Raw genomic sequence first — 121,505 nt, 5'->3', positions numbered from 1 at the left:
CCACTGTAAACTAATAATCACATGAGGTGGGTTAGTGAAAAATATTTATCTATCTCGATTCATTGTCGACCTCTTTTTTTATTTCTCTCATTGTTTTGATAGAGCGATGATGTGCATGAACTGTGGCTAAATCATGAAGGAGGGAGCTGGGTTTCCCGCTTCAGAGCTTTTGGGGCCATCCACGACGCTCATGGGAACTTGAAAGAGGAAGCTGTGGGGCCCCACTGTAACTAATAATCACATGAGGTGGGTTAGTGAAAAATATTTATCTATCTCGATTCATGTCGACCTCTTTTTTATTTCTCTCATTGTTTTGATAAGATAGATAAATAGAAGGAGATAATGAAACGGGAATATGGAAGTTTTTCTCGTCAGTCAAACCGTTTCTTTTTAGAAAGAACAAAAACAAGTTTGTAACTTATATTTATTCATATAGTAAAAATCTCTTTAATTATGTTGTGTGGTATAATTTTGTGTGTGTTTTTTGTGAGGGAAAAAAAAAACACAAGTGGAACTATGGAAGAAGGGATTTGCAGATCTGGATGCATGTGGATTAAATGGAAAGATAAAGATAAAGGTAAAAAATAGGGTCTGCAGTATGCTTATCTTTAATATGATATATAATAATTGGTGAGAGGACAAGAGAGAGAGATGTTAGGTTGAAGAGAAGAGAGATGAAATACATAACAGGTGGAAATGCTCAGAAGCAGCATGTACACAGAGTAATAGGGTCACATGGAGCAACCAGAAAGGTCATGGGGTCTTTTGCCTAAAGACAATACACATGGGGTTGGCAGCCTGACCCCAATTTTGTTCATGATTGAAACCCCACTTATCATTATCATGAGCTCTCTCTTATGCAACTGATTATACATGGGGCAACTCCAAAAAACCCTCTGTTTGGCAATCAGGGAAGTCATTTTTCTGGTCAAGGGGTTATTGCGCAGTCCAATAATGAAGGGATATGTTATCCACATACACAAATTGCCACCAATTTGGATAAATTCGTTTCAAAAGGCACATATACACTATAAAACTGTCATTCTCATGCTACTATACGATACAACTATGTTCTTATCCTTCTCTTCATGTCACAATATATCATTCATGATTATATCTCTCTACATGTTACGTGACGAGAGAAGTACTGTACATTGATGATATACTTATCCCACTTATACATTCATATATTATATATGAATGTCATACAATGTGTGTTGTGTATAGAGAGTCGACTGACGGAAAACAAAGAAGCTTTTGATACCATCTCCTCAAAAATATTGAGTTCAAGTAACCCCATCTGGTTGACCAATTGACTCTAAGCTCTCCATTCGAGTCATAATCGACCAAACACAAACTAACTTTGCACTTTATAAGCTGTTTTGCCCGGAATTAATAATGCACACACAAAACCCAAGATATAATAGACGAGAGATTAACTTAACACCATTAACCATGGCCTGATACCTAATTAAACCCAAGTTGAGAATTCTAGCGTTTAGTGTTTGGAGTTAATTATAATTAACAAGCTTGATCACTTGGGTTATGTTACTTTTGGTGATCGATTTTTCATGCTACATTTTGCCTTCTAATTTAAGAAAGGTCATCGGATTCGAAAGATTGCATTCGTTTTTATCAAGACCAAGATTAAAAAATAAATCAGTAACCACATATAGTAATATTATGTGTGATATATTTGTGCGCTATATTTGTGCGCATATTTAGGCACACATTTGCTGTAACCTTAAGCAAATACGCCTGGAGAATTATTTTAAAACCTTTTTTTCCCAGATAAGCAAGTGTACCGTTACTCGGAAAACTAAAACCCTAAATTTAAAATGAACAAGAATTTATGGAATTCAGAACAGATATTAAGGAGGGAAAGCAGAGACCCCCAAATGACCTTTGTTCAAGTTGGGGTTTTGGGCACTCATATCATGGCATATTATTGGTAATTAATATGGTGTGTGTATTGCGTAAAATGCAAGCAGTTGATCATAGAGAGTGGCATCTTTAGCATCTCACCAAATGATTGTGGTCTCTTCTGCCTTCTAGCATCTAAAAAAAGTTTGGTTCTAATCAGATGAAACGAATGCGAATTCACATTTACCATTTCCCTTTTTAAATAAGACATGATTTCAGCTTAAAATTCACTACTAATTCAATGGTAGCTAAAATTCCAAATCTGCTTCATTTTTCAAAATTGGATGAAAATGACATGATTGATATCGGATTAACAAGGATCACATATTGTTATTAAAGAAAACAAGAAACACATACATAAGTTAGGCCAGTTGATTAAAACACTAAGTATGTCTCATTGCACTCAAATTCAATGTTTATTTTCCATAAAATAGATTAATCAGCTTAATTAGATGCTTTCACAATAATTCAAATCTGCTAAAATATTAAAACTATGAGAGAATATTTGTTTGTGGGAATTTTCTGTGTATTCTTTTCCTTGTAGGAGGTCATATTTATAATACAATGAAACCTGAATGGGCAAGTAAATAATAAATTCCTAAATCTATTTAGAGTAGGAAATCAGGAATTAAAGTAAATCAATTACAATTATAATAGGAATTCTTGGTGTGTAAGGAAAGTAAGTCAATATCCACAAGTCACGCCAACACTCCCCCTCACGTTGGTGCATAGATGTCGTCAATGCCCAACTGATCCAGTGAATTGTGGAATGCTTTACTGGAAATCGCCTTTGTCAAAATATCCGCCAATTGATCCTCGGATTTCACAAAATGCGCAATCTGGTCCATGTGTCGGGGTCGTTAGTCGAGAAGTCATAATCTGTGCAGCGGAAGATGCATAGGATACAGTTGAGTAGGAATTGGGATCGGAATATGAGCCTGAGTCGAGGCCGGAGTCAGAGTTGAAATCGGGATCAGGGTCTGAATCAGAGACAAATTCGGGGTTGGGGTCATCATCGGAGTGGGGGTCGGGGTCGTCTTCGGAGTCGGGGTCGGGGTCGGGGTCGTCTTCGGGGTCGGGGTCGTCGTCGTCTTCGTCATAGTCGGGGTCGGGGTCTGGGTGGTCGTCATCATAGTCGGGGTCGGGGTCGGGGTCGTCAAAAAAGGATCCTGATTTTGGATCGGGTTCGGGGTCAAAGTCTGCATCTGTAGGAGCGGAGCCATCTGGGCACTCAACTCAACGATGGTTGGTGGAGAATGAGAGAATGAGTCGGTGGTGCTACCTTCATGAGGGTTGAAAAAATCATCAACCCCCATAACACTAAATAAAATAATCTCTATTACAATAGGACAAAATATAATTGGTAAGTAACCAAAATTCTAATGAAATAAGGAACCAAAATTCTAACTAAGTAAGGACTCGCCAACACTCCCCCTCAAGTTGGGCAAAGATATTTCGCACGCTCAACTTGACAAGCGAGTCACAGAACACCATACTTGAGAAGTAACAATTGTAGAGAAGATCTTGTAGTCAACCACGAGTGAAACAAGTGACAAACTAAAACAAAGTTCACAGCGGAAACACAAGAGCAAACCTTAAAAAATAGGGCACATAGCAAAACACAGAAATCCTGTGAGCACGGCTGTAGATAAGGCAGAACACAGAAACCCTGTGAGCACGGCAATAGGTAAGGCAGAACACCGAAACCCCATGAGCACAGCAGTGGCAACAATAAATTCTTCCATATAAACTTTAGCTAATTCACTCAGACACAACTTCTCTTCAATCTTCCTCTCCCCTTGAAGAGAAGGGGTCGTCGGAGTCAAGAAATAAGCAACATCTTCATGGAAATATGTCAAGGTAATTGGGATAGGTCAATAAACATATCCCTTTCACTCCCCCTCCCCCCTCTCAAGGGGGGAGAAGAGCACTTAAATTTCAAGAAGAACACAAGCACAGGTCCCTAGATCGAACCTGGCTCTGATACCATGCTAAAATATTAAAACTATGAGAGAATATTTGTTTGTGGGAATTTTCTGTGTATTCTTTTCCTTGTAGGAGGTCATATTTATAATACAATGAAACCTGAATGGGCAAGTAAATAATAAATTCCTAAATCTATTTAGAGTAGGAAATCAGGAATTAAAGTAAATCAATTACAATTATAATAGGAATTCTTGGTGTGTAAGGAAAGTAAGTCAATATCCACAAGTCACGCCAACAAAATCGATGTGTTGTTGATAATTGTCATAATTCCCTTGATTATTTCAATCAATCTCTATCAATGTATGTTATGCCATAATCACTTTTTGTTTATCGATAGTTCTAGTCCTTCAACCGTCAATCATTCATTATGCTAATTGTAAGGATCAAAACTTCACAATTACCTTTATGCGTGTGAGCAAAAACACATAGCTGTTGCCAAATTTATAAACCCTAGTGTCCCAAGACCTATTTTGCATGATTTGATTTGAGTCATCGAACATGTTTGAGGAAGAATGTCGATTTTGTTTGGGAATTCTCACCAAGCGATGAGCCCTATCCATCCTCTCTGTATTCCTCATACGTGCCAAACTAAATAGCCACCCTTACACATTACATCATCCACGTAGCAAACCCCGTAATGTTTTATGTCGTCCTATTGCTTCCCTGCCCCTTGATTCTCTCCGAGACTAGAGTCAGTGGTCCGTTATACCTGTGTCCTTACGTGGACTCTGCTCCACCTGTAACTTCACACGCCCTCCACGTGGCCCTCAATCAGGTGGGTCCCAGCCGAGATTGAATTGTCACGACGTCCCGTTTTGGCGAGCAATGTGGCCGTCCAATTTTGATGAGATTAAGAAACAAAGTAAAGTATTTACTTGTTGGAGAAAAACTTCGCCTATTTTCATTTCATTGTCCTCTTTTCTTATTCATCGAAAATAATAAAATAGGAATAAGAAAGTATTTCAAAAGAAATAAAACGGAAATGGATAAGTATTTTTCTTGTGATTCTCGTTATTGTCTTTCCTTTTTGTAGTTTTTTATTTCTATGTCCCACTAGCCGGCTGTAAAGTGGAGTAACTGCAGCAGGCACTCACTCCATCTCCACGGTCCGCCTGATTGAGGTGAATCATCGGCTGAGATCTTCCGCCGTAGAGTGGGTCAAACGGGTGGCCGTTGGGTACGCAACTCGAGCAAGTGGGTGCATGCAGAAATCATACCCACGGAGGAGGCTCGAGTGCGGTGCGGGTCCAGGGTCCGTGCTCTCTTGGTGCAGGCAGCCAGTCCTCTCTCACTTCTCAAAAATTAGAATCCCAATTTTCATAGAAGCCCGCCCATTGACCCCTTGACCTACAAGGGCACAATTGTCAATTACTTATTACATTGACTCATTTGACATTTTGAGAAAAGAACAGGGAGATAATTGACATTTCCATGTTATTATATCACTCCTGGCCTTCCATTAACTCCGCCAACCCCTTTAAAAGAACCAGAAAAGCGGGAGACACTGATAAAGGCGTAGTCAGAGCGAGAGAGAGAGAGAGGGAAAGAGAGAGAGTTATGGAGAAATGTAAGCTTAAGAGTGGTAAGTGAGTGAGGAAATTAACATTAACGTTAACATTTTGTTTGGAGAGAACGAAAGTTGAAGGTACAGGAGAGAAATATTTTCCGGGAAAAAAAATGACGACAGGCATGGTGCAAGACCAGAACCTGGAGAAGCACATAGAGAAACAAATGGGGTGCATGGCTGGCTTCCTCCAGATCTTCGATCGCCACCAGCTTCTAACCGGAAAACGACTCTACTCCACCAAACGCCTCCCTTCCTCGGCGGTGAGTTTTCCATTTTGCTGTTTGGTTCCCAGGAAAATGTAGGAAAATGATGGAGTTCCAATCTTTCTAATACTTTCTGTTTGATTTGGTTTATAATTCATTGAAACTCTCAGGCCGTGGTCGCGTCACCAGAGCCAGAGTCAACCACCAGGTCGCCGGAGATATCCAAAGAATTGGAAAAACAACCGCTGAACATAACGGCGCCGTCGCCAGACCGATCGAAGCAAACGCCTCCGTTGACGGAGCTCCGATCTCCGTCACCGGAAATTCGGATTCCGTCATCACCCGAAGTTAATCCCAAGTCTCCTCTTCCTCTTCCCGTTTTCGAATTCAAAGAAGGCACGAGGGCATCATGGAAGTTCTCGAGAGAAGCGCCGAGACTCTCACTCGATAGCAGAGCCACCGTCGACGCAAAGGGAAGCCTTTACCCGAGGGAGATCCGAACGAACGCGGCGATAATGTGCGCCAGTAGAAACTCAGCCGATGGAGGAGCCGAGAGCGACAAGCAGCACCGATCGCCGAGCGTCATTGCGAGGCTAATGGGACTCGAACCGCTGCAGCATTTGGATCCTGAACCGATCAAGCTCCGGAGATCTGCGTCCGAATCCAGAGTGAACCGAGATCTGAATCAGTATCGGTTCGTCGACGGCAATACTTTTCAACAGAAGCAACCGCAGCAACAGAATTTGCAGAGTAATAATATTTCCAGCAATGTAGGTAAAGAGGACCGGAGCTCCAATCGGGGCTCCAATGCGAGGCAGTTGGATCCGAAGGCGCTTAACAATGCGAAGGCTCAAAGCAAAGGAATGGGGCAGAGGAAGAGCTTCTTCGATTCGGCGGACTTCTTTCCGGAGCCGAAACAGAGCGTCTCTGTTTACAATGAGATTGAGAAAAGGTTGAGGATGAGAGGTATCGACGAGCCGTCGAAAGATTTGGAAACGTTGAAGCAAATCCTCGAAGCTCTGCAACTCAAAGGCCTCCTGCACTCCAGGAAAGCTGCGAATCAGATTAATTCCAGAAACTTCGTCTACGATCGGAGTTTTGGTTCCAACGAATCGCCGATTGTTGTGATGAGGCCGTCCAGGTCGCCGAGTTCGAGTCACCGCGCGGCGAGATTTGGAAACGAGTCGCCGCCGAGTTCGAGTTTCAGGTCGAGGCCCGGAGTTCGACGGAACGGTGAGGTCTCACCGGCGGTGAGCCCGAGGCGTGACCGACCGGAGAATGTACGGGGTCAGAGCAGAGGAAGAAGCCCGAGCGCGCCAACTCGGAGAGAGAATGGCGTGAAAAGTCCGAGTCGGAGAGGACCGTTGGTGATCGAAACGCAGAGGAAGGGGAATGATTCGGTGGAGCACAGGAGGGTATCGCCGGTAAACTCTCCTAAGGTTAGTGGAAGAAAGGTGGGGTCAGTGTCAGATCAACCATCCACGAATCGGTCACCGAGGAACATCAAGAGACCAACGGCTGAGATGAGCCATCCAGCGGAGGATGAATCATCCACCACCATGTCAGAGAGCAGCATTAGCACCTCTTCACAAGCCGACACCGAGGTGGGAAAAAATACCTTAATTATCAGAATTAACTTTGATTAAACCTGAAAATTTGGTTCTTCAATTTAATTATTAATTATTAATGCCGTGGTTAAATTAACCTGCAGAGATGGAAGGTGGAGGAAAACAAAGACGGGAGGAGCTTATTGGAGAGGTGTGATAAGCTGCTTCACAGCATAGCGGAGCTGCAACCGAGCCCAGTCTCGGTTCTCGACGCGTCGTTTTACAAAGAGGAATCTTCACCTTCTCCAGTGATGAAACGCAGCATTGATTTCAAAGGTAAATTGGCCAAACTCAAATTTATTGTTTTTCTATTTTCTTATTTAAGCGATATTGGAGAATGGGAATTCGAATACATGGACTTAGTGCAAGAATAACTACGCACTCGAGCTACAAATCGATTGCGGTCAAACGATATTTAGTGATTCGTTTGTTAGCGTCCACAGACTGCCATCATAACTGCCAACTTTCTTTATTGAGCACAAAGCTCTGGGTCTCTGTGGTCTTCCAAATTGATATATTCCACAGAGAGATATTTGATTGCTAGATTTTAGGTTTTACTATAGTGACGTCTTTGTTCTCAAATATAGGCTCTGCTTTTAGCCTTCTAGGTTTTACCAGTACTCTGGTACACTCTGTTTTTTTCAGTAGAGAGGTAGGGCTCCTCTGCACTCTGCTCCCCAGTGAATATTTCTAGTAATGTCATAACCACCAATCAATAAGCGCCACGAAGCAGGACACCCCAAATTTGGTAACTTATAAAGTCACACGTGGAGGGATTTGATTGGTCTTACCATTTTAACGAGAAAATACGTGGGTACAGTCACGGGGTTGTATTGTAGTGTGGATCGTATTTTTGTGCTACGTGATAGTGATGCTATTTGTTTTGGAAACGACGGCGTATTTTCAGTCAAATGGAATTGATGAACCTACTAACTGTAATCGATGACAATGACCCATTTATTAGATAAATTAATTAAGAAAACAGCTGCAAATCCACCAACCTCTGCAAAAAAAATTGGCCCCTACTAAATTTGCTTTGCCCCCCTTGGTCGTACGTGTCTGCATTTTAGGCCATCAGAGTCCTTGTTTTGATATAACTATGAATGAATAGCAATGTGGTTGGTTGGTTGGTTGATTGTTTAATTTAATTTTGATTTCTAATTTAACTTTTGTTTTGATGAAACAGTTGAAATGGAAGACATGTGGGGGCAGGCAATGTGGGGGACCGAATCGGAATTGGAAGACTGCGATTTCGTCTACGTATCAGAGATCCTCCAAGCTGCCAATTACTTACCGGAAGAATCCGATATTTTCCTATTGCTAGAGAAGCAGCAACATCTCAAAGGAAAAGACACCTCCAGAGTTTCAACACTCGAGAGGAGGCTCATCTTCGACACCATCACTGAAATTCTAGACCGAAACCGGCAACTGCCGCCGTGGAAGGTGGTTTCTAGTCAGGCTTCCTTGCCCGAAATTTGGTCCGAGTTTCGGAGAATCCGGAAGAGGGACGAATCAGAGGACTTGTTCGAGGTCATATGCGGGGTGCTGAAAAAGGACCTTGCTGGGGATGCATTCAACAGATGGGGAGACTGTTCGATCGAAATGTCCGATGCCGTTTTGGACATTGAACGGCTGATTTTCAAGGACTTGATCGGCGAAACAATCCGAGATCTCGCTACTTTTCCCACCAACGCTAGTAAAGTATTGGCGCCTTGTAGGAAGTTGGTGTTCTAAAACCGAGGGAAACATAAAGTTTTAAATTTTCGCGCGCTTTTTTTTCAATTAAGATTAAAATATGATGTTTAGTTTTAATTTTTGTTTTAGATTAGAAATTTTGGGAAATATTCTTCTACGTTTTGATAAACCAGGCAAAGTAAATCTAACGATCCGCTTTCGCAATCTGTAAAAAAGGAAAAAAGAAAAAAAGAAAATGGGTGTCTGTTCTAAATTCTAATATTATTTGTGGATTACATTTGGAAATGTTGCGAAAAGTGCATGGACAGAGCATGTGCAAAAAGCGGTAAAAAAAAAGTGAAAGTAGCCTGAAAAAGGGACAATGTTTTCAGCGTTAAAGCAAAGATTGATTCCTGTGTTTTGTCTCCAAGTGATGAGTAAACATTCCATGGCTGCTGCTCATCATCACTCCACCCCCACCTTAGCCTAAATTTTTGGATCTCATGTTTCGAAATCCAATGATATTTCCTACAATAGTATTATCTCACAAGTGAAATGCTAAGAGCACCAGTTGATGCGCACATGAGTTGCATGCATCATATATATTTTACATGCATTAACGACGGAAAATTAATTTTTCATTTTTATATGACCGATTGACTCGAGTACGGTTTTTTCTCGTAATAAATATCAAGAGAAAGTAAAGGTAAAATTGAATGAGGGTGTTAGTTGAGGTGGCTCCATCTCGAGATCCATTTGATATGATAGAGAAGGAAGTGAGTTGAAGTGAAAACCCAAATTAAATTGGCAACTGCATATTGTGTGAGTGAGATGCTCCCAGCAGACTATGCGGTGAGTAACAAGCAGCAACTAGCAAACCAGCTAAGAGCCTAGTTTTGCCTACGAGAGCCTATGAACCAATCAGCAAAGGCAATGTGTCTCCAACTCCAATTAATCTTTTCAAGAGCTACAGAAAATAGTCCTCTTATTAGATCGGCTTCATGGTCCTCAAAATTTTATTTTTCTGATCACATGCCTTTCCTCAGGATTTTCATTATTATGATCACTGTTTTTATTCATCTACCAGTAACAAAGCCGATGCCCTATTCAATTTTGTGGTCCGACTTTCAACTCTCTCTCTCTCTCTCTCTCTCTCTCTCTCTCTCTCTCTCTCTCTCTCTCTCTCTCGTTTTGCTTTGCAAATTTTGGACCAGTTCAGTTTTTAATGTAGACATGTCACATATGCTTATCCATAATGTAAGGTTATCTGTTTTCCTTCTCTCTTTCTTGCATGAGGAATAGTAAACTGCTGGGGTCATAGTTGTGCCCTTTATGATATATCACTCGAGCAAGAAAGAGTTCAAATTTGGTGGGGTTTGCTAATAGATAAGGAAACCTCAGCATGCTTGTCTATTCAAAATTAGGTTTGCCCACTTGGTTTTTGATCAATAAGAGCGAGAGTTTCCAACTTTTCCCGTATTTTCACCGTGGAAAAAGATGAATCACTAGATTAAGAGTTAATTGATGTCGCTTTTAAGACTTATGAAACATGTCTATCTTCTCTCTTAAAGGTTTTGTATGTGCATGTTATGAACTCTGTTTTGTTTCATAATTTCATAACATGAATGTGTATCTACTGTTATATGTGATGGGTTGTCTCTGACCACACACAGATATAATTAGTACAAAGAGTTTAATTGATGCGTTAAAGCCACCTAACAAGGCATTTCCTTCATTCCATTGAATTCTCATGCTCCCTTTCTAAGTAGAAATCTTCCAAGAAAAAGAAAAAAAAACCGAAGGGTTACTCAAACAAGGAAAAGGTGGGGTCTTTGTCATCTCAAAAGGGCACAAGCTTATCTATGAATGTGTAAGAGATGTAGATGGGTGCACTGGCACTAAGCACATGCCCATCTCTCATGGACTTTTCAATCATTTTTCTTCTTTTTTTTCTTTGGGTTTTTTGGTTTTTTGGTTTTTGAATGGTGGCTCAATCAAGTTATAGATGACCACATTTGCCCAAAATTGAACTTAAATTTGTGTCCTAGTCTTGTCTTGGTAAGTGGTCATCATGGTCCCCCCCCCCCCCCCCCATCGTTGTCTCCTCCACAGGGTTCTTTGCCAGGATGAACAATTTGACTAAGCAACGTGAGTTCATTATTGGCTCTCTCTCTCAGTTGTATTGTACTACTGCCCCACTGAAATTAATCAAACCAAACCAAGGGGTCACAGTCCTTTGCAAAGTCACTATAAAAGGTCCTTTGGAATTCATATATGGGCAATCATCTAGTACCTTATTTGGTGAATGTATCCCATTGTTATCAATTCAATTGTCTCTACAACCCATGTTTTTATATCACACCCCCCACATGCTAACTACTTCATAACTATTTGCCTATGAACTCACGGATTTTCCTCATCCCAAGATTTTTTTAATTTTCTTTGAAAAGAAAAACCCGCATACCCAATCGTTAATTAATAACTTGTAAGTCAAGAGGTTAAGATCAGTTACCTTACATCCGAGTACCCGTATTCCCTGCTCAGAAATCACTTGTATACGAAAAGGAAAATTATAAAAGTTTGAAGTGGATCGGGCCTTGTAATCTACAAGGCAAGGATTACTTTGGTTTGCCTTTTTTTGTTCATTCTGGGCCTTATCCATATGGGTTTAGGCTCTACAGTAGAATATGGACGTTTCAAAAACTACCTAGGTCTACTGAATTATGGGCCAATTAATTGCTCCTCAACCAGTCAGCCTTGGAGGGCCATGGACATCCGCCCCCAGCTTCTCACCTCCGATTGGAGAAATAACCAAAAGCCAAGCTGCTAAGGCTTCTATTTCGCCTTGCCCATTTATGAGTATGCTTTTCTGTCAAATTCTCAAAACTATATTTAGTATTTTCTTGAATTTGTGCTTGTTTATGTATGCTATTGGGGAATAATTTGCACACAGAGCCTTCCAGCCTATGTTCTGCACAGATTATTTGAGACCGTTTGATTTTCATCAAGTTTGGATGATGATTATGGTGATGATGGCATGTCCCCAATTGTCATTTGAATGAAAACCCTTCAAGTCTTTAGCTTTTTATATCTCACACACACACACCAAGCATGATGGCATTACAGTGTTTATGAGCGAATGGAGAGGTGAGAGAAAGTGAAAAATGCTGCTTACAATATGAACTCAATTAAGGGACATGAGGACACTTCATACTGACTAGCTAATGACATCACAAGGGTTTGTGGGAGGATAAGCACAGAATTTAGGTGTAGTGGCTATAGTAAAAGCCTGTAAATATCTTCATTGGAGAATTTGAGGGCTCTTTGCCCCCATCAATATTTTTGGTACCAATTTGATGGTTTTCTGATCTGAGATTTTTTTTTTTTTTTTTTTTTTGGGTACAAAATCTGAAGTTGTGTTTATTTTGTAGATTAACTTGTGTTGCTTGACATGCAAAGAAGATGCGTATCTGAATGATGCTTGTTAGAACTTAGAAGAAGAGCAAAAAATTCTTCTTTGCTGGTTGTTTTTGTTTTCCTAGACTGTGAACATACTTAAAATATCCACCACTATCTCTGCTATCTGAACACATGAAAAACTTCAAAGTATTTTCATTATGGAAGAAATCCACTTTCATAAGTTGAATATTTTAATGGGTCAAAGTTGGTCATAGCACTTTGTTACTATCTTGGTGAGACAGAAAAGACTGCAGAGGTGTCTCTGAACTTGGTCATTTAGCAGCAAGCTGATGGTGGGAGACATTGCTGGGCCACCCTCTGCTGAACTTATACCCTACATTACATCTCAGGTCAAAAACCTCTTTCTTCTCACAAGAAAACCTAATTGGCTTTTCAATTAGGGAAAAAAAGGAAGATTTGAATTATAATGCCTTGTCAATTGTCATATGTACATCATCATTATTATTATTATTATTATTATTCTTTTTTCTCTCATGCCTCATGAACCATATTTTCAAAACAAATTTGTTTCAACTAGGATCAACAAGTTCCTTGAGTTGACACACCATAATCTTTCAGTTGCTTGTTGGAGCTGCAAGTTTCATCTGTTGTCCAAATTTGTATAACAAACTTTCAAGTCCAAGAACCACATATTGAGCATTGAGCTTTGTTGTGATGACATTTCTTTGACATTCTATAGCAGCTTGAGTTTTTGCATACTTCATCCAAAATCACCTATTTCCCCCTTGGTAAGCATCCCGTAGTGTTATTTGGAGCAGTCATTAGTGTTGTGCCTCTGGTTTACTTTGCCTGCATAAATCATGATTTATAAGATGCTGTAATTATTATGATAATTAATATGAACAGAGTAAAGCAAATGTATATTGAATCATTACATAGTTTGAAGCACGGTTGCTTGAGTGCTGGATCATTGGATAGCTCTGGAGGGTCCTGACCAAATATCATCTCACAGCTCATATCATCAAAATCTGCAATATTCAATGATACAGTGGAATTACATCAATAGTTCAACTCTATTTCACTGATCATGGATTTTGAAAATTTGATTTCCTGCGCATTACTATAATTAGCCTCCAGGTGGTGTATGCGAAAACCGTTGATATTGGGTGCTTGTAGTGTCATTATGTGTGGGGCAAAGTAAAGATGATTGGTCTCATGGAGGAAAAGGAGAGTTCAGAATTAGCTTGGAACAAATCATGAAGTTTTGTACATTTGATATATGGCTAGGAATTCAGGCCCCAGAATCTCATGTTAGAAGTTTTGTGTTTCATATGGTACTAATCTATATATGCTTGGGGTCCTCACCTGAATGTTGGGTCAACTTGCAATTTTGCACCCTTTGTGGTTTATGCATGGACCCTCCATTGACATGATGAGCATGGCCCTCCACATTTAAAGTGCCTATTACTTTATAGATTTACTTCTTTCCATTTCTGTTGATCCTTAATTAACTGTTTGAATAGAAGATTTACTAAAAGAGGTATTTAACATATGTTTTGTTGCCAGAAGTTCCTCTTGCATTAAGATCCTGAAATACTCTGAATATACTCCTGTTTAATTCTGGAAACTTACTTGGGACCATGTTGACTGGAGTTCCAAGGGAAGATTTGATAAAGCTTTGAGATGGCATCTTACACATATTAATGCACATCCCCACACAATTGGTTTCCTCCAAAAACCTGCAAATTTTTTGGACAAATGACAGCAGAACAACTTTAGATAATTATCCCAGAATGAAAAATCTGAGAAAGGAAACTGTTAAGCTCAGATTATGTGATAATTAGATGGTTATGATGGTAATACAGAAGAAAGAAGTCCACAATCATGGGTGCAGATTGTTTTCAAGCAGTGAAGGTGTCTTAGGTTGGTGAGGTGGGTGGGGTCCTTTTGGGGTTAAATGACGAAGCTAAACAAAACTCACCTGCATTTCTTTATATACACTACATTTTTCTCTTTTCTTCCATCGAGCTCCGATTCCCTTACCTTCAAGATTAAATCACTGTAGTTAGATTCCCATTTCAACTCCATTTAAAATGCTTGCTGTCTCTGTCGCTATTGAACATCCGAATAAGTGTATTTTTTAAGTCACATGATAAGAGAGGTAGACTCATAAATGCATATAACCGATAATATGGCAGATTTTCTCGTGCGAGCGAGATTGTGTATGTGATTGACCACTAATGAGTTGTGATATTTACACATTTGTTTGGCACAGACATATCACACATGGAGTTGTGTGCTCCACAGATAAATGCATGGATGCAATAATTCGAAGAGCAAGGGATCTATCTAAGTAATGATATGCTCCTGCCACCGGCCAAATGTAGTCTTGAACTCACTAAATTCAAAAGTGAAAAAAAAGTACTAATAATAAATAGATTCACATAATATAAAGAAGAATACTTTGTTCTTCTTACCTCACAGGGCCCTACCAACCAGGCAAAGAAGATGGTGGTGAAGATAGCAAAGTATTCCCTTGCAAATTTCGATTGTGGAAGTATTGCTCTAAGCTGTCACAATTTATCAGACAAATAATGAAACCTATGCAAACGAAGCTCAAAAAACCCAACAAAATGGCAGCAAACAGAAAAAAACAAAGGCACCGCAGGCAGCCCAACAACCAAACATATCTTGATAGCAGCAATAATTCTGTCATTCCTCACAATGTTCCTCACCAGTTAATTGGATTTTTTTTTTCCAACAGAATTTCATTAACAAAGTTGCCTTGCAACATTGAAATCAGATAGTTTTGAAAGAAAACACAGGAAAAAAAAAAAAAAACAGGAGTGGAATAGCTGAAGAAGACAATGGTTATATGAACTTGCCAGGGAAAATATAGGCTTTGGGAAGGCACTATCTAGAGCTTGAATAACTAGTTCTCTCTGTTTTGCTGGATTAAATTTTCTTGATGCAGCTGTAGCTGCCTCTGCCAAGCTTTCGAAGCCACTCTTGTTGTTCTTCAACCCTGCATAAAAACAAAACAAAAAGACTCAAACAATGTCATTTGCGTGATTTTTGTTTTAGTCCCTTCCTTGAGAAAATGAAGATGAATGGAAGAACAAAAGTGAAACCTGTTGCAGCTTGAACATTCTGAGACAGATGATTAATGGCCATCCGATCAAACCAGTTATCATTATAGACTCTGCTCTTTTCTTCTGCACCAGTTACTACATCTGCTGGTATTATTATAGTTCTGCTTTTGCCTGTTGCTATGTTTATATTTTCCGCCGGCCGCGTTAGCACTGCAGCAATCGAACAGTGTCTTAGCTTATTGTGTTCATGTGCATGCCTTGAGTGAGCCAGAGTTGCAGCAAAGCTCCTTCTGCTTTGTAAAAAATGTGATGCTTCCATGTTTGGCAGAGATAGAAGGAGAGAAGAACTATACAGTTATTCTTGTGGAGAGAGAGAGAGAGATGGAGATGGTAATGAATGAGAACAAGGAGTGCATGGTGAGCATTTTAAGGAAAGCCCATATCAGATATCCTGTAGTTTTGGAATGATGCCAACTTCAAACTCTTGAAAGATGCCTTTTGATTATTCATTTGTTTGTATTGGTGTATTGGGAATTTGGTCGGAGCCAATTTCCAAGTGGAAGTAAAATAATAAGGTATTTGGTAAAAACAAAACCAAACATAAATTGAGAGTAACGTCAGCAGCAAAACATTGGTTAGCCTAGTGGGTAACATCAACGGAGTTGCTATGTCCCTTGTGTAAATTAACTTGTTAATCAATTTGTAATTGTTGGGAAAAAAAATTGGCTCACCTGAAAGATGCAAAGAAGTTAAGTCTGGAGCAAAACTGGACCAAAACAAGGACTTCTCTCCTTGTGCTTTGCTTCTCTATTTCAATGCAAGTACCACCTAAGTCATTTATGAGCTCTAGTGAGGTTGGCAATCTGCTGGGAGAGTTAGGCATTTATGGAAGTTTGTTGATTTGTTTCATGATCCCCCTACTTGATGGGGATCGGGATCCGAACACAGGTCACCAACCACATACACGAGCACCGAAATCTAGGGCTAGTGCAAACTCACATATATCGTAGCAAATCCATGCCACAAATAAACAATTTTATTAATCATCAACATATATATCCTACAACTATTGCATTAGCCTTATTTATAGGCTTTACAAGACTTGGGCACCAAGGCTACTTGGTCCAAAAGTAAACTGATTAATTATAAAATCACACATAAATAATAAAAGATATCATAAAACTACCTAAATAAGAAAATAACAATATATCATGAAATAACTAATTAAATGGTAAATATATATCTTGATCCACCCCTATGCTCCTGCATCACTACTCTTCAGCTCTAGGTAGGGTGGCTGAAAGTTGGGTGTGCAGCTGGAGGAAGCGTCCTCCTAAGTTCAAAGGCTTATCTACCCCAGCATTATAAAGAGGAACTTATGCAAGGGAGCCAAGTAGCTGAGAGCTAGTGAGTAAGAGAGAAAACCAAGTGTGAGAGATTTCACAAGTGCATCAAAGTGTTGAGCAAGGGGTTTGAGAGAAACAGATTGTAAAGGTAGTGTTCTAAGAGGGTTTTTCATTGGTAAACCAAAGTTGTAATCTGTCTTCATTAGTGAAATTTCTCAGGGAGATCACCAAAGAGGATGTAGGCAAATTGCTGAACCTCTATAAATTGTTGTGTTCTTTGTGCTTAGTTATTTCTATGTGCGTGTGTGTGTGTGTGTGAGTGAGTGTTTGACACATCCATTGTGTGTTTGTCTAAAGTCCTTCCATCAAGAATAAGATTATTGGGAGTTTTCTGCACAACAGTAATTCTGATGATAACTTGTTTCAGGTTCTACTTTTTATGATTTAACCCATAGAAGCTCAAAGTCCAGCCATTATAATCATGTGGAACACATGAAACAATGTTTGAGGATTGAAAATTTAGTTTCCAAATTATGTAGCAGAAACTGAAATTTAGGGTCAACTACATACTGCGAGTATCGATCTACACACGTGCAAATCGATCCGCCTACCCATTGTAGCTTCCTGGTTGTTTTTTGTTTGTTACCAAGTCCAAGCTTCGAAGGATCGCATAAGCATCTAACTTATATTTAATCACAATTAGATGACATTTCCCATGTTGTCACAAGAGTATCCAAATTGTATTTTATTACAGTTTAGATGTCATTTCCCGCTCATTGTTCATCTATTTGAGCTATTTGAATGAAATGGGTTTGATGATTGTATTTTATCAAGAATTCAATAGTGAGAGCGATATATATGGTCTTTAAGTGAGGCCTTATCTCTCAACCGTCGAATCAAATTGATTAGTCTAATCCAACAATTAAGAGATAAAACTTCACATGAGGGCGATATATAGAATGACTATATTTCAGAAACATAAACAAAATGGCTAGTGAAAGCCCACACAAAATTGAGATAAATTCATAAGTACTATAAAAAGGCAGCTTGGATTGTCATCTCCTCATATCTAAAATCCAACTAGCAAATATTTAAATCAGACAGGTGACCTAGCAAGAGGCCCCAAAAAATTAGGAAAGGGAGACTTGGTAATCAATATATAATTGTCAAATTGTTGATTTTGCATTCATAAATAATTTACGCGAAAAATATCCCAGATGTAATTGAAAGGGTAATCTCATGTCCTAAGCTTGCTATATTCATCATCAATGGCTATTTCAATTAGCACAAAGACAACCCAACTGCCCACTGAGCCATTGACTAGGATCAAATGCCAAACATACAAAAATTATTGGTTCCTCTTACTTGTTCAATTGCCTGCTAATGCTTCAATCACACATGACTGAAAGATTTGATGTCTAAACTACAAATTAATCTTTTGCCTCAGTACAAGGAACTTTCATTTGCAACAATCATTTAACAACCACCAAAAGCAGAAATTAAAAGACACAGAATGTTCAGTAAAGACAGAGATGAATCCTGGCTAAAACTGAAAACTATCCAACAAAACACATAAACATGAACAAAGTGCTACCAGTTCAAAAGGACAAACAACCAGATTGCCCATATGTACTACTACTAACAAACGCAGCTAACCTAAACAACTACTAAAATGCCAAACTAAAACAGAGTCATCATATTAAACACAAACATCAGTGGAGATACCATCAGCTTCATCACTCCTTGGAGGTCTTGTTGATGAGGGACTTGTGAATGTGGGGAATGACACCACCACCAGCAATGGTTCCTTTGATGAGAGTGTCAAGCTCTTCATCTCCCCTAATGGCCAGTTGCAGATGCCTTGGTGTGATTCTCTTCACCTTGAGATCTTTGCTTGCATTTCCAGCCAACTCGAGAACCTCAGCTGTCAGGTACTCAAGGATTGAGGCCAAGTACACGGCAGCATTGGCTCCAACACGGCCATGTGCTGCAATTCTGGATTTCAGCTGCCTGTGAATTCGACCCACCGGAAACTACACATACCCAATTTCAAAAGCAACACCAACAACACAAATTAAACTAACCCAATGCAACTCATGAGCAATAAACATGATCACAACAAGAATTTTGGTTCAGATTCTATTAATTTAATAAATTAGAGGATTTAATGAATTGAAAATTTAGAGGAATACCTGGATACCAGCACGAGATGAACGGGAAACAGGCCTCTTCTTGTCCTTCTCCTTCTCCTTGTCCTTGTTAGCTGCTGTGGTTTTCGCTGCCAAAAGCCCCTTCCCGCCTTTGCCCGCCATTTCTGCCTGTAAAAATTCTTTTCAAAATTCACAAATAAAAAAATAAGAAAACCCAAAACGATAAGATAAACAGGAGACCAAGAAAACTAAACCAATCAGGACTTCACAGCAAGTTGAAATTCTGATTTTAATAAACAGAAAAATATTTAGGAGAAAGTTATGCAAATCTGACACTGAAACACCGTCGGTGAATAAAATGAAGGCAAATCTAGACTAAGTATTTACAAACAAAAATAAATAAATATCCAAACTCGGTTGATGAAGCAAAACGAGAACCAGATCTGTAAAAGTATCACGGAGATCAAAGTGGGAAAATTCAGAAAATTCAAGTTTAAATATAGACTACAAAATTGTACAAACCACAAACTTCAAACGAAGAAAAGGGTCTAGATCTGGGCTTAGCTCTGCTCGAATAACCCAAAAATGAAAATTTGGTAAAGTCAACAAAGCAGTATCCAAAGAAAGTGAAGAAAAAACCCTAATCTAGAAACACAATTCTCAACGAGAGCACAAAGAGAGGTTTAGAGAGAGAAATCTAACACAGATTAACAGAGAGAGAGAGAGAGAGAGAGAGAGAGAGAGAGAGAAACCTGAAGGGTTCTCGGGAAGCTGAAGAAGGAAGGAAACTGTAGAGATAGGAAAATTAAGAGGGAAAGAGGTTTTGGAGGAGAGTGTGCGTATTTTATCCAAAGCGGGTCGTGAATATGGAGCGGGTTTCGGTTTGTTTTAAATGTGGTCAGACCAAATGGCGGTTCCTTTTGGGTGGGAAAGGGAAATTGGAAAATTTCCCAATTGCGATTTCAAAATTTTCCCACTTTACCGACTCCACCCCTCCCTCCCGAGCTCACCAAATCTTTTACATTTTTCCTGCTGTTGTCTATTGCCAAGCCTTCATGTCCTTTTCTTTTTTTTGGGGGGGGGGGGGTTAGGAGGTTGCATCTTTTGTATTATTAAATAATAGGTTGCATCTCGCAGGCATAGACTTAATTAAGTTGACTAGAGTGAAAATGCTCTTCACACTGCAGCTGAATTCGAACCCTCCTCTCTCTAATTTATAGTAGAATATTAATTGTATAAATAATAATAATAATAGGTTGCATCTCAAATTTTAGTAAATAAATGGGTCTATTTTGTCTATTCTTGAAATTTTAAATTTATTAAAGAGAATTAAATTGGGCAAAGCCCAAAAGGATTGGAAACCTAGCAGGCCCGGCCGAATGATACCAAGAAGCCTAAACACTCGCAGAAACTGAGCTCCAAAGACCTAATGGTAGGAAGTTGGCAATGTGGGGTTGTTTTGGGCTTAGTTTTTGGGCTTTCTTGCTCCACACTTTCGTGGGGTCTAATTTTTGTAAGTTGGTCTTGGGGTTAAGACCTTCTCCTTTGTTTGGGTTTTCTTCTTTTTGTTCCCATGTGAGCTTTAGTGAATTTTTTATTTATTTATTTATTTATTTTTTTTAATAAACTCTTTTTAGAGCATCTCCACTCATGTTCTTTTTTTTCTTTTTCTTTTTATTTTTTTAAATTTAGCTAAATACACACAAAAGCTTTTTTAGGAGCTCTATAAAATTTGAACTCCAATGATACTATCTAGTTTAGGGAGTTATAAATACTATAATTATTTTTTTAATTCAGTATAATTGATATAAAAAATAGCTAGTGTTAATTACACGTTTAAAATATGCATAAAACAAAGCATCGATAAATTATAGGAAACCATTTTCTCTCTCCTCATATTTAGGAGCTCCTAGAGATCTCCCTATTTTAAGAAGTGGATAGAGAGCATGATTAAAATTGTATTTTTCTAATTCTTCTTTAAATTTATCTAAAAAGATAATTTAAAGAGTCCATTACAAATGCTATTAGTTGCAGAGAATTTGGAAGATATGATATTTGAAGGGCTAAATGCATTCATTTTTCACATTGCTTCTCTTTCCCATTTTACTAGGTTTGCACACTTTACCTTAAAGTAGAAATAAATTAACCTTGAGTGTGAGACTTTCTATGTGTATAATGAATGTGTAGGGTCCTAACTTTGCTGCAATCAATTGGTAATTGAAAATTCTTTAAGCCTCATGCATCCTTGTGTAGCCACCTGGCTCCAAAGTGAAGAAAATCAGGAAGATGTCTCCCATGGATGTTTTGTGGAAAACAAAAATGATAACAAAAGTTAAAGCAAAAGAATGAGTGGGGATTTTGTTTTGGTTTAAAAGAGACTTATTGACCCCAAAAGACAACATCACAAAGAAAAATAATTAATGGTGCTTTTGCCTGGCACCCTTTTTATTTTTTGGTTTAACAAAAAACCCATAAATTAATGAACCTTTATAAAAAGTCAAAAAGTAAAAGGCCATTGCTTTCGTGCCTAATAAGTGACTGCAAGAAATTCAGAGCTGTAGAACTTGTGACTCAGATTTTTCCACCGTGTGTAATTTTGAACATGGCAATTCACTGTTTTACTGCAAAGAAGTGCCATGTAAAATGGATCAAAAAAATTTGTCACCTAATTTCTACCCTAGTTTACCTTTTATTCACTAGCTTTGGTATCTTGTACCAAAAATGTCAAGGGAGACTTTGGAAAAGCCCAAAGGAGAGAGAAAATTTTTAAAAGAAGTAAAAATGGACAAAATTGCCCTTATTTATTTTTTGATTTCATAAGAAATCCTTTACATTTGCATGTCTTTGGTTTGAAAGTTGAGAGGTTATTCCGTCTTTTTTGAAAAAGCTTTGGCTTTTTCCAAAAGTGAAAGTTTTTTTATGGGTAAAACCTAAATTTACTAAATGTCAATGGGTTTCTTCAGAAGAAAGTAGAAACTAAAGAAAAAGGTGTTGTGCAAGAGGAAAGGGATTGAAAACCAAGGAAAGCAAATGCATGGAGAAAAAAGAAAAAGAAAAAAAAAGGATAGGGTTTCATGACGACGATCATGATGATATGGACTACACTTCGCAAACCATAAGAATTGACTAAATTATTTGTGTAAATTATTATTATTTTGTTTGGTAGAAAGTGAGTTTTCTTCGTGACTTGTGACTTGGTAAGCTTGTATATTTCGAAGGGATTTGCTTCATAAGGTAAATTTACAAAAAACTTTATAAAAAAAAGATTTCAAATACGGCCCACTCTAAAAGAACAACCAACAAAATTAAGAAACTAGAAGAAACATAAAACTCAAGATAAGTCTGATTATGACTTGACATAACATGTCACACCATAAAATGGCAAACAAGTGGACGACACATAGAGCAAACTTCATCTTAATAGTTTCGTACACAAAGATGCCTCATGTATATTGAAGGTTTTTAAATTGAATCTGCATTATTTTTGTTGTATAAAGATATTATAATATGATAGGGTCTAATCAAGTGAAAAAGGATATTGATTTGCATACTAGTGGTCTCAGGTTCGAACTATCATGACACATTTGTAGTGTGTGAGTGTGTGTGAAAAACTCCTTCCTTTGTAATTTAAACTATCGCTTGTGTGTGCAGTCTTGGGTATAAAAACCAAAAATTACTGAGAAGAGGAAATGACCTTACTGATTTTTCTTTTCTTTTTTGGAATATAGTTGGTTATTTTCTGTGGGCAATATTAACTTTATTCTTAAATGAAATCTGGTATGAGACTTAAGGTATGTTTTTATTTATTTATGGAGTTTTGCTTTATAGGGATGTATAGGTATATAGTTTTGCTTTATAGGATTTCCCTTTTACATGGTGGAGATTTGTTGTGGAAACCAATTTTACACACAAGTTTTTTCAATGAATCACTGTTGATAAAAGTTATTTAGCCAAAAAAAAAAACTATAGTAAGAATAAAATTATGGTCCAACCATATGATAAGGGTTTCATCTACCACCACAATTTTTATTTTAGCTTTTCACAATAGGCCTATTTTAATATGTCATTTTATACAAAAATCCTTAGAAAGTCTATTTATAAAAAAAAAAAAAGCATTAGACTTAAAAGGTTTTTTATTTTATAAAAAATGTCTTCTTAGATTGTGTCTAATTATGAAAAGCCCATTTTATTTCTTCACACATCGCCCTATTTGGAAAAAGAAGCCCATTTGACACGTCATGTCGTTTTAGATGGGTGTTTAGTCCAGACAGCATTTTACTTTGGAGGCCCACCAAGAAAGGACATAGACGTGTGTGGGGCCTACTGACCCTAAAGCGGTTCTCCATCCCCTATGGGGGCCACAACTGAAATCCAACCCGAGAGGGAGGCACTTGTGTGTATGTGTTAATTCCTGGTGCTGGTCGACCAGATATTGATTCACACAAAAAGGATTCGAATTTTAATTTCAAATCACGTTTGTTTAATATGTAAAAAAAACAAGGGTTTGACAAATGATCCACTACTGTAGTGGTTTAGAGTAATTATTCTCTCACGTAAGATCCTGAGTTCGAATTATAGCATTATTGTAGTGTGTGAGTTTGGTATACTATCGTTCCTTTCAATAGGAAAGGTTCTAAAAAAATGAAAAAAAAAACTTTGAACCAATGAAAGGAGAAGTAAATTAAAATTAAATATCTTATTATAGTGTGTGAGTTTGGTATACTATCGTTCCTTTCAATAAGAAAGGTCCTAAAAAAATAAAAATAAAAAACTTTGAACCAATGAAAGAAGAAGTAAATTAAAATTAAATGTCTCCACATATCGAAATAATGACAAAATACGTATTAATTAATTTGGTTTTCTAATCAAATTGGGAGATATTAACAAAGTTTTGTTGTGAAAAATCACCACTTTAGATTTGGTAGTCTTAAAGGGAAACCATGACTCTATCAAGTTAATGACACGTATAGGGATTTTCATCTTTACAAAGTGGTAATTATTCCGACTAAGTAATTATCACATCAAAGCTAGCTTCCAATTTCGTTATGGTAAACAGCTAGCTTTCGACTTCAAGCAGGTGTATGCACTTTGTGAGTTGTTATGCAAAGAGGAAATTATGTAACATTATTAGGATATTGTTTGCTTGTTTGCTTGCTTCATACTCCTTTTTTTTATACGAATCGTAATATATGTAAAAATAATTCATTAAAAATATATAATAAAAAATTTCACATACATATCATACTGCTATTTGCATGAATGTATGAGCTTTTACTTATATAAGGAGGGAAGTATTTTTCATATTATTATATAAATAAATCCAAAACCATGATTTTCAAGAAAACGATGGAAACCAATTGCTTATTCATAACAAAACTAAGCAAATCATGACACGTAGAGGGCATTTGAACCTCAAAATGATGAGAAACCCCATGTTGGAAAAGCAAAAATTTGGTCATGTCCATTATAAAAAAAAAAAAAATCAATTCTTTTATAAAGTGCTAATATCTGGAAATGGGAGGTAATATTTTGTGCACCTTCCATGCACAACCAAAGAAAAGCAAACAAATTTCTGCCATAGATGCTTATCCTAAGCAACTAAATGATAACAGCTAAGGCAAAACCTGACTTTGAGAAATAAGCATAAGCTTTCCCATACCTTTAATTATGGATCATCCACTCAGTCTTTCCCATGCTTTCGAGTAAATTCCTTATCGAGGAAAAATACAAGGATAGTGCAACGCCATATTTGATCATGAATATGCATAAAGTCACATAAAAGATAATTGGACTTTTTATTATTTGAATTGTGTAGATAATGATAGTATGGCTATTTTGGGACCCTACCGTTCCACTCTTTTTCCTATTCAAAAATCAGCCTTTTACCTATGTGTTTTCACATCGAGAATTCTTTGTAGATGAAGATATGTCAAAGGGGCTTCTTACTTCCCAAACAGATCTTCCTACATCTATATATAAACGCTGATTTATCAAGAATACACAAGAAAGGTACTTCGAATTGTTTGCCAATACATTATCCTCATTTTGTTCCGGATTATAATCTCTAATAAAAAATATAGCTCCATGAGAAAAAGCTCTTACATGGACGGTAGTTGGAGTCGGCGGCTCTTCTAGGGTTCCCTAATGTGGTATCTAAATCCAAAGTATTTAGTCTCGTTCATCTTTCTCAACGAACTTCTTGTCTTATACATATATACTACAAAAGATTGGACATACTTAATAGAGCATTTAGGTCACAACCCATACATCTACAGCAAGATTTCAACTCTCACGTCCATTATCTTGAGTTTATATATATATATATATATATATATATATAAATGTATATTTTTCGACCAATGTATGAGAATGATTGGTATCATATTGAGTATTGACCTCAATAATTTCGTTGAAGTAGTTGTAACTTGTAATGTGAAACCCTAAGATAGATGGATATCATAGATTAAGAAGAAGATTAATAAGGCACTAACCATTTCATCACGTCATAATTATAATTAAAGACCATAGAGCATTGTTTTATATTACAAGCCTACAATATGTAAAAACAGCAGAGGGAACGCTTGACTTCTCCTTAAGGCATCGCATTTCTTTATAACGAAGTTGACCAAAACCCCAATTAACGTTGTGTTTTCAATTTGGGTGATTAATTATTGTTTTGGCAATGCTTGTGGAATAGTTTATCATTTTAAGATTCGATTTGGATGCGCCCTCCTCAAAGCAAGCATTAGTCTAAGAAAAAACCGTCATTTATCAACTCAATAAACTACGATTATCCACACTATACCTTATTCAACCCCACAAGTAACAACAAAAGGAAGAAAAAAAATCGCCGTTGATGCTCATTCGTTGTGAATCACACATACAAGTGTGGACCGTGAGATCGTAAGTTATTATAACTAGCATATTTGGCATGATAATACATTTTGGAAAACACTTGCTTGCTTCCTTGGAAATAGAAACTTCTACTTTCTTGCCCATCATAGTTTGATGTGAGTGCATATAGTTTTTTTTTTGATGAATTATTTTTGCATATGTATCAAACTGTAATTTACAGGAAGTGTTAAATGTCTCTTTCTAGAAAAGGAAAGAAACAGTGTCCATACATTTCCTGATATTTCTTGTGGATCCTTCAAAGTCAAGGCAATGGTGACCCAAAGGATGTTCAATAATTTTGAGTTTTTGTGTGGATAAAACACAAAGGACTTGTACTCGTCATAGGGTCGCATCAAGTGGCGTTATCACAATAAGTGTAAACATTGGGGACCATCTAGAGAGTACGTAATTTCAGTGGGGTATATTGCAATTTTAATAGTGTACTTGGGGGACCATTTTTACCTGAAATTCTAACACTTTATTTCTCTTTTTAAGCCCACAGTACCTTACTTTTGTCCGCATGAAATCAATGGGCTACTTATCCGAACAGGCTTGAAATCTGGACTTATCCAGACCCAACTTTTTTCTCTCCACTTTCTCTCGCAAACGACAGCAATGGGATTTAAATTTTGAACGGGGGTTACTCTGATGAAGCAATCTAACGGCTCTCACCTCCACGTACAGGACACGTGTCTGAAGATCATAGAAACGACATAACGTACATTACACAAACCAATCGCTTTTCATCAAGAAAAGCAGAATACCCCTGCTTTCCCAAAATAAGCCCTGCTTCCGGTTTCAGCAATATCCAATCCAAGTTTCCTTTTTGGAAAAAGAAAAATAAAAGTAGCACCAAGTAACCAACGGTCATTGAATGTGGACCCCATCACCTCTCTTTTTATGATTTTCTTGGCCCCTGCTTTCATTTTTTTTACTTATCGTTTTTCTTCCTTTATAGCTTTCACCATCACTTTGGTTTCCCAACCTTCTCACAAATTTTACCTCATTATCGGAGACGTACTTAATTGCTACAAGAATAACGTTGTTTTATAATTTTCGATCAATAATATTATGTTATGTAGAAATATTATTACGAGTGTCATAATATTATTAGTCGAGATAGTATAAAGTGTTATTCTTATTTAATGAAGTCTTTCTCCACAATTCTTATATAACATTTGATTAATATAGTCCTGATCTCTTGGACCACAAGGGTCCAAGAAATTTATGATCACTCACCGTTGGATGTAAATTCAACGGTTCACTCACTCTTGCACTCATTTTAATAAACTTTTTTATACCATTAGATTAATATCCAACGGTGGGTGACCACAATCTCTTGAACTCCTGTGGTCAAAGAGATCGGGACTGTTGATTAATAATCCAAATTATAGGGTATTTTTAATCTACACTTAAAAAAAAAAAGAAATTTGATCATTTTTATGGGGGCCAATAACTATTTACCATGTTTGACCCAAAAAAAAAAAAAACTACTTACCATTACTACACCTACTTCTGGAAAATTGGTTAAGAAAAAAAGCTTCCAGAAAATAAAGCAAAAAAGTTACTACGGAAAAGAAAAAAGGAACCGTGTTAATTTCAGGTTCACCAAGGGCTTTTATGTCAAATAAGGCGCGCCAACCACCGCAATTTTAACTTGGGAGTTAGAAGGATGAAATGACAATACGACCCTAGTGCGCGTTCCGCCATGTGGCCGCAAAATTTGTCCCAATTAAACTCTCATCTGTCCCTGGCAGAGGATATTTCCGTCAGAACTCAATCTTAAAAAAATAAAAATAAAACCATAACAGATGATGGTTTTTGGAAATTGAGGCGGTTTTGGAATTTGAGAGACTCCGTATCACGAGGGGGCAAACCACCCCGTCAATTCACCAAAATGATGAGGATATTTTCGTCATGGAAAATGCGGACCCAAGTCGCCACGTCGCAACCAGACCATAACGTGTCACCCGGGGCCAACGACAGCACAACGAACCGGGTTCGCTACGAGACACGTGCCTCACCCACGACGGATTAGATACTATGCTACGTAGGATTTACACGTGGCAGTCAAGTCCCAGTCAGCAGCACCCGCCCCTCCTCTTTTTATAGCTCACACCATCTGCTCCGTGGACTCTATAGCTGTTTAAACAGAGGAAGCTCTCATTTCATTTTCACCTTGCACCTCTCTCTCCCTCTCTCTGATTTTTCTAGTTTCCGTCGCCGGCATACAAAAGTTGATCTCGCCGGGAAAAATGAAGTTTCCGGCGGCCGATCGTCTGCCTAATGACGAAAGCAGGATAACCAGCAGCATCATGTCGTTCTCGCGCCTTCGCGTATCTCGGGAACCCTAACCGTATCAGAGAAAATCCTACGCAAAAGCGACTTTTACTTGGCAGAGTTTCGAAGTTATTCCATGCTTTGTTTCGCAAATTGGAGGCAAGGAAACTATATAATAATCGGAGATTAAAAGGTACTTGTTGTTCTCGCTTAAGAGCCTCGAATTTAGCTAATTAGCATTTATTTTTGGCAACATGTTCTGGATTTCTGGGTCGATTCCGTTCATCGATCTCAGTCGAGGGAAGATGCTGCAGAGTTGTCAGTGAAGGTTTTGATCGATGTATCGGCATTAGCACCCTCTGCCTTTTTTGTTTTGGAGTTTGAATTTCTGCTTTCTGTTTTTGGTGCAAAATTGTAGTTAAACTTTCTTCATTCTCGAATTTTGAAATTGAGTGCGAGGAGTCTGAGAAAATAATTGATGGTATAACAGCTAGAGAATTTGGTGTAATTTTTTTCACTAGGAAACTCAAGAACAAGCTTTAGCCTAGTGGAAATGGAGAAAATACTGGTTTTTGAAGATCGGAGATTCTGAGAGAGAGAGAGTTTTTTTCTTTCCGTGAATTTGATCGCACCGATCATGCCTTTCCCAATGAAAATCCAACCAATCGATTTTCGCACGAGTCCTGAAGACGCAACCAGGTTCGAGGCGGTCAAGCCGGTGGCCAAGTCTCGGCTCAAGCGGCTCTTCGAGCGTCCATTCACAAACGTATTGAGAAGCTCCGCGGCGGCGGAGAAGGGCGGCGCCGGAATCGGCATCGAGGAACCTCATTTCAACAAGGACGGCTTCGGCGGGGGCGGTGGGTCGGGCGAGTTCGAGCCGAGCTCGGTGTGCTTGGCGAAGATGGTCCGGAGTTTCATGGAAGAGAGCAACGAGAAGCAATCGGCTGTGGCGCGGTGCAGCCGGAACCGCTGCAACTGCTTTAACGGAAACTGCAACGACAGCTCCGAAGACGAATTGGAGGCGTTTGGCGGTTTCGGTGATTCCAACTTGGCCTCCTCTGGCGAAGCGTGTGAGCTGCTTAAGGTAAAATATCTGATTTTCTGTGTTTAACAACTTCAAAAACAGAGACTACGTTTGTTATTGAATTAAAAAAAAATTAAAGTAAAAATAAAAATTTGTTTCCTTCTTTGGACGACAGGGTTTGGTTTCATGCCAAAGTGTGAATGAGAGGAATTTGCTAGCGGACACCGCGAAGATCGTTGAGAAAAACAAGGTGTGCAAGCGCAAAGACGACATCTGCAGAACCGTCGTTACTGATCTTCTGTTTGCTCTCGGATACGACGCGTCGGTCTGCAAATCCCGCTGGGAAAAAACCCCTTCCTATCCCGCCGGTACTCTCTCTCTCCCCACACCTTACAAAAATATCAATGGATACGGCACCGTTTTACTGCGGAGAAAATGTAGGAAGCGAAAAAGAGTGATTTTTTTCTTCTGATTTTGCGATGTTGATGATCTTGCAGGAGAATATGATTACATAGACGTGGTCGTCAAAGGGGAGAGATTGCTAATTGACATCGATTTCAGATCGGAGTTCGAAATTGCTCGGCCGACGAAAAGCTACAAAGCGATTCTGCAGACGCTTCCGTACATCTTCGTTGGGAAGCCTGATCGGCTGTGGAGGATCATCAAAATCGTATCGGAGGCGGCGAAGCAGAGCTTGAAGAAGAAGGGGATGCACATTCCGCCATGGAGGAAAGCAGAGTACATCAAGGCCAAGTGGCTGTCTCCTCACACCCGAGCTTCATCTTCACCGTCCGATTCGATGACCGAAGAAAAGACTGAGCCTTTGATCGAGACCGGCGAGTTTGAGCTGAGTCAGGGCGGGACGAACTCGGTGGTTGAGACTGAGTTGGACGAGTCGGTGTTTGAGCTGTCAGAGAGTTCGGGTGAGGAAGAGAAGGCGATGGTGGCGAAGGAATGGAAACCGCCGGAGCTGAAGCCCAGGAGATCGCAGACAGGGGTTAAGATGGTGACTGGTTTGGCTTCTGTCATGGAAAATGAGCCATAAAAATTTTGATATAATATTTTTTTTATTTTTTGGGATGTTTCTCTCTGTTATATTTTTTTTCTTTTTTTGACCGTTAAGAGGAGCTGAAAGATAGTATATGCCTGTATATGCCTATATAAGCGTTTGATCCCTTCTATGTTTTTGATGTAAGGGTCGGATTTACTGATAGCAATAAAAACTCTCAAAGAAATTAGCTTTAAAAAATAGTGTGTCCTCTGCTTGTTTCAAGTTGATATTAGTCTCTGTGAAATCAAGGGAAAGAGCAAAAGGTGAATTTTTTGTCTGCTGCTTTATGTTCTTTTTTTTTTTAGGGGTTTATGATGTTTAATTGTTTATTGTTTATTGTTTTTTACAGGAGGAGAAGATGAGCAACAGAATTCGATGATGAAGACTGAAGAGAAGTGAGAACAGACTCGTGCTGTCTGGGGAGCTGTGAGATTCTCCTCCCAGCATCGCATCATCCCCTCCATATGGTTCTTGAATGTGGCATATCTTACTTATATTCCCATTTTTCATCGTTAAATTTCTTGAATTAGTACTTGATGGGTTTTGTCTTCTTTGCTTATGCAGAATTAAAACCGGAAGAGACTTCCTATTCTCGTTTCATTGCCCTCTTTCCATCCTTGTGTCACTTAGCAATAGAGGAAAAGATAGAGAGAGAGAGTATATAATCAATGAAACGGGTATAGGGAAGTATTTCTTCAAAAAGAGCTCGAGTTAGGAAGGCTTTGCAATATTTAGTGGGTTGCTACATAATTCAACCATGAAAAAGAGGAAGAAATTGCCACAACAAATAGAAAACTAGGGCAAAATGTCAACACAGAAGATCAAACTAGTCGGTGTGGTGGTGCCAACTTTACGCATTAATCGCGTAGAAAACGTCCAAAACACGTTAAAAATCCCAAACACGTTGTTTGGAACTGCTATCTGTTCTAATTCTAATCCTTCAATTCAACCACACACAATACATTTCACTACATGAAACTGAAAACCTTTTTTATTACCAAAAAGAAAATTACGAAAACTGAAAACCCTTCTTCTAAACCCTAACACCAAAAATAAATAAATATTGTCGTTTATGAGCCTCGTACTGAACCATCTCGGGTCCACAAGTTTTATGGGAAACTGCAATTAATTTATTTATTGCGTATTTTGAGTCACAGAACAATCATTGCACTGCGTCCATAAAATTTAGTAACATTTCTGGTGTATTTAAAATTTGATAGCTCCTTCTGTCCATTTCGCTATTATAATTTGCATGTGATGGGGTCAATTTCGTAATTATACATAACAATTATTTTTTAATTAGGATGTTTACACGTTATTATTCGCATCGTAATAATGTCCAAATACCCACATAAGAGAATTTCTAGTTAAGCTAATGTCCATAATGCTTGAGATCAATGTTTTACTTTGTGAAAGCAACCCCCCACCTACTTCAGTTAAACCCGATCGCAAAACACAAATTTGGGTAGCTTGTCCTTGAAAAACTGGGTTGCTTGTTGTGGGATATAAAAATGAGAAAAAAGAAGAAAAAAAAGCCTAGTTTGGTGAAGTTTGCAAAAGAGCTTTGATTCTTTGCTTTACTATAATTGTTTAATAGCATTTAAAACTCTGCTTTATCCGAAGTTTTTTTCTTCTAGCTTATCCACATTGCACGTGTATTTTATTTCATTTTGGTTTTTTTAAAATAAAAAAAAAGGGAACAGGTGGCCCATTTTTTGCTGTGCCCTTATTCGCTTCTGGACCACGAAACTAGGCGTTTTGATTTTTGGTTCCTTGGTGAGAGGGGAACGTCAGTCTGCATTTACCAAATGGGATTTTCATGGTGCAACAGATGGCTCTTTCTGAGGCATTCATTTGGGAAATGCAGAAATTTAAAAAAACAATTAATTTTTGACCTTGGTAGGAAGAATTGCATGCTTGAGAAACTTGTAATGCAGAATGGCTTTTTTATAAAGTAGTCAGCCTTGTTCAGCTTAGTGGACTGCTCAGAGTCTCAGACGTTGGGATTCTGCTGTCTTGGGAGGCAAAGGCTCCCCCTGTGAACAAGTCCATGATTTTGTCCTTGCCTCTCATTACTTTTATTTTATTCACCAAATCTGCACAAGGATATGTTCCAACCACTATTGTGTTACGCTTGTAATTCTATTTTGTTTTTCAGAATTTTTTTGTTGTTGCAGAGAAAGTCTCCAAATCGTCCAATTTGCTAATTATGTTGATTAATGACATAATAACAGTCATATATACGTGCACGTAAATATATTGTAATCATTTATTAATTGTAGATATGCTAATGTTTCGTTAATGTATGATAACAAAGTGCTTTGACAATTAATGTTGGCATAACTTTTGTTTTGATAAAGAAACAAAAAATGGACAACTAATATACCAACAATGATCTCTCTTTTTTGGAAAATAACAAATCAAATGACCTCTGAAGCCCTGGCACTGCCACTTTTTGCCCTAGCTAGCTAGGCCAAGCTAACAAGAAATTAAGAAGGTCGAGAAGAAGAAGGAGAAGAAAAAGTTGATTCTTTCTTTCTTTCCCATGTGTTTTGGTGACATTCAAAACTCTCTTTTGTCTGTCGGTGCAAGGGACACGAGAGTTTCGTTTCATGTCTGATGATCCAAACAAATGACATGACCTCCCTCCCCTACGCTTGTGCTGTGCCTCCAAACTAAACCAATCCAATCTCTCTCTCTCTCTCTCTCTCTCTCTCTCTCTCATGGACCACTTCGCAGAATATAATCAGAAAAAATGTGTTACATGATGATGCTATGGTATGGCTAGCTTTTTACCCCCCTGCCTGAGCTGCAGGACTTGTCAAAAGTGGGTTCCTTTTGGCATTAATTCAAAGAATGTGTACAAACTTCCTTTATTTTCTGTTTGGTTTTGCAGATGAAAAATTTGTCAAAATGGCAAAACTAAAGGAATGTCCTACCCATCAATCAACCATACCCTTCTGGCATTACAGCTAGTTAGTGCTATCAGTATATGATGCCATATCCCTGCTGTATGGGAGTGTGAGGTAAGAACTAGACCTACCCTAACCTCAATCTGACCGCGTCACATAGTCCGCATTATGAGCATATGCGTGTGTCATTGTTAGTCGTCGATGTACGTGACATATGAACAGTTGACAACTACTCACATGTACGTAGACAATGATATAGTGATGATGCTTGATTCATGCTTCATATGTCAACATTAAGGAGATGATTCGCATTTAAGATCCCAAACAGCAAAGTAAGGTGGTGATGTCAATTTTAGGTACCATATGTAGTTAAATTCAACACTGTTATAAAATGATCTTAACCTAATTTAACACGTCTAACCAAATCTTTCTGGCTATATAGCCGCCTAACCATAACCAGAGTGGCTCCTAGCCTCCTACAATATATATCACCCTGAGAGTTGGCTCGAAGCCTCCTATAGTAGCCCACCAAAAGAAAAAAAAGAAAAAAGAAAAAAGATAGAAAAGGAAAACTCTAGCCCACTTCATGTATGGGCTAAAAACTCTAAATAAAATCCTTGCTTATATCTATGCAGATATGGGTAGGTGCCAGGAGCTTTACTGGTTGGGTTGGAATTAAGACAAGCCCCAATGCTAGATGGAATTTATTTGTTGGTCCAGGTGCTAGGACTAGAGAACTTTTGTCGAAAGCTTATTTGATTTTATTTTGTATTATCTTTTTCTTTTCTAGGTCAAAGTTTGGAAAGGTGATGGATTTTTCACACACATTGTCAAAGTAATATGAGGGTTCGAATACGAGATCACATATCTGCAAGTAAAAACTCATTTTCACTAGGCTAAACCCTAAGGTCCCGTGAAAAGAAATAAAGTTGTATTTCTTAATTACTTTCCCATAATTACTAAACATGGAAAAAGAATATTCATTATCCATTTTTTAAGAAACAACATGGGAAATGATTTTCCCTCAAATCAGTTTCGTGAACCAAACAGAACCTAATGGATTTTATTCTGTATTATCTCACTTTGTTACAATTTTATATTTATTATTTTGATCCGTGTGTGAAGATTGTCTTTTAAGTTGTTTTAAAATTACATAAGTTACAGGGAAAATTGAACTTTTCAGACAGAAACTGGATTGGTGTAGATTGAAACCTTGAAGCTTCACCGAAACAGTTTACCGTTGAAACACTTCACATACCTCCTAAGTTAACGTAGGAAGAACAACGTACACAAGCCAATCAGATTTCCTTTCAATTTCAGCTGCCAATCCTAGGCGAACACATCTTCGAATATTGACTCAAAAAAATAACCCTTGTCGAACGCATCTTCGATTTTACTAAAATACCCTTTTCCTTCCGCCGAAGCCGACTCCAAAATTGGAACTCATCCGTAAATTCGCAGATAAACCCCATCAGACCACTTCCTCTCTCTTAGGGCAGGAATCCTCTGCTGTTCGGGACAAAACCCATTGTCCTGAGCTTTCCGCTCTCTGTGTGAACCCGAAGCAAAAACCGCCCGCATGTGTGTGCACGATTCTTAACGTACACTTATCTCTGCGTCTTCCCAGATCCCATTACTCAGTGCGTTTGTCTGCTAAACACGATTGCTTATTGCCTTCCTCGCCTTCCTCATGATTGCTTTGTCCATACAGCTCTGTGAACCTGCGTGTAACTCAGCCACATTTGCGAGATAAGGCCTCTCTGCCACTGCCACTCTTTCTTCCATGGAGATTTCTTATTGGGTTTGTGTTGTTTCGATAGTTCTCTGCTTTTTCGCATCTGGGTCTCTCTCAATTGAGAATTTTCACCAAGCGTAAGTGATTTGTGTCATGCAAGTTTGCAGCTTTTGTTTTTGAATCTGAAGTTTGTTTCTTTTTGCTAAGAGAGTCTGATGCCAATGGGATCAACTGGAATTGCTTATGACTTTTGTTTGGCTTTTGGGTAGTAGGAGCTGATTTTTTTATGCTTGACTGTTGTATATGGTGAACAATGTTGCATTGCAGTTGTTATGCTTTAGATCTGGGAGCGCATTTGGTGCCTCTTGGAACAAATTTCAGAAACCTTAAAGTTGCAAAAGTAGTTCCAAACTGCTAAACATTATTTATGTCGTTTAGTGGTTGTTAGCATGAAGTATGTGCTTTATATAAACGGTGTATTTTTTATACTATTATGAGCTAATTGATAATTCATTTCATCCAGTTATGTAAATTCACTTTGTGCCATGTAAATTAAAATAATACAGTAATATGAGATTGCTCAGCCAAATCATTTAGTATAATATTAAGGTGCTTTAGCTTGTGAAGGTTAAAAAAATATTTTGTTCTTAAAGCTGGTAGGATGTTCCTGATATGGTATAATTGGGGTGGCTATGTGAACTTGAGAGCAAATTAATCAAAGAACTAAAGAAACTTTGTAACCGGAAAAAAAAAACAGCATAAGAAAACTATGCTCCCTACCTCAATTGTGTGGTACTGTGAATTTTGCGTCTAACACCTATGGCACCCTTTATATTACCTTGATTTTGAGATCGGTAGTTGCCGAACCATTATAGCTGCTTTTCTGCCAATATTATGTATATCATAAGTGGCTAATGTTTGTGTGATATTGCACATACAGATTTCCTATTGTGGAACCAGATCCTGGTCATACAAAACTTCGTCTTTCAAGGGAAGGGCTGGAGGCCATTGAAAGAATAACAACTCCAATTGCAGCTGTTGCCGTAAGACTTAGATTCGTTCTCCTTAGCTTAATTAGTACTCACAATTGATCTTTCTCTTCGAGAAGTTTCAACGGATATGCTTGTTTATATTACATAATACAAGCGTTGGATGATTTACATTGCTGAACTGCTTTTCAGTGATAGTCATAGATATTTATATATAGGTGGATATAGTTGAAATGTTTTGTTGATCAAGCAGTAAGAGAAGGCTACATGTTATGGAGTAGCCTTCCACGTCCCAAACCCACCACCTGTTGTTTAACGACCTCACCTTTGTAGTAGTATCATGTAGGCTACAGGGCAGTGATTTGCAGTGAGAAGGTTGGCTAATATGGACTGAAACAAGGAGACCTGCATCTGATTGGATCTCAAATTCTTTTGGTTCCACATTTGTGCTTGATCATTGTGGTCAGATAATACATTTCTTTGGGATTGGTCATATATTGGAAACTGAACCTGGACTAAAAAAAAGGTTTTAGACATGTTGCAATAATATACTTTCTGTCCAGAATATTGGAGATAGCTGCAAAAATAATATTTACAGTCTCCGAATTTTGAATATGTATTTCAATGCAAGTTTACATCTGGAACAAAATGTTTTCAGTCTCCGTAGATACACTCATGATGGAAGATTACAAGAACAAGTTATTGTCCTTAAGAGTTTCATGACATTCATGTGCATAATGTTTTCACCAGTCTTGCTTTTCTATAGATAAAGTATACTTGCTTTGTTTTTTTGGTCCATCTTGATTCTATTTAAATGCTTGTCTGCTTAGGTTATTGGGCCATATCGCTCTGGAAAATCATTTTTGCTCAACCAACTGCTCTCCCTTTCATGTTATGAAGGTGTAGTCTTGACTCCTATTAGTTTATACTTTTCCCCCTTCCCTTGTGGATCTTGTTTGATTAATCGTTCTGCATTGCTTGTTTGGTTTGAACAATTTAACAACATTAAATTTCAAATGCTTTTCCTCACAGGGTTTGGTGTTGGACACATGCGTGACACAAAGACAAAAGGTAAATTTGGATGCAACCTTGATGTCATGGATATGCTTTACTCTTTGTTGAGATATAAATTTACAATGTCTGTCTGCCTCTTACAGGAATTTGGGTATGGGGAACCCCAGTAGAAATGGATATTAATGGAGTAAAAACTTCTGTGTTTTATCTTGATACTGAGGGATTTGAAAGTGTTGGGAAGTCAAACGTATATGATGACCGGTAATCTCCAAGTCATCATGTAATCTTCAATTTTCCTTTCATGGTCGTTCAAATTTTGTATATTTCACTAGCTTTCTGAGTATGCTTTTGCAGGATTTTTGCTCTGGCAACTGTCATGAGTTCAGTCCTTGTTTATAACCTGGCTGAGACGGTGAGTTGTATAACTTGTGATGTTAGAAGCAAGTACTAAGTCCTTGGTCCATTATTGTTCAAGAAACTTGCCTTATTTGATTTTATCTCTTTGCTTGTCATTTTGTGTAGATCCGCGAAGCTGACATTGCTCGGTTGTCATTTGCTGTTGAGCTTGCTGAAGAATTTTATGGAAGGTTTGCACTTTCTTCTATTCCTTATTCTCGTTGTTTTTAATTTGTGCTTCTATTACCAAAACTGACATGTTTCATGGCTTGTTTGCGAATTTCATGTGGCAAAAATAGAGTGAAGGTAATTTCCAATCCTTTAAATCGTTTTCCCTCATGTGTATTATCTTCCAATAAATTACGCATGTGAACGGTCAGATTCTTTTGTAGGGACAAGATGTTGCTTTTGAACCTGCAAAGCTCTTGTGGCTTATCCAGCGTGATTTTTTGCGTAAGTTGAGAAATACGCGTGACATGTTTTTAAAAGTTAAATACGAGGAGCATAGAAGTTCCAATGACATTCCACCTAGATTTGTCTTTTCACTATCCACCCATTTCTCCAAGCTTCCAGCAGAATCTTCATGAGCTGACATTCTTGTGCGTGTTCTGCAGAAGGGAAATCTGTGGAAGACATGGTGCATGAAGCTCTCCTTCATGTCCCTAACAGTGATGGTTAGTCTTTTTTCCCCTTATGCATCCTTGCACAAGAGCTGTTTTTGCATAAAGGTGCTACAATTTATTTATTTCTTATCATAGGTTTAATTTTGGGTGCTTTTGGGCATTGCAGGCAACAAGAATATTGATATGGTATTTTCTCCCTTATATTATCACTTGGCGCTGAGTTATTGCTGTTCAGGGAATGAAAGCCAACATTTTTATGTCTTTATCAGGTCAACCAGATCCGAGATTCTTTGGCTATTATGGGTGATAATAGCACAGCCTTCAGTTTACCACAAGTATGAGTTTTCCTCTTTTCTTGCACTTTTTGCAGGCATTTTGTTTCTGAGTCAGTCACTTGAGTTCATTGTTGCTTAAAAAGTAGTGTCATTTTGAACATGTATGGCAAATGCATGTAATTTTTAAAGATGTTTCCGAAGGTAGAGAAAAAAGTTGAAGTTTTGGGTATTAAGTTGTTTCCAGTTTGTCCTAAGGTTTGTGTGTTGGAGGCTATTTACCTCTGCACACTTGCACCAATTGTATGTCAATTAGATATCCCGCGCCCTCTGCATACTATATTTTGTTTCAGCAAATTTTTTATGATTACAGTTTTACTATTGTAAAAATTTACATTCAGGCTCCTTAGTGGTTATTGCTATCATTGTTAACTCTCTTGGGAGAGGGACGGCATCTGTGAAACATGGTTGACGTGGATTGCCAATGCATATGATACGTATTTTATACATCCCTTAACTATAGATGTCTTATTATATTTATTTGTCAAGTAATCTCATTCTGTGGTGATTCTGAACTGTCAAACAGCCTCACCTTCAACGAACTAAACTCTGTGACATGAAGGATGGTGAACTTGACCCGATGTATGTTAAAAAAAAGGAACAACTAAAACAACTTGTTGCTAGTATCATCCGTCCAAAGATTGTGCAGGGAAGACCTCTAAACGGAAAGGAGTTTGTATCTTTTCTGGAGCAGGTACCTGTTATATTATAATGTTGGTTGGTTAAAATCAGCCATAATGTCAGAATTATCAAGCTTCATTAGAGCTGATATTATGTTGTGTGGTATCCCATCAGGTCAAGTTCATAGCTATGTTCCTTGTTTCACTATTTTTGTTTCTGCTTTTTATTAATTCATCCTTCAGATTCTTGAAGCCTTGAACAAGGGGGAGATCCCATCAACAGGCTCTCTGGTGGAGGTATTCAACAAGGGTATTCTTGAGCGATGTTTAAAGCTATACAATGAAAGGATGGCAAAATTGAGTTTACCTCTTATAGAGCAATCTTTGCAAGAATACCATGAAAGGTCCATGGAGGAAGTGATGAAACTTTTTGAGGAGCAACATTTTGGCCGTCACCATGCAAAGAAATCAGTCGAGCAACTAGAAGAAGAAATAGAAAAGGTATAAGCACTTTCTAATAACAGTAGCAGCCATGGATTATTTTTGGTAGATCAGGTCAGTGGCTTGGTGGAAATTGAATTAACAAGTATAAAGTGAAGTTATATTTTAGTATGAGATTTCTATAAGCACTTCAGTCACTTCAGTCACTGTTAACAATGAACCTATCCCGAAGTGTTATGGGTGGCCAGTGGTGCTCAGCATTGGGCAAGTGTATTAAGTTTAGTTCAATATGTTGTTTGTTGGGGGGGGGGGGGGGCTGGGGCGGGCGGGCGCGGCAGGGGAGGAGGTCCAATTGCTGGGCTTACAACAGGGGTCCCTCTAAACCCCTCTCCTGGTCATGTGTCTCTAACATTAACTCAACATACCAAATTGTCTTAGATATTTTGTTGGCGTCCTCACTTGCACCAGCTATACATCCTGCAATTTTCGAACATGACCTGTTCTGTTTAAACTCTGGGATTTATCTAGGTGCATAAAAATGTGATCATGACAAATGAATATCGGTCTTCAAAGCTCTGTGAGGCATTGTATACCAGATGTGAGGATAAAATGGACCAACTTCAAGTTCTCAGACTTCCTTCCATGGCAAAATTCAATGCAGGATTCCTGCAGTGCAACCAAAGTTTTGAGCAAGAGTGTGTTGGACCTGCAAAAACAAACTACGGGCATCGAATGATGAAGGTTAGGCATACCTTGTGATGTCAATTTTCAACCCGTCTTCTTCTATCTTCATTTATTCCCTTCGGGTGCAAAAGCTCATATGTAGAATGTATGATATTAATTTGCAGATGTTGGGTAAGTCACGGTCTCTATTTATAAAAGAATACAATCACAGGCTCTTCAATTGGTTGGTCGCCTTCTCCCTTGTCATGGTGGTCGTTGGCAGGTTTATTATAAAGTTTATTTTGATCGAAATCGGGGCCTGGGTCCTCTTCATCTTCTTAGAGACATACACGAGGATGTTTTGGTCTGCAGAATCTCTTTACTACAACCCGGTTTGGCATGTAATAGTGGCCACTTGGGAAACACTTGTTTACAGCCCCGTCCTTGATCTGGACAGGTAATGAAATCTTTCTTCTTACTTCTTTCTTTCTATTCACCCCAAAACATCGGTCGAACGCCAGTTAATATAAATCAAGGTGTTGCTTTGCTTGCAAGTCAAACTGTGTTTTACTTTGTTTTTTGTTTGAGACAGATGGGCTATACCAGCTGGTGTCATAGTAGCTCTGTTTGTACTATATTGGCGGTGTAACGGAAGAAGGAAACACGGGTCTTCATGGTTATTACCTCTGTACAATAATAACAAAGGCGGTCCGAATCGGCCAAGATCAGACTAAAGAAGAAAACTGATGGCATGCTTCAAGTGCTGGATATATCATATACTTGTGTTTGGATCATTGTCTTGGGCGAGCTTTGTCTATTTTTGTACACAAAGCCCTCCTGGCACTTGCAGTTCTTTTGGTTCTCAAATGTCAAAATAGATGAAAGATCATATGGTCAAGGGCTGCTCGTATACGTCTAACTGTAACAATTCCAAATTGTTTGTATTAAAATTATTTTTTTATTAATTATTTCAGTCATGTCTATTGAATTTGCCGGTACATTAAAATTGGAATTGCCTAACACTAGTGTTTCAAAGAAAGAAGGAAACAGAGAAATGTAATGAAATGGAAGCAAGTGTTCATTCCATAATATTTGTAAACTGACTAGCCTATTTTCAAATAGAATATGGTATGAGGGAAGAGGTTCGAAACCCCAGACACCCAATGAATATTTGTGTAAACTCTCCTTTTCTAATCGCTTGTATTAAAAAAAAAAGTTTTCAAAACTGACGGTTATAGCTGCAATTTTTTTTTATTTTTAAGTTTTCCTTATTTATTTAACTTGCCATTGGTAATGGCAAAAATGGAAACATAATAAGGTGTGTCTGATACATCACATGCTAAATTATTTGTACAATACCATACTAATAATTATGCATTTATTAAAATTGGAATTAAAATATGAATGAATTGGATCTCCACGTTGTCATGCAATTTATTGAATACATACAATAATTAGTTGTAAATTAAAAAAAAACTAAAAAAAAAACTGATACAGATATTGGATAAATACGCTTGAATTCTGAGATACACTTGTCACTTGTTAATTGGTTTTTGACTTGAATTTACATCCTCAACAATTTGGAAGAAAATTAATTTTGGTCCAAATTTACAACAATTCAACTAAATAAATAAATGAGCAAAACTGTGGGCACAAAAATTAATTCAATTGCCAGCTCAGAAATACACAGCACCTAGTACAGCGCAACCGTCCTTCCAAATCGGACTTAGACCACATGTCGTCTTCGCATACGTGCCAAGTAGGACACACCTACCACGTCCGACTCTGACTAAAAAAGAAAAAACAAAAAAAAAAGAAACCACCTGTGCCACGTGTCGCTCATGGGCGCATCTTATATGCGTTTCACTTAGAAAGGAGCGCTGCCCAATGCCATATTTGGAAGCCAACTTGTACCCGGATGCTTAACTAGGCAACTATATCTAATTATCTTAATTACCCAAACAAGCTTCCTTTTTCTTTGCATTTAAAAAAAAAAATTAGAGGTGGCAAATTTAATCTTGGATTTTCAATATGAAATATGTTAATTGTTAAACATAAATAAATGGTTAAATACAAATAATATTAAGTGTTTCATCAAATAAAACCTTAGTTAGTACATTTCTACGTATTTATTTGAGATTACAATTTATGTAAAGAAAGTGAATACACAGACGTGCCACGAGAACACGGGAAAATATTTGACCGTTGGAGTTATAAATCCTAGAAGCTCAAATTCAAATTCAAATTCTACTACTACTAGTGATGCTGATAAGTTTTCATACACATGTACTGATAAGTTTTCATACACATGTACTACAACAAATGAGAAATTAATTCACTAGTAATTAACTGAAGGAAATATAATAAGTTGGTAAATTACACTTCAACATCTGCATATTCGAGATTTTTACACGTCAGTGAAGTGTGGTGATATGGCAATGACTTATTGGGGTAAGAAAAGCTCTAGCCCCCCAGTGCCGCTTGCAAGGAGAAGCCTATATATATATATAGAACCCTTAATTATTTAGATATATATATAACCCTTAATTATTTTCCAAACAGATCACAAGCTGCTTGTCTGAGAGAGTGAGAGTCTGAGCTTCTCTCTCTTCTCTCATCTTCCTTCAATTCTCTGGTATGTGTTTGATGCGTCCAAAACTTTTCTGTTTGGGTTTGCCTTCTTATCCCTAGCTCTCAGCTATGTCCTCATTTTTCTATATATATTTCCTGTGTTTGTGGTGTTTTTCTTGTTTGTTTAGGGTTTGAAAGATCTGAATTGACCTTCTGAAAATGAGTGCGGATCCAGACGGACATTTGCATTTCAGCTTTGAAGGTGAAATCTTGAGACACACTGCGACCAATCTTATCCATATGCATGTCACTGTTTAATTATAAAAAAATAATAAAATGATTATGCCATGGTTAAATGTTTTGATTTTTTTTTTTCAAGGTTCCTGTAACCCTTTTATTTAATTTCTTCTTGATAACTGAAGAAAAATGTTGTGATCCAGATGATGATTCATAGAAGTAAGGCGATATAAAAAGGAAATAATTTACAAATTAAGGCAAAATTTTTGTAGCCTGAGGTGGAGGGAAATTTTATTGAAATTTAAACCAGTTTCTCTGAAAAAATTCAAAATTATATTTTCTGAATGCACCTTTTTTTTTCAAAGAAAATAAAAATAGAGAGATCCAATAAGTGAATTGCTACAGTTTTGGTTACAGTTGATTGAACTATATTTTTCAGTTCTTTATAAATCATGATATGAAATAGTGATTTCATCCCTCAACATTAAATAATTAAATCATGATTTATTGGAATCAGATCTGGAGGACATAGATTTACCACTACTAGTTGTGATCGTAGTTATCTTGTAACATTTTGATCCCTAATAATTTAAGAACTCTTTTTTTCCTAACAAAGATATCATATGCAACACGTGGATATATCGTTATAAGATTCTTTAACGAAAAACGGTTAATTGGATATAGTTGTATCGTACTTACTTTGTATTGCTACGTGCATGGAATTCCCATCATCCTCTCATTAACCTACAACAAATAAACATTCTATTGCGTAAAATTAGTATGAGAATTATTCATTTCTTGTCGCAACTCATATCCTCATAATAATTTATTTTAATTTTCCAGATCAATTAGATGCATGTTTATTAATTACCAAACAAAAAAAAAAACTTCTGAATGATGTAGTGGCAACCAATTCTCTTTAGTTGTGAATGTGTTCTTTGCTGAAATATATGCATATGGGAATTAATCGATCTTGATCTCTCATCTGTAATTTCATTATTTGCACTTGAAGCTGAGCTCTGCGATGCAACGCCTGAAGTATTCGACAGATCACCACCTAAGCCTGAAAGAACCATTTCTGATCGTCGTGATGAACAGACTTCTGCACATCTGGTAATGCCGGGACCTGGCGGCAAAGCAACTTCTTCAGGCAAGAGAGCCATTGAACTGCATGGCACTCAAGAGGTGAAATTGAACAACTTATTCTTGATCAGTTTCTTATGTTCTTATGTGATGTATGCATATGTTATGATCCGTTCGGATGAAGTGATTTCAAATTTAAGGATTTAGACGACATTTTAAAATTAAATTGTTTGGTTTACACTATTATATATACGCACGAAACACAAGAATTCTTAACAAATGTAGATTAGCATACATATGACTTTATTAATTCCATGAGCATATATACATCATGAAAATGTACCTTTTTGGCATGCAGGAGGGGCAGGGCGACAATCAGAATATGGAGTCGGAGAGTGTTGAGGATGATAACTTTCTCATCCCCCTGAACATGACCAGAGTTGAAGATGCAACTGGGTAAGTGAAGTTTATTAATTGAGGTTAAGCTAACCCTAACCTTAACCTACCATGCTATAGTTTCTTTTTTGTTTTTGTTTTTTCAGTTTTATAATATAAAAATTCAAACAGCCTGAGCTTTTCGTCCATGCATTGAATTGAATTAAGCAAATAAATAGTTATTAGCTCAATTAGTTTAGTTAGTACTCATTAATTATATTACATATGCTCCATGCAGAGGGACATCGGAGGAGAAGGCAGCACCCAAGGTGAAAGCCCAGGCCGCTGCTCCGGCAACCCGGCGGAAGAGAAAGCGCAGGGAAGACCCTAAAACTTACGTACCTCTTGCCTTTCGAGAGAAGAAGTGTCAAGAGTACTACTTCTATGAGTATGCGTAGGTTTCAATTCATTACCACTTTTTTTACATAAAAAATTCGGAAATACCTTTCTTTTATTCAATAATATATTCTTGGTTCATTTTCATATATAATTTCTTTTACATTGCGCAGGCCCTTTTTCTGATTGCTCTTCGTGCTCAGTGATAATCTGATGAACCCTTTTTTTCATCAGTTAAATCTTATTTTGTAATTTGTCTTTGGTTTGATCAGAACTCGGTTAATTTGGGGACTTGATGGTGCAATATTCCATCTAATTTACTGTTGAGTTGTTTATTATAAATTTTTTAAGGATCATAACTGGTATTTCAAATTTAAAACATGAGTTAGTTAGTTTTAAAAAAAGGCATTAACTATTCTCGTGAGTGAGGAAAAAACTTATCATGGGAAATCAAAGGTATGAGGAGTTCTTACTTATGTATCTTGTATTCTATTTTTTAGAGTGTACGTAGTTACTAAATATGTTCTAAACTTCTAAACTTTGAACCAAATGAGCCCTAAGTATTTTCGGACAAAAAAAATACAACCGACTTAAATGAAAAATAGAATCAAAACCTTATCTCGGTTTAGTTGAGGTTTTTAAATGGGTTCAATTTCTCTCTTTTCCATCCAATTGAGGAGTAAAACTATCAATTTAGACACTAATTTTCTGTTAAAAACTTAAGAAAATTGTTACAGTAAAACCAATTTGACATGAAAGAAAGTTAGAGGACCACTAAAATGAAAAAAATATAATTGAAAGATCAAAATAGAACTCGAGCATAAATTCAAGGATTATTCAGTCAAAAAACGTAAAAGGACTGAATCACCCAAATATTGTCTTGTAGAACCGGAAAAGCCTCTCCCAAACGCGTTCGGGCTCAACTAGGCCGATTGGCTGGGCTGAACTTGGTCCAACTGGATTTTTGGGGGCACAGACGACCCCGTTTTGGTCCAACTCTGCATAAGCAGGCGATCGGGCACGTGATTGGCCTTTCCTCATCCTCATCTTTTTTGGGTGCGAAGCCAACGATCGTTTACAAATACCCTAACTCACCGATCCCGCCCCAAAACCCTTGACTCGGTCCGAGTCGACTCACCGAGTTAATCACAAATGGACACGCACTCCTCGCATCTCGCTGCATCGAACCGTTCGCGGAGCTCTCAGTCCCCGTCGCCGTCGCACTCAGCCTCTGCCTCGGCCACCTCATCCATCCACAAACGCAAGCTCGCGTCCGAGGACCACGCGCCGCCGTTCCCTCCCTCTTCATTCTCCGCGGACACGCGCGACGGCGCTTTGACCTCCAACGATGACCTCGAGAGCATTTCTGCCCGAGGTGGCGGCGCCGATTCCGACTCGGACGATGAGTCCGACGCGCTGGTCGACGACGACGAGGAGGACTTCGACAACGACTCGTCCATGCGCAACTTCACGGCGGCGCGTCTCGATAACAGCGGCGGTTCTGCCGTGGCGCGCAACTCGAAGCTCAAAACGGAGAATGCAACGGTCAAGAATGAGAGTTCAGACGGCGCTAAAGACGGCGGGGGAACAGCCGGGACCGGTGCAGTGGGGCCCACGGTTGCCGGAGGCTCGGTGCCGGGGATCATGGTGAAGGAAGACGCCACTAAGATCTTCACGGAGAATATACAGACCAGTGGGGCTTACAGTGCCAGAGAAGAGAGTTTGAAGAGAGAGGTAAGCTTCTCTGTGCTTCTACTTTCTTTATTATTCTCATTTCCTTACGGAATTCAGTAATGTTAATTAGTATGAAGTAATTTTCAATTGGATATTTGGCTGGTTATGTATGACAGTATCAAAGTTACATGCTTTTTTTAATTTCATTTGTCTAGGAGGAAGCGGGGAGGCTCAAGTTTGTGTGCCTTTCGAATGATGGTATTGATGAGCATATGGTTTGGTATTTGTCTCTGATGAACTTCCATTTTATAATCTTTGATGGTTTAGTGATGTTGAACTAAAAAAGTAAAACTAATTCATCTTAATTGTTTCAGTTATCAAAATGACTAGTGTTAAGAATTCTGTGTTGGTTCGGAGTTTAATTTATGCCTCTGTTTTTGGGTTTCTCAGGTTGGTAGGATTGAAGAACATATTTGCCAGGCAGCTACCTAACATGCCCAAGGAGTACATTGTCCGACTTGTTATGGATAGGTAACACTACTAGCTCATTTTCAAAGCATAAAGAATGAGTGATCAGTGTATATATGTGTTTATATTATTTGGCATGTAATACATGAACGCATTTCAGCATCTCTAGTAATCTAATATTTTTTTTTAATATCCCGTCTAAGTATTGGTTTATGTTTTTGGAATGACAGAAGTCATAAATCGGTTATGGTTATCAGACGTAATCATGTTGTTGGTGGCATAACGTATCGACCGTATGTCAGGTGAAGTTTTTATTTTATTATCCTTTTGTTTTATCTTCTGTATTGCCATTTTCCACATACTTTAATACAGAGTTGGGCTTTTCATCTGTGAGGTACCTCATTTGCCCTGTTACCAACATTCTTTTCCTGGAAATAACAGCCAAAGGTTTGGAGAGATAGCTTTTTGTGCAATCACAGCGGATGAACAAGTAAAAGGTTATGGCACAAGACTGATGAATCACTTAAAACAGTATGCACGGGATGTTGATGGGCTAACCCATTTCCTGACATACGCTGACAATAATGCTGTTGGCTATTTTATTAAACAGGTCTTGTTATCTATCATTCGTGTAATCACCTTTTAGGTTTTCTATTGATTGTTTCTGCATAAACTAATGGTGCCATAATTCTGTTGCTTTAGAAATCTTGCTTCGACATCTCAGTGTCAGCTTTTGGCATAGTTTTCACAACTCTCCCTTGAATGTCATTTCTTTTTCTTGCTCCTGAGTTATGGAGTTGATCTGATGAAGAAACTGCACTAAATCTTTATTTGTTTGTAGGGTTTTACAAAAGAGATTCACTTGGAGAAAGACCGATGGCATGGGTATGTTATGCACAACTCTAGTTATACAAAGACTGTTAAATTTTGATTTCAGAAGATCTAGGTTTCTTATTGTGCTTCGTAAGCTTCAAGTGGTTAGCCTTGAAAAGAAATGAGTGAAGCTTTGAAACAATTGCTACTTTCGTTTCTATACTTTTAATTACATAATCAAGTACAACTGTGACCAGACTTACCACCCAAAGTAGGGGCAAGATAAGACATACAAATGAACTTATAAGCTGGTGGTCCTTCACCAGAAATAGGATGTGTTACCTGATTTAGGTATCTTACTTCTTGTGAAAACCTTTTTCATGTCAGCATTTTATTATTGTGTACAGCTATATAAAAGATTACGATGGAGGAATCCTAATGGAATGCAGAATTGACCCAAAGCTACCATACACTGACTTATCAACTATGATTCGTCGTCAGAGGCAGGTAAGGGTGAACTCAATAGCTTGTAGATTTTCATAATTAAGTTAAATCTAACAATGGATCATGATAGATGCCAAATCATGTATAGAGTATTGAACCAAGGTGGATTCACTACAATCTAGACTATCTGGTTGTTTTGGTTTTGTGGTAGGCGATCGATGAGAAGATAAGAGAGCTCTCAAATTGTCACATTGTTTATCCTGGCATTGATTTTCAAAAGGTAACATAATATTGTCCTGATATAAATTCCCAAATTTCTATAATATTTCTAGTGTTTTCTTTAAACTTCTGTTAACCACTAACGAGTAGAGTACTTACTAGACATAAGCCTGTGACAATCTGGTGTCATGGCACATTTATTAAATTCTTGTATGGTTCCTTTTTTTTTCTTTTTTTTTTGGGGTCTTCTTGACTGTTATTATCAGTTAATGTATGAATGTCTAAAACTTAGTTCTGATCATGTATTTGTTTATCCAGAAAGAAGCTGGTGTTCCTAAAAAAATCATTAAGGTCGAGGACATCCCTGGCTTGAGTAAGTTCTTTAACTTCGCTGGTTATTTTATTCTCTTAATCAGTCATTTATGCTATGCTAAATTTAATGTCAATTTTTCCTTTATGCTAAGTTGTGTTGGGGAAGTTGAATTGGTAATCAGAAGTTTAATGAACATTTTGGTAACAGGGGAGGCTGGGTGGACCCCTGATCAATGGGGCCATTCGCGGTTTGGAGCTTTGTCTGCTTCCACAGACAGTGCCAGAAAGCATTTGACTGCATTCATGCGAGCACTTCTAAAGGTGAGTTGCTTAAGCATATCTTTGTCAAGTTGTCTTTTGTTTTTCATCGTGGAGAAAGTTAGCTTGCTTTATCTTTTTGCATTAATTTGTATTGACTCAATCTTGTGTTGCAACTTTGTATTAAGTTATTAACATGTTGCTGGAACCTAAGGGCTACAGAAAAGTCAATTTCTTAAATGTTCCCGGTGGTTGCATGCCAATGCCCATCAGAGTTGTTGCAGTGATGTTTGCACTTGCATGTGTTTTAATCTGAGAAATGAATTGGATCTTTCCTTGTCTTCGAATTAAGTATATGAGCGACTACAGAGAGACAAGTGTGCAATAGAGTACCATCTTAGTCTCCCAAAGCAAAGTACCTTTACAGGGGTAGGAAGCAATAAGAGTTTGTATGCGATATGCGGAATATAACACATGACAAGCTGCCATTTGTGGTTTATTGATCATTTTCCCCAGTATGAGCAGAAGACACATAGAAATCTTAGTTACATGGTTGAGTTTTGTGACTTTCCTCTTGCTGTCAGCGTAAAATGGATTCTTACCAAATACATTTTCATTTAAACAGTCTATGCATGACCATGTTGATGCCTGGCCATTCAAGGAACCAGTTGATGCACGTGATGTTCCTGATTATTATGACATCATCAAAGATCCCATGGGTAAGGATTATTTCTCCGCGAGCTACATAGTTTAAATATCTTCTGCATTTAGTGTCTGGAATTCTTCCAAGTGTTTTCACAGAAGCCGTATTTTGAATATTGCTTTCTGATAATGTAGTTTGGATACTAGCTTGATCATAATCTGTGCTTTGCCGTTAGCATCTTGAGTTGTAAAATTGTCACGACTTCTTAAATTTATTTGAAAAGCCTGCATGCTCTTTAGATATCTGGGCAGAGGTCGGCATGTCATGTGGCATCTCTTATTTCTTGCCATTGTTTTCTTGCTTTTGTTTCTTCCTAACTGTGGAAATTACTAGTAAGTATGCTTACCTCTTATCAGCCTTGGGTTTTGGCATAGGTGTTTGTATTTGTGCATATTGCATCAAATTTACGACGCTTTAACGGATATTTAATATGATGCAGATCTGAAGACTATGTCGAAGAGGGTAGAGTCAGAACAGTATTACGTAACGTTTGAGATGTTTGTTGCGGATGCCAAGAGGATGTTTTTAAACGCACGCACTTACAACTCCCCCGATACCATTTACTATAAATGTGCAACCAGGTAATGCTGTTGGCATCCCTTTGTCGCTATTTTCATTGTTTTCTACATTGGTTCTGAAGATGCAATCGTTTCCTTGCAGGCTGGAAGCCCATTTTCAAAGCAAAGTTCAATCAGGACTCCAACCTGGTGCCAAAATCCAGCAGTGAATTAGATGAATGTGCATACCGGTTTCATTACGTTCAGCTGCCCTGGCCCCATGGCAATGTTTAATGTTGTATTTTTAGTTTTTATTTAATTTTTTCAAAATTTGTATGCACTTGCCATCATGGATTCATGTTCCCTGCTGGCTTTTCCTCTTTCTGCCTTCTTGTTACAATTCAGACTTTTATTGAAATCCAAATGGTTTTATATCAGACTTGTACGCCCGACCCCAAATGCAAAAGAAACTAGGAACCTGATGCATTACATTTCTTCATTATTTTGACTTCTGTCAATGCTCAGTTGGTGACAAAAGATTATGAAGAAGGAAACCACTCCCCACGTCGTATAACACAACTCTCTGTACTTTTCTTTATTAAGGTGGATGGGGCAGAAGACTCGTATATGTTCCCGCACATGGAGAAGAAATTATAAAAAGAATTAAGAAAGAAATCAATCATTTAGCGAAATCTAAAATAGAAACAAAGACGAAATACAGAAAGTTGGAGTTAAAATACACTAGTAAAGGTGAACATCAATTCAACCAACCTTCTATCCCTATCTGTAAAATAGGAAGGGATAAAAAAGTCACTACACTCAGCTCTGTTTCTTGTTCTTTGGGACAGCATGGGAAAGCTGAGGATCCCAACCCGGCAATGGTTCACGTGGACCCACTCCTGGCCGAAGCTGCTGCTGCTGCGGTTGCTGCTGCATATGATCTACACTAGCTGTGTGTTGAATTGAAGAGATTTCAGCCATGTTGCTTCCGCTGACGGTAGGCTGGCCAACATTACTCTGTTGGTTCCTGACTAGAGAAATTGGGGGGTCTCGTGGAAAGCCAGTGTCCAATCTCTGGTGAGGTAGAGTGGAAGTGGCCAAATTAGGAACTACCGGATGAAAGAGCTGGTTGGAGTTCGGTTGCATTGGCACAGCAGCATTTGTAGATCCATCCATGGGGTTCACTGATGGTATGCTTACACTCGGTAAATTTGACATGGCCAGAAGTAGCGGGTTGATCCCTGTCACTCTCTTAACGGAGTCCTCTGCCATTTTCACCTGAATTTTATTACAAAAAATATCCATAAGAATATTGAATTGAAAGTATACAGGGTACTCTGACCAGGTAAAAATATGCAAACTATAAAATTTGAAAATTCACAATGTCTTACTGGCTAACCTTTGCTCTTAACGTCTCAATATCAGCTCTTAATATTCTGTTGTCAACAGCTGCATTATCATATTTCTGATTCACGTCTGTGAGACGTTTTAACAATGTAGAGTGTTCAACCCTCAGTTGACCAACCTAAATGAAACCAAACATATAACACCATAATGTTTTCTACTCAAAAAAAAAAAAGATCATTGGAAATATCAAGAAGAGATGAAGATTGTTTTTGCTAATTAAAATTTTAAGACAAGGAGCACCACCTGTGTCTCAAGTTCACTCATTTGTGCTTGTTTTCTCCTTCTAGAGCGTCTAGCTGACTCTCGATTTGACAGCATCCTGAGTACCATCAACATGTTAATCCATAAAGGGCTAGTTTTTAGATTTTACGAATATGGTATTAAGTTGCATAAGGAAAGTATCTGTTGAATTCCTGATATGAAAGATGACAATGCTTTACAACAAACCTGTTGTCAAACAAATTCATCAGGTGAAAAATCATGCAAAATGCAACATTTCCCTCCTTCCAAATCAGATCATTGCTTTCAAAAATCACTGATTCCGAAACAGACAGGTCCTTGCTCTAAATTCTCTACTGGAAGAAAAAACTAAGTTTTGTTTGGACAACCAAAAGTTTCTTCTCGTCTTTCATCCATAGTATACAGGGCACATATTAACCATCATCAAGGCATTCAATGTGTTGAAACCTTCATACATCGATTACTGTACGGAAAATATAACTCAAGCCGATTAAGCCTAAATGCCAACTATTACTTAGAGATCAACCAAAAAGAACCAACATCATACCAAGAGATGAAACAAAACTGCCTAATAGTTGGAAAAGTAGGCATGAAATGGGTTACCTCCTAGCACGTTTCACATCAGAAGGATCCATATTCTCATTAATTTCAATGTCTCCTTCGAGATCATCATCATCCGAGTCCTCTTTCGATGATCCGCTTGTTGTCTGCTTACTCTGCAACCCCGTTATTTTCTGAACAGCAGGTAAAGCCGGAATGCCAAGTGGGCTAGTGTCAGCTTCATTTTGTTGCACTGGGAAACCATGACCAGCATCTAGCATAGCTCAAATCAAATGGGTTTTCGTATGTTAAACATAATCATCACTAACATATCTGATCAGAAGATGCTATGATAAAATTTCCCAACTTTAATTTCTACACAAAGAAATGACGACAAGTGCAACACCTAAAATCATTAAAATTGAGAAAAATGTATTATGTAAAATAAGCAGACAAGTCAAGCACAAACCTTTATCTAGCGATTGACTGTGGGCTAATTGTGAGGGCTTCGACAGCTGCGATTGACTCTCGGCGGCCATGTTACCCAAATCCACAGGCTTCAAAGACGACGCCTGCCATCACATTCATCAATAAAAGAATTTGAAAAAAAATTTACAGAAATTTAAATACAAAATGCAAAATTAATGAGAGAGAGATGTACGCGAGAGAGAGCGACGGCAGCGCAAGCCAGATCGAGCTGGTTCTTAAGAAATTCACGGTACTGATCCGAATTAACCTGAACCGTTGACGTCGGATCCAACGGCGGAGGAGGAGGGTGATTAAGCTGCTGCTGAGGTTGATGATGATGATTATGATGATCGGGCTTCTTGATCTCAACTACCTCTTCATCTCCATCTTCGCGCTTCGACGTTGACGACTGAGACGCAACAGAACAAGAAGCGACCGACGAAGCGGTCAATTGATCAGCGACGGCAACTGATCGCCGAGGAGTGGCCGCTGGGGTCGAGAACTCGTCGAGAAACTGCTCGAAGGCCCACTCCGACGCGCTCCTATTCATCGCCGGAGACGACAACGCCCAAGCCGTATCGGAGACGTCGTCCACGGAGAACACTGAATGCATACTCTCAAGTGCGTGTCCGAAATATCCAATTTTTGTTTCTCTCTTTGGATTTCGTTTTTATATATCGGAAGCGGAGTTCGGACAACTGGAGCTATACTCTGGTGCTCTACGTAACATGGTAATATTTATACATGGGCCTTCTATTTTGGCGGGATGCGCTGATAAGGATACATTTGACACGCGTCGTGTGACAGGTGAAAGGTTTTGTGGTTCGTGTAGTAGGGGAATATAAGTGCGGCCGCTTTTGGTTGTGGAGGAAGGAGAGAAACCTACGGGTTCAGAGAAGCAATGAAGGACAAATATGAAAGGGTATGCGAGTGAGGTGGGACCCCTAAAAAGTTGAAAAGATTTTGTAAATACAACTCAATTATTGTATAGTATACGTTTTTTTGTTTTCAGTGTAGGGGATTTAAATGCGGGATAATTGTTTTTAACCATTTGAGTTAAAAGTCTTTATTTATATATAATTTAGATTTGATTTAAGTATGATAATCTTGATGCCAATGGGGTATAACCTATTAAAAAATGACTTTAATTTGCAGACTAGTAGTTTCAAATTCGAATCCGATGACACTTTAATTGTGTTTGTAAGACACTCTCCTCTCCTTGTAGTTTAGACTTTAAAATAGAAGTATCATTAGATACAGAGCTAAAGAGGTAAACCTTTTTACGTGGCAGTTGCTTTTGGATTTAGATTTTCAACTTCTTCTATTTTGATATTAGGATACAATTGTTGGATATTAACAAACTGATCAGGAGCAGCTCCTGATTCTACAAGAACCAATGCATGGCAATTTATCATGTATAATTTGTCTGATGTACTCATTGAAATATAAAAGTTGATCTAACCCTTGCATCTTCTTTTATTTTCGACAAAGTTTTTTGCACATTACAACTGCAGCTTTATACATCATTCGGGCATATAATGCCGTGAAGAAGTCAGCTTTTGCAGTAAAGATGACTAATTTGTGGTCCAAAAGGCCAGAAAAAAAAAAAATTCAAAATCAAAATCTCAGAGAATGCGATCACAGGAGTGCAGATTTTAGAGACTTGGTGAAAATTGCTAGTTCCTTCAACCCTTCCTCAGGAGTTTTGGCTTCACCCAACAGCCTCACGATTGCACTGCCAACAATGACACCATCAGCTCCCCATCCTGCTACCTGTACAACACTCAAGACTCAGTATCTTGACTGAGGTAGAAGATTAACAATAATAGGCATTCTGGTTTTCTTTTGGTTAAAAGGAGTCCAAAGTCTATAAAGGTAGAGGACAGAATCGAACTTTCGCAGTGAGGGTAAAGTAGTCTACCGTGGGTGTGGGTGTGGCGTGGGACATTCTGAGTTTAACATACTAACCTGTTTCGCCTGTTCGGGCTTTGAGATGCCAAAACCAACTGCTACAGGCTTTGACGTTGCCTGTCACATATAAGGTATGCATGATTACGAGAGACAAAAATATTAAGTTGAAGGGATCATATCAAATGTACAATGTTCTTTTACTTTTTAGCTACTCTAGTAAGGCAGCTCAAATGTTCAAGATGAGTGGTTGATTAGTCTAGTAAGGGATCATATCTCTCCATTTTGTATCAAAGCCTTAAACATAAAAGGCATTTGGATCAAATTTAGCATCAAGATAATATAAGGTCCTGATCCAGCATGAATGCTCGTAAGCAAATGCAAATCCATCAATCGACATGTTGGTCATGATGTCATATTGCACATAAGGCTTGCACTATAAATCAGAAGCGGTAATAGAATTCTGAAAAATTCCACTGTTAGAACTGATTAGAAAGACAAACCTCTTTAATTTCCTTCAAAAGAGCAGGAACTCGTTCATTCACAGATGCACGGGCACCGGTAACTCCGATCGAGCTCACCTATAATTCATCTTAAGACGTCAAGATACAGATAAATTTTTCCAAAAAATAATAAAATGTTCATGTAGCAAACACAACTTGTCAATATTTTATTGATAGGCGTTTTAGCTTTACGCAACAAGACCAAAAAAGCAACAAGAGAGAGAGACAGAGAGAGAGAGAGAGAGAGTTCAAGAACCACATTAGCATCCACTTTCCTGACACTAATAATAGCAAGTATGTATCCAATAACTCATTTTCTAATTATAAGCTAAATGATGATTCCAGAAATTGGACAACCCATAACAGATTTTGAATCTAATTAAACATAAAATACTAAGGATATATATTATTACGAGACAAAACCTTATAACTTTAAACCAAATAAAGGATACCAAAGGAATCTTACCAGGTACAAAAATCCTTCTGAAGCTTCAGCAATGGCCCTCATCCGATCAATTGGTGTAGTGGGCGTAGTTAGTAATACCTGGAAATCACACCAGCAGATGAGATGTATTACAGTCACATCCAAAAGTAACATAAAATAATTTGAAATACTCTCACCATACAAAAAGAATAAAGGGAAAGAAAATTAAGAAACAAACCAATTCAATATTATGTTTCACAGCTTCCTTTCTCAAAATTTCCGTCTCTTCCAATGGAACATCTGGAACCACAAGCCCTACAAACAAATGTGGAATTAGGAATCTAGTCAAATCTCTTATATATATATAAACAAAGGGGTTCACAAATGAGAAAGAGAACTAAAATACCAATGCTTCAATCAAGTACCCAAAAATAGGTATAAAAAGGTCTCTGTAAAAAGATTTATATGACCATTAACTGAATCCACATCTCAATAGAAGGCAAAGGTGCAGTTCAGTCAGTGAAAATACTATCATATTGAAAAATTTTAAAAGATTCAGTAACAAGTACTTATACATTACCATGTACACCAACGTCTCTAATGGTGGACATGAATTCTCCAATTCCACGCTTCAATATTGGGTTATAGTATGTAAAGAGAGCAATTGGGCAAGACAGTTGTGGAATCACCTGTCCATTCAACAAGACTGACATAATTAGATTATTTCAATGAACTCTTGATGTGAATATGCTACTGTCTTGATATGGTTTCTTATTCCTGCATCTCATATTACCATATGAGAATACTTCAGATGCTTATAATCGGCATAGTTCATATGTTACAGCAATCAAAGGGGATAGTAGACACAGTGATAGTAATATATCTAACATAATTTTCACTTAGGAATACAACACCAACAAATATCAATCAAGTCAACATAACATTGCATATATAAACATACCTCCTTCAACATTGAAACAATTGAATTCAGATTGGTCCCCTTTGACAAGGAACGGGTGGTTGCAGCCTAATCAATAGCACACAAGAGGATAAGAACACAGGAACCTATGGCATATAGATTGCCAAAAAGAATATGCAGAAGTATAAAAATGCAAATGAAAATCACTATCATACCTGTATAACTGGACCATCTGCTAATGGATCAGAATATGGCACACCTAATTCGATTATGTCCGAACCACAAGAATCAAGTACCTTCAATGCTTCTGCCGTGATTGAAAGATCGGGATCACCAGCAGTGATGTAAGGGATCAATGCAACCTTAACAGAAAGACATACTTATTAAAACAACAAAATCAGATAAATAAGCCATCTAGTCTAGAATCAACCACAAATCCAAATCCTAAAATGAAATATAGTTCATCTAAAGGACTACCACAATAACAACTTCACTATTGGCAATGATTTATCATTTCTATCTGATCATTTTTCTCCTACTATTTGAATCTCAGTCACAGTCATGTGGAGGGTGGATTGTGCTACTTCAGTTTCAACCAAACTTAGTCAGACCTATTAAACATGCAGAGCTTTTTGGTCAAAACGAAAGCAATCTCAAGAACAATAACTAAACAAAAGGTCTCATCAACCAGCATCTCTTCCCGGGCCCTATTTGGAAATGAAAAATGTGCATTTTGGCGGGTGATTGAAACCCAACTGGTAGTGAGCAAAAAACTAGCAGACTTTAGACTACACAATTCCTTGACGGACCATCCTGGTATTCACGGAGCACAGAAAGCCATAAAATTTGGTGAGTCTGCAAATTTTTCTACAGGGCTTCAAATGAAAGAACAAACATGCAGAACAGGCGCACCAAAGTTTAAAACTTTCTACACTGTAATTCGAAAGTTCCTAAAGCAGATATCGAAATTGCTTACCTTGCCTTGCTCCTTCAACTTTGTGAAGGTTTGGGAGAGACCGACGGCTGGGGTGGTGGTGAGAGCAGCCATTGGAGTAAATTTCTTGAGTGAGAGTGTGGATGCTTGAGATGGAGAGCGCAGAAGCAATGGATTTTGAGGCTTCTTCAGTTGCAGAAAACCAGCTGCAGATTTAAGAGAAGAAGCAGCCATTGGGTTGAGTATATTTCAGTAGGCCCAGTGAGGCTTTTGTAGGGTTTTTTCTTCCAGTTGGCCTTCTTCTGTGTTTGTACACTTGGACTCTCACTTCTCAACTCACCATCATTCTCTCCTCCTTATCTTATATATTGTCTCGGCCGTTGAATTCCGCGCAGTTTTTCCTTTTTTATCTTTTTTTTTTCTTCTTCTTTTATGTATTCTCGGCCAAATTTTTTGGCACAAGTTAATTTGAAGTTTTCTTTTTGGAAATGACACATTTTGTGCAAGTAAATCTCTTGAAGAGGGAAGTGGGTCAAGTTGGTAGGTATACCTAATACTTTTCCTTCTAAATTCTTAACTTTCCAATTTCATAGGTTAGCATTATATAATTTGGATAAAGTTAATAACTTGTAAATTCTGCCTATACAACAATTTATTTTTAGAACGTTACATTTTTTTCTTTGGGGATTCATGAACTTTTTCATTCTAGTAGAGGTAATAATCCCTTTCGTAACTCTCACACATCAATGTTAATTAAGAATGAGATTTTAAGTTAGGATATTTTCCTACGTTGGGAAGAGAAATGCAACTTAGAATATCTTCTTAAGTTGAGAACAGATAGTTGATAAAATTACACACTTCAAAAATGATTTGTACTAAAATTTCCCTCAACAAAATAGTTAGTATATTGAGGCTAATTAGCAATTTCCCATATTAATTTAAGGCAACTATTTTTTCGGACAAACGATATTAGAGGAAAGGGGAATGGAACACAAGACTTCAGTGCAAAGTAGAGGTGTCAGATGGACCAAGCTAGCTAGATACGGCACGAGCACGGCCCACTTAAGTAAGGCCGGCACGACATGGTCCATATCTTTGAGTCGTATCGAGACAAGGTAATTAGGTCCAATGGGCATGGCCGGTCCGTGGCCAGTCATGGACCTACCATTTAAAACCCATTTATTAAATTATATTTCTTTTATAGAAAAATAATACACAATATTATTACATTTATATCTTAAATTCAAATTTATTTCTTTTCTCTAATAATATGTATTAAAATTTAAGTTTTTCTTTATATATAAAATAATGATTTTGTGTTTCAAGTTTCAATTTTTAAAATTCAAACAATAATGTAGTCATTTTTTATTTAAATGTACTTTAAAGAGAGTTATTGCTCACTTTTTTCAACAAATAATAAATCTTGTTAGTATATATATAATTGTAAAATATAATAAATGAAGTTGTAAAAAAAATTACCAAAAAAAAGAAAGAGCAAAACATAAGTCAAATTTGGCGTGGGCCCATTTCGGCCTATTTAGTGACCTGACATGAGCTTGGGCTAGGGTTGATGATTTTTATAAATGAACGAGTCTGAGATAATCCGTTTATTAAATGGACTGACTCTAAATGAACCGGCCCGTTTGACACCTTTAGTGCAGAGGTAGTTTTTTTACGAGAATTCTTTTGATATTGGTCCAATCAAAACAATAGTCCAAAAGTTTTATAAGATATGGGCCTTCATGTCATGATAATGGGCCTTAACTGTTGGGCGGCAAAGTTGTCGCCCGCCAAACACCAACGACAAAACGCTCAACAGTGAATTAAACATAAATTATTACAGTGGCATAGACATGTAAATTGGAGGAAATGCAGCCCCTTTTACAAAAAAGAAAACATTTTTAACCAGATAAAGCCACCTTCACTTTTCGTCCCTCTTTGTCTCTTCGCTCTCAGAGAGTACTGCTGAGGTTGAAGAAAGAAGAAAGCGTATAGCAAAGAGCAAAGCAAACTTCAAAGCTCAAAGCTTTCCCTATCCCTCTTTTTTCTTCATGTAGATGCTCTTTGAAAACCCTAACTCGCTCTCCTACCCGACTCAGCTCGACTCGGTCTGTTATTCTTCCTCCCCATGGCCAACAACCCTTCTGAAGCCCCGGCCGACGATTTCCTCGAGCAAATTCTTGGCCTGCCCAACTTTGCTTCGGCAGATGCTAATTTGGCTGGAAACGACGGAGGCTTGACCGGGGCTCAGGTGTCTCCGTCTTCGATGATGCTTCAGTTAAATTCCGGCGATGGCTCCGGCCATATCGCCGCCGTCGGCGGTGGGTACCGTGGACCGGTTTTCCCGTTAGGGTTAAGCCTGGAGCAGGGAAAGGCTGGATTTTTGAAGCCCGAGGAGGCTTCAGGGAGTGGGAAGCGGTTTCGAGACGACATGGTTGATAGTAGAGGTTCATCTGTGAAAAATGTAAGATTTTCGGCCTATAAAAAATCTTTTTAATTAGGTGGTTTTAGTTTGCTCGAAATTTTGACACTTTTTTTAGTGATTGAATTATAACAAAATGGATTTTCAGATGTTTTGGTGATATGAGTTTGGAGTGTGTAATTGAATACTAGCTGGATGATTGCGTGGTCTTAAGTTGAGTAAAGGAGCTACTGGGGATAAGTTTGTGAATTTGGTTTTATTTGTTTGCTTAATAAGCAACTAGACAAACGAAAGGAAACAAGGACAATCGGAAACTTATAATAAGTTGGTTTTTCATTACTTGGGTGAGATTCAAGTACTCCTATCTGACAAGAAGTAAAATACAAGAGGACACTTCAGTTTGTTTTTGTCAAATACAGGACACTTCTCGGTTACTTGAGAAATGGGAATTAAATGGCTGGCCAGATTCGAACAAAAAACTTACAAATTTGAGTCATGAAAAGCCAAATATTTGAAAGCATTCTGAAGTCAGGGTAAACGGAAGCATGTGAAAAGTGATGGGTGTGCATGTGATTTTAGAGAAAAAGTATCAGAAAACATGAAATCTATTATTTTTAATTTTAATTGTTACAAACGAAGAATAAAATTTATGGTTTTCTTGTAATATATAGGACCATATAAACAATAATTTGTAACTACACTTCAACATGTTAACAACTGGTGTTGATAATTTTATATTGATAGCACATATACATATACATATATGGAAGTATGCATGTGTATGTGTGTGTATCAGTGTAAGTATATATTTCTGTATGTGGGTATATATATGTATGTGTGTATGTATGTATGTAAATATATGTAGGTGTATATGTGTAGCTATGGGAATTCAGAACTTCGGCAGGTTGTCTTATTTTCATGTAATATCTGAATTTTAAAGAGTTGGACATCTATTGATCCACCAAAATGGTTGATGTACTTGTACCTTTTGGGTTTTCCGCTGTGGTGCATTGTTGAGAAACTAGCTCAACTACCGCCCCTAGTAATATAAATTGTCTCATTTTGCAGGTTTTCCACGGTCAACCAATTTCCAATTCAGTTGCTGCAGCACCACATCCACCGGCTATGCGACCAAGGGTGCGGGCTAGAAGAGGACAAGCCACAGATCCACACAGCATCGCTGAGCGGGTAAGTTTGCTATCATTTACACAAAAGAACATCCCATGGAATTCTTATGAAAACATAAACTAGATTGTGATCATGATAAAACCTTTTCTCATGGCTGCACTTGGAGCCATATTTCTTTTTAAAATTTTACCTTTTTTTAAAATTTTCTTTCCTTCTCCTTTATGGCTATTGTATGCTTAATGTACAACTTTTCTGTACAGTTGCGCCGAGAAAGAATAGCAGAGAGAATCAGGGCATTGCAGGAACTAGTTCCTAGTGTCAACAAGGTCAGCAGCACTCCTTTCATGTCATGTTTTGTATTTTCGTTCACTAGAAACATGTTGTTTTATGTGTGTGTATGAGGCGGAGGATAGCTTCCCTAGTTCTTCAAATTGATATAAGTTGTTTAGAAGATGAGCAAGTAAAAAAATTTAATTTTAAACCAATTTAAGAACATATTAGAAATCATTTGGGGGAACAACTTCTTTGGGACCCTGTTATGTTTGGGTTTCAAACAAGGGACTTGATTGGCTGGAGCATTGTGATCATTTCATAATAAATCTAACTTAGATGTGGTGAAATACTGGTGGTCTTGTTTAGAAAGGTCATAATAAATCTTGCTTAATTGCCTAAAATTTGGGTTTGGGATTGGACGGTGCTGTATTCATAAGATAAAGTTTAGGAGTTGAACAGAGCTCGATTCTATTTCCATACAAGGGATTTCTCGTGACTTTTTAAGTGATAACGTACAATGCATGGTACCATGGCATTCCAAAGCTGGTAAGGTGACAAAATGTTCTAGAAAAATAATTGCAATGCTGGTGCTTTATGGATGATTTGCATAGTGTTAAATTTTCTATTCTATGTACTTCTGTTTTGTGCAGACGGATAGAGCTGCCATGCTTGATGAAATCATGGATTACGTGAAGTTCCTAAGGCTCCAAGTGAAGGTAGAGTTATTTAAGGTTCAATGCACATTATCTTATCGCATAAATAATAGGATTCCTATTACTCATTTCTCCCATCTTTTTCAGTTGCTTTACATTCAATATATACTGAAACTATGCTATACTTAAAAGGTCATTAATTTTAGACCAATGCTTATTCCATAGGGGAAGTTTCTCTTTTCGAGAGTGGGTTTGGATGCCCTAGTGTTCCTATAATTTGGGTGTGGTTTTGGTAAGATTTTGTGTCAAATCAAATTATTCTCGTTCATTTAACAACATAGCAATAGGGTAAATTTTGCTTTCTGTTTACTTTTTACTGTTTGACCAATTACTTAGGACCCAAACATATCGCTATTCTGATTTGTTAGGCGTGCGGGGATAGAGTGGAGTTGGTCTTCTTATAATGATGAAGAAAGTGGAGGTTGTTGTCTTTTCTTAATATGCTTAAGTCATCTACTTTACAGGTTTTGAGCATGAGTAGATTGGGAGGAGCTGGTGCTGTAGCACCACTTGTAACGGACATTCCACTATCTTCAGTTGAGGTGATAAATGAAAGTATTTTATATTTGCTCGGTTATTTTATTTATTTCCGTTTCCTTAAACAACTACGCTTCTGTTCTAATGACAGGAAGAAGGTGGCGAAGGTGGTAGAAACCAACCAGCATGGGATAAGTGGTCGAACGATGGCACAGAACGGCAAGTAGCTAAGCTTATGGAAGAAAATGTTGGGGCTGCAATGCAGTTCCTTCAATCAAAGGCTCTTTGCATCATGCCTATCTCACTGGCCTCAGCAATTTACCACACACAACCACCAGACACATCTAGTGTTGTGAAGCCTGAAATGAACCCTCCTTCATAAGAGACCTCAGAAAAAGGGTAGGTATGCATTCCCACGGTCCCACCGAAAAACTCACTAGATGCTCGTGGGTCCCATGTCTTATTTGTCGTTTTCCAAACCCCCCATAGCTTTAGTTGTTTCCTCAGCTTCAAATTGCATTCAAAGTCAGATGCCATAGTTGTTGCTTTTTGCCTTTTCTTTCAACTTTTGTCAAAACAGGGATCGATGTCAATGCCCTAAAAAAATACTAGCAGGCCCCTTCTTGTCTTGCCAGGTTCAAGTAAAGGAGAAGAATTGTCAAAGCTCACTTGATATGCTCTTCCTTTTTTGTATCAATGGTGGGGGTAGTGGAAAATGATGGAAGCCCTTTTCCAGTGGGGCTCTCATTGTTTCTCAGTGGGCTGTGGGGCCTACTTTCTTAAAGGATTAGATGAGTATGTATAAATATTATTATTTTTATCAATGTATGTTAGAGGAGTGTAATATAGAGGTGGGATAATATGGATGCATAATTGTTGCTAGTTTGAAAAATGCTGGGTGTTCCAACTCCTGCAGTAATTGACAATCCTACTTTTTTTGGGTTTAGGGTTTCAATTCTCCCGAATCATTATTGGAGGTTAAATCATTGAGAAAGAGAGAGAGCTTTGAGAGTTATTTTTGGCGGCCCAAATTCATTTTTCAAAAGTAAACGCCACTGGACTTTTTCATATGTTCCAACTTCCAACTACAAGACCTATAAGGAAGCAAGATGGTCCGGATGGAAAACATCAACAACCAAATGTTGAATGCGTGAACATTCCTATATTTCTAGCGCATCCCGCTTTCCAATTCCAATTCTACGTTTAAATTATCTTGAGGCTCTCTGCAAATTCAATTGATTTTAAGTTAGATATTCATATTTTAACAACTTCATATCGACTCACATGTGAGATAGGCCAGTTCATCATAGCTGAACTACATGCCGACGCATTAGTGTTGATTGTATGAGTGACCCGTTTGTTGCGTATACTGGGGCTTGTCCGTAGCGTAGTGGCTTTCTTAATTGGGTTTGATCTGCTCATTAAATCTGATGGGCCTTCCGAGGACTTTTGGAAAATTAAAGTGGGGATGCATGGGCCTTTCGGGACGTGTTGAATCCAAGATGATATATGGGTTCCGCCATGGGAGATCTGCTTGAGATAATGTGGCCCAAACCCTGTGAGAATTTTCGTTATTGTTATTTTCCTTTTATTTGAACCCTCCTCCTTGGAGAATTAAGATAAGCGTAGTGTTATAGTAGCATTATCCGACAACGGCGGAGGTTTGGCACCTTCACCTGAAAACCCGATAGCAATGGCGTTAGAGAGAGCACTGCCAGCAGCAACAAGCACAACCTTCCTCACAAACCCCAAAGTTCCCTCCTTTTTCCCAACCACAACCTCCAACCACAACCACAGCCACTTAGCCTTCGCACGGCGCCGTTTCAATATCAAATGCTCGATGGATTACAGTAGAGACCAGTACAACAACAATGGCAGCAGCAGCATTCAAGTGCCCATAGCGTATCCTAGACCGGCTGAGGTTCAGTGGAAGAAGGAGCTGTGCAATACGGTGCACCTCATCGGCGTCGTCGGTCTTCCCATTGAAATTAAGCACCTTCCCTCTGGAAAGGTCGTCGCTTGGACCCGCCTCGCCGTCAAGAAATCATCTTCCGACACCTCATGGTATTATTTTCTTCAATCTTTTGGGTTTAATCATGATTTGCAGTTGATGATGCTCATTTAATTATTGGGTTTTGAATTTGATGACTACTGTGTAAGAATTTTGTTCAAATCCTTTCAATTAGTGTGGTGTGGTTGTGCTTATTAAATTCAAGTGGGAAATACAAATTTTTGATGTTTGTATCGCATCACAATGTTTTTCTGTTAATTATGAGAGGTGGGTTTTTTTTTTCTTTTTCCAGGATCAATTTGACATTTTGGGATGAGATGGCGCATGTTGCTTTCCAGCATGTAGAGAAAGGCAATCAAATATATGTCATTGGTCGTCTGATTACAGATTCTGTTGAAACCAATGAAGGGAAGCAGCAGACTTACTATAAGGTTCTTTGGCTTTGTGGTCTTTTCCATTTGTTATTTTTAGTTTTGTTCTTCTAGTTTGTTTGTGTTTTATTTTAGATAATGATTTGTTTTTCCTTAATTGTTATTCTGCAGGTAGTTGTTCAGCAACTGAATTTTGTTGAGAAGGGCTTTTCATCTTTGGTCTTGAATGATCATGACTCTGATTCAATTACAGCAGGCAAGTCATATCTTCAGTAATGTTTTAGGTCTTGATAAGATCAGGGGTGGCGCTCTTTCTCATTGTCGTTCTTTTTTCTTGCAGTTAGAAATACTGGCAACGGTGCCGCAAAGAACAGTACAGAAACCACACAAGAATTGTGGCAAGCCTTTTTTGCTAATCCAGTGGACTGGTGGGATAATAGGAAGACCAAGGTACTTCATGCAATCACTATAAAAAGTTGCATCTAATATCTTTTCTTGTTGTTTTTGTATGGCATAAAAATGTTTGAGCAGAGGTGCTTGTGTGTGTGCACACGTGCAGAAACACTGTTGGGAAATGACAACAAGAAACTCTGTTTTCTGATTTGGTCTTAGCTCAATGCATGAACATCTTCACCCACCGTATATATCAAACCAAATTTGGAATTTCCGGTGCCTGAAAACTAGTATTATACTACATAACTGAGAGAAAACTATAATGGATGAGCTGTGGTACTACAAAATGATTGGGAATGAAATGTTACAAATTGCAGCTTTTCATGCTAGGTGTATGCCATATGTAGTTCATGGTTGATGATAAAATTTAGCTTATCTGAGTTAGAGCTACTGTGATACCCAAGTTTTAAACGCTCTATGCACTCATATCATCTGCTGTTTGTTCAGATTTTGATAAAAATATGTGAAGTCAGACTTGTTTATTCTTAATTTTGTTTTGTGATTTTCAGAGGAACCCAAAATATCCGGATTTTAAGCATAAAGATACTGGAGAAGCCTTGTGGATTGAAGGCCGGTACAATCCGCCATGGGTGAAATCCCAACTTGCTATACTGGATTCAAGAATGGGGACCCTTAATGACCAAGATCTTAAGATGCACTCAAATATATTTGCTGGGGATGATTTTTCGCCTTTCTAAGTGCTTGCGGTACTACTTGTATTGTAGGAAACCAGTGTCGAAGGGGTAATTTATGTATAGATTATCAATTTTTGGTGGAGATACTGAAGAATTCGGCTTTGATTCTATAGTTTTGTATCCTATATTTTTCAATTTATATGACGTGCTGCTAATTAATTTGCTATCCATTCATCTGGAACTTGCCCATTGCCATTACAATTTAGAATTTTGACATCGAAATCGCGCATATTATCAATTTAATTACAACAGCACCAGCAATTTATAGCTCAGGCTTTGTGTAATCTTATTGTTACATATAATATATAATATTAAGATAAATGGAACATTTCATCTTCTGTACAATTTGATCTCAACTAACAAGTTCCAGTACTTTTTCTTTACATATTGATTTTGAAAGGGGAAAATCAAAATGTATCCTGAGCTACATATATCTGTCTGTCTTTTCTGTAGTAACCTCAAATTCTCAGCAATTGTTGGAGAACCCAAGCAAAATTAAGGAGTTCCATGTGTCTCCTTGATGCATATATATTTGTCTTTCATTAAAGCTTGTGTGTGGTTGTTTTCAGAAACAAGAAGTCAATCCTCTAGCTTCAGTTCCTTTCATGATTCTCAGCCTTTTGCAGGAAGACACAAACATACTGCAAACAACAACAAAAAATCTCATGAGTTTCGAATTTTTAAGATATCAAACGCGAAAGGAAACTGAAGAGATATCTAATCAAAAGAAAAAAGAACTTACTTCCATGGGACATCTCCAACAAGCATCCAGTCACCATCCTTATCTTCATAAGTAGGAGCAAAGTCAGATCCATTAATGTAGCCTTGTGTCTCTGAGTAGTTTCCAATATTGGAGAGGTTGAACATGTTCTCCAAGGCCTTGAGGAGTTCTGGGTAGCTCTTGTATACCTTGAGATCAATCTTCCTCAGATAAGGAGCTCCATCGACGCTTACTTTCACGTATGCCTCTGGCTTTCTTGCTTGCATGCTGTTTTTCCTATAAGATCTCACTGGAGGCCACCCAACTATTTGTGTCCTGCACACATTTCAGTAACCAAAACATAATTAATTAAACTTTCTCAAAACATAAACATAAAACAAAATTCATAATCCCTTTTTTTTTTTTTTTAGTAATTGGTTTTGTTTAGAGTTTATATATGAATTGCTTACTTGGTGGGAGGGGCATCTGTGTGATCAGAATTTGTACAACACTCCTCCGCCGTTGGATCGGGTGATGACCTCTTGTTGTTCCTAGGAGGAGGAGGTGTTGCTGCTTGTTTGTTCTCAGGCTCTTCTGTGCTTCCAGGCAATCCCAATCTCAGCTCAGTTGCCTTGAAATTGAGCTGGTCTTCATTGTTCTCATATTTCACTGACCCTTCCATCTTAATCGATTTGCTACAACCCTTGTTTAGTTAGCAGATTGCACACCTAGCAGTGGAAAAATGAGAGAGAAAAATACGCTTCTGTTGCTCTAAGATTTGTGTGTTTCAGTCAGGTGGAGTTGAAGTTTGATTTGGTTTTGTTGATGAAAAAGAGGTGATGGCACTCAAACTTTTATAGGATGCAGTCTGAATTGTGAGAGGGACAAGAAATATTTAGGTGATTTTCTTTTTCCATGGTGCATGGCAGCATGAGATTCACTCATTATTCTGATAAATGTTAACATCACATGCTTGTCCCCCACGCGTTAGTTGAATGACCAACCACAGGTCGACAATTGGACATACTGGAATTTCAAAGTGGGGCCTACATGAATAACATTTGTGCATCACATTGTATAGATCCCATCTCCAACATAAGTAAAATGTGAGATTACTGTGTAGAAATGTGTTTCATAATATGATTCATAAGTGTGATAAAAAATAGTCTTACTAGAGTGTGTTCAATTTTGAGCCGTGTTTATCTACACACTAATGAAGAGAAGTTTTTGAGAATCCGTCTAAAATATATGATAACACATTCAGAAAAATAAAACCAATAAAAAGTTGGATTAAACCAACAAACAAAAAGCCTGTAAATGTGGTTGAATAGGTTACGTGATCCAATAGTTGAACCTAAGAATTTTCTGTGAATGAACAACTTAGAGTTATGGATGCATGCAAGAATCACAATGCATTGGTTGAGAGTCACTCACTCACTTGTAGAGGATTATCCTTGGCATTTCTCTTTAATTTTATTACATTTTTTTAATATGGTAATAAATTTATTTTTAATTGATTGGTTGTGGGTGGTAGATCGATTTTCTTGGTCTGGGTCAGACAGGTGAAGATATGGATGCTACTCACATGAGGAACAACGTGCAGTTTGGTGCCCAATGGGAGGGGGACAAAGGAGGGACCAACAAAGTCGATGGTATTGAAGACCGTGGACCAATCATGGACGGCTCTGATGGGCTCTTCGAGTGGGCTTTGGGACTGTCGATACAAAGACCGTTGGATCAGGAGGCTGAAACGGAAAACAGCCCATGTGACTGCGAACGGTCCCACGTGGATGTTGTTGATTGGAAAGGCATTGGCCATGTGGGTAGAGATAAGTGGGACCGGATTTTATTGGCCTGTGGTTACATGACATGTGGGATTACATGTGGTAGGGTCAGCTTACCATTCCCGTTCTCTCTTTGCCTCAACCCTAATTGAACTTTGGGTGGTTGCACCAAAATAATTATAAAACCCACATAAATATATAATTATATTTTTAAAATAGTATATTAGTAGTTATGAAAAGTATAAGCACACAATTAAATGTTTTAACGAGACATAAATCATATTTTTAGTAAAGCATATTATAATTGAGTTACAATTAATCTCCTTAAATATGTTGAATAGAAGCCTTAGCAACACATGACTTAACTATCTTTGGTAACACTTTTGCTTCTTTCTCTTTCGTTTTTTATTCACGATTGTGTAATATTGTAGTTGCTACTAAAAGTTATGATTAAACTAATTAATGAATTAACTTATCACAACATATGGCTATTCTAAAAAATGCAATGCTACGCGTCTTCTACAGCTGGACTAAGAGTATACATCTCGTTGTACATAATTGTGTCTTCTACAATTGAAGTAAGAGTATACATCTCGTTGCACATAAGCGTGTCTTCTACAGCTGGACTAAGAGTGTGTATCTTCTACAGCTGGACTAAGAGTATACACCTCATTGCACATAAGTCTCTCTCACGCAGCCGAGTTTGAAGTTTTTTTAAAAGAATTTATGCCTTTATGGATTAAGTTAGATGCAATGCACTACGGTTCTGTGGATTTGGTGAAACATAAAGTATATGTTGACGGTGAAAATGACCACATATTCGTGCATGTATATATATACAATCTGGGCAGTTCCAAGCAATAGAAATAAAGTCATGAGTTATGACAAAAATTGAATAGAAAGTAGAGCCTTGTCTTGTATGTGAAGCAACTTTTCCATGGATCATCTGGGTATCAATTAATTTTGCCAAGTTGTTTAATCTTTGAACGTGATCTTTTCTTTTGCCCCATAACATAGTCCATAGGGCCTAGGCCTAGCTAGCTACTTCCCAATATGTTATGTTGAGTCTAGTATTCCAAGTTCCAACAAATGAAAATGGAAAAGAAAAAAGAAAACCCTAACAGACACCGACACAACCTAGCTGGTTTGAAGCAACTTTTGGAATTGGCCAGCAAAGTCTTGAGTTTTTCGACAGGGAAATATGAACACGCACTGTACACACACCAAGAAGACAACTCAGAATTGATAGCCATGCATAAAAGGAGGAGCAACGGACAAAGACAAGTGTCACAATTGAGCTACATTTGAGGCCCCGTAATTAATTTAATTTATTGTAATAATAAAAACCCTATCTAAAGCTTAACATTTGCATGCATGGACCACAGTACAGACATGATAAGAATTCAGGGTCTACCTCCTTTCTAATCTTTGTCAATTTCACGGTAATCAAGTTTATGCCCCATAGACGTGACTCGTGAATTAAATCAGTTAACCAATAATATTGTGCCCACTTCTTTACTTCCGAGTTCCATCCTCCTCCCGATAAAAGTTTATGCATGCCCCTACATTTTGATTTTCCCATTGTAATTAATGCATGAAAAATACAACTCTAATATAAATCATAAACCAGCATGCATATGGGTTCGTACGTACCAATCAGCAATGTACTCACACGTGTGACATGATAAGACTGACGTTGATTTGATCCATGTGGGGCAGCTGCCACACGTGTGTGCAAATATTTGAAGTTTTGGACTTTTTGGGGTTTTAAAGAGGAGCTGAGAGAAGGCCCATTCTCCCTGTCCCTACTACCCGAAGAGATGTCCCTGGCTCCAATTCCTTGCTCGCTGGCCCACTCTGTCTTTGTTTGCTATGCGTTTGCCAACTGCCTTGTTACGTACAAATATTAACATGCATGGTGGTCCTATATCCATCATGCATCCATATGACATGCCACGAGGCCATGCCCATCTTTTATGTCATGTCTCTTCTCGCAACTTGTCATACTCATACATTATTATACGTACAATATATATAGCATCACTCAATTAGATATGAGCTGTGCTATCTAGAATCGCCCCCGTTAAGCATGGATTGATGTCAGTCGTTGATGTCTTCTGACACTCACTTACATTAACATACGATTTAAAAGCACTCACGCGTGTGTACAGATATTACGTAACGTTGGCTACCTGCAGCTAGTAATAAATAGAAGACCCACAACTAGCTAGATAATGTTAATGCTACTATACAGAATGTGTACACACTTTGTAACCTAGGTGTGAACTTAAACTTGGTTTATGACCGACTATCGTATGCTTGCATATGTAACAAGTAATTCGAGAATCTGTTCGTGCATGTTAAACCGTTGCTTTGATAATCGTATTATTTATATATATAATTTTTTTTTTTTAAACAGCCAAATTAAATGGTAAACGGTGGATCCATATGCAGATTAGCATGTGTTGCATGCATGAGGCTGCTTGGCTGCATGTTCATCGAAATTTAAATGGAGGAAATATATATATATATATATATATATATATATAGGTATGTATAACGAACTTGTCTACATTGTGTTGTTGACCACTTGTTGCTTCAAACCCTAATCCCAAAACTATTTGACTCTCTCTTTTTAACATGCATCTTATAACAGACCACCGTCCAACGAAATAAACAAGTTCTAGTTGTGTGGTGAACGGGAAAAAAATTAATTTTTATTTTTATTTTTAAAGATGGAATAAACTAGCACTGCCCATGATTTATAATCATTGATAAATTATTGCACCCAAGAAAATAAACTAAAATTATATATAAAGAAGAGAAAAATGTGATGATTGAATTACAATGATTACTGATCATTAGCATTTGGACAGACGGGTGTTTCATTATACTTTTTTTTGTTAATTATCTGGTTATTCCGCGCATATATATATATATATAAAAGGAGTTTGTAGCTCAAGTATTTAAAAGAAATTATCTTTACACCCGAAATCATTTGTTCTAGTCTTTTCTCCCCAGGTTGCTTGTATTATTGTATCTCAAAAATTATATATTAATGTAATCTATCTTCTCTGGATGAGAAGATCTATCTCTAAGCATCTGGCTGGGCTTGGGTGGATCAGTGTGTGAGCAACAAGAGAAAAGAGAGGAATTTATGAAGTTGAAAATGGATGCATGGTCAATGGGTCAATGGCTCAGTTTTGGTCTCATGGCATTCATTAATTAATTGGGTTTAAGAGGGGAAATTAAAAAATAAAAGAAAAAGAAGAAGAATTAAATTAATTTAAGAGAAGGCGAGTCTCAGTGGGATGCCCTGCAGCGCCGCACATGGGATCGGGTTTGACGCTTAGGGTGACAGACCCAACAACTTCACATGGCGACTCTTGTGGGCCCAAATCCAATTTCAATTCAATTTTGCACGACCCACCCAATGAATCCCACTCACTATTGGGTCCCACCCCCTGCTCAACCAAAAACAAGATTTATTATACCATTTTTCTTCCTCAACTATAAATTAGTATCTATAAATCATTGTTTACCAGCTGCCAAACATTTTTGAATACCTTAACAAGAAGGTTAGGGGTAGGGTTAGTGGCGTGTGGGGGCGTCTAAGTAACTGACTCTTGCATTGTAGATGCATGCAGTTTTCATTGTGAAATTTACATTCATCTACGATTAGGAATTACTAATTACGTACACATGACGAACAATTAACTGTAACAATTTTCACAAAGTATAATTATAAACGAACACCACTGTGATCGGTACATACAATTTTGAAGTAACATCAAGACAGATCAAACACCACATATTGGCCTAACAACAAACAGTTAAGAGTGCCTGTCAAATAATTGCACGACTTTGTGCTTTTCTTCCAACAATTTCTTTTGGTGAAGCGATATGTGTATGTAGCACATAGCCATAGATACCATAAAAGGGTACAACCCAACATTTACTTTTAGCATGTTTGGCCAGCAATATGGTGGCGTAGAGGAAACACCAAGGCATGGCATTGTGTATATATAATAATTATACGACATGGAAATCAATTAATTTTAACCCCTTTTGATTCACCAAATGTTGTTGGATATTTTATCTTATATTGGAGATGTCAAATGCAAAATGTTAAATTTGAATGTGATAGTTTATGTGCAATTTGACATTTCGGAAAAAATTAACTCCACCCAAAATGCTAAATATCATATTATTTTATTATATTTTAAAAACAAATTGGGCCTACATAATGCATAAAGTTTTAAAAAATGGTAAATATCATATTATTTTATTATATTTTAAAAACAAATTGGGCCTACATAATGCATAAAGTTTTAAAAAATGGTAAATGATAGTGGGGTTCATTAAAAAAATATTTGACATCAAGCTTTTTGATATGTTATTTTTGACATATCTCTTTCAGCCTTCAAATTCACGTAGGATTTGACTACTTGGTTGAAGCAACTTTAACCTTCAATTTTTGACATTTCATGTCCATGTGACAATTTGACATATCGATTAGAGATGCTCTAAAACGAAGCATGGATTTTTGGTAAGTACCATGAGGTGTCCGGGCCAGCTTGCGTGCACCTCGACTAATCCCTACTCGCTGGCCACCAGGTGTTGCAACTACTAGGACTCGAACTAAGGAGCAAACCCAGCTGAACTCCAGAGTCTTACCCAAATGACGGACAAACCACTGGACCACTCTTGGTATCGAAACATGTACAGTGAGACGTCTAACTCTAAATAATTATTCACATTAAATTCGATAAGTCCTTCTGGCCAGGAATTTTAGAATAATTCTTCTCTCATTGATTGTTTCCTTAAGGGACCGCGAAGGAATATTAATTTATTTAGAAACCAGTTAGAGGACCATCAACATTTAGATCAAGTTGTCACTTATCAATTCTTATGGATTAATTCATGATGTTTAAATGATTGTCAGCCATATATATTCCGTCTTAGAAATTAAACCCACCCATATCTTGCTCCATATAAATTTAAAGAAAGGAACAACTTCCAGCATTTTGGGCACATATTTTGTAGAAATATCATGGCTCGGGTATCACAGATTCACAGGAAAAGAAAGAGTAAGAAGTCAGATATGAGATCACAGGGAGAGGGAATCAAGAAGAAGATTTCATTTTTTTCATTTGTCAGTTCATCCATAGATTATAAATATAGTAGAGGGAACGAACTAAGCGAGCATGAGCATGAGCATGAGACGATATGTAAACTACTGAAACGTCCTAATTAATTAGTTTGAAACTTTCACAAACACAAATATAAAATTTTCACCACTTATTTTAAGTTTATGTTTAATCCGATAAAGAAATGAGTTATTAAAAATTGAGCTAAAGGGGACGTTTGGGATTAGAGAATTGTTGTTGCTCCCTCCCTAAGAGGGGGAGAGGTAGCCCTAAAAAGAGTGAAGAGGTTAGAATAAATTGCCCTAGTTGGTAATAGACCCAGCTGGATCTCCCCTTCCAAGAAAGATGAAATTGGTGAGTGAATTTCTTGAGCTCTTAAACTTACTGATCCGATGCTTGCACTTGCACATCTACACAATAATCTATGACCAAAATCTTGGTTGATGGCCCCCTTTACGTAGCTAGCTCATGAATCTTCAAAGTAGTAATTAAAAATTAAGAAATTTAATCAAATGATTAACCTGGGTGCAAGTTGTAACCCTTATTTTTCATACTCGAGATCATTATAATGCAAAGAATATATATTTGGCTCTTTACATGTAAAGGAATTATTCATCCTTACAACAAGCAAGTTACAATCTGACAAATACACATAAATTTCTCTTTTCGTAATTTTAATGAATTATTTTTGCATATATTTCAAATTCAGCGATGTCATATATATAATTGAATTTGATAGATAGTGGAGCCCAAGATGACTATTGTATTGGAAACAAGCAGTGAAAATCAATTGGCAAAAGAAAGAAGCCAATATATATAAATATATAGGTTTGTCCAGAGAGTGCAGTGTCCACGATCCACACCCTCCACACAAGAATCATAGGATAGATAACATCACACACAGTGGTGTCGTCACGTAGCCCAGCAAGGTTGTAGAAGACAGCTCACACAGTCTGCCACGTGTCACTGACCCATTTCCGGGTGTACAGTGCACCCATTCGCATATTAATACCGACGCAGCCCAAACAGACCCTCCTTCCTTCCCTCCCTTCCCCACTATAATTATTTCTGCACTACTAGAACCACCACAAGCTAAGCCAAACCAGCTATATAGAAAGAGAGAGTGAGTTTTTTTTTTTATCAGCAAGAGAGAGAGAGAGAGAGAGAGAGAGAGAGATTAATAATCAAGAGTTAAGGGTGTAATTAAGGTGATCATTATCTTCAGATGGGGTTTGAAGAGACGGAGCTGAGGCTAGGGTTACCAGGAAATGGTGGAAGCCATGAAGGAGATCAAGCGGCAGCGGTGACGATGAGGAAGAGAGGGTTCTCTGAAACTGAGAGCAGTGAGGATGAGATCAGCTGTGAGACAAGCTGTGTGGATTTGAAGCTTAACCTTTCTAATTCTAAGGAGCAGGCAATAACTACTGGGAAAGATGTAACTGAAAAGTCCAAGACCAACAAGGACAACAAACTTGATCTCCCAGCTGCTGATCCTGCAAAGCCTCCAGCCAAGTAAGTCGTTGATGATGATGATGATGATAATATCACTGTTTTTTTTTGTTTTTTTTTTTTCTGGAGTAAGTATGTACGCATGTGCGAATGCTTGTTGTTTTTGCCATATAATAATTGATGGTACTTGTGGAGATAAATTTTTGTATGCTACGGGTACACCACGTAACTGGTGTATCATTCCATACACATGGAACATAAAAAAAATTACTCCCTATGTGTATAATTGATGCCATTTATGTAGCCTTCTATATCTCTATAGTTAATTATTAATATTTACCAGTCGAAGTGATTTTAATTTAGCTCCATCTCTTAGATTTCTACTAGCTAAAATTATTTATTGTGTGACTAGAAATCTAATTAAGGGGCTAAAGATATCGATGTGTAAAATTGTTATAGTTTGAAATACATGTTTTCTAATTTTTTTTTTTTTTTTCCAGTATGTAAAACTGAGCTTTAGATTTGCTTTCATATGTGTAATTTTAGACACTTCGAATTCATACAAAAAAGAACTGAAAAGGAAATTAAGACATTAGATCTTGCACAAAGTTACTGTGATAGAATTATAAGTGGATCTTCATACCCCAAAAAAACACACCAGCTATAGTAGTATATTGTTAATGATGTTTATTATGGTCAGATTAATTATAATGGAAAAGTAATATTTATTAATATATAGGGCACAAGTTGTGGGCTGGCCACCGGTGCGATCGTTCCGAAAGAACATGTTCACGGCGTTGCAGAAGAGCCCGAGTGATAAAGAAAGTGAGCACAACAAGGGCAGCAGCAATGCAGTGACGTTGGTGAAGGTGAGCATGGATGGCGCACCCTACCTTCGCAAAGTGGACTTGAAGATGTACAAGAGTTACCCTGAGCTCTCTGATGCCCTAGCCAAAATGTTCAGCTCCTTCGCCATCGGTAATTAGTAATTAACTTTTAATTAAGCCAAATATATATGGAACAAATTTCAATTATTCTGATACTTGGGAAGGAAAAAAAAATTGCAATGATTGAAGGAAACTGTGGATCCCAAGGAATGAAGGATTTCATGAATGAAAGCAAGCTGATGGATGTGCTCAAGGGTTCTGATTACATTCCAACATATGAAGACAAGGATGGTGATTGGATGCTGGTTGGCGATGTCCCATGGGAGTAAGTTCACTATTTCTCTACCCTAGCTAGCTAGCTAGCTCATGCAAATCAATAATAAAATTATTATTTGTCAAAAAAAACTTCTCATTTGTTTTCCTTTCATGCAAGCAGGATGTTTGTTGAATCATGCAAGAGATTGCGCATAATGAAGGGCAAAGAGGCTGTTGGGCTGGGTTAGTATCTAATCTTCAATGGCATAGACATAATTAACCACCATTAATCTTGATTATCCTATAAATTTTTCGTGATTAAGTTAAAACTCTGGAATGATTTTTTCAGCACCAAGGGCCATGGAGAAATGCAAGAACAGAAGCTAAAAGCACTTAGCAATGAATCACCACAGCCTGCTCCTTTGATCTCGTCGCGGTGGCTGCAATAAACCAAAACCACCAAACACGGCGCAACGCGCAGATGGATTGAGCAGCATGTTTGGGTGATGAAATGGATATGTTTGTTTGTAAGATTGATTAATTAATGTTTATGGTTTGATATATGTGTAATTATTGAATATGAGATACATATATTTTGAGCTTATTTATTTTTAATCATGGCCAGACAGAACCATTAAAACTGGATCTTAAGTTTGAAGTACGTCCAAGGACGGGGCTTGGGGTTTGCTTTGTTTAGTGTTGCAATAATGGCTTGCTTAAGCATAATAATGTAACGTACCAGTTAATTAATTTTGTTGTATTTAAGTAATGTGTGTTGTTCTTAATTTTGATCCTTCAATTATTTTTATGTATGGTCTTTTTCTGTGTATTAAAAAAATATTAATTGGGATGCTCCAGGACGTCGTTTTTTCGGGGAACATGAGCATGTGGATGTTAATGGAGCATTTATATGCATGCCCATTCTTTTTCTTTGCTAGATTTATTGCTTGAGACTTTGGAAAGGGATTTGCTGTTTCTAAGCTAATTAACATTTTAATTCTAGCAGACATGGTATTAACTAAATTGACGATTGACAAAAGCGAATGTGCTCTCTACTTTGTGATCGAATTTCCTTCACCATAATTTAGATCAAATTAAATTAGAATCTCACTCGTATTATAAAAAATAAAAACTTAACCCTATACTTTATCATGTTATGTCAAAAGAAGTAAAATGGTGGATTGTATGAGAAGGGTTAAATGGTATGAGTTAAACATTTTATTTTTTTTGGTCAAGATAAAACTTCATTAGAGAAAATCCCAAGGCTGGACAACAAAACAAAGGCAAAACATGCAACCCAGGGAGGAAGAGACCTCCAGAAACTAAAAGCAGGAAAAGGGCAGAAAGGAAAAACATTGCAGGGAGGCGCCATCACTTGTGAGAACCAAAACCAAAGAGGGAGGTGGCTGAGCAGCCCAACTCAAATGTCACACCCTCTCGGAGGCCGAAGCTGCTGCCGCATGGGCTGCTCGATTCGCAATACACGGAGAATTAGCGTCAACTACATCTTTTGAGTCCTATTCAATAACCAAGCAATCAACATTCCTTTCACATAGTAGAGATAAATTGCATACAAAACTCTCTTTATTAAATGGTGGATTGTAGAGACAAAACTCTCTTTATTAAATGGTTTATTTGATGTTCTTCGAACTCTATCATACTTGTTAGGACTTGAGTTTGCATAAATTGGATGAAAAACAGATAGAAAACCAAAGCTTCGTTTACTGGTACAACCAGCAGTGCGGATCGCCTTCTGGCTTCAATAGTCGATTGACCTAATTATCAAATCGGCATTCTTCTTTGATTTGTTTACTTTCTCGGCATTTGGCCGGTCGTTGTACTCAATCTACAATTAAAGGTCATATGCAACGTCATATTGAAAACTTATTGACTAACCCCATAATGAAAATTCATGGCTCTGAACAACATGAAGAACTTACCCGCCATTTAGCAACATCTGGGGGCTTTCCTGCAATGCAGAAAACAAATAAAGCAATCAAAACACGTCATTTTTCCCCCAGATTCATTTCCAAGAACTAGGTGGTTAAAAACTAAGGATTACATACCCGTTAAGATGTGTCTCATTCGAACTCGTTCCATAGCTTTATCAATGTCAATCTCAACAAACCTTGCAGGGAAAAGCAACAAACAATAGCCTTAAGTGACCAACACTTAAGTTTCAGTCTTCAAAAACATAAATGATCGGATAAAGCATGCATATCAAAGACTCAAACAGAGGCCAGTCAAATATCATAATGATCAAAAATCACAATTTGAGAGGTAAGGCCAAACCATACCATCTGATCTCTTTAACATACAATTTTGCACACAAAAAAATAGCCTTTGAGAACCTGCGGCTTACCACTTCTCATCGAACATGGCTGATATTTCCTTCCAAATCCCATCATCTAACAATAAATAATTTCCTTCTACTATGACCACTTTATGTCTGCACAGACACACAAAGGATTCATCAAACATGTAAGAATCAAAATAACATAATTGTAAGATCATCTATAAGGCTTAAAGTTCTTGGCATCCCAAATTGTTCACGTCAGCTCACTGGTTTTTAATATAGCCTCCTGGAAAAGCCAATCGGATTTACTACTTTCAATCCATTATTTCCAAACAAATATTGTTATTATAAATTGTTTAGACTCCCAGGTTTCTTCAGCTTTTACATCAGCCACGTCTATAATTGTTCGCAACCCACCTAATTCTTTAGCTGGTATTAAGAAGGCAACTTATGTGAAAGGAACAGATTACTCACTGAAGGCTCACAAAGATATCATCTTCTACTGGATCTCCAACACCATGGTCAAATGACGGTGCATAAACTGATCCCTGAAACAATCTTCCTTTTAGAATGCACCACATATCGCAAAACTTGAGGCGATCGCATAAGTTAAGAGTATCAACTAATTACCTGACTTCTCAGAGTCTTGAGAGACTTGAGTAGTAGCTCAGGGTTAAAGGTCCATGGAGCTGAATCATCAATTTGTAAGATCAAAGCTTTAATGCTTTCAAGGTGTTAATCAATCAATCACGGAATATAGAAACCTCACCTCCCCTTCTTGCATGAGCCTCCTCAGGATTCTAAAATGTTAGCACATTACAGAAAATTAGGACTGAAAATATTTTTATCACCTATAATGTTTTTGTAATATATTCATGTGTTGACATACAAGGACAAATCGACTTTTAAATATCTAATTATGCAAACTGGAAGCCAAATAAATGTTCTTTCAACCAAAAATTTGGCCCATAGCTTGGTAAGTGATACAGCATAGTGCATCACTGCAGAGTTTATAAATCAACCAACATTATATGGTTGAGCAAATCAGTAGTAAGTTGTTACTCAATTCTGGATAACTGCTACAACAATAGTTGTATCATTTACAGCTAGATGCATTTTAAGAAGACAGGTTAATCAAATTTTATAACTTTGGCTTACTTTATGATCCACATATATGTAATCAAATCATGATTCGTGTATCTGAAAAGATTCTTTTCTGATAATCACTGCAAGTTAGTTCTTGATGTTACTAAAACTAGTTTCTAACAAATCATCATGTTCCCCCAATTATATCTTAAGCTTACTAAATTTTCAATAATTTTATGCTTAAACAGTTTTTAGAATCTATACTAGACTACCATCCACAACTAGAGACTCGAACGATGAAAAACAAAATTAAAATATCAGAAGGCCAACCTCCATTGCATCCAGCTGGGAACAATAAAGATGGAATCCATCCATGGGAATAACTGCAGCCATGTCTGGAGGACTAACTTGAGAATCCAATGCACAAGCTTTCTGGGGCCATAATCTGTTTACACGTCGCGCTACTTCAGATGCAATAGTGCTCTTTCCAGATCCAGGAGACCCAGCCAAACCAACAATATACCTGCATAGCAGCATAGTAGTTCAGGCAGATAGATAACTTTGACGAGTAACAAGGAAAAACTATTTGATAATCAAATACAATTAAAAAAGGTAAAAGCCATACCAAAAAAAGTCAGACAATAAAAAACAGGTATAAACAGTTACCAGCTATATTCAAACAGTTCACGGTCCCTGCTCTCTAAAGATTATAGCATACAATAAGAAAGGAGAAAATAAAAATTGAGCAAAAATTACTGGAAAGTGTGTAAATTCAGATGCATTCACATTTATATTTGCCAATCAGAAGCTAGAACTTACTTCAAATTTGGATTTGACATTGCTGCTGCTGTAGGAACAAGGCGTTCGGCCAAAGCATCATATACTTCATCTATACACCTTAAAGGAAACAGAAACAACATATATCAAAAGCAGTAGAATGCTTCAACAAATATGTATATACACATCACAAAATAAACAGAAAAGTTTTATTTAGTTTTATTTTAACCATCAAATGCAATGGCCATTTTCTGTACAAAAATACCACCCATGAGACAGAAAGCAAACACATATGCGAGTTACAGGTTGCAACACCGAAGATGGCATACCTGCCCTCGACGACTACGGTAGCTTCCCTCTTTAGACAACATACAACCTGTAGAGGAAACACAGAGTATCAACCAAACGAAACCCATAGAGAGAAAATTAGACTTAAAAATCACCCAAACAGAAAGAGCATTTGCAAACCTTCACCGAGTTATCCTTGGCAGAGTGGGGTCCTTTTTGAACAAATAAAGTTTGTGGTCTTACTCTGGTTGGAGAGAGGGACAATAAATGACGATCCCAAGTAGGAAGTTTCACTCTTTTAAGCAGAAACGGCTCTGCGGATAAGCAAATCACAAACTCCACTCAATTGGGTTTCTGAAGATCCTTTGTTTTTTCTACAGCAATTTGATTTTACAATACTCTATTAAATTATGTTGCAGTTTCTTCTGTGTCATATTAATTAACAATAGCTGATTCAGAATGATAAAATTTTGAGTTTAATTACAACAAATTCCTGATTTTATAAAAAAATCATCTGAAAAAAAAAAAAGAGAGTATCAGTCTGGAATTAAACAGGTGGATATTTCCATATAATTAGATTCATGCCATCACAAAAGATAAATCATAAAGTTGTATGAAAACCATGGGAAGATAAATCAGAAGATAGGAAAGAGAGACCTGGTGATGGGTTATATGTGTAACCTCTCGAGGTTGCCGAAGACAGAGAGACCTCCATGGCCGAATCACAAAAGAACCAGAGAGAGAGAGAGAAAAAAAACGGTAAAAGGAGAGAGTTTTTGAGAAAATACGAAGTAGAGAGGAGAAACTTGTCGTCGCCCAAACAATATAAGGACAAAATAAGGATGTTCAGTGACATTAACAGACTTCACTTCTCCATCTTGGAGTTGGAGAAGGTTTATTGAAAACCCACGTACACCGTACGCCTACTCTTTTTTATTAGTCTTTAGTTACGAACCAGTGTTTTTTTTATTTTTTCTTGTTTTCCCGGGAATTACGTTTTGATGCTTTTGTGCTCCGTCCCAACAGTTTCAAGAATTAACATTGTCTACCACATAAGCGTATGCTTCTGCAATTTATGAATTTTTAAGGGATACTTCGAGAAAAATAAAAAAATATAAAGTATAAATAAAACTAGGCTTTTTATCACAAATGGTCCTTCAGGTTTACAAAATTATCACGAATCGTCCTTCACATTTTTTTGTGACATTAATAGTCCTTCAGGTTATCATCTACCCATCAAAATGGTCCTTCTAGTTAATTTCTGTCAAAACTAACGTTAAAAAATCACTGCCCATTCGACCAAACCCAACCTTCAGAACTCTGTCCCTCCATTTCCTCCAAGCTCAAGCAAAAAGTTAGACAACAATTACAGACGATGCATGAAAGAGACAGAGACAGAGAGAGATTACAGTGGCGCTAGGTACACCATGAAGGCCACGAGAGAGAGAGAGAGAGAGAGAGAGAGAGAGAGAGAGAGAGAGAGAGAGAGAATTTAGAATTGAAAACCAAGCGAAAATTGAAAAGAAAAAAGGAACCCAATTATTAATACAGGTAGGGGGAGGGGGTGGGGTTGTTGTTGTGGTGTTGGTTAGAGGAGGTAGAAGAACTATGTAGCTAGGGTACATAGAACGCCTAAAACAGAGGCCAAGAGGAAAGCATCAGGGGCTGCCATTCTGGGGGTGAAGCTCTTTTAACTAAGGAGTGTGAGGATTTGAGGGTACTCCAAAGAATCAAAGAGCTTGCTCTAATTGTTGCATAGTGTGCCTTTATACAGGAAAGCAGAAGGGGAAAAGAAGACCAAAGAAAGAGAAAAATAAGAAAGAAACAGAGTTGAGCTAGTTATGAACAAACTGTATATTTGATGTCTTAAGCCTAGTCTACTGTCTTCTTCTTTTTACACATGTTTTTCTTCCCCTAGGTAATCATAATGAATGAGGAGAACTACAAGCAATTAGCCACAAGATTAAGACACTCTGCAAAAGCTTAGCTTGGTACTGAAGGGTAACCATAATTAAGTGTGAAGAAATTGCCAGCCACATTGAGATTTGCAGCTATAAATGAAGTCTTAGTCATCCTCTGTTCCGTACTGGATGTTGAAAAACTATAGAATCACATCAGTACTCAAAAAACTATTGAGGACTCAGTATTTGATGTGCAATCGATTATGAATTTGCAGGACTTCTTCTATATTTCATATTGATCCATGAGCATGAATTTAGTCTTTCTCTGGAGTTCTCCATTGTTGGTCTTTCTGTTGAGCTTGGATTGTTTCATTTTCTTTAGAATTTACTTTTCAAGACTGGTTATATACTGGGGCGCCAAAATGGAAGGACCCAAGAGGAAATGGAGGGACAGAGTTCTGAGGGTTGGGTTTGGTCGAATGGGCAGTGATTTTTTAACGTTAGTTTTGACGGAAATTAACTAGAAGGACCATTTTGATGGGTAGATGATAACCTGAAGGACTATTAGTGTCACAAAAAAACGTGAAGGACGATTCGTGATAATTTTGTAAACCTGAAAGACCATTTGTGATAAAAAGCCATAAAACTAATTGAATATATTTTCTTAGACAGATAGAAGTATAGATAGAACCTTAAACCAACAAATGGTTCATGGTTGAAACATGAACAATTTATTTGAAATGAGGTTTGTAAATCCTAGTTGGGCTAATTAATTTAATGTGTCCCTCCAATTTGGAGTCTTGGACTATCATCAGTTTGAGGCTAAATCAACATCCAGTTTCCTTCAAGGAAAGGCAATTCTACAAGGCACCAGCCCCCCCTACAATGATTAGGATCAAATATAAAAGTTATTGGTTACAAAAATACAGCAGCTTTGGGAAACCAATATGGCAACAAACAAGAGCAACGGGAATGTCCCAGGACATGTGATCAGATTCAGAACACATGCACATTGCATTTCGGCCTCTCAACCCTTCTTCGCTTCTTATCGTCGTCGGATGACTGCGAAAAGAAACATGAACCACAATGTTTACAGATATGTATAGCATGAGATCCTTTTGCAGCCAGTTTAAAGAGAAGCTGTAGATTGTTACCTGTGCACTAAGAAAATGTGGCACCCGAACCCTCTTTGAGCCATCGGCTAGACGTTTACATGGTAATAAGCTATCCACACCAGCAAAGTTATTATTGACCTACAAACAAAGACAACAAAAATGCAAGATTAGCAACTTTCCAAATTACTTTCTTTGAGCCTCGACCGTCAACAGAGACATAAACTGATCTAGCGTATCCAAATTTTAGAGAAATATCTACATTTCCTAGGTTAGTTTTCTCAGATGCCAAACAGAAGTAGGGAATTTAAAACTACCTGGCTTTGGATGGCCCCAACCAACAATTCTTGACAACCTGATGCATGCACATTTTCTAAATTGGGGCACTGAAGCACCAATCTCTCTGGATAAATACAAACAACAATCACTTAACTAGGCAAATAAATTGACAGAAATCTTGATAGAAAAACATGTCATAGGCGACAAGTCGGGAGATCAAATTATGCACCTGGGTACAAATTTTTGCAAGAATTCAAATTCAGATCTTTAACTTCAGGGCAGTTTAAATATAGAGCCTGCATTCAGATTGAATAAATAAGATCCATCAGAGAAGCGATACAAAAACACAACTAACTTTTTTTAGTTTAAGAGCCTCACATCTAAGCCAGAACAGCCCCACAAGCTGAGTTTTTTCAGCCGGCCATGTTTAATGATCAGCTTCTGGTAACTAAGGTGTACTTTAGCATTGGATGTTTGTGCCAATTCAAAGCCAGTGGTTTCCTCGGATGTTGAATCCAGAGAGTTGGGATCACATATGGTCATGCCACAGTCCAGGAGTTCAAGAAGAGGCAGTTGAGCTGTGGCGAATTGAATAAAACCTGAAATTTACAGACAGCAGTTAGTGAACAAAAGTTTATGTGAAACCAAAAAATCTTTGAGTCTCTGGACTAGGCGATTACTTGCACTGATGTTAGGACAAAGAGCAACCAGTAGTCTTGAAAGAGTATCAGGGAATACATTGCAAATCATTCCAATGCCACTATCAGTGATGCTAGATCTGTAATCAAAATGCAGAGTCAAACATTACATCTTGAGAATTAAATGAATGGCCACTCTTCAAGGCCTGGGATCATAATGGGCATCACTATATTATTCGAGTCCAGTTCACAAAAGTCTATAGATGGCGCTTTCTTTTACAGAGCATTAAACTTAATTCACAAAAGTCTTAACAGAAATCTATTTAAAAGGAAACACTGTACTTAAATATTGCACATATCAGGCAATCATAGCTTAAGTAAAAACAATCAAATGCAATTAAACCATAGGACTGAAAACATACCCACTCAGGTCAAGCAATTCTAAGTTTGGGTAACTTGAAGCAATGGCAGCAACAGAAGCATCAGTGATATCAGATCCAAGAACAAGAGAAAGCATTCTCAACCCCCTGGATAATGAAATGAACAGAGAAATCTTCATGAGACTAATTGTGCAGTGATTAAAAAAAATGTAACCAAGAAATGCAGTAGTCCATCGGCCTCAAAACAAATTCAGCAGCAAACCTTAATTGTGCAGCTGTAAGGGCAAGAACAACAGCATTGGAAAGCTGGATTGATGCAATGTGTATGTTTTGTAACCTTGGGCAGTTCCTTCCCAGAGCATCAACCATGGTGACAAGATCGGTATTATCATTTTCATGGCTAGAAAAGTCTACAGAAATCTCTTTTAGATTGGGGCAATTAAAAACCTGTGAAGAAGGAATGTGCATAAGTAAGAGAGAAGTCACTTTAACAACAAATGAAAAGCAGAAAGAAAACAACAATGCATGACAGACAAAAAGGAAAGAGAAAAAGAATCACCATCTTAGAAAGGGAGTGAAGACCAGAAAACCAAATTGTAGAAAGACTTGACGAAGAAAGAGCAAATCCGCCTAAATTAGAACAACCTTCCATCTTAAGGCTTTTCAGTAATCTTCTATCAGCAACAAAACGACCCAGCTCATCACTGTATTTTTAAAGTCACAGAATGGATTGAACTAATCAGTCATCACAAGCATTGGTTTGGCACCTTGCACCATTTAACTATCACTACTATCTAATCCACACTACACAACAATGAGTAGGAAACAGAAAATAGCCAACAATACCAATCTAAATGCCCAACAGAAACAGCAGTGCAAAGTTTAATACAGCAAAGAAACAATTGATTGCACTAGAGCTATAGAAGAAGATAATCGTACCCAGTGATTCGATTGATAGCCGTTTCAGAAGTAGTGATCTCCAGGAATTCAAGATTTGGGCACGAAAATGTGATCCAGGCCAGCAATGTTGCATCCACATCACTGCAACAGCAAATTATCCAAAGATTATATCCCAAATGCAATGCACCATTTTCAACATTATTTGATTCTAGCATTCACAGTGTAACTTGCCGGTTTTGAAATCAATGCTGCGTGGATCAAATCATAATAGATCAAATGCTTACGGTATAATGCTCTATTCATTGCATTTATCAAACCCCATTTCGTTTTAGCTGTTTGTTCTTTCTTCAATTTCATTTGAATATTATTAAACTCAGAGTTCAGATCGTGTTCCATTTCTTCATTTTAGATTTTATTCTGTAAACTCCATTGCTGTAACCAGATCTGTTCGATAAACCCCTAGATCTGAAACAGAGAGAGCGAGACCGAGAGAGAGAGAGAAGAGTAGCCTCTCGACAAAAGGCAATAATACCTTTCCATTCTAAGAGAGAGGTTAACGAGGGCCGGGCACTTTTGCAACACCGATCCAACAAGCCCGACCTGAGCCCTCGCCGGAACCCTAATCCTAAGCATTTCTGCAGCCTTCCACAGCCTCCTCGTCGTCTCCCTCCACCCCTTGCACACCATTGCCGCCGACAACAGCTCCGGCGGCGGCAGCCTCTTCAAAATATCCCAAAGACAGCTCGCAGGCAGACCGCATAAACCCGTACCCGACTCCGAATCCACCACAAGGTCATCGATCTCATCGGGGTCGGGATCCGGTGAGTCAAAATCGCCGCCACCTCCTCCGCCCCATCCAGAGCTATCAACGTCGTCGTCGAACGACAGCGCCCGGCGGAGGTGGGAGTAGGGCTTACGTGGAGGCAGAGGGGGAACGGAGAGATCGGACGGAGACGGAACATCGGCGACGAAGGCTTCATCGGCGGCGGGTAGGTGGCAGGAGTGGCCCTTCTTGGGCTGGCCACACCGGCCGCAGTTGTAACTACCTCGCCTCTTGCCGCGCTTGGCCTCGGAGCTGGCGGTGGGTGCCATGGCGGTGGACCCGAACGGGGTGGTGGGGCCTGCGGCGGAGAAATGCGACTGGTGGTGGTGGCGCTGTTGTTGCATTGTTTGGAGTTTTGGATATCAAATTGGCGTGATAGAAAGAGAGAAAAAGGGGTATGAGTGAGAGACAGTGAGGGAAGAAATATAGGGAGAGAGAGGACGAGGCGCGTGTGGGCCCGGAAAGGCGCGGGAGATAAAAGCGGGGTTTCGCGCGCTGATTTTGAAACATAAACTAATGGGGAAGAGCGGAGGGCTGCTCTGACGTGAACGTAATTTATGACGAAATTGCCCCTGGGGTTGGGTGAAGGGCGCGATTAATCTTGTTGTGAATTTTGGAATTTTCTTGATAATTAATTAATTTTGATTGAGAATCAGATTCGCCTCATCGCCGAAAAGGAAGGTTTTCCCGCGTTCGATTTGGGAGATTATTTACTTACTACGGCAGCATGCATGATTTGGGACAATCTCATTTGACTACGACTCAAAATGATAGTCACGTTTTGAAATTTTTTTTTTTTTCTTTTTCCAAACACGTTTTGATGAATTTGGAACAAATGAATAAGAAATCGGAGACTGAAAATGATTTTGGAAAGAAAAATATGTTAGAAATGGAAGATGCCGTTTGGTGGACCGTTTGATTCATGTTCAAGGAATTTGAAGTACATAGATTTATATGCAATGGATGGAGGCATGATGTATTATCATTTTCACGGATGGAGTCAAACATTTTTTGTTTTTACATGTGTTTTTATAATTCAAGTTTTCTATAATTTCATATGTTAAACTGCCTAAAATGTGTTTTTCTAATTTAATATACTATATATTTGAATACGCTGAAATTATACAAAAAATCAAAATTATATGAAAATTCATATTTCGTAAAAATACGTGAGATAATTAATAAACAGTAACTTGAATATCGCAAGAACAAATTTTGAACACAACTACTCATTATATGTTTTAATTCTAAAATAAATTTAAATTTTTTATTAAAAAAATCTCTTGTATATGCAGAAGTGCGTGTAAAGAGACTAATAACATATAAAACTAAAACACTTTTTTTTATATACATTTTTATTTAATTTTGACGATAAGTCGGTTTCAATATATAAGATTCAATTTCATCACCCATTCTAATCCAGTATCAATCATATCAGATCAGATCGACATATTGGCTACATATTGACGTATTTAAATTCAAACCAATGAATACCCCAAAAAGAATTCATAAAAAATTGAGTCAAAACCAACATGGGCCTATTGGGCCATAGTTTGTCTTGTCACCAGAAATATAAAAAAGTCACCACACATATTAAATTCTCAATTGAACAAATTAGAAAGCGTTTGGGCACCCTATACATGTTTTTTTATTATTATTTTTTTATTTATTAAAAGCGATAATAATTTTATTAATAACACATAAAAAATATAAAATAGTCGCAATGCCAAATATGAATTAAGTAGGTCATATGAAATAATCTGGTAAGCAATTAATATAGTGTAAGCCTAAGCATAGTCCAACCAACATTAAATATTATATTCATTACGTACGGACCATATTTTGTACTACTTTGTTTATGTTATTATCATATATTTTAAAAATGAGTTATTTTTTCACATATCATGAGTCATATTTATATACGTGTATTGTATGTCCGCAAATCCTGAATTTATAATCATATTATTACTAACTCGCTCTTAAATCAGTGAAAATTATCTTAATTACTAATAATAGAATATGTCGTATAATGATAAAAGGAAAAACAAAGTGCACATGATATCGATATGGCCAATTTTTTAAAATTTAAAACCAAAGTAATTCTTTCAATTCCCATTTATACAATCAAACGTGCACCTTCATCTCTATTTGTCTTCTTCTTTTTTTTCTTTTTTTTTCTCACATATCATAAACTGAAACGATATTTCATAGATAAACTTTCTATCATCAAAACGAGGTTGTGGTGGGATGCATAATTGAGTTGTCAAGGTAAATTTGATAATCATTGAGATGATCAGTCTCGGTTGGTGCTTGCAATGTGGTTGAAGATATTTTGGTTCACTGTTTTTCTTTGGTGCTTAGTAATGTCTATCCTCCTAAAGTTGTTTTCACTTTGAGGAGAGGAAGCCACTATTCTACCTCTTCTCTCCCCTCTTTTCTTCCTCCCTCTATTCTTATATCATTTGCAGAGACAAAATGTTTTCCTTATTTGTCTTTGTTTTGTTATAATTTTCCTTCAACCATCACAAGCGGTTGCGTCTTGGCATCGGATCTCTACTTTTTTTCTGCGTCGGATCTCCACCACCATCCTTTTTGTAGTTTCATTATGTTCGGAATAAGTCACAAAGACTTTTTGAGTTCTCTGTGTAGTTTTCACCTCTCATTTTGTGAGAGATTTTCATATATCATTTGTGAGAGTTTTTCATATATCCTTTGTGGGAGTTTTATTTGTATTGTTCTTGATTTTTTGGTCAAGCTTTATCTCTTTTTGATTATTATGAGTTTGCAAACTTAGTTTGGACGCCTATATCAGAGTTTCTTCGATCTTACGTGATCGTTAGTGGAGGCGCACCAGATTATCCTAATTTTAATGTTAGACCGCTCCGTTATTGTAAAGGCCCTTTGTGACTAGTTTGTATTCGTCATTTGTGGCTAGTAATTTTTTTGACTGAATTAAGAATGCAATCCAAGAATTTATCCACACAAAAAAAGAGTAATGTCTATGCTTTTCGAATGATAGTTTATGTGTGTGTTTTGAGTGTTGTAGTCGGTAATTAAAGTATAGCGTTTCATATCCAAGCAATTATAATTGAAGTGATCGTGTGTGTGCTAGTGTCACGTTTGAAGTGATAATGTAGACCCAAGTGACCACTGAGAGCAAATAATAATGTACCAGTTAGACGATGCGAAAGAAGTGCGTACACTCTCAAGAAAAATCACACTTCGATTCGGTCCTCATCAACCCCCATCCACCATATTCCAGCCTCGATGAACACAAATGGTCCACGTTTATGATTTGCAGACAACTTATCAAAAGATCTTTACCCAAAATGAATAATTTCGTAAACAAAATGTAGACAAGTCCTGGTTTGAAAACGACGTTTAATTATTTTGGCCAGCTGTTGTTACTTATTTTTCTCTAATTACTATTGCCATTAGCTGGATATATAGACGCAATTTCCATTAATATATCACATAAATATCCTCTCTAAGAACATCACATGCCGCGCGTCACTAATTCACACGTCAACAAGCACTATGATCACATACAGCAAAAGTTGAATTTCGATTCCATTGCTAAACTTTTTGGAAACATACTTCAACAACCCTCTAATTATAAAATCAAAATAAATAACAGGGTATATTAGTGATTTGCATCATGAACTTGTACTTAATTTTCAACTGACTCCCTATTCATTTAAAAAAAATAAAAAAGAATATGAATTTCTTTTTTTGGCCAATTTCCCTCTTAAATTTATAACATTTCATCCAATTTGCAGTTAAATATGAAGGCAAAATGGTCATTTTGTACATTACAAATAAATAAAAAATAAAAAATAAAGTAAAAACCAGAAAATTCAAATAATACTCTCTCTCTCTCTCTGTGCAGGTATAGATGAAGAAAACCCAAGGGGGAGAGGGTAAAGGTGAGGGCAGGGGTTTATGGGGGTGGGGAAGGGAGGAGATGGAAGGGGTTGGCATTAGGTTTACTCTTTTTCTTCAAATTTTTTCAAAAAAATAATTTTTAACTGAAAATTGGATGAAATGTTGAGAATTTAGACAGTAAGGGGAAAATTACGAAAAAAAAGAGTTCATATCCTTAATTTTCTAAAAAAAAAAAAAGAATAGATGGTCAATTGAAAGCTAGGTACAAGTTTAAGGGGCAAATCACTAATATACCCTAAATAATATTGCTCCAAAATCATGAATATTAATACAGTTCCAGATCATTTCATATATATATATATACACAATATACTGTATTGTTGGCTTAAAAAGAGAGAACATATGGTTACGAAATCGTATATAATAATTAATTAGGGACATGATGTGATTTATTTCGGTACATACAATATTATCCAACTTAATCACATCGTACAAAATCTCTGTAAATCTAATAAAATCACAAGAACCCATGTGGTGGACGGGCATCCGCCTTCCACCTTGAATTAGTACAGAAATTAGTCTTTATTTTCAATAATAATAGATGCATCCAGAATTTCAAATTATCAATTACTCAGCTCACGAAGTGACAACAAATATACTCTTTAATTTGCAAATTCAATTAAATTTCTCTTTTTATAATTTAAATTAAATTAAAATAAAATATCACTTATATATATATATATAAAATAACGAAGTGAAAATGGCATGAGAATATCAAATTAGGCCCATAAATTAATAAGAAAAAATATATTGGACACACAATTTCCTTCTTTCCTGTTGTGTTATATAATATTGGCTTGTTATGTCAAATGTACGTTAGGCAAGTCGCGGCAAACTATACCCAACCGTTCATCCCGCGAAAGCTTCTCGAAGACTGACAGATGGTCAACGTGGGCTTCCATGACCAATGAGGACCTCATGTACCACATGGAAGTAAAGTACTCAGAAAAATACGTACTTGTTGACTATATACAAATATAAAAGGACTAGCTCAGTGTCAGGAATCAATTTCTCCAGCTTAAATATAACCACTTTATTTTACACAGCTCTCTCTCTCTTCTTCATTCACCGTTCAATTGCTCACCACCTGTTTGTTCTTTCGTCCCCAATGGCCATTTCCATATACAGCACTCTCCTCCCCTTCCCAAAACTCACCGTTTCGAGCAGAAAATACCATCCCTTCGGAGGCTCAAACCCATCAAACCTCACCATCCCAACAACCTCCACCGTCAGCACCAAGGCGCTCCACTCAAAAACCAGCGACTCCTTGACCTCCATAATCACCGAGCTCGAAAAAGAAAGTCTCAACAAAGACGATCAGAATCAACGACAAGAAGATATTAACACTACCCACCACGAGCGCCGTCTCTCCGACGTATGGCGGGAGCTCCACGGCCAAGACGACTGGGTCGGGTTACTCGACCCGATGGACCCGCTTCTGCGATCCGAGCTTATCCGCTACGGCGAGATGGCCCAGGCCTGCTACGACGCCTTCGACTTCGACCCCTTCTCCAAGTACTGCGGTAGCTGCCGCTTCGTCCGCCGCAGCTTCTTCCCGTCTCTGGGCATGGCCCACCACGGCTACCACGTGTCACGCTACCTCTTCGCCACGTCAAACATCAACCTCCCCAACTTCTTCAAGAAGTCGCGCTGGCCAAAAGTCTGGAGCAAAAACGCCAACTGGATCGGATACGTCGCCGTTTCGGACGACGAAACGACAGCTCGTTTAGGCCGGCGCGACATCAGCATCGCGTGGCGGGGCACCGTGACCCGACTCGAGTGGATCGTGGACTTAATGGACTTTTTAAAGCCCGTTTCCGGGAATAAGATTCCCTGCCCGGATCGGACCGTCAAAGTCGAATCCGGTTTTCTGGATCTTTACACCGATAAAGACGAGACGTGCCGATATTCTACGTTTTCGGCGAGGGAACAGATTTTAACGGAGATCAAGCGATTGGTGGAGGAGTATTCGGGCGAGGAATTGAGCATTACGATCACCGGGCACAGCCTCGGGAGCGCGCTGGCGATTTTGAGCTCGTACGATATAACGGAAACGGGTTTGAACGTGACGGCGGACGGTCAGGTCGTGCCCGTATCCGTTTTATCGTTCTCGGGTCCTCGGGTAGGGAACGTGCGGTTTAAGGAGCGGCTTGAGTCGCTTGGGGTGAAGGTGTTGAGGGTTGTGAACGTTCATGACGTGGTGCCTAAATCGCCTGGGCTGTTCTTTAACGAACACGTGGCGCCGCGGCTGATGAAGTTGGCGGAGGGCTTGCCGTGGAGCTACTCGCACGTCGGGGTCCAGCTTGAGTTGGATCATACACACTCACCGTTTTTGAAGCAGACGAGTGATCCTGTTTGTGCGCATAATTTGGAGGCGCACTTGCATTTGCTTGACGGGTTAGTATTATTTGATTAAAGATGTGATTAGTAAATATTATTGATTTTGTTGGGTCTTAAGATCAATTTTAATTTTGGGCATGAGTACGTCAGTTGTTTAAGATGGTATGTCCGCCTCTTTGCATATGAGTTTGATCTTTTTCCTCGTTCATCAGAGTAGTTTACAATATCATTCTGTCCTAGAAAAAAAAAAAACTAATTTTAATTCGTTATATTGCAATAAAAACGAAAACAATAGTATTGTTGGTGAGTCTTAACTTATTTAGAATTTTAATTTAAGATAAAAACAAAATAAATAGGAGCATGTGACACCTCTGTGCATCATTCAGTTGGTAGAGATATCTTTCGCACATCGATCGAAAATGACTTGGCTGCGCTTGGGAGCCAATTTAAAAATAATTGATAAGATCATGTTCCCCATGCATCTCAATTGAATTATTGTTTGTAAGCATAGTTGTAAGTAAAATAATAAATATTTCAGTGGCACAGTATAATAATAGTTCCCTCCCTACAATTAGCAATTGGCTATCTGTGTACTCATGAAAGAGACATTCAATAATTATGCATGGTTTGCCTATAAGCTTATCTTACAAGCAATTTGATGCTTTTCTAGACAGTACTTTATTATTTTCTATATCCGAGTTGTTAGATTAGGTGGACTTGATAAATGTATCGTGTCACTATGGATTTTGATTGTTAAAATGAATATTGATATATTTTCGATATGTTGTTTGTCTGAACACGGATACGGACACGTCGATATAATGACTAAAATAGATAGATAACGAAACAGAAACTAGTTCCATCTTTTGGAAAAATTTGTTTTTTCCACCATGTGAATAGAATAGCTCTCCTATTTTGACTGTGTGTAGTGTAGACATAGAAATTGTAGTGAATAATCCTGTTTACACCGTGTCTTCCGGTCTTCGAAGGCATGCATGCAGCAAAGAAAGAAATTAGTAGAGACATTTCAAAACAAAACAATTATCATATTGTTATCAAAATTCAGAAGTAACTGAGTTAGAATTTCATATTTTATTTATTATATGCATATTTGATGCATGCGAAAGTATATAGTAACGAGAAAAATTAAACTAATTGTCTGTTTAATGAAATGCAGATACCATGGGAAAGGCCATAGATTTGTGCTAGCGAGTGGAAGAGACCCAGCATTGGTGAACAAAGCCTCTGATTTCTTGAAAGATCATTACTTGGTTCCACCTTACTGGAGGCAAGACGAGAACAAGGGCATGGTGAGGAGCAAGGATGGCCGTTGGATCCAGCCCGAACGCCCGAAACTCGATGATCACCCTGAAGACATACACCACCATCTCAAACAATTAGGCCTTGCCTCCGATCATTAGTTACTAACCACAAGAAGATAAAAATAAAAATAAAAATAAAATCTTCAACTGTATATTATAACGTGGGGTTCTTACTTATTAGTTATAGAAAACATTAGTTTCTGGGAATTTTATGGTTAAAATATATAATGACTGTAAGGAGATGATCAGTGACTAGTGTTGCATATAGTATTTTCTGCATGTATATGAAGATTGTTAGGCTCTAGTAATTAGTGGGTCACTTGTTGTTAGTTAATTTAGTACCTTAATGTTTATCGTTGGGAAAATGTAATAAAACCTATATTGCTGTCACGATGCACAAAATTTTGATAAATATACTATTTCAAGAATTAACTATTAGTCTAATTGTATTTCTTTTTTAAATGTTTAGATGAGTTTTAAGTTTGAATCCCTATTTCTGTTAATAGAGAAGATGAGTTTAAAGTTTGAATCCCACATTGCTATTAATAAAAAAGAAAAGAGCAACAAGTTTATCAGCTTGCATCCGAGTTTGATCTATCTCCTCGTTCGTTAGAATTGTTTAAAATATCGGCTTATATTAAAAACAGAAAATTTTGGGTTTTTAATTAGGTTTCCAGCCCAATAAATTGGAGAGGAAATGCTACACCAGCAGAGCCCAAATCCGTCAAGCTCAAAATTAACCAGCCCTTCCTTCACTACGTGAAACGACATCGCTTTTGTCGACAAGAAAATAGTAGTGATGAATGATGATGATGAAAGTTTGACTATTTGACCAAAACACATGTGTTTGGAGCTTCTGTATAAACGACCTCGTTTTATGTTATAACCGCATCAAACACAAACAACCTTCGTTTCCCTTTGAAAGCTAGCTCTGGTCCGCTGTTTGTTTTCTGCCGTTCCGCGCCGCCGAAGCTCACCGTCCTTCAAAAGACTTCATCTTTGCAGTAAGTTGTTTTTCGTTTTGGGTTTCTATCTTTGCTTCTGTTTTATGGCTAAAAACGAAATTATATTTGTCGTTTTATTCTCAAACTCTGTTTTTGTGTGTTTTTGTTCTGGACTGTTAACTTGTTTTGAGCTCATAGCTTGGAACTTCAGGCATTCATTGTTTATGTTAATAACAGAGCTTCAGCAATTATGATGATCAGAATTTTGTGGTCTGGGAGTTGTTATGGTCAGTGATCGAAAAATTGGCCTAGGCGCTAGGCGGGAGGACACCGCTACGATTTACCCCTAATCGTTAGGGGTAGGCGCCTGGGCGGGTCTAGGCGGTTCGGGACTTTTTTTAAAGAATTTTTTTTTTCCTGACTTAAAAAAAAAAACATACCTCACGCTCTCGCCTCCATAAAGCTCAAAATTTGTTGGTCACTCAAAGTTAGAAATATTGCCCGAGTATATGTTTAGTTTTCTACATATTTTCGAAAACCATTTTGGCTGTGACTGTTGTTTGGGACCTCAGTTTCACTTGTTTTTATTTTGCAGAAGCAGATAGGCATTGTTCTTGTAAAAGATGAGTTTAATATCACAGAATGTTCCTTCGGCTTTTAAAGCCAACAAGACTAAAAGGGATGATGTTGATGAGCCTTCATTTCTGCAAGGGAATGATGACAATGGAAATGGAAAACAATCTAACTTAGATATTATGAAAACGAAGAAGCGAAAGAAAGCACACAAGGAGGAGGATGAGAAAGTGGCTATTGAGCAAGAGAAGGAAATGAAGAAGCTGGAAAACTTTTTGTTTGGAGCCATTTATTCCCCACTTGAGTTTGGAAAGGAGGATGAGGAAGAAGTTGGAGATGCAGTGGATAAAGGTTTTTTGTTCTTTGTGGACCGTTCGGCCAATAGTGTGCTCTCGGTGCATGAAGAGGATGGAGAGTTATCGGAAGAGGAAACTAGGCAAAGGAAACCTGTCTGGGTGGATGAGGAAGAGGAAAAGACCAATATAAATATTGCTAAAGTTAACAGATTAAGGAAGCTGAGGAAGGAGGAGGATGAGAGTTTGATTTCTGGTTCAGATTATGTCTCAAGATTGAGGGCTCAACATGCTAAGCTGAACCCTGGGACAGAATGGGCTCAGCTTGATCCACAGTTGAGGAACAGTAGATATTCTGATGATGAATCATCAGATGATGAAAATGGGGTAGCAGTGGCCCGTGGCTACAAGGGTGTAGACGCTGTTGATGATCTCCTTCGAACAAATGAGGATCTTGTTGTGAAGAGCAGTGCAAAATTGTTGCCTGGACTTCTTGAATATTCAGTACTTGTACATGCAAATGCAGAGGAACCTTCTAAAGGACCAATAAATTCAGTGCAGTTTCATAGAAATGGGCAGTTGCTTCTTACTGCTGGATTGGATCGAAGGCTTAGGTTTTTTCAGATTGATGGCAAGCGCAATACTAAAATAGAGAGCATCTTTCTTGATGACTGTCCCGTTCGGAAGGCGTCCTTTTTGCCTGATGGCTCTCAGGTTATTATAGCTGGAAGGAGGAACTTCTTTTACAGCTTTGACTTGGTGAAGGCAAAAGTTGATAAAATAGGTCCCTTGGTTGGTCGAGAGGAGAAAAGCTTGGAGGTTTTTGAGGTTTCCCCTGATTCTAGTACAATTGCCTTTGTGGGAAATGAAGGTTATATCTTGTTGGTTTCGTCTAAAACAAAAGAATTGATTGGGACATTAAAGATGAATGGAACCGTTCGTTCTTTAGCTTTTGCCGATGATGGGAAGCAATTGTTGAGCTCTGGTGGAGATGGACAGGTTTACCACTGGGATCTCAGAACAGGGGCTTGCCTCCATAAGGCTGTTGATGAAGGTTGTATAAATGGTACATCTCTTTGTACATCTCCAAATGGAGCATTGTTTGCTGCTGGTTCAGACAGTGGGATTGTCAATATTTACAACAACGAGGAGTTTTTGGGTGGCAAGAGAAAACCCATCAAGACCATCGAGAATCTTACGACGAAAGTAGATTTTCTGAAGTTCAACAGCGATGCTCAAATATTGGCCATTTGTTCGAGCATGAAGAAGAACAGCTTAAAGTTGATACATGTTCCATCATTTACTGTTTTCTCAAACTGGCCTCCGCAGAAGAAGGCCCTTCACTATCCTCGCTGCTTGGATTTTAGCCCTGGTGGAGGTTTCATGGCTGTAGGAAATGCTGCTGGAAAAGTTTTATTGTACAAGTTGCACCATTACCATCATGCATAGAACGAATGTTTGAGAGGACAAATATCTGATCATTGTGTTCTTATCTTCTTCACTTCATATCAGAAGAGTTTCAATCGTATTTTACGCTGTTTTGAAAGATGGTTTATAAGTGCTATGATGGCTTATCGCTGCAGAAAAATTCTGCAGTTTTTGACTTTTTTTAAGAGTTGTTGAAAGAATGTATTACACTATGTTTTAAGTGGAAAATGTTAGTGTCATTTCTGTCCTGTTTCTCTCTCTTCATCTTCTAATGCTATCTTTTACCAATGGTGTTATTTACTTCTTATTATGGTATTTGTTGAAGAAAGTTGGTATCATTTACAACTCCCGTATCAAGAGGTGCATGGTTTGGAATCTGTAATTTAGGTTTAAGCTGCAAGTCTACAACCTGTTACCAGATTAACTTAATTTAGGTTTAATAGTTATAAATTGGATAGTTGTAACTTGTAGCCTTGAAGGCATATGAATCAAAAAATTTCCTGTTAAAAAAAAACTCATTTATTTAGTGATAAAAAATTTAAAAATCAGAAATCTGCACACATTTATTTGAGCATCGTGCTCTGTTATAGTGTATATATAATATGTTGTACAGAGAAGCCAAGAAAAGCAAATACGCATTTATCCATCGATGCTAACGTCAAAAATATGTTGAAGTGGAGCCAGAGCATAGCTCATACAGCAACTCAACTGCAATTACTGAAGCGGAAACCTACTCTACCTAATTATAGTAAAAGGACTTTTGACGACCTGCTTTTGCTCAAGTTCCTCGCTGGCCTCGAGAGGCTTGCACCATCCATGCTCTCCAGAACCTCGACTCTTCTATGTCTGATGCTGTGTTTTCCAGCACCTGTTTCAAAAGGATTTTCATGTACAAACTTCAGGAGCCATGTCGTGCAGCAGATTGGTCAACCACGATCAAACACCAGCGGCAGCCTTAACATCAGAATCTGTCTTCCCCTGGAACAGGTTCATTGAAAAAGGAAAAAAAATAAGTAATCCACACTACTCAGTTCATGAGTAGCAAAGATGTAGAAGGTGGACTGAAAGCCATACTAGTTAAAGGTTTTCTGAACTTCTTGAGCTGTAAGAGGTCAGGGAATCTCTTACAAACTTAAAAGGTCAGAGAGCTCGCTACACAACAAACCTGAGATGGAGGGTTTTTCCGAATCTTCCGAGTGGGAGTCCTCATTGTGACGAACTCTTCAGCGGCTGTCGGGTGAATACCAATTGTGGCATCTAAGTCTGCCTTTGTCAAGCCAGCTTTCACAACTACTGCAAATCCCTGGAATTTAACACAAGTACCACCACCTCAGTTCCAGAAATTAAAATCTTGATTTGAAAAGGCAAACAAATAAAGGGAAAAGGCATTAACCTGCACAATTTCTGCAGAATCTTCCCCACACATGTGCAACCCCAGAACTTTGTTTGTCTTTGCACAGACTAAGAGTTTCATGAACACTCGATCTGGCAACCCTGAGAGAGTAGCCTTTAAAGGCCTGAAGTTTGACGTGTAGATATCAACATCACCATATTGTTCGATAGCCTGCAAAAGTAACTGCAACGTTCAGACAAGAAGCCATTTTCTATCTATTGCAGATATACAATATATTTGTTCTCACCTGTTCTTCAGTAAGACCAACTTGCCCAATTGGTGGCTGGGAAAACACAGCAGAAGGAACAGCTCTACTCAAAACAAGAAAGTAATCAGCAGAAACATAAAAACATAATTCACTCAACATTAAGTGAAAAATGCTAATTTGCTAAAAGATATATATTAGAAAGGTCGTTTCACCCTATTACAAATATTTTTGCAATTGCATCGTGGATTGTATATAGCATCAGTATAGCACTCAACTGTAATGCATTCCTCGAAAGTCACAACAGGAAAGGAGAAAAAATTGCATGACGAGATATAGAATGATAAATCTAAAATTTGAAAGTAATCATACTAGTTACGTAATGCTCATCCTAAATCCTTTTATGAAGGGCCTACTCTACTTGCATAGATATTTATGGAGCACCTCCAGAATTAATAACATCTCCAAGTGTTATCAGCTGGCTAACAAGCTAGCTAGGATACCTGTAATCAGGTTTTGTTGGCTCATTCAGAAAAAGGGTTTTGGCTAATGCCCCTCCCTCCATCAAAGCAACTGGAGTCAGGTTCACTCTGTCTGTAACATCTCCTACAGCCCAGATTGAAGGAACTGATGTACGAGAAAATTCATCAACCTGAGAAACAAAACCATCTCAAAAGCATTCAGAACTCTGTATTAATTGCCCAGGTTTTTGTCATTTTCCATGAAAGCATCTAACAAAGAAAAGCAGAACTGAAACAAGCAAACTTAAACATATCGAGGAACACTACCTCTATTGCTCCAGTCTTGCTCAGTTTTACGCCTACTTCCTCCAATCCTAAATTCTGAAATGCAGGACAAGACTGAATTACTTAACCCATTATTGATACATCAATGTTATTGAATTGACAGTATTCATAGCAACTTTAATAGAACAGTGATTATGAATAGCACAGACTGGCATCTTCAATTTTGTCAACTTGCACTTGCAAAGAGCCGCATCAAGGCAGGAAATCCTAATCAAATACTTTTAGACAACCTTCTTTCATTTGGCGGATGGTTACACCCATGCCTTGATGGGGACACTCTCAGACTTGTGCCGATGAACCTGAAGACCAGGGAGAAGCTAACCACAAGTAGAAAGTTCAAAGTTCAAACCTTTGTATTAGGTCTACGTCCTGTTGCAAACATAATGTGTGAAAACCCTTCAAGTGTTCCTTTGTTGGTCTTCAGAGACAACGAACCATCAGCTGACTTAACGATAGCCTGAGGGGACTCCTCTGCATGGAACTCAATTCCTCGCAAAGACATATGTTCTTGAACAAAATCTCTAACCTGCAGGCATACAAAATCGCATGTTAGGCTGCAAAAGAGAGACCTTTCATGGTAATGCGTCAACCAACCAACACAAGCGTTATACGTGGTTCTTCACCTCTTCATCAAAACCCCTCAAAACTTTCTTTTGCCTTATAAACACATGGACATCACTCGACAAACCATTGAAGATGCCAGCAAATTCCACGGCAATGTACCCACCACCAACTATTGCTATTTTCTTAGGCTTCGAAGGCAAATCAAGGGCAGCATCAGAATCTATTGCATATTCAATTCCAGGAATTTCAGGAATGAAGGGTCGCCCCCCAACTGAAACTATTATATGTCTCGCAGAATATAGCTTCCCATCTACATCAACCGTGTGTGGGTCCACTATCTGTATTATTGGTGAAAAAGACACAACATTTAGAATAACATTCAAAAATAGTTTTGCATACTTTACAAAGAAAGAGTTTTTCCCTTTCTTTCTTCTTCGCGCCATACCTTTCCACGACCTTCGATTAAAGCGACACCAGCATTTTTAAGAACATTTTTGTAAATCCCAGTGAGGCGTTGCAATTCAGCATTCTTATTAGCCATTAATGTGCTCCAATCATGCTTTGGCTCAGTCTCATATCTCCATCCAAACCCATTACTCTCTTCAAACTCATGAGCAAATTGTGACGCGTAAACCAGTAGTTTCTTGGGTACACATCCCCGAAGCACGCACCTTTATATCCCCAAACAAAAAAAAGAAACGAGAAAAAATCACTCACAAACTCAAATAAAAGAAAAAAAGCAATAACATTTCACAGAGGCCATCACTGAAAAAGCTGAACAATTGAACTCCCAAAGCCATTAACCCAAATTAGAAAAAACTTACGTGCCGCCGACGCCGCCAGCGGTATCGGAAGCGATGGTGGCGAAAGGGAGCTCGCAGATGGCAACCGAGGCACCGAAATTCGCGGCAAAGCGGGAGGCGCGGACGCCGCCACTGCCGGCACCGATGGTGAAGAGGTCGTAATCGTAGTGGCTGCCGGAGTCGGCGCCATTTCCGGAATCGGCGCGAACGGAGAAGCTGCGGCGGCGGCTGTGGTGGTGGAGGGGAGAGATAGAGGTACGGTGGAGGTGGGAGAGAGAGGTTAGGGTTCTGCGCAGAGAGAGAGGGGTTGGGAGGTTTTTGGAGAAGAGTAGGTTTTGGAGTGTTGGGGAGGAAGAGAAGGAGGTGAGCTTAGGGGTAGAGAGAGAGGTGGCCATGATGGAGCTCCTCAGGCACCTCACAGCTTATTGGGTTTGATTGATAATATTGGTATAAAGATAGCTTATGGGAATTATGCTTTGCCACTTGTTGGGTTATATACTGTATAGTGTATAAGTTTTTAGTTAATTATTAATTAATTTAATGATTTTTTTTTTAAAGATGGCAAGTTCAAATTCCTTTTCTCTTCATAATAAAGATAATAATCTCTCCTCTCGGGTCAATTTTGAAAAAGAAAGCACGTCACATTATTTGAATTATGTAAGATATTGTAGAAAATTAAACTTGATTAAACCTGTATTAGCAGCGAGGAGTTTTGTTGAGACAAGTCTGAAAAAATAAATCGTGTTGAAAATAATAAGTTGATAAATCATCTCTAACCCATTTGTTTGGTAAATTCTCTAATTATTCAATTACCAATTATTATAAATGATTTTTATGTAAGGCTCTTTCAATAAAATCTTTCACATTTAAACGGATTTTGTTTGTGTTCATGTTATTAGTAACACCAAAATTTAAGAAATAAAACATGAATGATTGGAGGGATTCACTTCGTTTGAGGTTAAGTTCAAGGTTGCATGTGGTCAATGTTCTTTGGCCGGAAAACACTCAATGTACTCGATCAAAGTTTGCAACATAATCAAATTTGATCGCATTGGCTTTACAAACGGAAAAAAAAAGAACAAAGTTAAATTGAATTCATCGTGAAGTAAAAGCATCAACTAAGCAGTGATATTTGAAGAAGAGACTGAACATAGTTGATAATAAGTAGACAAGTTTGATCCACGAAGGGATGGTTTACTACGAAACAGAAACAACAGCCAAACTCCTAGAACTAGAAATTTTTACATTCCTCCAGAGAGGAACAACGGGGTTTGGCTCAGAGGGACAATCCTGACTCTTCATCCTCTTCCAGAGAGGAAGTGTAGATGAAGTAAAAGGTCCAGATGAGGCCAAACACACCAAAGAGGATCCAGCCAAGAATGTTGTTGCTCAAGCCAAAGGGAAGCCCTGTTCCTTCTGTGCTCAATCTGTCATCCACCAAAGCCATGGCTGGGCTTGACATGGTTGCAGCCATAGCTGCTGCAGCCAAAGATGCACCCTTGCCCATCTTTGAGTTGCTGCTCTCCTTCTTTCCCTCCATGGAACAACCCACTTTCCCCTTCCTTGCAAGTGATGGCAAAGCTGAAATAGAATAGTAATATTCAATAACAATTAGGAAAAACAAATGTAAAATCAAAATACGTAAAACCAAAATGAAAATCGCAAACGTGGGGTTAGACCAGTTGATCAAGACAGTGTGCCCGCACGAGTGCAGCTGAGTTTGAACCACCTCTCCACACTCTAGAACAGTTTAAAATATTGAAATCAAGTTGAGAAGTGAACAAAACAATCTTACCCAACACAGTTGCGGATGGAGCCCCAACAGATGGCTTGTGCACCAGACTTGCCCTGGTGATTGATGAGGTTGGAGTGCTAGCAGTAATGGTTGCCATTATCTTCAGCTTTGAAAGAGAATTGGTGGGAAACTTCAGAAGCTTATGGGCAATCTGCAATGGAACTGATTTGTATGACAGAAGTTGCAGTTTCATAGGGACTGTGAACAATTCACAGATTAATATTGATTGGGCTAAAGTATGCCCCGTGGACCACACAAGATGGATAGATTTGCATTTGGCAGCCCCTCATTAGATATCCCCTATCTGCAACAACCCAACCATATTTTTCCACGTGTCACATAATCCACCAAAAAGTCCAATTGTCACCAATTGAAGTCATAAAAATGGCCGGAGATAATTAATCAACAAACAAGCGCTGTGCGTTCTCAGAAAAGAATTCAAACAATTGTCAATCTGGGCAAAATATGTGAAGTTGCAATCCAGGGCAAAACATCCACAAGTTTGTACACAGGGTTTATAACTTAAAAAGAATGCCAAATTGATTTCAAGTAACTCTGTCTATATCGAAAAATGCTTGTAGGAGTCTAGCTAAGGAGTTGAAACAAAGTTATGTACATGAAATACAGACCCGCAGTACAAAATCCCCCAGGGACACTTATTGATTCCAATTATTCCTATATTTTGACTCTCGGATCCTAGAAGATTATGCCCAGAAAAATGTGGGAAAAAATTGAGCTCGACTTTACATTGAAGAATCGTTAAAGAAAGAATTGTGTGAACCAGTGCAGTTCCATCATCCTTGAGCAATAAGCAACTAATTGTGTGGTACAGGTCATCTTTATCCCACCATTTTAGTAGTGGACTACGCATGTATGTTGCACCGTTGCAGATGAGAGTCTTCATAGTTCACATATTTGCTCCAATAACCCTTGTGCCTCCCAATCCCAATATCCAACCATGGCTTCATAATTCCATCATAGTGTATTACTGCCGCTCGATCAATGTCAGCACGAACCACACCAGACTCATAACCCAGCCCAAGCATATGCCATCGCCTGTCCAAAGCTACTGTCTTTTTATAGAAGGTGACCCAACCTAAGGGCAAACTCCCAGCCACCCACAATGGCCTCTTATTGCCCTGCAACAAAACACACAGCAAAACAAGAATTAAAATACGATTGCATAATAACATTCAAATATATGAAGTAGAGGTGCATGTACAGTGTACAGTGTACCGCATTTGGTAGTGCCATGAATCAGACATCACCCTTCCAAATGTAAAAACCCGAAAAAGCAAATATAAGGCTTAAAGTAGTATGTACCAATTGCAAGTATTTATGGTAGACAGTAGTTAGATTCTGTCTCCTCCACTCTTGAAGATCAAACAAATTCATGCCAAATGCCCAAGTGCATGCATCAGCATGAAACCTCTTTGCTACAAATGGATCCGAGAAGTTGATAAATGCATCCATCCGATGGAAGGAAGTTTCACTTTTATGACAAGTCTCGACAGCTGCATTTACTTTCCCTTTCATATTGATACTCCATAATCTAGTTAGATCCTTTTGCACCACCACATCATGATCAAAGAGCACAATCTTATTCAATGCAGGAAAGATTTCTGGCAGATAGAATCGGAGGTGGTTGAGTTCAGAAGCATATCTAGGGTCACTGCAGTTTTGCCTTAATGCTGCATGGTACTTGGTAGACAACCAATCAAAACTCTCTATGCTCTGGACTTGGATTGTGGCTTTGCCAGGAGGATTTAATAAGAACCACATTGAGACTGCTGGAAAATTGAGTGAATCAGTCACCACATGAAAAACAATCTTCTCGGGTTCCTGCACATTATTATGCCACAAGGGCAAAAAAAGGGTCATCAATCTTTCATGCAGAAAAGAAAAATGTCAACATTAGAGGAGTGGGATTAATTGTGATGGTTTCTCCTTAAGCGGAGTGAATAATTCTTTTAATTATTGATTGTAGCCCAAAATAAAAATCATGGGTATCGGAAAGCAAGCAAAAAAAAAAAACAAACAGAACACTGAAACGTCTGACTCAAATTACCATGGCAGTGGAAACAGTGGAGTTCACAACCACCGTAGATGCCAGAACATTGTCAGAGAAGACAGCATAATGATAGAGCTCCGGATCATGCAACTTTTGTTGGTTAGGAAACTGCCTCTCCTTGGGATCCAGAGCAAAGTATTCTGCAGTCAGCTGCATAGAAAGACAATGAAGACCTTTCGGAGTTGTGCTTGCAGCAAGGTGAAAAAGATAAGAGACTTGCTTCTTCTGCGACCGAACTTGCTCTTCAGTGTTCTGAGTCATAGAACGGAGTTTTGTGGTCATCGAGGAGCAATCTGGGTAAGCACGGCTGGCTTTAGATAGTGAAGACTCCATGTTTCTCATTCTCTGCAAAGCACTGCAATTAAACGGTTTCAGATAGTATTAATGCTTCGTGACTAAACAGGAGCTCAAAATGATGTTCCTTACCCTAATTTTTTTTACTGATATAACTGATCACACTCTTCATTTTAATCATAATGGGTAGTAGCACTTTTACATTAATTTTTGTTTTCAACATCTTTTTTCTTTTTCTCTGTGGTGTGTTTAACATGGTTGGAAACTAATGGCAAGGGAAGAAATGGCAAATCTTTTTACCTCCTTGATAAATCTGAATCCTTGGTGGCTCCACTAATTGCCCGTTCCACCTCTTTAATTCGCAGTTTCAACTCCTTCACGAGATTCGACTTGCTGCCTGGTGGTGTAAAACTCAAGTATAGTTTAGCTCTAACCACTTGATCTTTCATCTCATTTATCCTCTCTGTCACTTTCCGCATATTTTGCACATTCTGGTCGTGTGGAACTGCACGGTTAGGTTTTACATCTTTCAACTGTTTTATTTTCCCATCTATTACTTTCCGTGACTGAGAGTGTGCATTCTGATCTTGCTGGACTATTTCTTGGTTCAATTGTTTCTGTAACCAAAACCATATAAATTAATATACAGACTGCAGAAGGAAAAAACATACTTTTAAATTCATCTAAAAATTCATGTATGGCTGCCGAAGCTTGCATTCACCATGACTTGTTACAACATATCTAAAATTCAACCGTTGTATGAAAATTAGAAAAGAAAAATCTTGAAGAGCTCGTGAACTTTTATGCCAGACCAACTTTGAGGCTTTAATACCTAAAATGCCAGAACTTGACCTAAAAAACTAGAATCTCCTATATTTATTTACAACATTAAACTCCAATTATTGCAACAGCAAACAAAATTCATTTTCACTTCATTTTTCTTATCTGGTGGTCGTATAATAGATGGACAATGAATACCTTTTCCCCAGACATGGATGATATTTCTCTATGCTGAAATTGATTATCTCCGTCTTGGTTCTCATATTTGGTTCCTGATATTTTCATGAAGCAGACCCAGAGTAAACAATGTGAGAAAGAAAGCAGCATAGAAAGAAACAGAATACAAACACCTGTGAATATACACCAACCATTTTCAGTTATTTCTAGCATATCAGTAGTGTCTCCCACATTTCCAGATTTCTTAGCATCGTGATTCTCTTTAAGAGTGTAACTAACAGAAGAAACCAAATCCTTATCTTCATATAGAACTTTTCTGGGTTCTTTCAAGCCTTCACTCGCTTCCTAAATCACAAAGCATATCCAAAATTAGAAGTGCAGATTGTAAAACAAACTTCTGATAAAGTTTAGATTGAAACCATATCAAGTCAATTTATCCTTTACTTACCTGCTCAACACTAAGTTTCAAACCATCAGTCCTGTATTTCTGCACCAAGAAAACAAAACCCACCTTCAAACTCTGCTATAAACAGAATATCCACAATCCGATTGGTTGTCAACAAAAAAAAAAGTGTAGACAATTCCAGTCTTTAGTCTTGAAAATCCCGTAAGGAATTTTTCTAAGTTTGACTAGCCTTGCGGCATCAAACAATATAGACCCTAGACATTGAAAAGTTTTTCATTTCTCTCCTTTCTCAGCAGCCAAACATAACATGATAAATCACAAAACCGAAACTGAGATGAAAGATGAAAGATTCATACAATATTCGACAAATCCTCTATGAATTCCTTCCGCCCTGCATCAGTTCACAAACCACTCACTATCGATAATTGATCAAATCAAACAAACACATACACAAATTTACTAATGAGTGCTTAAATCAAAATGCACATTACCAGTAGTTGAGAGATTTTTTAGCCTTTGGGACACGAAGATGATGGGCGCGAAAACAGAGACGGAGAGCAGAGAGAGGATGAGGATCCTCTGGCATCGATGAAATAGCTTCATCAATGGCAGTTAGGGTTTCCACTCCTCCAACAGCACATTTCACAGATTTCTCAGATCACATAAAAGAATTCGATGCTTCAATTACAAGAAACAGCCGGAATAAAAAAAAACAACGAAAGAAACAAGAAAAGAAGAGATAAAATAAAGCTAGGGTTTCAAACAGTCCTTTTGGTACTTCGCGATTTTAGAGAGAGAGAGAGAGAGAGAGAGAGAGAGAGAGTGTGTGTGAATAGCTTGTTCGGCCATGTTCTTGTCTGCGAGGGAGGTGGTTTCTTTCTTTTTTTCCTTTTTTCCTGTTTTGTTAATTTTTTTTATTAAAAAAAATAAACTTCGGATTTTATTGTCTTTTCCCACAGTAGGTGATGTCGACAATGAATATAGATCGTCGATTAGTATGACCATTACGTCTGACTCCGTTTACGTAACACGTGTACGACTGACACGATGGCTAGTCTAATGTTTGAAGAGGACTGCCCCGGACAATCGTTATAAAACTGATTACGCGTAATTTTCAGGTTAATCATTTGTTTGTGGAAATTTGGAAAAAAATTAAATTCTCTTTAAATGGTTTCGTTGGCATTAATGCTAGGAAACTTTAAATCTTTGTAACGGAAAGATGAAAAATAGAAATGATTAAATTTTGAGATCATGATTATGAGTACACATTAAGTTACTAAAAACTCTTGGCTGTGATGGTCGTACTGTCACTCACTGAACTTTACAATTTCAAAATTTATAATATGAATTGACGACATGATATAAGTTAAATTTATACTCCTATGATATGACATTAATAAATCATAATATGTATTGTGAGAAATTGATAATACTAAATGATGATATGACAATCACACCGAAAAATTTCATGCAACACCTCATTTATTAAAAATTGGGAGTTCACATTCAGCTTTGCCCTAAACTCATGGATGCATTTAATAGGTCAACACGCCTAAGCTTGAGGATGAATGAAAACTTACTCATCAAGTGGACTATTGTGTCTTGTTTTTGGTGATCCAACCCCAACCTAGACTTGAAATTTGTAGCCATAATTTGATGAGATTTCAATTTTAAATTTAGATTGAGTGAATACCAAGCTCCCATATTCTAAACAATTGCTAGTCAAATCTTACCTTAATAATTAGGCAAGGTATTATTTTTTGTTTGTTTAAATCCCAAGCAATAAAAATAGAGAGACTGATCTGTGTTTAAGGGGTGGCGGCATTTTAGTGATAATCCATTGACTCATTTGAAGTTTGTTGGTCAATTGATTCGAGTTTCAAATGTATCATTCAAGTAAAATCAACTTAATTTATTAATATGATAAAAGGATTTAAGGGATTTTTTCCTTTTTCTTTTTTACAACGAAAATAAAGAGATTCGAACTCGAAACTTATTATAAGATCAAGTTGAAACTTGAAACCGTCTAAAATGATTCTATAGTACGAAATAGTACTGACAAAAGACGAGCCATCGAGATTTCTGGCCTGAAACTGGGTCATGGGCCTCATGGCATTTGCTCGAGTTTTGAACTTTAGCCTGAAAATAAGTAACTTTTTTTCCTGCAGTGTCACATGCTTCATGTAGCAATCATCATTATTATTTTTTGGATGGTATCTGAATGATTCACATCTAATATTGCAGATTTCATGTGACCTTATAATATATATATATAATCTTTGTAACTTACGAGTATAGTAGTTGGTACGGTAAGTAGACAAGAAATTGGATTCTTGTGACTAATAATCTAATACATATATGTGTATATAAACACATAAAAAAATGATAGAGAATTTGTGAACGAGTTCTAGTGGCACATCACCTATGACCTATGCAACACGTCACCTACCTGAATCTCTCAATATCTCTCTCATTAATATATGGTATAGTATATTAATTATATATATATATATACATGTGTGTGTATATGAGCCACTATAGCATGTTTATAGATCGTGTGAGGAAGCACCCATTTGTATACCTTTTCAAATCCTTACACGCATGTCATTAAGACTTTGATAAGTGTATTAGCAGCTTGGGTTTGACAGAAAAACCAAGTTATCTAATTGCTTATTGTGCTCTCCATTCCAACCATTTTCTTGATTTCCTTTCCTTAATATCTTTCCATGAAATGTATTTGGGTTTGATTATCAAAAGAAATAAATATTTGGGTTGTTGAAATGCATAATCCATTGTCATCAAAGACATAAGGATTATGTGAATGGATGATTCTCATTTTACGAATTACAAATGTCATTAAAGATTTCAAATATAAATGGAATTATTAATTTTATGTATATCAATTTATTTATACGAAATGTGGACGGTAAATCAAAAAATTAATTTTTATTATAAAATTTATAACTCAAGTGGTTAAAAATATTTACTTATATACTTAAAGTCCTATGTTCGAATTTTCCCTTTTCCAATCTCGTTTATTTATACCGATTCGCAATTTCTCATAAGAAATCTCATTCATTTACGAGACATATATATGAAATTTCATACTCATTCACAAATTTTCGTCTTACAAAACAAAAGTTTCAAGGCCCAACCCAACAATTCTAAATGGAATGTGAGGGCACGCGCCATTAGGTGAGAGTAAAACTAATTCAAACATATCTTTGTCCAAACTTTCTTCCCTGTAATCTTTAACTTACACTCCTACTCTTCCACTAGCGGCCACCAAGCCATGCAAATATCTTCCAAAATTTTAAAGCTCCAAATTTTCACCGTTGTGACCCCTCCCATCTTCCCCTTCCTCCCTCCAAACCCAAACCCCTCTTCCTCCAAAACCCATATGAATTCTCTGCTCTCTTCCACAACTATCAAATTCTGCAACTCTGCAACAACCCAAAACCAACCCAATTGATTGATTTGCAAAAAGCTCAAAACTTTCCCACTTTGCATTTTGCACATTGCTCAAGTTGCTTTTTCAATAAGCAGCTTACCCAATTGGAGATGTTGGCTTTAGAAATGGCTCGAGATGGGTTGCTGGTTCCAGTGGAGAGCACCCAAACTGCAGCTCAATCCTCTGCTGCTAAGAAAAAGACTGCAGCTTTGAGAAGCTGGATTTCGCTGGACCAAGATGGGGAAGGAACCGTATTGGATTTGGACAAGTACGCCATTATCCGCCGAGTTCAAATTCACGCTAGAGATCTTCGGCTTCTTGATCCCTTGTTATCATATCCTTCTACCATCTTGGGTAGAGAGAAAGTGATTGTTCTAAATTTGGAGGTCGGTTCTCATTTCCACATGCACTTTCGATTCGATTTTGGTTCAGATTTTTATTTTGATTTATTTTTTCACTAAAAACTGTGCTTGTTTTGTATGCTTTTTGGGGATTTGGGTTCCAGCACATTAAAGCTATAATCACAGCAGACGAGGTAATTATATTATATATGTTTTGTACTGTTTCATTTGCCCTTGCGTTTTGTCCTCACTCTTTTATTCTAATAACACTGGCATTAAACTAACAATTAATCACAACCAGTAAAGAGGGTAATGACTTGGATTTCCATCTTACATTGAGCAGAATACAGAGTTGTTTCCAAATGTATTGAAGTTGAAAAAAAAATAAAAAAATCAGGAGAATGGTTAAGATTTGTTCTTGGTGTAGGTATTGCTTAGAGACCCTTTTGATGATAATGTACTGCCTATTGTTGAGGAACTTCAAAGACGTTTGCCTCTAGTAAGTGCCAATTTCCAAGGCCAAGGAGAAGATGAAGAAACCTCAGGGGTACAGAAGGATGTTGAAACCGATGAACTCAGTAAATGATGCTCTTCAGAACCTCTCCATTATCGGTTTATGTTACACAACATTAAAAAGGACAATATTGCTCAGGAAGTTCTAGTTCAAATTTCATGTTCCAACTAGTGCTAGTATGATTCAAGTTTTGTACAAATATTGTATGTTTGCTTGTTTTCTATCTGTTCTTTGACTTAATGTTCTGGTTGTTTGGCTTATGTCATGATTTAGAATTTCCATTTGAATTTCGGGCATTAGAAGTTGCACTAGAAGGTATTTGTAGTTTTCTTGATGCGCGCACAAGACAACTAGAGACTGATGCTTATCCAGCTTTAGATGAGCTGACTTCCAAGGTAAAGGATTTGCTTAGAGTTTCATTGTTCTTTATCTGCTCAGCTGACTTTGTGTGTTGGATGAATTAAATCCCTGATTGCGTAATCGTGGTGTCAAAAGCCTCCAAAATACATTTAACTTAATTTTTCAGCATCCATGATAAAAGGAAAACTAGTTGAGAATATTCTTCTTTGATCAAGCAGTTAGAATTATTTGCAGATTAGCAGTCGGAATTTGGATCGGGTGCGTAAATTGAAGAGTGCAATGACCAGGTTGACAAATCGGGTTCAAAAGGTATGCTAATTATTGATATGATGCTGTAATGGAGGGTGCCATATGCTAATATGTAACTATATATTCCTCTTATGCTCAGCAGCTCATGGGCCTTCATGTTAACTTGGACTGTTCTGTGCATCTTGAGCCCCCATACAGCATTCATATATGGAGTGATGCAGGGGATTTATTTCATGTTTTAGTTCTTTAATCAAATTCGTTAAAAATGCTGTATTGTTGTTGTTTTCATAAAGGTAGAAAGTTGCTAATATGGACTTATTTCCTGAATTGGAACTATGGATTCTAGGTAAGAGATGAACTCGAACAACTTCTTGATGACGACGATGACATGGCCGACCTTTACTTATCAAGAAAGCTGGTTGGGACTTCACCTCTCAGTGACTTGGGTGCTCAAAATTGGTCTCTCGCCTCACCTACCATAACTATAGGCTCAAGGGTGTCCAAAACAAGCAGGGCAAGTGCAGCAACGACAGCCGAGGAGAATGATGTTGAGGAACTTGAGATGTTGCTTGAGGTTATAATTCTTCGTAGGTCTTGTACTCTTGTAAATCCGGTACCTGAAGTCTGAGTTGCATCCTGTTATCTTTTGCAGGCTTACTTTATGCAAATTGAAAGCACATTGAATAAATTGACCACGGTATGTACTCTTATTGCTGTTTCAGCATGCTAGGACAACTGATATAAGATAGAACTTATCTGATTCGTTCTTCGCTTACCAGCTCCGTGAATACATCGATGACACAGAGGATTACATTAATATCCAGGTAATGGTTGGAAAAATTGATATCAAAACTTTGATACACTAATTCTACAATTCACCTGAGCTATATAATACCCTCAACAGTATGCATACCATTAACATGGCTGATCTATTGCATATTCTGTTGCAGCTTGACAATCATCGAAATCAGCTAATTCAGGTACTGTCTTTTGGACCAAATTAAATAGATACTATGGCCTTGTTTTATAAGTACATGTCCCCTTTTGATAGTTAACATAAGTTCCCTGTGACAGCTAGAGCTGTTCCTAAGTTCTGGAACTGTTTGTTTGTCTGTATATTCTCTGGTGGCTGCAATATTTGGCATGAACATCCCATATACATGGAAGGAAGATCATGGCTACGTATTCAAATGGGTATGTACAATATACCACCACATCACACATAATTTTCCTTCAATTTCTGGAAATATTTTTCTTCTCTAACTCCATTTTCTTTAACGCAAAGGTGATCATCGTCACGGGGGTAGTTTGCGCCTCTCTTTTCTTGTTCATAATCTCATATGCTCGGCACAAAGGTCTTGTTGGATCTTGATCTCCCTTCCCTTGTTCATACCATTATGATCTGTTGGGAAGGATGTATACATAGTAGAGCATGCAATTGTCTTCATGTATTGTTTATGTACAAATACAGACAAAACCTGTTCAAGGGGGTTTACTTGTAGTTAGCAATTTAAGACACTGAAATAAAAAAGTTTAATGTAATGATTATGTTGTGGGAATCATGGTCTTCAGTGTGGCTTGGTTTTGGGGATTTGATTTCAATAATTGCCTTTGGTAATCAGTCAACATGTAATTCTTCCTGCACAAATTCTGGGCCCTCACAGTTTTCCTGTGATTGAAACTTGTTATATCACACATTCCTAGAAGGACCATGCCGCATGTGTAACATGTTTTCCATGTTCTTCAACTATTCTTTAATATGTTGTACTGCCTATCTGGGTGGCATTTCATTCGATTTGATAGATTACATGTAGGTCTTTTATTATTATTAATAATTAACATAATATCGCAGGTGGAATCATTATTAAAACGGATTTAAATCACTTACAACTCATTGAATGTTTATTTAACAAATGGCTTAGGCATGGCTCATAAACTTGTATTTTTATATACATACTTAGAACGAGAGAAGTTATGAATCGAATACCATCATATTATCAATCTAATTCCCGATGGGTCAGATTTGTACGTTAACAGTTGCAGGGAAGTCTTCTAGATTCCTAACCTAGGCTAGTTTCACTTTCTCAACCACTCAGTTGGCCCACAAAAATATAATTTTAATGGCTTTCCAAAGACCTCAAAGAAACCACCTGCCCTTTCCTTTTGACTTGTTCAATTCCACCCCAATCCCTCACACATTTAGAAGCCCTAAACTTAATGCCAATAGTGGAATGATACTTTTGTCCGAGTACACACATTGATTGACAGATTCCCTTTTAGGTCTGTCTAATTAACTTGTCTACCTTGCATATTTACTACTTGCAAGCAAGGGTAAGACTGTAAACAAAGAAGATAACAGTAAAACAGTGAAAACAAGAGGTTCAGTTGTAAAATAATACCGAGGGAAAATGTGATTGGAGAAATGTCTGAGTTTGAAGTAGCTTGTTTCAGTTCATCCGTACGTGAAAATCTCGACTCATTTACTTTGGTCTCTCTGTTGATTTTTTATTTTATTTTTATTTTTTGTATTTTAACTTCAATTAGAAAGAAATAAAAACAGTTAATGCGACGACCTCATGCTTATGCACATGTGGACATACTTCCGCAAGACTCGCCGTCAGGTGCACGAAACCCAGCGCGCACTCTTCACCACAAGGCGCATCCCGGCGCACATTAGCGTCACCCCATCATCTTGAATTGAACCTGTCTTTTAAATCCAATTTATTTATTTATTGCTTTTAGAATAAGAAAATAAAATATATAGAGACAAGAAAACAAAAACAAAAAAAGAAAACTCTTTGCTTCATGCTCTTTATGACGAAGAGAGCCTCTCGATTCAGATCAATAATCCGCGACCCTCTGTGCAAATCCATCAAAACCCACGTCAAATCTTCGAAAATCGATCGAGCCCATCTCGTAATCTCACCTTCCCACTAACCACAGCAAGCTCTCTTCTCCATCCGTTTTCAACAATAAGCAGAGGTATCTGTTTTGTTTTCTCCCTCTGCACGCATTTTGCTTGATTTTCCTCATCTTATTTGCTTGCCTGGTTGCCTTGTTGATGTTCTGATTTTTATCTTTTTTGTGTCTAATGCAGGTGGATGTGAATAAATGGACGTAAATTTTGTGTCTGCGTTAACATGCAGTGTGTGAATACGTGGGTGAGTTTGAATTGCAGAGCTGAAGTGTGAGAGGTTGAAGATGCCGAATCAGGTGGTGAAAGTGAAGAGGGAGACAATTACAGCATGCATGACTTGTCCGCTTTGCCATAAGCTCTTCAGAGACGCCACCACCATCTCTGAATGCCTTCATACGTGTGAGTCTTCCCTCTTGCCAATGACTCTGCGTCTCTGATTCTTTGTTTGTCTCTTTCTGCTGGTTTAGTTTCCGATTCTGCAAAATTTTGAGTGTAAAGCTGTGATTTTTTTGACATTTGATGTTTTTGGTGATCTGGGTTGTTGGTATTTTGCATTTTTCTTATCTGGGTTTGGCTTGGTTTGGCTCCGACTGGTTTTGGGATGTGGGTTTTTGAAATTCCATGCTTTCCTTTTATGTTTCTCTGCTGGAAGATCTGAGAGCAGCTTTGCCAGTTGGATTGGCCAACCACTCGTGAACAAGCCGCATCTTGTTAAATTATATACTTGGCGATAATTCGAAAGTTCGACTGACAGTGATATAATTTTGCCTTCTGTCGAAAGGCCTCTGCTTGCAGTGGTCTAAGTAGCATTGCGTTCATGCTTCATCCCATGACTGTATAATTATGTTCAAAATCTATAGCACTGCTCAGTTATCATAAATGGTTCCTTTTATTTTCGCTGCCTGATTAAGAATTTAGTTAGCTTAGGTGTGCATGTATTTCATGAGCCTCCTGAAGGCATTAATTGTATTATTAGGGATGATAAGTGGTTCTTTTTAGTTTTGTTCATGGGCTTAGCCCCCAGTTTACCCCCAAAAAAAAAAATTTAGTTTTCTTCATTTTCTGGATTTTCTAATACTTAGTGCAAAACAATTCTGCTGAAAGTTTTTTTCTCCCAGAGCGCTCCCCCAACCCCCTTTTCTTTCCTCAATATTCTATCTCCGTGTACAGTGTAAAGAATAATTCTGATAGATTTTTTGTTTGGACTTCTCCAGTTTGCAGGAAGTGCATATATAGTAAGATTTCGGACGAGGAACTAGAATTCTGTCCAATATGCAATATCGATCTGGGTTGTGTACCACTGGAGAAATTAAGGTTCCTATTTCTTCACTTATCTTCGAGTTTAGCAAAACAAGTACTGCTTGGATTATAATGTTGATGCATTTTCGGAAAAGTTGGGTTCCTTCATCTTTGTTGAATGGAAATCATTCAATTTTCCTTTTTAGTCAGGATGCCATGGTTTATGTCATCAACATATAACTTTCCCATATTGTTTTATTGGCAAAGATTTCACAAGTGAGTTTATTCTGGGATGATGAAAAAAAGAAGTTCAATATGTATAGGTGAAATTGGGGTTTATGGATATAGTGAATTTACTGAGATGACAAATGAAGAGGATGGTATTAAATGAAATATGCTTCCTAATTCTTTTATGAGCTTCTGTCTGTGTGCATGTGCTGCATTTGCAACCATTCTCCAATTTGCTTGATTTAGTTGCAGATGGTCTTTGGAAATCTTGTAATTCTTCAATCCTCGTGCCCTTATCAAGCAACCGTAAACTGTACTTACTGAGCAATCATGCACGTCCATTATGCAGAATAGACCACATATTGGAGAAATTTTTAGATTTTGTTCATAAATCATGATATATTGATGTGTTTTAGTTTACCTTGGTTATCAGGCCAGACCACAGTTTGCAAGATGTAAGGGCTAAGATTTTCCCTTTTAAGAGAAGAAAGGTAAGGGCACCTGAAGTTATGCCTTCAGCTACATTACCCGCTAGAAGAAAGGAGAGATCTCTCTCGTCATTGGTGGTCAGCACTCCCAGAGTGTCAACCCAGGCTACCATGATGACTGGAAGGAGAACTAAAGCTGTTGCGAGAAAGGCTTCTGCTTTACAGGGATCTAGTTTTTTGGTTGAAAGGCCTATAAAGAAAGAGGAAGATTCTGCCGCGGAAGATCATCCAGAGCGTTTCAGCTCACCCGAGGCCTCAAATAAGTCTGGTCAAAATAACAGGCAGGTAAATGAGGGCAACATTATCTCTTATCGTTTTCCTTATATGCACTCTTTATTCTGCCGATGAGGTCTTGTTTTCACAAGCTTAAAAAGAAAGTATAGCATTTGGTAAATATACTAATGCATTTATTGCTCTCACATTTGACTGGCGCAGAGTTCTTTCTCTGCCGAGCCTAGCAAATCTGTACCCATTAAAGAAACTGAGAATGGTGGTGAAGCAAGGGAAGGGAAATTGGATCTTTGGAAACCATTAAATTTTTTGGTGGAAGTTGCAAATAGGACCAAGTCTCACAAATCCAATTCACAAGGGTCTGATAATAAAGTAGAACCGGTGCATGTTATCGCCAGTGAATCTCAGGTTCGAAAACCCAAAAATAAGGAAAATAAACAGAAATCAAAAGTTGAGGATGAAAAAAATAGCACTTATCCTATCTCTCCAGAAACAGTAAAGCCTAAGAAGCTGCGTAGGGTTCGCCGAAAGAGGGAAGCATTTGGAGAATCAAGCATTTCACCCCAAGCTGTTCTGGATGCAGCCATTGGCAAACATGAAAGAAGAGTTGGTCCAATTTGGTTCTCACTTGTAGCTTCTGAAGACCAGTGAGAAACAACTTTAGCTTTGAAAGATTCTAAATCATTTTGGAATATTTATACAAATTTCTTGACAAGTTGCTCTGCTTTTGTTGATATATTGATTCTATAACTTCATGGTTTCAGGGAAGATGAACCCTTGCCGCAAATTCCTACAAATTACTTAAGAATAAAGTGAGTTCGTCTCTATGGCTTTAATGCATGTTTGAACGCTTCATTCATCATTACATGCTGAAATGTACATTGTTTTAATGCACATACATGCTTGCTTCATTCTTATTGCTGGAGTACATACATGGTTGTATGAAAGCCATTAATATTATGTGATCTTTATGCCGGAAAAACTGTAAATTTTCAAAAATCATCATTGCTAGTACTAGTAATATGTGTCTTCTTAAGATTTTGAAGATCGGAAAATGATTATGTCTGGAAAGAATTCTCCAGTGCTTAAATCTTATATTTGGTTCATTTGTCACAGAGATGGAAACGTGCCCGTTTCGTTCATCCAGAAGTACCTAATGAGGAAGTTAGATCTCACCAATGAAGCTGAGGTAAGCGAACCCACACTTGTTTACATCTAAAAAGACTACTGGAAAATTATCCTTAGAAATAGAGTTATACTGTATATTGTTGTGCTTCTTTTGGTAACCATTCAATTAACATTCTTGCAGATTGAGATCAAATGCATGGGACAACCAGTGGTTCCCACATTGCAGATGTATAACTTAGTCGACTTGTGGCTACAAACATCATCACCTTCACAACGAATTACTGCATCCATTGGGTCCTCTGCAAAAGATTTTGTGATGGTGCTTGCTTACTCTCGAAAGGTCTCAAACTCCTAAAAGAACGACAATATTTGTTTCCCTTCGAATCTCCAGGATGGTCGGGAGGCAGCTTCTGATCCGGCATGTATGTTATGAGTATGTGTTGCAATTGCCATGTTGTCTACTGCAGCAGCCTAAAGAAACACTTGCTCGTGCTCCCACCTCCATAGTCTGGCATGTTGTTCTTGGCAAATGGCCATTGCGACGATTGTAATATTAAGGTTTAGATAAAAATATTTTCTTTTTTTTAAGATTATTGATTCACGTCATGGAATGCAGAACATCCGTAAACCTGACTGATAACACAGTTTCTGGCCGCAATTTACTGTCTGTAACAAAATGTTTGCGAAATACTAAAAATAGCAAGATGTTACTTGTTTGATGTTCTTATTTATTTATTTATTTTCCCCTTTTGTGCATAAAGTCAGTTACTATCTTCAAATTTTTTTAAAAAAAATCTTGGAAGAGGGAGGGAATCAAATCTAAGAAAGACTTTGAATACAAGGATAGATGCTCTTAACTAATTGAGCTATAGGGTATCTTATTTTTTCAATCCAATGACTTGGGTTGGCCTGAAGATTGAAGTTGTGATTAATTGTAGAACATATACTAAAGATATTCCATGCATCCTGCATATACACAAAAAAATGATTCAACTGGGAGGGAACCAAAGACACGATCACGTGCGCACGTGACTGTACAGCCATCCTATCTCTCAGCACCTGGTTGTATAATTATAGGCTCCCTATGCTCAAGGCTGTTACCTTTCTTGTCTTGAGCCTCCTCAGAGCCATAATGTCTCATGATATCTAAACAGCTAGGCTTCAGCTCTGTCCTTCGGGCATAAAGCAACTTACAAAGAGACATTAGCGCAGGCAATAAAACTGCGGTTGGGAAAATCCATTCACTCAAGATGCCTTGCATTCAATTCAAAGTAAAGACCCCAAAAGTATTTTCTCACTCTACCAACAAATAATAGCAAGATTTACATGCCATTATTCCATTCAGATTTATTCAAATATCAAACACTGCCTGTCAGTATATCAAAGAAAGTCACAGGAACCAGAGGTCATCCGGTAAATGCCTAGTTGCCTAGTCATCTCATCCCCTACCAACCAATTCCAAAATAATATGAAACAAAATTGAAATATGTATTATTGAATCAAAACTCCAACCAAACGGGATTCTGAAAGAAAGCTCATGTGCAAACCAGCCATAGATTAAGATCTTCAGAAACCCATTGTGATAAAAGGCGTTGGCTTTGCATGGACCATGGCTGCTATAATTCCTGCTTTTTCCTTTCCAATAATCAATTCAAAGACTTTATCCTCACATGGCCCAAACCAAAAGCGCTGCATCTCTCCTCTGTATCATCTCAAATCTACAAAAATTGTGAGGGAAAACATGCTTTGGCTCCCCCATCCAGCCTTCAAAGTCCACACAAATGGGTCTTATAGCACTCTGAAACATCTATTAACAGTAGGTAAATTGAGCAGTGACATACAGAGGGGAGAGATGACCATTAACAGTAGGTAAAGCTTATCCAAGAGATGGCACAAAGCTATGAACAATCAACAGTTGAATGCCAGTAGAAATGACTGACAGCAATACATTCAAATGCAAGAATCATCTGCCAAAGAATATGCACATAAACAGTAAGCAACACTTTGAATCTAAATTCAAATAGATTAATTGCTTCACTCTAACAACTCACGTTCAACAGCATTTCAATGTTTACCTTTAACACCCACACTTGAATCAAAACTATATATTGGCAAAAACCAAGCAATCTGATACATGTTTCACTAAGTATAAAAGAAAACCTCTAAAGGGTCATCAATTCGCACTGCATTTACAAAAATGAAAGAGGACAAAAAACTGAACTTGAAGCTAAAAGCAAAGAATAGAGCTCAAGATTGAAGAAAATGCTAACTAAAAGCAGATCTAAAATGAGCTTACAATGCCAAAAAAGGAACTTCTCCTACCCACCAAGATCCATATCGAAACAGAATAGCGAGAATCGAATGGAAAATCAGCTAAGCGCGGGAGTACCTAGGTCGCGTGGGACTGCCCACAACCGAAAGCAACCCACCTTCGGCAGCTTCTTGCTCGTCGTTATACAAATCCTCCGTACCCCTAAAAGCTGCGTGTAACGCAACAATTGCGACCCCAATTAGAACAGAGACCAACACGTTCAACCACACGTGCGTGAAAATCAGAGCGACGATGGTGACGACGCCAAGCACGCCCAAAACGATACGGTCGTCGACGATATGGTTGAAAATGACGAGTGGGTTGTCGCGGAAGAAGTAGAGGAAGAACCAGGCGACGAAGACGAGGAGAAATACGATTAAGGAGACTGGGTGCCACAGCAGACTGAGGAAGAGGATGAAGAGGACGACCATGGTGTAGTTGACGCGGAAGTAGCTGAGGTTGCGCTTGATTCGGATTGTGGCGTCGCTGAAGGTGTAGGGGCGCGTGAAGTTGTAGAAGGGCTGGACGAGCTCGAGCCATGGGCGGCGCTTAGCGAAGAAGGACTGGGTCGTTTCTCTGGCACGAAAGAACGTTGAGGGTGCGGCGGTGCTGGTGGCGGTGGTTGATGGTAGGGTGCCATAGTAAGCATTTGAATCTAAAGACATTGGAGCTGGACAATTGAGCTTGAATATGAAGCTATCTGAGTTCAGCTAAACCCTAGGAAAGAGAAAGTGAAAATCTTTTGCTGGGGGGGATCGGAACAGTATCACAGAGAGAGAGAGAGAGAGAGAGAGAGAGATTTTCTCTAATTCCATGTAAGACTCTGTTGCTGGTTTGATATTTGTGCTTTTGAGGAGCGAAGAGATGCGTGATTTGATAAAAGAGGATACAGCGTTTGCACTACGCGAAAACGGCGTCGTGTCATGTCGTTGTGGGCAACCGGAGCATATGGTTGAGGTGGAGCCTTCGGCTTTATTAAAGAGAAAGTGACTTCCTCCACTGTCGTGGCAAACTGGGTGGTTGGGTACTGGTGTTTTGGGTCAAATATGGCTCCAACATGAAAAGGTACAAAATTTTTTTTTTTTTTTTGGGTACCAAAAAGAAAAAAAGTTGTAACTTGTAACAGAGGATTGGATGGATGATGGTCATTGATAGTTGAAAAAGACAGAAATAAGATAGAACATTTAATATCTTTACTTTTGGCCGACCTAAATTAGGCCGGTTGATCATTATAATGAATCCGTCTACTTGTATTCTACACAAATTCAAATCACCTTCTAAATTAATTGTTATTTGTCTTGTAATTTTTTCTTCTCAAATTTCTCA

General features: G+C 37.9%; 22 protein-coding genes across 28 annotated transcripts; 11 read left to right on the top strand and 11 right to left on the bottom strand.

Annotated features, from left to right (window-relative positions):
- Positions 5,406-9,266, top strand: LOC18767192 (protein LONGIFOLIA 1). Its single transcript, XM_007201144.2, has 4 exons — positions 5,406-5,736; positions 5,850-7,283; positions 7,391-7,562; positions 8,473-9,266. Exons 1-4 carry the CDS (start codon positions 5,587-5,589, stop codon positions 9,018-9,020), a joined length of 2,304 nt encoding a protein of 767 aa, XP_007201206.1. The 5' UTR covers positions 5,406-5,586; the 3' UTR covers positions 9,021-9,266.
- Positions 12,817-15,928, bottom strand: LOC18768601 (beta-carotene isomerase D27, chloroplastic). Its single transcript, XM_007200030.2, has 7 exons — positions 15,512-15,928; positions 15,266-15,405; positions 14,858-14,950; positions 14,362-14,423; positions 14,013-14,119; positions 13,316-13,408; positions 12,817-13,229 (listed from the first exon to the last, which is right to left on the bottom strand). Exons 1-7 carry the CDS (start codon positions 15,789-15,791, stop codon positions 13,186-13,188), a joined length of 819 nt encoding a protein of 272 aa, XP_007200092.2. The 5' UTR covers positions 15,792-15,928; the 3' UTR covers positions 12,817-13,185.
- On the bottom strand, positions 18,236-19,949 carry LOC18766867 (histone H2A variant 1). 2 transcript variants are annotated; one of them, XM_007200532.2, is made up of 3 exons: positions 19,721-19,949; positions 19,011-19,136; positions 18,236-18,851 (listed from the first exon to the last, which is right to left on the bottom strand). In XM_007200532.2, the coding sequence occupies exons 2-3, from the start codon at positions 19,128-19,130 to the stop codon at positions 18,555-18,557; spliced, it is 417 nt and encodes a 138-aa protein (XP_007200594.1). In that variant the 5' UTR covers positions 19,131-19,136; positions 19,721-19,949; the 3' UTR covers positions 18,236-18,554. The 2 variants fall into 2 exon arrangements, with proteins under 2 accessions (XP_007200594.1, XP_007200595.1); XM_007200533.2 differs by having other exon boundaries at positions 19,011-19,147; positions 19,721-19,828.
- LOC18766856 lies at positions 27,996-30,817 on the top strand. 3 transcript variants are annotated; one of them, XR_002272905.1, is made up of 4 exons: positions 27,996-29,226; positions 29,342-29,534; positions 29,664-30,480; positions 30,567-30,817. XR_002272905.1 is itself a non-coding variant. In XM_020570320.1 (4 exons), the coding sequence occupies exons 2-4, from the start codon at positions 28,780-28,782 to the stop codon at positions 30,209-30,211; spliced, it is 1,188 nt and encodes a 395-aa protein (XP_020425909.1). In that variant the 5' UTR covers positions 27,996-28,335; positions 28,664-28,779; the 3' UTR covers positions 30,212-30,817. The 3 variants fall into 3 exon arrangements, 2 of the variants coding, with proteins under 2 accessions (XP_020425909.1, XP_007199911.1); XM_020570320.1 differs by having other exon boundaries at positions 27,996-28,335; positions 28,664-29,226; positions 29,664-30,817; XM_007199849.2 differs by having other exon boundaries at positions 29,664-30,817.
- On the top strand, positions 34,598-41,092 carry LOC18766779 (guanylate-binding protein 5). 2 transcript variants are annotated; one of them, XM_020570831.1, is made up of 17 exons: positions 34,598-35,001; positions 35,805-35,907; positions 36,684-36,753; positions 36,886-36,924; positions 37,011-37,128; positions 37,222-37,279; positions 37,390-37,454; positions 37,563-37,569; positions 37,656-37,716; positions 37,878-37,937; positions 38,053-38,072; positions 38,156-38,221; positions 38,745-38,912; positions 39,082-39,339; positions 39,808-40,020; positions 40,128-40,399; positions 40,535-41,092. In XM_020570831.1, the coding sequence occupies exons 1-17, from the start codon at positions 34,913-34,915 to the stop codon at positions 40,674-40,676; spliced, it is 1,809 nt and encodes a 602-aa protein (XP_020426420.1). In that variant the 5' UTR covers positions 34,598-34,912; the 3' UTR covers positions 40,677-41,092. The 2 variants fall into 2 exon arrangements, with proteins under 2 accessions (XP_020426420.1, XP_020426421.1); XM_020570832.1 differs by lacking the exons at positions 34,598-35,001; positions 35,805-35,907; positions 36,684-36,753; positions 36,886-36,924 and having other exon boundaries at positions 37,041-37,128; positions 37,200-37,279.
- Positions 45,477-50,429, top strand: LOC18767118 (histone acetyltransferase GCN5). The gene is made up of 13 exons (XM_007201655.2): positions 45,477-46,338; positions 46,494-46,558; positions 46,729-46,809; positions 46,977-47,048; positions 47,188-47,356; positions 47,588-47,631; positions 47,967-48,066; positions 48,215-48,283; positions 48,541-48,595; positions 48,743-48,855; positions 49,418-49,511; positions 49,935-50,076; positions 50,156-50,429. The coding sequence occupies exons 1-13, from the start codon at positions 45,757-45,759 to the stop codon at positions 50,220-50,222; spliced, it is 1,653 nt and encodes a 550-aa protein (XP_007201717.1). The 5' UTR covers positions 45,477-45,756; the 3' UTR covers positions 50,223-50,429.
- LOC18766677 (light-inducible protein CPRF2) lies at positions 50,621-53,356 on the bottom strand. Of its 2 annotated transcripts, none has more exons than XM_007199762.2 (6): positions 52,841-53,356; positions 52,649-52,751; positions 52,243-52,453; positions 51,643-51,718; positions 51,392-51,517; positions 50,621-51,270 (listed from the first exon to the last, which is right to left on the bottom strand). In XM_007199762.2, the coding sequence occupies exons 1-6, from the start codon at positions 53,258-53,260 to the stop codon at positions 50,812-50,814; spliced, it is 1,395 nt and encodes a 464-aa protein (XP_007199824.1). In that variant the 5' UTR covers positions 53,261-53,356; the 3' UTR covers positions 50,621-50,811. The 2 variants fall into 2 exon arrangements, with proteins under 2 accessions (XP_007199824.1, XP_007199823.1); XM_007199761.2 differs by having other exon boundaries at positions 52,649-52,736; positions 52,841-53,310.
- LOC18768054 (tryptophan synthase alpha chain) lies at positions 54,062-57,948 on the bottom strand. Its single transcript, XM_007200388.2, has 9 exons — positions 57,378-57,948; positions 56,617-56,763; positions 56,444-56,509; positions 56,063-56,171; positions 55,721-55,797; positions 55,525-55,602; positions 55,059-55,136; positions 54,616-54,675; positions 54,062-54,420 (listed from the first exon to the last, which is right to left on the bottom strand). Exons 1-9 carry the CDS (start codon positions 57,567-57,569, stop codon positions 54,286-54,288), a joined length of 942 nt encoding a protein of 313 aa, XP_007200450.1. The 5' UTR covers positions 57,570-57,948; the 3' UTR covers positions 54,062-54,285.
- Positions 59,254-63,299, top strand: LOC18768520 (transcription factor UNE12). The gene is made up of 6 exons (XM_007201774.2): positions 59,254-59,799; positions 60,826-60,945; positions 61,146-61,211; positions 61,809-61,874; positions 62,336-62,413; positions 62,500-63,299. Exons 1-6 carry the CDS (start codon positions 59,464-59,466, stop codon positions 62,728-62,730), a joined length of 897 nt encoding a protein of 298 aa, XP_007201836.1. The 5' UTR covers positions 59,254-59,463; the 3' UTR covers positions 62,731-63,299.
- LOC18768064 (protein OSB4, chloroplastic) lies at positions 63,900-66,044 on the top strand. Its single transcript, XM_020569832.1, has 5 exons — positions 63,900-64,412; positions 64,652-64,790; positions 64,902-64,986; positions 65,071-65,180; positions 65,693-66,044. The coding sequence occupies exons 1-5, from the start codon at positions 64,042-64,044 to the stop codon at positions 65,879-65,881; spliced, it is 894 nt and encodes a 297-aa protein (XP_020425421.1). The 5' UTR covers positions 63,900-64,041; the 3' UTR covers positions 65,882-66,044.
- LOC18767398 (auxin-induced protein 22D) lies at positions 66,087-67,450 on the bottom strand. Its single transcript, XM_007201785.2, has 3 exons — positions 67,049-67,450; positions 66,621-66,914; positions 66,087-66,519 (listed from the first exon to the last, which is right to left on the bottom strand). The coding sequence occupies exons 1-3, from the start codon at positions 67,258-67,260 to the stop codon at positions 66,444-66,446; spliced, it is 582 nt and encodes a 193-aa protein (XP_007201847.1). The 5' UTR covers positions 67,261-67,450; the 3' UTR covers positions 66,087-66,443.
- LOC18768141 (auxin-induced protein AUX28) lies at positions 74,357-76,888 on the top strand. The gene is made up of 5 exons (XM_007201338.2): positions 74,357-75,024; positions 75,701-75,939; positions 76,038-76,173; positions 76,285-76,346; positions 76,453-76,888. Exons 1-5 carry the CDS (start codon positions 74,738-74,740, stop codon positions 76,488-76,490), a joined length of 762 nt encoding a protein of 253 aa, XP_007201400.1. The 5' UTR covers positions 74,357-74,737; the 3' UTR covers positions 76,491-76,888.
- Positions 77,632-81,463, bottom strand: LOC18768901 (putative uridine kinase C227.14). The gene is made up of 12 exons (XM_020553830.1): positions 81,208-81,463; positions 80,731-80,864; positions 80,592-80,638; positions 80,305-80,382; positions 79,816-80,008; positions 79,169-79,199; positions 79,030-79,088; positions 78,874-78,947; positions 78,466-78,552; positions 78,170-78,231; positions 78,044-78,072; positions 77,632-77,949 (listed from the first exon to the last, which is right to left on the bottom strand). The coding sequence occupies exons 1-12, from the start codon at positions 81,404-81,406 to the stop codon at positions 77,863-77,865; spliced, it is 1,080 nt and encodes a 359-aa protein (XP_020409419.1). The 5' UTR covers positions 81,407-81,463; the 3' UTR covers positions 77,632-77,862.
- On the bottom strand, positions 83,160-87,599 carry LOC18766459 (F-box/LRR-repeat protein 17). Its single transcript, XM_007199190.2, has 11 exons — positions 86,293-87,599; positions 85,800-85,901; positions 85,420-85,564; positions 85,123-85,307; positions 84,903-85,007; positions 84,523-84,620; positions 84,221-84,441; positions 84,072-84,138; positions 83,881-83,966; positions 83,606-83,704; positions 83,160-83,513 (listed from the first exon to the last, which is right to left on the bottom strand). Exons 1-11 carry the CDS (start codon positions 86,925-86,927, stop codon positions 83,448-83,450), a joined length of 1,809 nt encoding a protein of 602 aa, XP_007199252.2. The 5' UTR covers positions 86,928-87,599; the 3' UTR covers positions 83,160-83,447.
- LOC18767680 (phospholipase A1-Igamma1, chloroplastic) lies at positions 91,470-94,628 on the top strand. Its single transcript, XM_007201492.2, has 2 exons — positions 91,470-92,925; positions 94,046-94,628. Exons 1-2 carry the CDS (start codon positions 91,637-91,639, stop codon positions 94,287-94,289), a joined length of 1,533 nt encoding a protein of 510 aa, XP_007201554.2. The 5' UTR covers positions 91,470-91,636; the 3' UTR covers positions 94,290-94,628.
- Positions 95,058-97,724, top strand: LOC18766553 (U3 small nucleolar RNA-associated protein 18 homolog). The gene is made up of 2 exons (XM_007201105.2): positions 95,058-95,194; positions 95,730-97,724. Exon 2 carries the CDS (start codon positions 95,758-95,760, stop codon positions 97,447-97,449), a length of 1,692 nt encoding a protein of 563 aa, XP_007201167.1. The 5' UTR covers positions 95,058-95,194; positions 95,730-95,757; the 3' UTR covers positions 97,450-97,724.
- Positions 97,935-101,690, bottom strand: LOC18766619 (glutathione reductase, chloroplastic). Its single transcript, XM_007199710.2, has 10 exons — positions 101,221-101,690; positions 100,842-101,067; positions 100,456-100,734; positions 100,182-100,358; positions 99,815-99,868; positions 99,530-99,678; positions 99,069-99,132; positions 98,822-98,992; positions 98,594-98,731; positions 97,935-98,406 (listed from the first exon to the last, which is right to left on the bottom strand). The coding sequence occupies exons 1-10, from the start codon at positions 101,592-101,594 to the stop codon at positions 98,365-98,367; spliced, it is 1,674 nt and encodes a 557-aa protein (XP_007199772.1). The 5' UTR covers positions 101,595-101,690; the 3' UTR covers positions 97,935-98,364.
- On the bottom strand, positions 102,266-103,278 carry LOC18766797 (photosystem II reaction center W protein, chloroplastic). Its single transcript, XM_007200327.2, has 2 exons — positions 102,995-103,278; positions 102,266-102,780 (listed from the first exon to the last, which is right to left on the bottom strand). Exons 1-2 carry the CDS (start codon positions 103,185-103,187, stop codon positions 102,476-102,478), a joined length of 498 nt encoding a protein of 165 aa, XP_007200389.1. The 5' UTR covers positions 103,188-103,278; the 3' UTR covers positions 102,266-102,475.
- Positions 103,448-107,835, bottom strand: LOC18768818 (probable galacturonosyltransferase 6). Its single transcript, XM_020570062.1, has 9 exons — positions 107,214-107,835; positions 107,079-107,113; positions 106,765-106,803; positions 106,508-106,661; positions 106,338-106,411; positions 105,660-105,976; positions 105,063-105,420; positions 104,318-104,836; positions 103,448-104,133 (listed from the first exon to the last, which is right to left on the bottom strand). Exons 1-9 carry the CDS (start codon positions 107,323-107,325, stop codon positions 103,858-103,860), a joined length of 1,884 nt encoding a protein of 627 aa, XP_020425651.1. The 5' UTR covers positions 107,326-107,835; the 3' UTR covers positions 103,448-103,857.
- On the top strand, positions 109,980-113,258 carry LOC18768111 (magnesium transporter MRS2-I). Its single transcript, XM_007199835.2, has 11 exons — positions 109,980-110,559; positions 110,679-110,708; positions 110,942-111,092; positions 111,302-111,423; positions 111,623-111,697; positions 111,984-112,211; positions 112,290-112,334; positions 112,417-112,461; positions 112,588-112,617; positions 112,712-112,831; positions 112,923-113,258. The coding sequence occupies exons 1-11, from the start codon at positions 110,284-110,286 to the stop codon at positions 113,007-113,009; spliced, it is 1,209 nt and encodes a 402-aa protein (XP_007199897.1). The 5' UTR covers positions 109,980-110,283; the 3' UTR covers positions 113,010-113,258.
- Positions 114,235-118,585, top strand: LOC18768552 (E3 ubiquitin protein ligase DRIP2). Its single transcript, XM_020570134.1, has 8 exons — positions 114,235-114,619; positions 114,735-114,953; positions 115,769-115,868; positions 116,455-116,794; positions 116,945-117,387; positions 117,505-117,552; positions 117,857-117,929; positions 118,050-118,585. Exons 2-8 carry the CDS (start codon positions 114,839-114,841, stop codon positions 118,221-118,223), a joined length of 1,293 nt encoding a protein of 430 aa, XP_020425723.1. The 5' UTR covers positions 114,235-114,619; positions 114,735-114,838; the 3' UTR covers positions 118,224-118,585.
- On the bottom strand, positions 119,179-121,271 carry LOC18767187 (PRA1 family protein F2). Of its 2 annotated transcripts, none has more exons than XM_020570135.1 (2): positions 120,258-121,271; positions 119,179-119,675 (listed from the first exon to the last, which is right to left on the bottom strand). In XM_020570135.1, the coding sequence occupies exons 1-2, from the start codon at positions 120,842-120,844 to the stop codon at positions 119,657-119,659; spliced, it is 606 nt and encodes a 201-aa protein (XP_020425724.1). In that variant the 5' UTR covers positions 120,845-121,271; the 3' UTR covers positions 119,179-119,656. The 2 variants fall into 2 exon arrangements, with proteins under 2 accessions (XP_020425724.1, XP_007200543.2); XM_007200481.2 differs by lacking the exon at positions 119,179-119,675 and adding an exon at positions 119,682-119,835 and having other exon boundaries at positions 120,258-121,269.

The sequence above is a fragment of the Prunus persica genome, chromosome G8 (genome assembly GCF_000346465.2).
Source record: "Prunus persica cultivar Lovell chromosome G8, Prunus_persica_NCBIv2, whole genome shotgun sequence".
NCBI classification, from domain to species: Eukaryota; Viridiplantae; Streptophyta; class Magnoliopsida; order Rosales; family Rosaceae; genus Prunus; species Prunus persica.
Note: the sequence above shows the minus strand (reverse complement) of the source record. Positions and strands in the feature narration are given on the sequence as shown.

Excerpts from the sequence above, each read along its gene's own strand:
- LOC18767192 (XM_007201144.2), top strand. The coding sequence starts at position 5,587 with ATGACGACAGGCATGGTGCAAGACCAGAACCTGGAGAAGCACATAGAG. Across the intron at positions 5,737-5,849 it reads AACGCCTCCCTTCCTCGGCG|GCCGTGGTCGCGTCACCAGA; the intron begins GTGAGTTTTCCA and ends TGAAACTCTCAG. Across the intron at positions 7,563-8,472 it reads ACGCAGCATTGATTTCAAAG|TTGAAATGGAAGACATGTGG; the intron begins GTAAATTGGCCA and ends TTGATGAAACAG.
- LOC18768601 (XM_007200030.2), bottom strand. The coding sequence starts at position 15,791 with ATGGAAGCATCACATTTTTTACAAAGCAGAAGGAGCTTTGCTGCAACT. Across the intron at positions 15,406-15,511 it reads GAATGTTCAAGCTGCAACAG|GGTTGAAGAACAACAAGAGT; the intron begins GTTTCACTTTTG and ends GTTTTTATGCAG. Across the intron at positions 14,951-15,265 it reads CAAAGCCTATATTTTCCCTG|CTTAGAGCAATACTTCCACA; the intron begins GCAAGTTCATAT and ends AAATTGTGACAG.
- LOC18766867 (XM_007200532.2), bottom strand. The coding sequence starts at position 19,130 with ATGGCGGGCAAAGGCGGGAAGGGGCTTTTGGCAGCGAAAACCACAGCA. Across the intron at positions 18,852-19,010 it reads CATCTCGTGCTGGTATCCAG|TTTCCGGTGGGTCGAATTCA; the intron begins GTATTCCTCTAA and ends GGGTATGTGTAG.
- LOC18766856 (XM_020570320.1), top strand. The coding sequence starts at position 28,780 with ATGCCTTTCCCAATGAAAATCCAACCAATCGATTTTCGCACGAGTCCT. Across the intron at positions 29,227-29,341 it reads AAGCGTGTGAGCTGCTTAAG|GGTTTGGTTTCATGCCAAAG; the intron begins GTAAAATATCTG and ends TTTGGACGACAG. Across the intron at positions 29,535-29,663 it reads AACCCCTTCCTATCCCGCCG|GAGAATATGATTACATAGAC; the intron begins GTACTCTCTCTC and ends ATGATCTTGCAG.
- LOC18766779 (XM_020570831.1), top strand. The coding sequence starts at position 34,913 with ATGGAGATTTCTTATTGGGTTTGTGTTGTTTCGATAGTTCTCTGCTTT. Across the intron at positions 35,908-36,683 it reads CTCCAATTGCAGCTGTTGCC|GTTATTGGGCCATATCGCTC; the intron begins GTAAGACTTAGA and ends TTGTCTGCTTAG. Across the intron at positions 37,280-37,389 it reads TTTATAACCTGGCTGAGACG|ATCCGCGAAGCTGACATTGC; the intron begins GTGAGTTGTATA and ends CATTTTGTGTAG.
- LOC18767118 (XM_007201655.2), top strand. The coding sequence starts at position 45,757 with ATGGACACGCACTCCTCGCATCTCGCTGCATCGAACCGTTCGCGGAGC. Across the intron at positions 46,559-46,728 it reads ATTGATGAGCATATGGTTTG|GTTGGTAGGATTGAAGAACA; the intron begins GTATTTGTCTCT and ends TGGGTTTCTCAG. Across the intron at positions 47,357-47,587 it reads TTGGCTATTTTATTAAACAG|GGTTTTACAAAAGAGATTCA; the intron begins GTCTTGTTATCT and ends ATTTGTTTGTAG.
- LOC18766677 (XM_007199762.2), bottom strand. The coding sequence starts at position 53,260 with ATGCATTCAGTGTTCTCCGTGGACGACGTCTCCGATACGGCTTGGGCG. Across the intron at positions 51,719-52,242 it reads GATGTGAAACGTGCTAGGAG|GATGCTGTCAAATCGAGAGT; the intron begins GTAACCCATTTC and ends GATGGTACTCAG. Across the intron at positions 51,518-51,642 it reads TGAGTGAACTTGAGACACAG|GTTGGTCAACTGAGGGTTGA; the intron begins GTGGTGCTCCTT and ends GGTTTCATTTAG.
- LOC18768054 (XM_007200388.2), bottom strand. The coding sequence starts at position 57,569 with ATGGCTGCTTCTTCTCTTAAATCTGCAGCTGGTTTTCTGCAACTGAAG. Across the intron at positions 56,764-57,377 it reads AGTTGAAGGAGCAAGGCAAG|GTTGCATTGATCCCTTACAT; the intron begins GTAAGCAATTTC and ends CTTTCTGTTAAG. Across the intron at positions 54,676-55,058 it reads TTTTGAAGGAAATTAAAGAG|GCAACGTCAAAGCCTGTAGC; the intron begins GTTTGTCTTTCT and ends TATATGTGACAG.
- LOC18768520 (XM_007201774.2), top strand. The coding sequence starts at position 59,464 with ATGGCCAACAACCCTTCTGAAGCCCCGGCCGACGATTTCCTCGAGCAA. Across the intron at positions 59,800-60,825 it reads GAGGTTCATCTGTGAAAAAT|GTTTTCCACGGTCAACCAAT; the intron begins GTAAGATTTTCG and ends CTCATTTTGCAG. Across the intron at positions 61,875-62,335 it reads TCCTAAGGCTCCAAGTGAAG|GTTTTGAGCATGAGTAGATT; the intron begins GTAGAGTTATTT and ends TCTACTTTACAG.
- LOC18768064 (XM_020569832.1), top strand. The coding sequence starts at position 64,042 with ATGGCGTTAGAGAGAGCACTGCCAGCAGCAACAAGCACAACCTTCCTC. Across the intron at positions 64,791-64,901 it reads AGCAGCAGACTTACTATAAG|GTAGTTGTTCAGCAACTGAA; the intron begins GTTCTTTGGCTT and ends GTTATTCTGCAG. Across the intron at positions 64,987-65,070 it reads CTCTGATTCAATTACAGCAG|TTAGAAATACTGGCAACGGT; the intron begins GCAAGTCATATC and ends TTTTTCTTGCAG.
- LOC18767398 (XM_007201785.2), bottom strand. The coding sequence starts at position 67,260 with ATGGAAGGGTCAGTGAAATATGAGAACAATGAAGACCAGCTCAATTTC. Across the intron at positions 66,915-67,048 it reads ACAGATGCCCCTCCCACCAA|GACACAAATAGTTGGGTGGC; the intron begins GTAAGCAATTCA and ends AAATGTGTGCAG. Across the intron at positions 66,520-66,620 it reads GTTGGAGATGTCCCATGGAA|TATGTTTGTGTCTTCCTGCA; the intron begins GTAAGTTCTTTT and ends TGTTGTTTGCAG.
- LOC18768141 (XM_007201338.2), top strand. The coding sequence starts at position 74,738 with ATGGGGTTTGAAGAGACGGAGCTGAGGCTAGGGTTACCAGGAAATGGT. Across the intron at positions 75,025-75,700 it reads CCTGCAAAGCCTCCAGCCAA|GGCACAAGTTGTGGGCTGGC; the intron begins GTAAGTCGTTGA and ends ATTAATATATAG. Across the intron at positions 76,174-76,284 it reads GTTGGCGATGTCCCATGGGA|GATGTTTGTTGAATCATGCA; the intron begins GTAAGTTCACTA and ends TCATGCAAGCAG.
- LOC18768901 (XM_020553830.1), bottom strand. The coding sequence starts at position 81,406 with ATGTCACTGAACATCCTTATTTTGTCCTTATATTGTTTGGGCGACGAC. Across the intron at positions 80,865-81,207 it reads CACATATAACCCATCACCAG|AGCCGTTTCTGCTTAAAAGA; the intron begins GTCTCTCTTTCC and ends GCTTATCCGCAG. Across the intron at positions 80,383-80,591 it reads ACCGTAGTCGTCGAGGGCAG|GTGTATAGATGAAGTATATG; the intron begins GTATGCCATCTT and ends GTTTCCTTTAAG.
- LOC18766459 (XM_007199190.2), bottom strand. The coding sequence starts at position 86,927 with ATGCAACAACAGCGCCACCACCACCAGTCGCATTTCTCCGCCGCAGGC. Across the intron at positions 85,565-85,799 it reads GCTATCAATCGAATCACTGG|TGATGAGCTGGGTCGTTTTG; the intron begins GTACGATTATCT and ends TTAAAAATACAG. Across the intron at positions 84,139-84,220 it reads GGGGCTGTTCTGGCTTAGAT|GCTCTATATTTAAACTGCCC; the intron begins GTGAGGCTCTTA and ends ATCTGAATGCAG.
- LOC18767680 (XM_007201492.2), top strand. The coding sequence starts at position 91,637 with ATGGCCATTTCCATATACAGCACTCTCCTCCCCTTCCCAAAACTCACC. Across the intron at positions 92,926-94,045 it reads CACTTGCATTTGCTTGACGG|ATACCATGGGAAAGGCCATA; the intron begins GTTAGTATTATT and ends AATGAAATGCAG.
- LOC18766553 (XM_007201105.2), top strand. The coding sequence starts at position 95,758 with ATGAGTTTAATATCACAGAATGTTCCTTCGGCTTTTAAAGCCAACAAG.
- LOC18766619 (XM_007199710.2), bottom strand. The coding sequence starts at position 101,594 with ATGGCCACCTCTCTCTCTACCCCTAAGCTCACCTCCTTCTCTTCCTCC. Across the intron at positions 99,679-99,814 it reads GCAAGACTGGAGCAATAGAG|GTTGATGAATTTTCTCGTAC; the intron begins GTAGTGTTCCTC and ends TTTGTTTCTCAG. Across the intron at positions 98,732-98,821 it reads ATTCTGCAGAAATTGTGCAG|GGATTTGCAGTAGTTGTGAA; the intron begins GTTAATGCCTTT and ends GTTAAATTCCAG.
- LOC18766797 (XM_007200327.2), bottom strand. The coding sequence starts at position 103,187 with ATGAAACTGCAACTTCTGTCATACAAATCAGTTCCATTGCAGATTGCC. Across the intron at positions 102,781-102,994 it reads TCCATCCGCAACTGTGTTGG|CTTTGCCATCACTTGCAAGG; the intron begins GTAAGATTGTTT and ends ATTCTATTTCAG.
- LOC18768818 (XM_020570062.1), bottom strand. The coding sequence starts at position 107,325 with ATGAAGCTATTTCATCGATGCCAGAGGATCCTCATCCTCTCTCTGCTC. Across the intron at positions 106,662-106,764 it reads TGAAACTTAGTGTTGAGCAG|GAAGCGAGTGAAGGCTTGAA; the intron begins GTAAGTAAAGGA and ends TTTGTGATTTAG. Across the intron at positions 105,421-105,659 it reads GATTCAGATTTATCAAGGAG|TGCTTTGCAGAGAATGAGAA; the intron begins GTAAAAAGATTT and ends GTTTAATTGCAG.
- LOC18768111 (XM_007199835.2), top strand. The coding sequence starts at position 110,284 with ATGTTGGCTTTAGAAATGGCTCGAGATGGGTTGCTGGTTCCAGTGGAG. Across the intron at positions 111,093-111,301 it reads TGTTGAAACCGATGAACTCA|AATTTCCATTTGAATTTCGG; the intron begins GTAAATGATGCT and ends GTCATGATTTAG. Across the intron at positions 112,335-112,416 it reads CATTGAATAAATTGACCACG|CTCCGTGAATACATCGATGA; the intron begins GTATGTACTCTT and ends TTCGCTTACCAG.
- LOC18768552 (XM_020570134.1), top strand. The coding sequence starts at position 114,839 with ATGCCGAATCAGGTGGTGAAAGTGAAGAGGGAGACAATTACAGCATGC. Across the intron at positions 114,954-115,768 it reads CTCTGAATGCCTTCATACGT|TTTGCAGGAAGTGCATATAT; the intron begins GTGAGTCTTCCC and ends GGACTTCTCCAG. Across the intron at positions 117,388-117,504 it reads CTTGTAGCTTCTGAAGACCA|GGAAGATGAACCCTTGCCGC; the intron begins GTGAGAAACAAC and ends TCATGGTTTCAG.
- LOC18767187 (XM_020570135.1), bottom strand. The coding sequence starts at position 120,844 with ATGTCTTTAGATTCAAATGCTTACTATGGCACCCTACCATCAACCACC.